General features: G+C 46.2%; 7 protein-coding genes and 1 long non-coding RNA gene across 22 annotated transcripts; 5 read left to right on the top strand and 3 right to left on the bottom strand.

Annotated features, from left to right (window-relative positions):
• Positions 1-23,412: 23,412 nt before the first annotated feature.
• Anp32e (acidic nuclear phosphoprotein 32 family member E) lies at positions 23,413-58,629 on the bottom strand. Of its 2 annotated transcripts, none has more exons than XM_036191118.1 (7): positions 58,529-58,629; positions 35,737-35,886; positions 34,851-34,973; positions 33,002-33,167; positions 32,149-32,315; positions 26,344-26,398; positions 23,413-25,536 (listed from the first exon to the last, which is right to left on the bottom strand). In XM_036191118.1, exons 2-7 carry the CDS (start codon positions 35,794-35,796, stop codon positions 25,469-25,471), a joined length of 639 nt encoding a protein of 212 aa, XP_036047011.1. In that variant the 5' UTR covers positions 35,797-35,886; positions 58,529-58,629; the 3' UTR covers positions 23,413-25,468. The 2 variants fall into 2 exon arrangements, with proteins under 2 accessions (XP_036047011.1, XP_036047010.1); XM_036191117.1 differs by lacking the exon at positions 58,529-58,629 and adding an exon at positions 39,627-40,011.
• A 944-nt stretch (positions 58,630-59,573) lies between these two features.
• On the top strand, positions 59,574-66,996 carry Ca14 (carbonic anhydrase 14). Of its 2 annotated transcripts, XM_036189843.1 has the most exons (12): positions 59,574-60,047; positions 60,293-60,390; positions 62,775-62,795; positions 63,589-63,768; positions 64,367-64,509; positions 64,718-64,813; positions 64,955-65,021; positions 65,174-65,331; positions 65,410-65,530; positions 65,749-65,769; positions 65,870-65,954; positions 66,583-66,996. In XM_036189843.1, the coding sequence occupies exons 2-12, from the start codon at positions 60,336-60,338 to the stop codon at positions 66,647-66,649; spliced, it is 1,014 nt and encodes a 337-aa protein (XP_036045736.1). In that variant the 5' UTR covers positions 59,574-60,047; positions 60,293-60,335; the 3' UTR covers positions 66,650-66,996. The 2 variants fall into 2 exon arrangements, with proteins under 2 accessions (XP_036045736.1, XP_036045737.1); XM_036189844.1 differs by lacking the exon at positions 59,574-60,047 and having other exon boundaries at positions 60,104-60,390; positions 63,589-63,729.
• Positions 66,997-67,003: 7 nt separating this feature from the next.
• Positions 67,004-70,946, bottom strand: Aph1a (aph-1 homolog A, gamma-secretase subunit). Its single transcript, XM_036189845.1, has 7 exons — positions 70,579-70,946; positions 69,866-70,036; positions 69,631-69,704; positions 69,281-69,403; positions 69,000-69,127; positions 68,482-68,605; positions 67,004-68,144 (listed from the first exon to the last, which is right to left on the bottom strand). Exons 1-7 carry the CDS (start codon positions 70,689-70,691, stop codon positions 68,080-68,082), a joined length of 798 nt encoding a protein of 265 aa, XP_036045738.1. The 5' UTR covers positions 70,692-70,946; the 3' UTR covers positions 67,004-68,079.
• A 2,724-nt stretch (positions 70,947-73,670) lies between these two features.
• On the top strand, positions 73,671-83,179 carry C6H1orf54 (chromosome 6 C1orf54 homolog). 4 transcript variants are annotated; one of them, XM_036189846.1, is made up of 7 exons: positions 73,671-73,687; positions 73,809-73,873; positions 75,796-75,882; positions 77,587-77,645; positions 78,227-78,448; positions 81,933-82,034; positions 83,099-83,179. In XM_036189846.1, the coding sequence occupies exons 2-6, from the start codon at positions 73,828-73,830 to the stop codon at positions 82,029-82,031; spliced, it is 513 nt and encodes a 170-aa protein (XP_036045739.1). In that variant the 5' UTR covers positions 73,671-73,687; positions 73,809-73,827; the 3' UTR covers positions 82,032-82,034; positions 83,099-83,179. The 4 variants fall into 4 exon arrangements, with proteins under 4 accessions (XP_036045739.1, XP_036045742.1, XP_036045740.1 ...); XM_036189847.1 differs by lacking the exon at positions 73,671-73,687 and having other exon boundaries at positions 73,726-73,873; positions 81,936-82,034; XM_036189848.1 differs by lacking the exon at positions 73,671-73,687 and having other exon boundaries at positions 73,825-73,873; positions 75,801-75,882.
• LOC118585366 lies at positions 74,909-84,522 on the bottom strand. Its single transcript, XR_004945179.1, has 3 exons — positions 83,420-84,522; positions 77,555-77,662; positions 74,909-75,171 (listed from the first exon to the last, which is right to left on the bottom strand). It is a non-coding gene; the product is annotated as an uncharacterized LOC118585366 (long non-coding RNA).
• Positions 84,523-84,815: 293 nt separating this feature from the next.
• Ciart (circadian associated repressor of transcription) lies at positions 84,816-88,590 on the top strand. The gene is made up of 6 exons (XM_036190464.1): positions 84,816-85,051; positions 85,409-85,812; positions 85,954-86,029; positions 86,313-86,391; positions 86,504-86,615; positions 88,023-88,590. The coding sequence occupies exons 2-6, from the start codon at positions 85,468-85,470 to the stop codon at positions 88,536-88,538; spliced, it is 1,128 nt and encodes a 375-aa protein (XP_036046357.1). The 5' UTR covers positions 84,816-85,051; positions 85,409-85,467; the 3' UTR covers positions 88,539-88,590.
• A 5,840-nt stretch (positions 88,591-94,430) lies between these two features.
• Mrps21 (mitochondrial ribosomal protein S21) lies at positions 94,431-103,584 on the top strand. 6 transcript variants are annotated; one of them, XM_036191581.1, is made up of 3 exons: positions 94,431-94,508; positions 95,461-95,582; positions 103,296-103,584. In XM_036191581.1, the coding sequence occupies exons 2-3, from the start codon at positions 95,500-95,502 to the stop codon at positions 103,474-103,476; spliced, it is 264 nt and encodes an 87-aa protein (XP_036047474.1). In that variant the 5' UTR covers positions 94,431-94,508; positions 95,461-95,499; the 3' UTR covers positions 103,477-103,584. The 6 variants fall into 6 exon arrangements, with proteins under 6 accessions (XP_036047474.1, XP_036047479.1, XP_036047475.1 ...); XM_036191586.1 differs by having other exon boundaries at positions 94,433-94,508; positions 95,468-95,582; XM_036191582.1 differs by having other exon boundaries at positions 94,438-94,508; positions 95,442-95,582.
• Positions 103,585-110,241: 6,657 nt separating this feature from the next.
• Positions 110,242-138,311, top strand: Prpf3 (pre-mRNA processing factor 3). Of its 5 annotated transcripts, XM_036190884.1 has the most exons (17): positions 110,242-110,367; positions 112,817-113,008; positions 115,252-115,382; positions 117,072-117,167; positions 117,809-117,955; positions 119,150-119,233; positions 119,357-119,577; positions 121,349-121,655; positions 122,191-122,357; positions 125,469-125,548; positions 129,709-129,852; positions 131,797-131,896; positions 132,056-132,169; positions 133,484-133,602; positions 133,870-133,953; positions 136,090-136,151; positions 137,971-138,311. In XM_036190884.1, the coding sequence occupies exons 5-17, from the start codon at positions 117,938-117,940 to the stop codon at positions 138,115-138,117; spliced, it is 1,647 nt and encodes a 548-aa protein (XP_036046777.1). In that variant the 5' UTR covers positions 110,242-110,367; positions 112,817-113,008; positions 115,252-115,382; positions 117,072-117,167; positions 117,809-117,937; the 3' UTR covers positions 138,118-138,311. The 5 variants fall into 5 exon arrangements, with proteins under 5 accessions (XP_036046777.1, XP_036046776.1, XP_036046773.1 ...); XM_036190883.1 differs by lacking the exon at positions 117,072-117,167 and having other exon boundaries at positions 110,249-110,367; positions 112,864-113,008; XM_036190880.1 differs by lacking the exon at positions 117,072-117,167 and having other exon boundaries at positions 110,249-110,367.
• Positions 138,312-139,267: the final 956 nt, after the last annotated feature.

Raw genomic sequence — 139,267 nt, 5'->3', positions numbered from 1 at the left:
CTGAAGGCTTGACATCTGAAACCAAGATGTTCCAAGGACAAGCTTTCTGGAAGGTCACCCAAGAGGTTTGCTTGCCTCTGGTTGGCACCTGGTGGCTCTCCAGTCCTCGGCATTCCTTGGCTTGCAGACACAGCCTCAGTCTCTGTCTCCACTGAAACGTGGAGAGTTCTTTGCCCACGCACACCCCCCCCATGCCTGTGTATCTTCTCTCCCCTACAAGGACACCAGTCCCAAGACAACAAAGGCCAGGTCCACGAGTGGAGTTCGGACTTAAACGTGTCTCTTTGGGAGAGGCAATTGCCCCCACAACATACAGTAATGAGAAGTTGGGGAAGCTAGAAAATAGACTACTTTAGGGAAGAATGGAAATAACACACGGGAAAGGGGTCAACACCAGCCCGGTGTAGTGGCTCCTCCCAGCAGAGGGAGGTTCATACTAGGAAGATTAGGAGTTCAAGGTCTTAGGGGTTCTATTGCTGTGAAGAGACACCATGACCACAGCCACTCTTACAAAGGAAAACATTTCATTGGGGCTGGCTTACAGTTCAGAGGTTGAGTCCATTATTATGGTGGGAAGCATGGTGGTGTGCAGACAGACATGGTGCTGGAGAAGAAGCTCTACATCTGGAACAAGAAGAAAGAGAGAGTTTCCCTTGATAACTGCGGTGGTTTGAATAAGAATGGCCTCTATAGGTGGCACTATTTGAAAGGATTAGGAGGTGTGGCCTTGGAGTATGTGTGGCTTTGTTGGGGTAGGTATAAGCGTGTTGGAAGTGGGTCATGGGGGCCCGGGCTTTGAGGTTTCATAAACCTATGCCAGGCCCATGTCTCTCTCTTCCTGCTGCCTTCAGATCCGGATGTAGAACTCTCAGCTACATCTGCTTGCATACCACCATGCTCCCTGCCATGAGGGTAATGGACTAAACCTCTGAACTGTAAACAAACCGCAATTCAACGCTCTGTTTTGTAAGAGTCGCCATGATCACGGTGTCTTTTTCATAGCAACAGAATACTGACTATGACATATCAAATCCAAGGCCAGCCTGAGCTACAAAAGACCCTGTCTCAAAGAGATGGGGGCAGGATTGGAGTAGAGGACTTAATGAGTAAGTAATGAAAATACCACAGATTGCTGGGCGGCGGTGGCACACGCCTTTAGTCCCAGCACTTGGGAGGCAGAGACAGGTAGATCTCTGTGAGTTCAAGGCCAGCCTGGGCTACAGAGCGAGATCCAGGAAAGGTGCAAAGCTACACAGAAAAACCCTGTCTCGAAAAACCAAAAAGAAAATAAATAAATAAATAAATAAATAAATAAATAAATAAATAAATGAAAATACCACAGGTTATTTTCAAGTACAGGACTGCAAGTTAAAGGCAGAGTCCTTCACAAAGCTGTCTCCTCTTCTGTGGGGTTCCAGCCCCCACACTTATTTATCCCAGGAACTCCTGAGGAATGAGGGAAAAGACTTAGAAATAGTGGAGAGAAAACACAGGAGAGCCTCTGGTGGGCCTGGATCCTTATCCAAAAGGGCCCAGAACTTTATTCCAAAGGTCTATTTATCACAATGCCAAAGAGTGGAGCAAAAGACCTCCCCCTTGCTAGTTACCATCACCTGGCACCCAGGCTCATGGTCCAGTCAACCTCTGATGCAGTCCTGCTGGGTACAGCCACTAGGAAACCCAGTGGGCTCCAACACTCTTCAAACACAGCTTCCGAGTGACTCTTGGAAAGGAGGAGGGAAAAATCAGGCGACCAGGTCTTAAATACCCTGTAGGTGTGGTCTTGAGCAGGTGGGGGTGGGGGTGGCGGGGACTGACCTCGGGCAGGCTTTCTGAGGGGTGGGGTCTGGAACCAGAGGAGAGAGATCTGAGCGGAGATTCCCAACAGTGAACAATAACGCATGTGGGGTTCCTGCAAGCTCTGCTGCCAACAGAAAAACAAACGGAAGAGGCAGGAAGGAAGGTCAGTTCAGCGCAACTTGGCCAGAATTCTTCAAACTTCTGCAGTCTGACCCTGAGCGGTTATTTTTTAGAACTTAATCACAGAAAAACTTTGGGGGAAGGTTTCCTCGTGACAACTATCACAACAAAGCTGAAGGTGTGACTGCATCGGAACTCTCTTGCAACGTACCCGTCTTTTTCAAAGCACCTGCCATCTCTTCCTCAAGGATGGGTTCTACTGACCGAGAAATGCTCAGGATAAGGGGGATTCCAGGGAGAGCTGGAGCCACAGAATAACAAAAGATGGCCAGGTTATTAAACAACATCCACTCCAGCCTTCTGAACAGTCCATGTCTTCTTTTGAAGAAAAAAGCCTGAGTGTTTAACAATTCTGGTTTCTTTAGTGCTCTCTGTAAGCAGTGGACCTCATGCCCTCTATGAACACTCACGAACAACCAATGAAATGTGAATGTCAGGTAAGGTCTAAGGGTGAAAGGGAGGAGGGCGTGGGAGCTTGCCATGCCCTCTTGTGGAATCGGGGTATCCACCTCCTGGCACATCAGTGAGTTCACAATCCCAGACACCCAGAACATTTGGGGGGACATCATCACACGAGCCTGGCTAATGAAATCAGGGCTTCACTGCATGGGTGTAATGATTAAATCACTGGCCTTGTGATTGAACCAATCACTCCATCTTACCAGTGAGGAAATTGGGATTCGGGAACTGTGTAGTGAGCCTCAAAGATCATCAGAGAGGAAGGAATCAAGCAGGCCTGCTCACTCGATGACAGTCTGTTCAGAGAAGCGATTCCTCCCTCTGCATCCTTGAGCAGGCCACTTAACCTCCCCAAACATAAGCTCACCGCTAGCAGATGGATTGCAAGGTAATCAATATTCCTTTGAACTCTGGTGTTTACCCTTTACATTCTAAAAGCTTCATTATCCTACCTGTATTTGATTATTTATTTATTTACGTGTGCATGTCTATGTGCATAGATACCAGGCAGGTACCCTCTCAGCCCTCTGGAGCTGGAGTTACAGGAGGTTGTGAGGTACCAGATGTGGGTGCTGGGACAAAGCTCCAGTCCTCTGGAAGAGCAGCAAGCTCTCTTACCACTAAGCCACAGCTCTGGCCCCTCGCCCACCTGTTAATAGGGCCACTGTGACCCAGGATCTTATCTTTGGAGAGTAAGGCTGCATCTCAGTGCCCACAGATGGTCCTCTTGGGAAGGTTGTTCCAGTGATAAGGTTTCTTCTAATCTTTGTTAATCTGCCGGGATGAATTTAAAGTGTTTACTAACAGTTTTTAAGAACAACACCAAGCGATGCCAGGAATTTAATGTGTTCTGTTTTGCTTGTTTTTGTTCGGTTTGGGGCCTTAGGGGGCTGTTGTTGTTTACCAACTTCACACAATTTGAGTCATCTGGGAAGAGGGAAACTCAGCTGAGAAAAATGCCTCCAGTAGATTGGCCTGTGGACATTTTCTAGATTAACAATTGTTGTGGGAGGGCCCAGCTCACTGTGATTGGTACCTACCCCTGGTTCTATAAGAAAGCAGGCTGAGCAAGCCAGTAAGCAGCTCCCCTCCATGGCCTCTGCATCAGCTCCTGCCTCCAGGTTCCTGCCCTGTTGGAGTTCCTGTCTTGGCTTCCCTCAGTGGACTGTGACTTGGGATATGTGAGCCAAATAAAGCTGTTCCTCCCCAAGTGGCTTTTGGTCATGGTGTTTCATCACAGCAATAATAACCCTAAGACATATGGATATTGTGCCTGAATGTCTGTGTACCAAGTGTGTGCAGTTCCTGCAGAGGCCAGAAGAGGGCGGCAGGTCCCTTAAGACATGAGTTACATGGCTGCTAACGGAACTTGGGACCTAAAATCCTGCCTTTAAAACATTGAATTTTCAGGGCTGTGGTGGCTCATGCCTTTAATCTCAGGCATGAGGCAGAGGCAGGTGGATCTCTGTCTACAGAGTGAGTTCCAGGACAGCCAGAGCTATACAGAGTGGGGAAGGGGGACAGTTTTCTCCTGAACTGCTTTATTCATTAAAATAGTTTCACTGATCATAAAAATTCCATCATTAAGCCAGGCCTGGTCATGTCTATACTCCCAGAACATGGAAGGCAGAGGCCAGAGGGTTAGTGGTTCAAAAGTCAAGGCCAACCTAGTGTTGGTAGAATTTGGTCCTCTACATAAACTAGTTATTGCCATCTTAATCAGTGTGTAAGAAACCCTCAACAAGATTGGACCTGGTAACCTACCCTCATAGGAGGGATAATTCAGATAATTCTGAGACTCCAGCCCCTTGCTTCCTCCTCTGCCTCCTTCCTGGCTGCTTGTGCTCAGGCACTGCAGGAGTACAGCCATCATAGGTTAACAGAGGGGCTGGGTAGACTCCATCGGTAACGTCTATGGGGAGTTGTCATCCATGTTGGTGATATGGCTGATCTCAGGTCACTTATTGATTCACTGGACAATCATTGGTGCCCTGTCTGGATACAATGGACATTTGTCCACATCTCCCCAGGAAAGTTCACATTCCATCCCCAGCATAAACTGGACACATACCTGTAATCTTCTAGTCTGTTTTGAAGTTTGCTAATTTATCTAGATACCTCCAATTAACTGTATAGTAAATCTACACTAGGTATATGTTGTGGGGTATTCACCAGAGAAGACTGTTCAGACATGGGTCTAAACCAGATGATGAATACGTTGGGTGTTCAAAATCCCAGTGTAGCCCTGTGCCTTTCTCAGAGTGGTCTTTCAAGCACAAAAACCACGTTCTGGGTTGACACCCAGAACACTTCAGTTAACAAGAACAGTTGGCCAGAAACGGATCTACAGAAGCTAAAAACAAGATTAGTACATTCAGAGTCTTTCCCAGAACTATGGACTTTGAAGGATTAGGCCTTTGTTTTAGTTTTGGCTGGTGGTGCTGTCTACCTGCTGAGTTTTACAGCCTGAATGGCACTTCCATCATGGAGTCAGTTGTGCTGAGGTCTGGGGCCCAGAAACAGTATATGTGGTGATATTTTGTGTGTGCTCTAACAAATAAAGCTTGCCTGGAGATCAGAGTGTGGAGCCAGACACTAGAGGCCGGGCAGTGGTGGCACACACCTTTAATCCCAGCACTGAGGAGACAGGAATCGAGATGGCAGAGTGGCAGGGGACTATAGGGCAGAAGGAGACAGGAGCTCACCCCTCTCAGGCTGAGAAGTTGTCGAGGTAAGAGGTGGCTGTGGCTGGCTCCTTTGTCTCTCTGATCTTTCAGCATTTACTCTGATATCTGGCTTGGGGTTTTTATTATTAAGACCAATTAGAATCCACGCTACAAATATATACATTAGTAAGCTTATTTTCTTCTCATTTGTTCCAACAGTCTTTCTAAAATAAAAACTCAAGAGTGAGTACGGGAACATTTGTTTAATTCCTCCTCTTTAAGAATAACATTATGCCAGGCGGCAGTGGTGCGAGTCTTTAATCTCAGCACTGGGGAGGCAGAGCCAGGCAGATCTCTGTGAGTTCAAGGCCAGCCTGGTCTACAGACAGGCACCAAAACTACACAGAGAAACCCTGTCTCGAAAAAAACAAAAACAAACAAACAAACAAACAAAAAGAATAACATTACAGAGGACTGGAGAGATAGATGGCTTATCCGATAAGAGCACTGGCTGCTCTTCCAGAGGACCTGGGTTCAGTTCCCAACACCCACACGGTAGCTCACAACTGTCTGTAACTATAAGATTTGACACCCTCACACAGACATATATGCAGGCAAAACACCAATGCAAATAAAAAAATAATAATTAATTAAAAAAAAAAGAATAACGTTACTTAGTTTTAATCTCAGGGAGTCAGAGGCAGGTAGATCTCTGAATTTGAGGCCAGCCTGGTCTACAGAGTGAGTTCCAGGACATCCAGGGCTACCCAGAGAAATCCTGCCAAGAAAGAAAGAGAGAGACAGAGAGAGAGACAGAGACAGAGAGAGAGACAGAGGAGAGAATGACTGTGAAGCTGGGGGTTCAGGTACTTGGGAAGCTACAGAGGGAAGATCATGAGTTCCAATCAGCCTGGACTATATTGTGAGACTCTGTTTCCAAAAGACAGAGAGAGAGAGAGAGAGAGAGAGAGAGAGAGAGAGAGAAGGGAGGGAGGGAGGGAAAACAGAGCATCCTCTAGTTGTTTAAATTGTAATAGCAGGCACTTCCAGGAATGCACTCTACACTCTTACCATCACTTCCCCCAGACAGATTGTACTTCCAAGTGTATTCCATTTTTAGTACAGATAACCGCTCCCACTGACTTCCTAGGAATTGGGAGGATGCCAGCTAAGGGGAGTGACATTTAAAGGAAGTTCCCACCATATTCTTCTACAGTTTAATTTGCATAGATGACAGTTTGGTCTTTCTTGGAGAACAGGATTTAGATTCCACAGACTCTGGAAATGCAGCATCGCTTAGTAATGACTACTGATATTAGAAATGGAGCTTAAAATCAGAAATGAGAATAGTAATGTGGCCAGGTGGTGGTGGCACACGCCGTAATCCCAGCACTCGGGAGGCAGAGCCAAGCGGATCTCCATGAGTTCAAGGCCAGCCTGGTCTACAGAGAAAGTTCAGAACAGCCAAGCTTAGACAGTGAAGGAAACCATGGAAAACAGAAAGCTGGTGAAGATGTAATTGGATTATATTTTCAGGGCCATGCTCCAGCCCCAGCAAGCAGCAGAACTTGACAGCTTCTGCCCTGTCCTTCTGGAGTTAAGGATAGAAGAAAGAGGCTATGGGATTTGCTTCTGTGACAAAGGGAAGCTCATGAGGCCAGGCATGGGTCAGGGGTGTCCCTGAAGGAGGCCCAGAGAGGCTGCTGCACAAAACTGAAGCTGAAGCCTGGATTGTATTGAAGACCCCAAGATGTTAGAGATGCCAGAGTCCTGGGGTACCTGCTGAGGAAAACTGCTAACAGGAAGTGGAGCCAGCCCAAGAGAGAGAAGTGTGTTGAAGTCAACAAAGGTGAAAGGAGATGGAGATCTGAAGAACATGTTGACATCATACATGGAGCTGCAGTGTTTGGAGTTTTCCCAGCTGGTTTTCAGGCTTGCTTTGGTCCAGTGTTTTTCGCACTATGCCCACTTCTCTGTGTTTTGGAACGGTAATGTACATCCTGTGTCATTGTATGTTGGAAGTATGTGATCTGCGTTTTGATTTTGATTTTATAGGGGATTACAGTTAAGAGACTGCATGAATCTCCGAAGAGATTTTGAACTTTGGACTTTAAAACATTGCTGACACTGTGACAGACTATGGAGTGTTGTGGGGTATTCTGTCACACTCTGACATTCCCAAGACTGGTAATAAAGTTTACCTCGAATCAGAGGACGGAGCTTCTACTTGCTGACCAAAATTAGCCATAGAGGTTTTGGAGGACTTAGGACAGGAAGTGGTAAGCGGGGGGGAGGGGGTTGGAAAGATTCTCCGCCCTTTTGGATCAAGGAAGGAGAGCGAGGTCACTGGCCACTTCTCTGATCATTCGGGTTCTTACCCCATATCCGACTCCCGAGTTTTTATTGATAAAGGATAACTAGATAAATGCTTCAATGGGGACTTTTGAAGTTGGACAAAATGTAGTTTGCACTATGATATTGTTACAAGCTCATGGGGCCCAGAGTGCGAAATGTGATCGTTGGATGTAATTGGACCCCTAAGCTCATTGGGAAGGGCACTATTAGAGGGTGCGGCTCTGTTGGAGTAGGTGTGGCCTTGGAGGAAGTGTGTCACTGAGGAGGTGGGCTTTGAGGTCTCATATGTTCAGGCCGCTTTCAGTCTCTCAGTTCACCTCTTGTTGCCTGCAGATCAAGATCTATTCATTCTCAGCTCCTGCTCCAGCACCCTGGCTGCCTGTGTGCCAACAAGTCCCACCACGATGATAATGGACTGAGCCTCTAATACTGTGAGCTTCTCCCTGAGGGAAGGCTTTATCACTCCCATGGGTCTGAGACATAGGTCCTTGGCAAGACCATACCAACAATGCATATTCACTGTGAACTCCATCGACTCCTTACACATTCACTCACGGCTCCCTCTGCTCCCTACATTACCATTTTAAAATAACTAGACAAAACTAAAACAGAATCCATAAAAAATGTAATATATGCTTTTTTAAAAAAAAACAGAGCATCACAAATCATTGACAACAGGACAGGTTCTCGATAATCTATAGTGTTGGAGTGGTTCACAGTTTGTGGTTATGCAGAGACAAGAAGATTGCTCAAAGGATGGCCCTGGTTCTGACAGGGAGCTTAGAGGCACCCAGGGGTGTCTGTAGCCACTGGAGTTTCCTAGGGAGATGGCATGCAAGCTCAGGCCATTTGGTACCCAAATTCAGGTGTACTGCCAAGGTCACGCCTACATCTGAGCACAGGGCACCGGGTGCCCTTGGGCACGTGGAGCACTCTCCTATTAGGGAGTGAATGGCCTATGCATCCTGCAGACCTTCCTGTTGTGTATTCCTGCTTGAACCAAATAACATTTACTAATGTTTCTTCAGGAAGTGCTTGAAGCCAAGACCACACATTATGCACTCAATCTAATTCCAGATGGTTAGTGGGTTAATAAAAGTAAACCAAAACAAGGATCACCAAAAACAAAGCAGAATTAACTGACCTCACATCTCTGGAAGATGAGACGCTTTCTAGATAAGCCAGGAATAAAAGTTTACTAGCCGGGCGGTGGTGGCACACACCTTTAATCTCAGCACTCAGGAGGCATTGCCAGGCTGATCTCTGTGAGTTCGAGGCCAGCCTGGTCTACAGAGCTAGTTCCAGGACAGGCTCCAAAGCTACACAGAGAAACTCTGTTTCGAAAAACAAACAAAAGTTTACTAGATAAATATTATACACCTTCATATAGTCCAAATAGGAAGACAAAGATTAGACAAAGTATTTTCATCTAAAATGATAAAGAACTGAATGTCATTATTACTTTAAAAAGTTGGCTGACCTTTAATCCCCACACTCAGGAAACAGAGGCAGATCTCTGAGCCAGAGCAGCCTGGTCTACACAGTAAGTTCCAGGACAGCTAGGGCTACACAGGGAAACCCTGTTTAAAAATACTAAAATAGATGGGCGGTGGTGGTGGTGGTGGTGCATGCCTTTAATCCCAGCACTCAGGAGGCAGAGGCAGGTGGATCTCTGTGATTTCAAGGCCAGCCTGGTCTACAGAGTGAGATCCAGGAAAGGCACAAAGCTACACAGAGAAACGCTGTCTTGAAAAAACAAAAAAAGGAATTAGAACCTCAAAGCATCTGGCCACATGTCTGCTCTCAGGAGAGCAGTGGGTGCATGCATACTGGCGCTCAGCTCGCTTTCTGCACTTACACAACCCAGGTCCACCCACCATTAGGGTTACATCAGTTAATGTCATCAAGACACGCTCCCACAAGCATAAACGCCTTTCTCCCAGGTAATTCTGGATTCTGTCCTGTTCTCAGATCCTTGCTTTAGGAACTTGGGACCATTAGTGAATCAAATCTGACCCTAATTCATGAACTAAAACAGGGAAACATTAGCTCCATAAGCAACTCGAGTGGTCTGTAACCTTCAAAAGCATCAGGGCAGGTGGGCCTCGTGGCCCAAGCCTGTAATCTCAGCACATGGAAGGTGGAGGCAGAAGAGTCAGGAGTTCTAGGTTATCCTTAGCTAGATAGCAAATCCAACGCCAGCCTGGGCTACTTAAGACTCTTGTCTCAAAAACCAAAAGGCAAGCAAAGCACCAAAATCATGAACACTGGAAAAGAAACACTGAGAAATCATTTCAGCTGAGGAGACCAAAGAGTCAGGACCACTCAGTCTAGAAACACATGACTCAGAACAGAAGTGTCGCTGTACTAAAGGGTGTTACATAATGAACACTCAGAACAAACACCATGGCTGCTCCTACCCCACGTCCTGACCTCAGAACACACTGACAGATGCAACCAACTGTGTGTACCCAGCAACACCCTGAGAACAGGCAGCCTGCACCAAAAGTCCACACCAACAATCGAAGCTCCAGACAAGCGAAGCTCCCTCAGAAGAGCCATAAACGCCCAGCCAGCCTCCAGGCAGCGCAGCAGATGCTGGTCTCCAGCTCACCTCAACAAAACCACACATTCTAGAAATCCTGCCAGTGACCGAATCTCCTGCCTCTGGCCTTGGTGACTGTTGAGTGTCTGGCACCCTGGTTGACCTGGCTAAGCACAACTGAGGCGGTGACAGCTAGCCTTGTCAATCTCAGAGTACGTCAGCTGGAGAGCCAGCACCCACTCACTGTTCTTCCCACCAGTGGATGTGGACATGGCGGCTTGCTGTGCACTGGGCAATCAGATTTGTGACCTGTTTGTACCAACTCTACCCAACGTCTGTGAGTGAACTCTGCCTCCAGAGACGGATGGCATCACTTAGAGCTAGATTGTTAGGTTGTTAAGAGTTTGCTGGGGGTTGTTCCCCCCTTTTTATGTGTGCACAATAAACTGTGCATTTGAAAAAGACACCCGACTGCCTGTCTGTGACACAGATCATGTTCAAGACAGAAAATGATAATGTTTGAGTGGGACCTAAAGGTAAGGTGGTATGAACGACATGCTAATACCCTTTGTTTGTTTGTTTGTTTGTTTATGTGTGTGCACGTATAGCAAGAGTGTGCAGGTACCCACAGAGGCCCGAAGAAGATTTTGGATCCTCTGGAGATGGCATCACATGTTGTTGCGAGCCATCTGACCTGGGTGCTGGGAAGTGAACTTCTACAAGAGCAGAAAGCATTCGACCACTGGGCCATCTCTCCAGCCCAGTAAGACCCTTGTTTTGATGGTTACATTCATTACAAATGAGAGTGTGCTGTGTGTTATTGTTCTGTTTAGTTTTGAGATAAGGGCTTACTGAGTTCAACTTAAACCTTCAATCTTCCTGTCTTGGTTACAGAGGTGCACCACAACACACAGCTATTTATTTTTTAAAAACACAATTATCCCAGTCAGGGTATGGTGGCGCATGCCTTTAATCCCAGCACCCTGGAGGCAAAGGCAGGAGGATCTCTGTGAGTTTGAGGCCAGCCTGGTCTACAGAATGAGTTCCGGGACAGCCAGAATTACACAGTGGGACTCTGTCTCAAAAACAAAACAAAAAAGACACAATTATCCAAGCATAGGAAGCATCAATGCCCTGAAAGTTTGGCAAAGATTTAAGAATATAAAAACTGCAGAATGATTAGTCTATAATCAAATATAGTTAAACATAACAAAGAAATTAAAGGGCTGGAGAGATGAGTCAGCAGTTAAGAGCAGTTAATGCTCTTACAGAGGACCCGGATTTTGTTCCAGCACCCATGTGGCAGTTCACACTGCTTCAGAGGTTCCCAAACCCTGATTTGGCCTCCATGGGCATCAGACACACACATGGTATACATATACACGGCTAAAATACTCATATATGTTAGCACTCAGGCATCTGCACTGGCCTGTCCTTAGGGTCCTGACAAGATTGTCCTTAGCTGCAGCCACTAACAGCACCCCCTGGGCACATTAGATATATTCCCTTATAAAAGGCAGGCCAGGGTGGATGCGAGGGGATGGGGAAATGAATGGGATCAAGATATGTGATGCACAGAATAAATAAAAAGTGAAAAACAAATGAAAAAAAAGGGGAAAAATGCAGGGATTTTCAGATATATATTATACAACTTCCCTCAACATTTTAATAATAGGATGGCTTGATCAAAACCACTAAGTTGGCATCGATACAGTATTTCTAGTCTACTACCCTTATTTTACTTCACTAGCTTCTCCTTTATTGCTTGCTTTCTCTCCCAGAGTTGGACACAGAACCCCAAATTGCATTTAGTTGATGATATGCTTCCTTAATCCATGAGTTTCGATACTCTCTCATTGCCTCTCATACCTGCTGCCCCGTTGATGAGCACTGATCAGACATTATAGAAGGTGCCACACAACTCAGGTTAGCTTTGGTTTATGGTTTCTCACGAAGAAATTGACCATGTGCATCTTTAGCTAAAATAACAGAAGAGCCCTGACGTGTTTTTCTAACGTATTATACCAGGGACGGTGTATGGTAATAACATGTCACACTGCTGCTGGGGACTCCCTGTGTATTTGCTCACAGTACGAGTTTCCATATCACTAACAATTTTGCGTCTGTGGCCTGTGAGTAAAAACGTTTATTTCTAAGTTGCTGCATATTTGAGTCTACTATTTTGTCCTATCCCCTATCATATGAGAGGTGAGGTTTCATGTTTGACTTGTGTGGACATGCCAAACTATTACTGTTTGCTTCTCAAAATTGAATTCAGCAAGGCAGAAATTTAAATAAAAGACTATAATGTACTTTGGGGGAAAAAAAAAAAGGCATGCCTTTAACCCCAGCACCTGGTAGAGCCAGGTGGATCTCTGTGAGTTCGAGGCCAGCCTGGGCTACAGAGCGAGATCCAGGAAAGGCGCAAAGCTGCACAGAGAAACCCTGTCGAGGGAGAGAGAGAGAGTCTCTGCCCCTTTTTTTCTTCCTCTTCTTCTCTCCTCAGCTCTTATCTCCCCAATAAACCCTCCATGTGAATTCTGTCACATGCTGTGACTTTCTGGGACCCCTTGTCTCCAACCTGACAAGGTCACCTCTGCTGTTTTTAAATAAATTATAACAATATACACAAAATAAGAATAAATAAATCTAAGCTGGAGAAATGGTTCAGTGATAAAAGGCACCGGCTGCTCTTCCAGAAGACCCAGATTCACTTCCCAGCACCCACATAGTAGCTCACAACCATCTGTAACTCCAGTCCCAAGGAATTCTGATAGAGTGCCTCAGTTGTACAACAGGATTCCTATGAGATGACCTCTGCTCAGCCAGTTTGGTTTTTTGTTTTCGTTTTGTTTTTGGTTTGGGGTTTTTTGTTTTGTTTTGTTTCCAAGACAGGTTTCTCTGTGTAGCCATGATTGTCCTGGAACTCACTCTGTAGACCAGTCAGGTCTCGAACTCACAGAGATCGGCCTGCCTCTGCCTCCCAAGTGCTGGGATTAAAGGCTTGAGCTACCCGCCACCCAGTCTCAGCAGTTTGTTATCAGTCAGTCCAGAAAAGAATGTCTATTGGGAGAGCCTGTCTCCCAAGACACTCTGTCTCACCTTGGGAAAGACTGCTGGAGACACACAGAGGCCCACCCCATGGCTGCTGGAGACACACAAGAGCCCCCCCCCCCCCCCCCACCCCCCCCGCCATGGCTGCTGGAGACACACAGAGCCCCCCTCCCAAGGCTGTTGGAGACACACAGAGGCCCACCCCATGGCTGCTGGAGACACACAAGAGCCCCCCTCCATGGCTGCTGGAGACATACAGAGCCCCCCCCCCCCCAAGGCTGTTGGAGACACACAGAGCTCCCCATGGCTACTGGAGACACACAGAGCCCCCATGGCTGCTGGAGACACACAGAGCCCTGCCCCCCCCATGGCTGAAACAATTTCTTCATTCCCAAGCCCCTCACACAGCTCCTATAAAGGGTGGCAGCTAGCTTTTTCCCTCGATAGACCCCCTCAACTTCCCAAAGGAGAGAGGCTGCCCCTCACTGTGTGTGCTAATAAACATGGTTCCATCTAGTGAAAGTCAGACTCTGGTTCCTTTCTGCCTCTGTCCCTTTGCACTGCCTCAGATGTCTAAAATTTGGCACTGAAACCCAGGTAGGGCATCCGGAGTCTACTGGTGGCCCAAGCCCTGCCCACAGACCTCCCTTGTCTCGTCCACATGCAGGAGTGGCCCCTCATCTCTCTGAGGCAGCCTTTTCTTTTACTCTGCCTCCACCCCTCCCCACTCTTTCCTGTCTCAGTCAGATGCTGCTGTCTGACATCCATATGGGAGTTCTTTCATGCACCCAACACAGCCAAAAGCATCGGGACAAAGAAACTGGGACTTAACTGGGAGGCACCCCACTAGGTCTGTCTCCAGGGCTCTAGGAACCCCTGCCTCCATCTCACCAAGAGACTTGCTCAGTGGGAACTTTCAATGGCCCACTAAGCCTGGAAATGTGCAGATCTGGAGTCAAATGCCCTTCTTGCTTTCCAGGACTGTTTGATCAATTTAAAACCCAAGGGACGTCTGGTGGCTGGATTTGACCCTTTTTAAGAAAGGACATACCCTTAGCCTGTCTGTGTTCTAATCTGAAAAAGCTCCATTTGGGAGACCTCGGATCAGCCACGTGTTTTGGCTCCCAGTCCCAATCTTCTCTCAATACACACTGGACAATGGCCACTGCAGGCTTGAGTTAGGAACTTTCAATTTCAATATCTAGAGTAATTTAGATAACTTCATAAGACAAAGTGGAGACTGGTCCAAGCCTCCCCTCCCCCCATATAACTCCCAGTTCATCTTAACCCTTCCCATCCTGGCCACTCAGCCCTTGCAACCGTGCCCAGAGCTGGAAAGATAGAACAGTCTTTCTGTTTGTCTACATTCCATGCCTTCTCCTGGCCTTTTCAGGCACCAGGCATACACATGGTGTACATACATACATACACATAAAATGAAAAAGAAATTAAGAATAAACCTTTTTTTAAAAGAAGTTTTAAAAAACTAGAAAAAAGTAAGTATAGTATAAAGGACAATGGATTGCATAAAATTAAAGAGGCATAGACTGTCAGACTAATTTAGAAAATCCCCCTCAAGACCAGCTGGCACAATCACTACAGAGCCACCAAGCCATTCACTTTGTTCTCACCTTTTCCCAGGCCCAGAATAAGTTAAAGCTTATCTAATCACCAAGTACTTGAAATGTGGCTAATTAAAACTGAGTCATAAAACTCCACCCACCCCAGACTGTAAGGACTTTGTAAGAAAGATAAATTTTAGTAATATCCTTTTGCATTGCTTACATGTTAAAATTATATTCGGAATTGTTGAGTTATATAAAATATACTGCTAAAATTAATTCTGTTTCCTCCTTTTTTTAACACGACTGCTAGGAAGTGTTAAAGATATCTGTGGCTCGAATTCTAGATAGCGTTATATGTCCGTTTGTCGATCTAGAACACAGATCAAGCAAAACTATTGCAGTTAGTGCTAACACACAACCTCCCACAAATGGGTGTGTCAACACCAGGTACAGACTCTGGTAAGCCAAGGCAGCCGTCTCCAGATCGCGTCACAAACGGATGGGCGTTGTAGTAACACAGTGAAGTGCAAAACAGGCGATCAGACCTTCCCTGAAATGAGCAAACTGAAGTGTTGGCATCCTGTCAGCCTCCTGGGTACAAGCTGTCAGCTCAACCATTTCCCTGCCCGCTGTTTCTCTCCTGGCTCAAAAGTGTGGTTCAGACACGGTTCTTCAAAGGCTAGAGTTATGAATTATTCACCTTGCTGTCTACTGCTCAGGAGCCGTAAGCAAAGGTATTCATGGTGTTAAATTTGATGCCTTTAATGATAGCTACATGGGTATTTGCCCCAGAAAGGATCTGTGCATAATTGTGCATTGTCGTTTATCTGTAAATCATAAATGACTTGTAAAGATTAAACACACAAAGAGTACAAGGAGAGCAAATGGCTCAGTTGTGCAAAGTGAAAGTGAATGACATCTGATACGGAGTGAGAGCCTGTTAGCCGCAATGCACAACCTATGTCCTGATATCAAGAATGAAGTCCTAGAGACAGAGCACAAACAAACAAACAAACAAAAACAAACAAACAAATAAAAACAACCCAGAGGAGACAAAATGGAAAGCAGGTTCATGGAAGGACCAGTGTGATGCTTTGGCCTCATGACACAGGCTGATGGTGTCTTCACCTGAGTATCCTATGGGCTGAGAAAGCAACTTCCATATCGAGTTCACCTGCTAGCAATTATCTTTTTTAACAGCACAGCAGAACTGTTAAAAAAAAAAAAAAAAAAAGGAAAATAGGGCTGGAGAGATGGCTCAGAGGTTAAGAGCACCGACTGCTCTTCCAGAGGACCCGAGTTCAATTCCCAGCACCCACATGGTGGCTCACAACCATCTGTAGTGAGATCTGGCGCCCTCTTCTGTGTACATAATAAATAAATAAATCTTTTTAAAAAGGGGGGGGGGGAATAAGCCGAGCGGTGGTGGTGCACGACTTTAATCCTAGCACTTGGGAGGCAGAGGCAGGCAGATCTCTGTGTGTTCAAGGCCAGCCTGGTCTACAAAGCGATTCCAGGACAGGCTCCAAGGCTACACAGAGAAACCCTGTCTCCAAAAATGGAGGGGGGAGTGGATGGGGGGGGGATAAAACAAAATAATAAACCCTCTTTTTAAACACTATATCAAGCTAGGCATGGTGGCACACACCTTAATCCCAGCACAAGGGAAGCAGAGGCAGGTGGATCTCTATGAGTTCCAAGCCAGCCTGGGTTAGTAAGACCCTGTCTCAAAACAAGGAGGGAGAGACTGGAGAGATGGTTTAGAGGTTAAAAGCACTGGCTGCTCTTACAGAGGATCCAGGTTCAATTCCCAGCACCCACATGGTAGCTTCTAAGCAGCTGTAACTCAAGTTCCAAGAGAACCAATGTCTCTTCTGGCCTCCTTAGACACTAGGCAAGCACCTGGTGTTATGAGTTATGCATTGAGGGACCCAAGACTGGCTAGACCAGGGCCCAGACATGAGGGAAAACATGCTGGCATGTTGGGCAGAGGCTGCATCCATTTGGAGCTTATTAGAAAGATAGAAAGATAGAAAGCACAGAGAGGAAGAGAGAGAGGGGGTTCAAGGGGTGCACACCTCATGGGAGGAAAAATGGAAGAGAGAGAGGAAGGAGTTTTTCCTTAGAATGAGGCTTTTAGGTCAGGATGCAGGGTGGCGCCAAGGGGGTGAGATTTCAAGGGGTGGGTCAGAATATTAACACCTGGTACAAGCAAAATACCCATACAAATAATTTTTTCAAGCATAAAAAAGTTTACTAAGTCGCCAGATGGTGGTGGCGCACACCTTTAACCCCAGCACTCAGGAGGCAGAACCAGGCAGATCTTTGTGAGTTCGAGGCCAGCCTAGTCTACAAAGCGAGATCCAGGAAAGGCACCAAAGCTACACAGAGAAACCCTGTCTCGAAAAAAACAAAAAAAAAAAAAAAAACTTTTTATTTTCCAACTGTTAACTAAGTTATACTTAAAATTTACACCATTGTGAAAAGGAGCAAAATAGTCTGGGGCATTTGTTTTTAGATTAAAATGTTTCTGGATGGCCAGGCAACACGCCTTTAATCCCAGCACTCAGGAGGCAGAGGCAGGTGGATCTCTGTGAGTTCGAGGCCAGCCTGGTCTACAAAATGAATTTCAGGACAGCCAGGGCTACACAGAGAAACCCTGTCTCAAAAAATAAAAACAAAAACAAAAACAACAAAATGTTTCTGGATAAGGAAAAAAAAATCAAAACAATGTTTTGTCTTGTGAAGTATGTCAGCACTTGGGAGGCAGAAGAGGGAAGACCTCTATGAGTTCAAGGCCAGCCAGGTCTACATAGAGATGCCCTGTCTCTAAAGGAGGAAAAAAAATCCAAGTGTGTTACCCTTTGGTGAGGGACCAAACCATAACCTTTGGCCTGTACTCTAATTCATCCCACTGACCCTCTCTTTTTATTTGAAGGTAGGACTGTGTAGCCTAGGCAGGCCTCCACCTCAAGATTCTCTAGCCTTTCCCACATTTCCCATAACTCCCAAGTAACTTCTACATACAAAACAAACTGATGCAAATATTCTGAAGTAGCTTAGTGATTATAATACAAAGACTTTAAGGACAGTTTTGCTTCATTGGTACTTTCTGATAAACTACCTTCATCTGATGACTAAAAGAGGGAAAAATTAAGTACGAATTCTTAAACTAATCTTTACAAAGTCTCTGCGATGGAATCACTAGTTCCAGTAAAGAAAGCCTGTGTAGATAACACTTGACTTGTGTGGTCTGGGAGTCCTTTTTTCAATGTCCCCCCCACCCCAGTAACTGCTCAACTTGACTGATCTAGTTTTTTGTTTTTTGAGACAGGGTTTCTCTGTGTAGCCCTGGCTGTCCTGGAACTTTCGATAAAGATCAGGCTGGCCTTGAACTCGGAGGGATTAAAGGTGTGCACCAGTGAGCAGTGACTGACCTAGTTTTGAGTTTGATCAAACTTGGCTGTTCTAGCTTTCAGGATAGGTAAAAGGGGACAGCTATGACAGTTAGCTCCTGAGGACAAGAGGACAAGGTCCCTAAGGGTCAACTAGGGCAGACCCTGCACAAACAAGATGGAAAAGCAAAAGTGGCCCCAGTTCCAAACACAGATCTTAAACAAAACTGGAGGCCGGCTGAGATGGCTCAGCAAGTCGCTAGCTGCCCAGATTGAGCTTGTTTGCTAGGACCCAGAGGGAAGAACAGACTCCCTGGGTTATCCGGCAGAACACACACACACACACACACACACACACACACACACACACACACACAAATACATCCAATGTAACAAATTTTTATTTAAAAACTAGTTGGGGGGGGGGGGCTGGAGAGATGGCTCAGAGGTTGAGAGCACCGTCTGCTCTTCCAGAGGTCCTGAGTTCAATTCCCAGTAACCACATGGTGGCTCACAGCCATCTGTAATGAGATCTGGCGCCCTCTTCTGTGTACATAATAAATAAATAAATCTTAAAAAATAAAATTTAAGGCCAGGCAGTGTTAGCACAAGCCTGTAATCCCAGCACTCGGGAGGCAAAGGCAGGTGGATCTCTGTAAGTTCGAGGCTGGCCTGGTCTACAGAGTGAGTTCCAGGACAGGCTCCAAAGCTACAGAGAAACCCTGTCTCAAAAAACCTAATAATAATAATAATAATAATAATAATAATAATAATAATAATAATAATAATATAATAAATAGTTGGGGATGGAGCTATGGCTCCGCAATTAAGAGCACAGGCTGCTCTTCCAGGGCATCCTGCACCCACACAGCAGCTCACAAGCATACTTCACAGGATCCGACACCCGATCCTGACCTCCGAGGGCACCAGGCACACGCGTGGTGCACATAGATGATACACGCAGGCAAGCCACTCATGCACATTAGAATTTTAGAGTATTACAAATAAAACTAGCCGTCGTTTCTTGAAAAGACACATAACGCCGCTGCTTCCGATTACTGGCTAACCAGGATTGGGCGGTATTTTCCACCGCTAGATTCCGGAATGATTCCGTATTTGAAATTAGGTATCGAAAAGCAAACGTTACAAGATACGAACAACAAAGAACCGCCTCGGGGTTCCGCGGGATCCAGGATGCGGAAGCTCGAGAGCCGGGCTTCCGGCGCGACTCCGCATGCGCAGGAGTTCGCCGCGCGAAGGGGGGCGGGGTAAAGCGAGGCCGTGTCACATGACCGGCGCTGCAGCGTGTCTGGCCCAATCGAGTCTAGAAAGGCGCCCTCGCGACGGGATTCGGGCGCCGGGCGTCCGTCCCTCCTCTCCCGTTAGTCCCCCGAGCAAGCCCGGATGACCTGGAGGCCTGGGCCTGGCAGGTGCATCCGTCGTGGGCGCGCGGTGACGCCACAGCCGCCTTTGCGGCTCGGTAACGAGTGCTCGCCCGTCAGTCTCCGCTGCGGCAGAAGCAGGCAGCACCTAGACCCCGGGACATACCGGGGGTCGGGGTGTCCAGGGGACTGCGGCAGAGGACTGACTCGCAAGAGCATCTAGATAAATGTCACCACCTGTTCCAGCCTACCAAGACCCGTTGCGGGCAGCACCGGGGATCGCCGTGGGAAACGCGGCTTTATAGGAGTCTCCGTAAAGGTTGGGGTCCAGCGCAGCTCATCGTGAGAGCTGCAGCCCGGTGATTCCCTCCCCCATTCTGATATGCACAGCTTTGTTTAAAATAATAATAATAAATAATAATAATAATAATAATGATGCTTTTAATCCCAGCACTCCCTAGGCAGAGGCAGGCGGACTTCTGAGTTCAAGGCCAGCCTGGTCTGCAAAGGGAGTTCCAGGACAGCTAGGGTTATTACAGAGAAACCCTATCTCGATAAACCAAATAAAATAAAATAAATCACCAAACTTAAATTTAAAAAAAAATCCTCGTTGTTAATCCTATGCAGAAAGACTTTACTAATCTGCGAATAAAAGACTGATTTGACTCAATATTCTCTGAGAAGTGAGGCGGGCGGGCAAGGTGAAGAAGCGTTAAGTGTTGCCCATGCATCCACTAGTTGCTGGTCTGCAGATGGGGCGGTGTCCTCTGGCTCTTCAGTATAGTTGCTCAGCCGTGATCCTAGCTCTCTGCCTGAAGCAGAGCTATTTGAAGCCAGCCTAGGCTAGACTGAGATACTGCCTCACGAAACTAAAAGTTTTTAAAGCGGCTTCCTCGGCAGGTCCTTATTTTTCTAATAGTTTTGACAGCTCTCTACAAGGGTCCCAGGCTGCCAAAGATAGCTATGCCCGTGGCCTAATAGAAAATCCCAAACTTAAAACAGAGGGTTGAGCCTGGCGGTGGTGGCGGCGCACGCCTGTAATCCCAGCACTCGGGAGGCAGAGGCAGGTGGATTTCTGTGAGTTTGAGGCCAGCCTGGTCTATAAAGCGAGTTCCAGGACAGGCTCCAAAGCTACAGAGAAACCCTGTCTTGAAAAATCAAAAGAAAAAAGGGGGGGGCGGTGTTTTTGCTTAAAACAAACAAAACTTGGTTTTATGTTTTCAAGTGTGAACTTTGTAAAAGCCAACATCGTTGATATCAAAAGGTTGTACAGCTGGTGGAGAACCCTACTCAGGCCAAACTCACAGGCAACACGGAGGGCAGAGATCATTGGCTGCGCTTACAGTATTTAACAGAACAATCAGAGAAAACAGGCAACATCTTAAAGACAGAACAGTAGGTCTTCACCAGAGCTGAGAGCCTGTTTGGCGGCCTGTGTCAGCCATTAGAGTAGATGTGGCCAATGTTTCTCTAAGTAGCCAAGAAAAAAATGCCTCCTCCAAAAAAACAAAACAAAACAAACAAACAAACAAACAAACAAAAAGCAGGCAGGAGGAGGGGGGATATCCATGAAATTAATTGAAATACATAACTGCCTTTGAGTCTTTTGTTTGTTTTTTTGTTTTTCTATACAGGGTTCCTGTGTAGTTTTGGTGCCGTGCCTGTCCTGGATCTTGCTCTGTAGCCCAGACTGGCCTTGAACTCATAGAGATCTGCCTGGCTCTGCATCTGTGTGCTGGGATTAAAGTCCTGCACCACTGCTGCCCAGCCTTTGAGTCTTTCTTAATTGGGGTTACTCTTCTTTAGGATCTTACCAAGAAAACACCAGAACAGGTACCTGCTCACACAGCCTGTAAAACTAGTTCCAAGGGATCTGAAGGCTCACACACACACACTCATAAATTAAATATCAGTAACTAAGTTTTTAAGAACTATTTTACCAGGGCTGGGTATAGAAATGCACACCTTAGTGAAGTAAGGGGGAGGCAGAAATAAGTGGGTCCATGAGTCCAGGCCAGCCAGGGCTACACAGTGAGAACATGTCTCTAAATAAACATATGCTACCAGCATCTCAGTCATTTTAAAGATCTTGCTGAGATTAAAGCCCACCTTGCAATTTCATTTTGTGACGCGATCTGTTTTCCTTTAAGTTAGGCTAGCCAATAGAACAGAAACTCAAGCAGCTGCCAGAGCCACAGGACACACTCGGGGTTCTCAGGTCTCAAGCTGATTAGAATGTGAAAAGGCATGCAGTCCAAGGATGCTATTTAGGGACAGCTGCAGAGTATCACTGAATCCATCGCTGGAAACAGAAATCTCCAGCAACTAGATAAAAATGTAATTCAAAGCCTCTCATTAACAGAACAGAGAATAAACAGTACTTAAGAATGTCTTTAGCAAGACACCACCACCACCACACACGCACATGCACATGCGCGCGTGCGGTTTCACTGTGTAGCCCTGGCTGTTTTTTTTTGTTGTTTTTTTTTTGGTTAGGACACTCAGACTTTTTTGTTGTTTCCCAGCACTAGGTAGGCAGAGGAAGGCAGATCTCCGAGTTCGAGATCAGCTTGATCTACAGCATAGCTAGGGTTCCAGGACAGCCAGGGCTGTGTTGAAAAACAAAAAGAATGTTTTCAGCTAGGCACAGTGGTGCACACCTTTAATCCCAGTGCAGAGGCAGGAGGATCTCTGAGTTCCAGGCCAGCCTGGTCCACAGAGTGAACTCACAGGACAGCCAGAGCTACCCAGAGAAACCTTGTCTCAAAATAAATAAATAATTAAAAAATGTTTTAAATCATAACGCCTCACTAAATTGGCTCATTATTTAATAATTTTACCCAAACCTTCTATGATCCTATAATTTTCCTTGTTAAAGGAAGTTTTTGGTTTTTTTTTAGGCAGTCTCACTCTGGAACCCAGCCTGGTCTTGAACTGTGGCAATTCTGTATCCTCAGCCTCCGAAGTGCTGGGATTACAGGCATGAGACACATGTTAAATTGTTAATGTCTTAAAGCCTTTAAGACAAAGCCAACATTCATAGTATGGTGGTGGTGCCTTTAATCTGAGAATTTGGGAGGCAGAAGCAGGCAAATCTGAGTTCAAGACAAGCCTGGTCTACTTAAGAGTTCCTGGCCAGCCAGGGATACATACTGACACTGTCCTCTCACCTAAAAAAATATTCAGTATTTCCATCTCTCCAGAAGCAGAATTCAGTATTTTAAATTTTCTCAACATATAATCATAATCATGAAAATATTACTTATTAAAAATATTTAACTTGACAAAATACATTCCAGAATCGTCCACAAACAAAACATATTAAAGATTACACTTAGGGGAAACCCAAAACTAGGGATTAAAAAAAAAATTAGCCAGGTGGTGGTGGCGCACGCCTTTAGTACCAGCACTCCGGAGGCAGAGGCAGGCGGATCTCTGTGAGTTCGAGGCCAGCCTGGTCTACAAAGTGAGTTCCAGGAAAGGCACAAAACTACACAGAGAAATCCTGTCTCGAAATACCAAGGGAAAAAAATAGTAATAAAAGCCTATGCAAAAACTAAGGTACTATGGGAAAATGCTTGGGCATTTAGAAAAACCCATGTCCATACCATATGAACATTTTATAAATACTTGTTCACCTATTGGCAATAAACTCTGAGCTCAACCTGCATCTCAAGATAAATTTGAGCCAATCCAGGATCTTTTTTTTTTTTCTCCCTTTTTTGGCTGCTGGAAAGATTAATGAGGAAGATGGGTTTTTGTTTTGTTTTTTTGAGACAGGGTTTCTCTGTGTAGCCCCAGCTTCCTGGAACTCTGTAGACCAGGCTGGCCTCAAACTAGAAATCTGCCTCCCAGTGTGCTGGTATTAAAGGTGTGCGCCACCACTAACCCCGAAGATGAGTTTTCTAGTGCCTGTCGTCACAACTGTCTACTATTCCAGCCACTTCTGTTTGTAAAGGCCTTACCACAGTCGGTGGTGTTGCTGAAGTGAACATCAAACACTGAAGCTAGTCATTATTAACAACTCTTGGATTTATTCAAAGCAATTCAGTTTCAAAACTTAAGTTACAGCAGTCAGAAAAAAAACCAAAAAATAGCCAGGAACACACAATCAGTACTGTCTGCCCTTGTGTTTAACACTGTGTGGCTTTATCCAAAATACAGTTGCACAAAAGTATGAACTTCAAAGTCTCTAAAGACTTAACACACTGTATACACTCGCAGTACAGATAGTGTTAAAACAGAGCCCAGAACTTCTCCGGAATAGAAAGCCCACCCTTGTTTATCTGCATGAAGATACCACCCACAAAGCTAAATAAGTCTTGATACTTATCTGGAGGCCCTTTTTGTTGTTTTTAAACCCAAGAACTCTAATTTTGATTGCACAATAGATGATTGATAAAAAAGTCAATATATAGATTTACTTTTTAAAAATAAGCATTTATTTTGAACTGGCATAGTGTGCCAAGAGAATTCTTAGGGGCTGAAAGCAGGCGTTCCAATTATTGAAATGAGGAAAATGTTAGTCCTTTGGAGATTGCAGTGCTGGCACTGAATTTATCACACGTTTATTTCAGTCAGATACGTAACTCTGTTAGCTTCTCTGCAAATAATTTCATACTTGTTATTTTAAAACACCATGTCAAACATCTTAAATTAAAAAAACAACAGTCCTACTATTATGAACAATTTCTGCATCCCAGTACAGGCAGAACTTATTTTGCTGATACTAACTTAAAAATAAACAGAAATATAAAACAAAGGAAAACAAAAATTAGTGGCCAAGGTCTAAAAAGCAATTGCCTTGAACACAGAGCCTCTGGAACAAAAGAAAAGGGGACTGTCTACTCATGTTTATTTAGTAACCATGAGGAAGCATGTACACTTACCCCAAATGTTTTTCTACTACTGTTAACAGAAAGAAATCCCAGCTTCAACACTGACTTTCATACAGCCCTCCAACTGCCATTATATTCCAATCAACTGCTATATTTGATCACACTTTCAAACTATAGGAAGAATAATTAAAGGTTCCACTCAGAAATATAATAAATACTTCACAGCGTTGGTATCCAAATCACCTAAGGGAAACGACTTAACATGTTATTAGTTATCAGCAGTCTGGCCTCTGAGAAAGGAGAATGCTCTGCCTTAGCCTACCTAACACAGGCTCGAGTGTTGTCCACGGTGAGCGAAGCCCGTCTCCTAACACTCCTAATGCTCATCACTGCATCTCAAGAGACAGGCCATCTCCCCCACTTCACTTGTTTGAAACCCAGCAGATGGCTGACAGTTCCCTGGGTATCCACAACTTTGCCAGCTTTCTTTTGGATGTGGAGAGGACTGAAGCAATGGAATAAGGTGATGGGAGAGAGCCCACACCTGAAACCCAGCAAGCTGTTGGTACAGAGTCACCCACAGAAAGGGCTCGCCTGCGAGTCTCTGACTTTCGTAAAAAGCCTTGAACTGTATCACTGACAGAACCTGAGTCCACGGCCTACGCCGCTAAAGAGAACCCTTTTAACTCCGCTTCTACTTTCCAAACTGTGACAGGAAAGGCCTCTCATCCACCCTAGCCCCCAAACTGCCTTCAAGCTATTGATTTCTGGATCACCTCTCTAAAAAGAAAAAAAAAATCAATCAGCTTTATCATTCAAGAGACTATTGCCATTTCATATTACAGCTGAGTGTAATTTGTTAATTTATAAATAACTTTAAAACATGAATGAAATGCACCAAACTACACCTGTGTAAAAGCAACCATGTTTTAATTATGGGCTAAAAATGTCTAATACATTAAGCATGAATTATAAAAATCCAGAATCTAATACAGTGCTAGAGAATTTCACAATGGGAAGATGAATGAAAATTTTTTTCTACGTACATTATGATTAACAGACTAGCAAATCTTAATCGGAATGATAAGGCCAAAATAGTAAAACCACACTTTTCCTATAAAAAGTTACACATCGTCTCCTATAGAGACAGCTATCATCCATGAAGAAACAGACATATGGTCGCTCTACTGCATGCCCGGGAGCGCCAGGCAACCTCATCCTGCAGGGACCTAGTCATCTTCCTCTCCGTCATCTTCAGCATCCCGTTTCCTTTTCTCTCCCCGAAGACCCTCTTCTTCTAAAACAGAAGTGTATAAAATACTCAATTTTAACAAATGAATTTTTTATAGTTACAAAGCTTTCAATCTGAGTAAAAAATGAATGGGAAGCAAAAATTATTGATTCACTCAGTTTCAGAGACTATGCGGACTTGAGAGAACCTGACAAAGCTCATGAACACAACACACAGGTCAAGAAACCAAGTGCTTGACGTCCATGTGAATCTTTTTTTTTTTTGGTGGGTGGGGGAGCTGAGGATCGAACCCAGGGCCTTGTGCTTGCTAGGCAAGTGCTCTACCACTGAGCTAAATCCCCACCCCCAGTCCATGTGAATCTTAACATCAACACCATTCTGAAGGACTAGGTAAAGAGGAAACTAAGGGACACCTGGTCCAGCCATTCCTTTCTGGACTGAGGTTCATGCTCTGCAAAATGAGATTCTAGAGTGCAATACAATGAACAAGCTTTTACTTCATTTCCGGTTTTTCGTTTGTTTGTTTGTACCTGTGTATCCATGGCTGTCCTGGAACTACCTCTGTAGACCAGGCTGGCCTCACACTGAGATCCGCCCGCCTCTGCCTCCCAGGTGCTGGGACTAAAGGGGTGCATCACCATGCCTGGCTTTCATTTCCAATTTTTTGTTTGTTTGTTTTGGTGGAATTAATGTACTCTTTCAAAAGACTCCTCTACTTCTAAAGGCATGTTTGATACACAACAAAATCAAAGGAACCAAGGGTGATCCCCATTATAGACTCAGTCCTCAACAACCTATCCCATGTATCTGTTATCTTTAGATTCAGAGTTGCTTAAAATTGATGCAACTTACCCTCTTCTTCCTCTTCCTCCCCTTCATCAACATAATCATCATCATCTTCTTCATCCTTCAAATTCAAATATTCAATGTGAGAAGCAATGAACCGTAACTCAGAGAGTCAAGAAATTTGAGAGTTCAGCTGTGTTCTGAAAAGGAGTTTCTGCCGGCTTTGCTTTTGAGCCTACCTAAGCATGGAGTTTTTATACACATAGCCAATGCTTCAGACCAACACTGTTCCTGAGAACTTTCTCCAGCAATGTGAATGCTCTGTGCTACACTGTGCAGTACTGAAACCACCAAGGGCTGGTGAGTCCCCGAAATAAAACAGCATAAATGAGGGAGATGCATCTGAGTTTTGTGTAATTTTAATTACTTGTTTGCTAGAGACAGGGTCTCATAAAGTAGCCCAGGCTAACCTCTAATTCGTGAGCACACTGGTTCTGACTCTTGAGTGCAGGATTACAGTCACACACACACCACTTTGTCCAGCTTACTTTAAATAGCCACCTCTGCCCATCATAACAGAAGCAGGTCTTTACTATCTTAAAAATAAACTACTCTCGGGCTGGAGAGATGGCTCAGAGGTTAAGAGCACTGGCTGTTCTTCCAGAGGCCCTGAGTTCAATTCCCAACAGCCACATGGTGGCTCACAACCATCTGTAATGAGATCTGGCGCCCTCTTCTGGCCTGCAGGCCAAACACTCACTGTACACATAGTAAGTAATAAATAAATGTTTAAAAATAATAATAAACTACTCTCCTCTACAGACTGAGGCAGATGATCTGAACTCTAACAACAAATACGGTTATATGTTGAGTAAATAAATGTATTTCTCTAGACCTCAGCTTTTCAATCAATAAAAGCAGAAGATGAGCCAAAAATCTGAAATCCAAAATGTTCCAAAATGCTGGGAAAAAAAAATTTTTTTTTTTAATTTTTATTTTCCTGAGCTGAGTTCCGAACCCAGGGCCTTGTGCTTGCTAAGCAAGCGCTCTAAAACTGAGTTAAATCCCCAACCCTGAGCTGAAAAATTTTTATTATAAACCAAAAAACTAAAACGCCAAGTGATGCATGCACCTTCAGTCAAACTACAAGCATATTGAAGACACTGTATAACACTAGGTACAGTAGCACACGCCTTTGGGGCAGAGGCAGGAGGATCTCTGTGGGTTTGAGGACATCCTGGTCCACAGAGCAAGTTCCAGGTCAGCCTGAGATTATAGATGACATGACCATCATAATCACTCTGTGTGGCTTCATATGTATGTACACAGGCATTATGAGGCCAGAAGATAAGGCTTGGTATTGTTCCTTAGAGTTACTATCCACCCTGTTTGTGATGGCCCCTCATTGGCCTAGACCAGCCACGTGGCCTATACTGGCCCAGAGATTCACCGATCTCCATTTCTCTGAGGCTGGGATTACAATCACATACCACCATACCATGCACACTTTTTTTGTTTTGGTTTGGTTTTTAGAGACATGGTTTCTCTGTGTAGCACCACCTATGATTAAAGGCATGCACCACCACCACCACCACCACCACCACCACCACCACCCTTTTTTTGTTTAATGGATTCTTGGAATTGAACTAAGGTCCTTGTACTTGTAAGGTAAGTACTTCATCCACTGAGCAATCTGTCCAGCCCCTCCCTCCCTTTTTATGACTATGTTTTAAACATTCTACCTATTAGTATATGCTAATTTCCCCAGAACCTATTACTAGCTGGAAGATGGTTTTCTCCCTTCTAAAAACTGGATTGTTGCTGTGTGTGCTAATGTGTGGAACAACTGGCTGTCCGTTCTCTCCTTCCACTTCTCCGTAGGTTCAGGGATTGAACTCGGGGCCCAGGCTTGCACAGCGAGTATGTTTACCGGTTAGGTCATCACCGGCCTACTCTCTCCTTTTTAGAATAACTCCGGCCTCCAGCTGGGTTTCCTCTTCCCAGTTTTTACACCCTCTCTTACCATCCCTTACTCTCTCAATTTTATTCTGCCACCGACTCAGGACAGGGCATCAGAAGTGAATATGCAAGAGACAACAGATTTAATTTCGACACTGAACACTCTCCAAGGCAAACAGGGCTCAGAAGACTTTCATTATTTCTATTTTGACTGCACGAAGCCTTTCACACTTACTGCTGTGATCTTGGCTACCTATCAGACAGAGCTGGTACTGCTACCCATCTGAAGCACTCAGTTGAGACTCTCTCCATCTCACCAGCGCACAAGTTCACTGCTCCTCAAGTATACTCTATTAATAATGTGCGTGGTGCATACACGTAGCTCTGCAGGTGGGAGCACAGAGGGTCCCAGGTCAGCCTGAGCTACGAAGCAAGACTGTCTCAAAACCATGCGACAGGTTGGGAGAAGGCAGTTCCCTATGCAGACCTGAGCTCAGATTCCCAAGCACCACATAAAGGGTGGCATGGTGGTGAATGCCTACACTCTCAGCCCAGGGGAAGGGAAAACAGAAGATCCCTGGGGTTTGCAGGCGAGCCAGTCCTGCTAAGTTCCAAGTCAGCACAAAATACAAGTAGTGAATGGGTAGTGGTTAAAAGTGCTTGCTAGGCTGGGCATGGTGGCACGCCTTTAATCCCAGCACTCAGGAAGCAGAGGCAGGCGGATCTCTGAGTTCGAGGTCAGCCTGATCTACACAGAGAAACCCTGTCTCGAAAAACCAAAAATAAATAAGTAAATAAACAGCAACCAGGTGTGGTGGAACAAGCCTGTAATCCCAGCATTTACAAAGCTTAGGCAGGAGGACCATGAGTTCAAAGACAGCCTGGGCTACACAACACAGAAAACCCCACCTTGAAACGGCAAAAATAACCAGCTGGAGAGATGGCTCAAGGCTAACTAGTGACTAGGACCTGGGTGCTGCTCCCAGCACTTCTGTATCTGTAAATCCAGCTCCAGGGGATCCTAGGCCCTCTTCGGGCCTCGGTAATCACCATTCACCCAGATGGTACACAGACACATGCAGGCAAAACACCCATGCATACATAATAGAAATAAATAACCTTTTAAGGAAAAAATAAAATGTATAATCAAATAATGCCATTTCCTCCTCATTTATTTTTAAGTCCTAGTGGTCTCTGATGTTACTCGGCACTTAGCTCCTAAAAAAGGAACCCTTGGGTTCGTTGGTTTGCTTGTTCTGAGACAAGGTTCACCTGCAGCCTAGGCTATCCTAGAGCACACTAGGTAGCCTATGCTATCATTAAACTCCTATACTGCAACTGCCTCACCCTCCCAGAGTGCTGGGTTTATGGTCATGAGCTTGGCTGAGACTTCATTTGTGAACACCCAAACTATCCCACCCAGAATGAAGATGCTTCCTGGCCCTGCACTAACCTAATGCTGTGTGTATTTCAGAGATTTCTGATCTATGCTTGGCCATGTCACTTTCTGTTAATATTTCCCAACATTCAGTAGAATAATATACCCAAACGTAAGTCGTCCTGAAGTTGGTTGGAAGTAACTTTTAATGCAGGAGTGGTGAATGTTTGTGTGATCCCAGCACTGAGGAGGCAGAGGTAAGAGGACTGCCCCAAATTCAATGGCAGCATGGGATGCAGGAGTATGAGGCCAGCCTGGGATGCAGAGTAAAAAAGTACACCCACCATTGCCCCCCAACCCCTCCCCACATACTTCAAAATGTAACTTTTAAAGTACTTACTATTTATACTTAAGGAAATCATTGACAAAGAAAATAAAAGGCCAATGCAAATAAAACAAAACTAGAAGACTCTCATTTTATCAAATAAACCAAACATAAGAGAAACATTCAAGCTATATGTATGCTGGTGTAAACCAACCGGGCTTTCTGTATAAATACTTAGGAGGCTTAAACAAGTTCCCTTCTTCATTACTGCGTAGTTTCTGACTTACAAGGCTCCAAACGAGTCTAAGGCCTCATTTTTGTACATTCATTTCAAATTTAAAATAGTATCATGGCCAGGCAGTGGTGGCACAGGCCTTTAATCCCAGCACTCAGGAGGCATCTCTGAGTTTAAAGCCAGCCTGGTCTACACAATGAGTTCCAGGACAGGCTCTAAAGCTACACAGAGAAACCCTGTCTCAAAAAAAAAAAAAAAAAAAAGTGTCATGTTGTAGAATATTCTAAGGTGTGTTACTTTTGTTTATGTTGCATTTGTTTAAAACTCTGGGAAGCTGTGTTACTGTGCCTGTGTAAAACACCTGATGGTCTAATAAAGAGCTGAACGGCCAATAGCGAGAGAAAGGATAGGCGGGGCTGGCAGGCAGAGAATAAATAAAAGGAGCCAGAGAAGAAGGACATCAGGGGCCAGACACCTAGCTACACAAGCAGCCACAGAGTAAGAAAGAAAGAAAAGCATACAGGAAGAGCATGGTAAAAGCCCAGAGTCAAGACAGACAGGGATAATTTAAGTCAAGAAAAGCCGGCAAGAAACAAGCCAAGCTAAGGCCGGGCATTTATAATTAAGAATAAGTCTCCATGTGATTTATTTAGGAGATGGGTGGCAGCCCCCACCCCCCAAAAAAAAGTAAAAAACACCAACAACAGTAGCAGGAAAAAAAATAAGAACCATCCATCAGATATTGTCTAACTAACCACCATTACCTAAGAAAAACTACAACCAATGATGCATGCTTTGGTGGCAAGAGGGACACATTACAGTGGGCTGGAGAGATGGCTCAGCGGTTAAGAGCACCAGCTGTTCTTCCAAAGGTCCTGAGTTCAATTCCCAGCACCCACATGGTGCTTACAACCATCTGTAATGAGATCTGGCGCCCTCTTCTGTGTACATAATAAATAAATAAAAATAAAATTAAAAAAAAAAAAAAAAAAAAAGGCAAGTAATGGCCACATCTGCATACTGTAAAGGTGCACTGTGGAGGACATCCCAAACTGAGGTGTCATCTGAGGCCAGCCTGGTCTACACATAGAAACCCTGTCTTGAAGAAAAAAAAAAAGGAGGGGAGGAAGAGGAGGAGGAGGAGGAGAGGAGGAAGAGGAAGAAGAAGAGGAGGAGGAGGAGAGGAGGAAGAGGAGGAAAGCTCCTGCAAGATGCAAGAGAATAAAGCAAGAGGTAACTGGAGAGAAGACACTCAGGTCTCTGCAGTGTCTGTAATGCGCTAACTAGAATGAGGTGCTTTACACAGAGGCTCAGACACACATTCATTCAATGTTTCCACCTCCCATGGCACCGAGGGCACAATCAATCCCAAGACTATCTGGGCACTAAGAAACAGGTAGGGCAGTCCTTATGGAGCCACCGTGGATTCGGCAGTCTGCTGCCCACCTTTCTCTTCCTTCTGGATGCTGGCCAGAACCAATAAACTTCTGATAACTCGGGCCTCCATGCTCTAATGCTCCTTCCCTGCAATGTGACTGCTTGTCCCACACACATGGCTGGCCGCTACACCAGCTTTTACACCACACTGCTTCATTCTCCTCCAGGCAGCAGCTTGCCTACCCTGGGAGCTTTTCCTTTTTTAAAGATTTACTTATTATATTTACAGTGTTCTGTCCACCATGGAGCATCCAGTAGGAGGCTAAGAGAGAAGACAGATGCTTACCCACAAGGTAACAACTCAGGACTTTTTTTTTTCCCCGAGTCAGGGTTTCTCTGTGTAGCTTTGGCACCTTTCCTGGATCTCGCTCTATAAACCAGGCTGGCCTTGAACTCGCAGAGATCCACCTGTCTCTGCCTCTGGAGTGCTGGGATTAAAGGCATGCGCCACCACCACCCGGCTTCAGGACTCATTCTTTACAGTACTCAGCCTTGTGTCCAAACCATCATCAATGCAAATATCAAGTTTCCATTCACCTGAATTTCTTCTTTCATTAAGTATGAGAGGCCCACCTCCTCTTCTCCCTCTCCCACTTCTGAACCTGCTTCATCCTCATCCTCATCTTCGTCCTCCTCCTCCTCTTCATATCCTTCAGGTGGACCAGCTTCATCTTCTTCCTCATCTTCCTCATCTTCATCTCCATCTTTAAAAGACATTTTGTAAGATAAGCCAATGTCTGGGCAAATGCTTCCTCCTGGTATGCAGGCCCTCCTCACTCTTGCCCAATAACCTGAACACCTTAAGCCAACAATGGAGTGTATATCAAGGTACCGCTACTCTTCACTCACAGAGATCGCCTGGCTCTGCCTCCCGAGTGCTGGGATTAAAGGCGTGTGCCACCACTGCCCGGCTACTCTTTAACTACTCTTTAATTTTTAAAGAAATAAATTCTGGCTGGGTGGCGGTGGCGCACACCTTTAATCCCAGCCCAGATCTCTGTGAGCTCAAGGCTAGCATGGTCTACAGAATGAGATCCAGGACAAGCACTAAAACTACACAGAGAAATCCTGTCTTTTAAAAAGAAAGAAAGAGGGTTGGGGATTTAGCTCAGTGGTAGAGCACTTGCCTAGCAAGCACAAGGCCCTGGGTTCGATCCTCAGCTCAAAAAAAATAAAAAATAAAAATAAGAAAGAAAGAAAGAAAGAGAGAGAGAGAGAGGAAGGAAGGAAGGAAGGAAGGAAGGAAGGAAGATTGATTCTGGCCAAGCAATGCTGGCACATGTATTTAGTCCCAGCACTTGGGAGGCAGATGAACGTGGATCTCTGAGTCTGAGCTCTACACAGTGAGTTCCAGACAGCAGGAATATGTCTCAAGAAGAAAAACCATTACCCTCCTCATCCTCCTCCTCCGAGTCCGGTGCCTCATTATCGTCCTGATCGAATCCATCCAAGTATGTGATTTGCTGCAGCAGCTCGAAAATGCTTTCTCTGTAGTCTTCCAGGTTCGTGATCTCACAGTTAAACAAGTCGAGACTTTTCAAATTTTTAAGATTTTGCTGAAAAAGTAAAGTTAAAGGTTACAATCAAGATTCTAAATACCATGTTCTTCAATTTTAATGAAAGATCTGGAAAACATATACTTGAAGTTAAAGAAAGATTTTTTTGCATTTTTAGTGTTTTTTAAGGGTCTTTCTACAAACACAGGCAGCTCTCTTAGTTACTACCGCGCCTCCAACATCTGTCTTAGAGCTTGATTTCTTGTAAACACTCAAGGCACTCTTGCTGACAGAATCTGCAGAAATTATCAACAGCATGCCAATGTGGTGGTGTACACCCATAACCTGGCCAAGGTAGGATCAGAGTTGGAGGCCAACCTGGGCTACAAAGACCACTCATCTTAAAAGAACAAAAGATGTCACAACCATACGACAGTCACCTTACACCAGCACCCAAGCCTGTTCCCAATAGTTTAACCTCACATCTTTTTTTTAAAGACAGGGTAGGGTGTCACTACGGAGCCCAAGTCTTGAACTTGAAATCCCTTTAGCATCCCAAACACTGGGATACAGACACCACCACACAAAGCCCAACTGTTTTAAAAACCTGAGGACAAGGGCTAGCCAAGCAGCTCGGTGGCTGCCTCCACCTGCTGCCTGACACCTTGAGTTCAATCCCTGGGACCCACACACCTGGAGAAAACCAATTCCCACAAGTTGCCCCCACACACACACACAACTATAATGAAACAAAATGGAAGTCTGAGAATTTTCCTATCATCAGAAAATACCTCTAAGTACCTCAAAAGGTACTATGTGTCCCCTTACTTTAGAAGAAAAAAAAATGACAGGTATTTAAAAACCAGAGCAAAGTCCCGAAGAAAATACAAGCTAATCATTAAATAAATTTGTCACTGGTTCAGAAATTCTTCTGGATCTTTTATTTAAACTTTTTTTTATACTTTAATTATATTGAAGAGGTGTGTGCATGCATATGCTACAAGCGAGCGCGTACGCATGTGCGTCAGAGACAACTTTCGGGAGTGGGTCTCTCCATCTACCACAGGTTCTGAGGATCAAGACAGGTCTTCAACTTGGGGGTGAGTGCCTTTAAAAATGAGTGGCACCAAAGCTTTATTTAATTTTTGTTTGTTTGAGACAGGGTCTTTATACATAGTCCTGGCTATTCTGGAACTCATTATGTAGCCCAGGCTAGCCTCAAACCCAGAGCTCCACCTGCCTCTGTCTCCCAAGTACAAAGACTAAAGGCGTGGTCCACCACTGCCTGGCTTGAGGCCCTTATTTATTTATTTAAAATGATTTTTTAAAGGTTTTTATTTTATGTGCATCTATGTGTGTGTGAGGATTCCCTGGAACGGGAGTTACAGACAGTTGTGAGTTGTCATGTGGGTGCTGGGAATTGAACCTAGGTCCTCTGGGAGAGCAGCCAATGCTCTTAACCGCTGGGCTATCTCTCCAGCCCCGAGGCCTTTATTTTTAAGAAAGGGTCTCACTCTGCAGCCCAGGTTCCAACTTGGTGTCATCCTTCCTCTGCCTCAGCACTGAGTGGCAAGTCCAGCTCAATGTTTAGTTAAAGAAAAACAGCTATCTGGATCCCAAGAGATATTTCAGAGAAGTCCTGACTTAAACAGAGATCAATGAAATAGAATAGGAACAAACCTCAGATCAATTAATCCAAAACTCATCCCAAACATCAAGTCCAGAGACAATCGTTCCGCTTACCAGCGCCTCTACTGCACTGAGATCCCTGATCTTGTTCCCACTCAGGTTGAGGTAGGTGAGGTTGGGACACTTCTCTGCCAGGACTTCCAAGCCTCCGGATATTACATTGTCGCTGAGTTCCAGCTACAGTCGACATGGAGAGAGCAAAGAGTGGGAACGCTGAGGACTTTGAAAAGCTCATCCGTGTGAAGAAAAGCACTGTCATTGTCTCTGACATCATCGATCTCCATCTACCTGCAAACCCATCGGAACCCTACACAGCAGCTTATCCGTGGCTCCAGTGTCTCCTTGGATTTTATGATCGGGGCAGTGGCAGATATTAAATCCAATTTTGTGCCATAAAACAACTCTAATTTAAATTTCTAAGCAATACTAGAACTAATACCAAAAATCCTACAGTCTTTTTTCTTCTTTTCTTCAAGAGCTGGTCTCTCTGTGAAGCCCTGGCTAACCTGGATCTCACGATGTAGACCAGGTTGGTCTTGAACTCAGACATCTGCCTGCCTCCTCTGCCTCCTGAGTGCTGGCATAAAAGGCATGTGTCACCACTGCCCAGCTCTTCTGTTTTCTTTTTAATTAATTAATTAACTAATTAATTAACTTTATGTGCATTGTTTTGCCTGCATGTATATCCGTATGATGGTGTTGGATCCCCTGGAACTGAGTCACAGAGAGTTGTGACTGGGAATTGAACCCAGGTCCCCTGGAAGAAGAGCAGCTAGTGCTCTTAACCACTAAGCCATCTCTCCGGCCCTTCCTTTTCTTATCTCTAGGAACTGAAATATTTCTTACTAGCAGCTGAAAGTGAAATGGTCATTTCACTTGACAAGACCTTGACAGGCCTCAGCATAAAAACCATGGTATCCTCAAACTACTTCCAACTCACCTTTCGAAGTTTATTTAAGCTGGGAAGCCGGGCCAAGGAACTTAATTCCACGTTGGCCATACTAAGAAACTCCAGTTCTTTGAAAGTGTCATTCAGGCCTTCGATTTCCCCGTTGACACACAAGCAATTATCAAGGACTAACTCTGTGACCTGCGAGAAGAAACATATCAATAATTAGTTTGCATGGCAACAGACATGTGTGTCTGAGCACTCCAAACACTGGGGTGTGTCCCAGCACTCCCGAGGCAGAGGCAGGCGGCTCTCTGTGAGTTCCAGGACAGCCAGGGCTACAAAACAAAGGACCCTGTTAAAAACACCACCACCAAACCCAAACACCAATCCCTACACCGGGTGCACTGCATGAGGCTGAAATCTCCGCCACTTGGGAGTGCAGGGGGAGGGGCCACTTGAGCCATGGAGTCTGTGCCTGGGAACACCACAGCAATGGTCTCAAAAAAAAAAAAAAAAAAAAAAAAAAAAAAATCAACCCCTTACACATCATCCCTCCTTACCTATGTTCCAGTAAGCAACCCTAATGGACCTGAGTTCATAAAAAAAAGACATGAAGGCATTTTGGAGATTAGCTGGGAAGATGGGGATCAGAGGGTGGAGGGGAGGAGGGTAAGGAATGACCATGATCACAACGTACTACGGGCACATGTATGAAAAGCATGACACGCTGCATATAATTAACATACTAATAAAACCTGATGTGTGATTTAGCTATCTCCGTAAGCAATCCTTCAGGACTGAGTCTGGACTAACAGGCGCAGAGCCTGCTTCCAATCACTGAGGCGGGACCAAGTGTGAGAAAGGTGTGACTGCTACGGAAATGTCTGGACTGGAGCAAGAGCCTCCCCACCCTGGCCTGCGCCTCCACAGGGAGGGGACTCAGGGAGCTGCAGAAGGGAGAGAAGGGGACTGACTGTCCATCACCTTTTCCGTTTAGGCCTCTGTATCTCTGGCTATAATTGCCAGTGGAAGTCCAATCTTGTTGCCCTTCAGGAAGAAATGTTCTGGAAGTGCCCTTCTAGAACAGCCCACCTCTGCGGTGTCTACTAAAGACAAGCACCATCACACAAACAATATCCTTGACAAACGTTATTTCTCCTTTTGATGCTCAAGCATTTACCATTCCTGGAGGGACGGGAGACTGGACGTCTTTTCTTGGGTTTTTTGTTTGTTTGTTTGTTTTGAGCTGAGGATCGAACCCCGGGCCTTGCGCTTGCTAGGCAAGTGCTCTACCACTGAGCTAAATCCCCAACCCCTGTTTTTTGTATGTATATGGTGTTTCTGCCTGCACTGTAGATCTGTGCACTGCACTCTGCATGCAGTACCCATGGAAGCTAGGAAATGGGCTTGGATCCCTGGGGCTGGACAGTTGTGAGCCGACATGTGGGTTCTGGGAATTCAAACCTGATCCCCCAAAGAGTAGCCAGTGCTCTTAATCCCTGAGCCCTGTCTCCAGCTCAGAACAGGATTTCTTATTAGATCCAAGTTGTCGGTTTATTTATTTTATGTATACAGGTGTTCTTCCTGCACATATGTGTACCACATGAGTATCTGCTGCCTTCCGAGGCCAGAAAAGGGAATCGGCTCCCTGGCAGCTGTGAGCCTCCATGTGAGTGTGGGCAAGAACAAGTGCTCTTAACTAGTGAGCTGTGTGCTCTTAACTAGTGAGCTGTGCTCTTAACTAGTAAGCTGTGCTCTTAACTAGTGAGCTCCCATTCCAGCCCCAGAACTGAGGCAGAGTAACAAAACTTATCTGAATATATCTAATCATGGAGCCTCTATCCCCAGTTTAAAAAAAAAAAAAATCAGGAACAACAAATGCCATCTTCTCTACTTGAGTGTAACTTTGGCATCATTATTTCAATGAGCAGAAATGACACCATGACATCCCTTTTAGAGACCAGGAAGCCAACCCAGAAAAAACAACTTGCATTAGGTCACACACCATTAGTGCATGATAGGGTGCCCTACTCTGGTTTGTTTGTTTGTTTGTTAGTTTGTTGGGGGGTTATTTTTTGGTTTTTCTGTGTAGCCCTGGCTGTCCAGGAGCTCAGTCTGTAGACCACGCTGGTCTCAACTCAGAGCTCCACCTGCCTCAGCCTCTGCCTCCGAGTGCTGGAACCAAAGGCGTGTGCAACCACCACCTGCTTCATTTGTTTCTGAGATAGCGTTCTCACTATTTAGTCCTGGTCGTGCAGACACTTGCTTTGTAGATCATCAGGTAGGCCTCAAACTCAGAGACCCATCTGCCTCTGCCTCCGGGTGCCAGGATTACATGCCAGGATTAAAAGCGTGCACTATCACGCCAGGCAACTCCTAAGCCTTTGGATTCCAAGCCAGAGCTAAGAAAGCTCAGCAAGAGGGCTTGGAGATCTGCTGTCAGAAACCCAGTTCTTCCGCTAGAATAAACCACTTCACTGCCTGGACACTGTTTGCCGCCTTGGATTCTAAAACAATACAACCCAGCTTACAAGTTTTCCCAAGGAGAAAGTAAGTAAACAGGGTGCTTTAAAAACTGTCCGTATAGTGGGCGGTGGTGGTGCACGCCTTTAATCCCAGCGCTTGGGAGGCAGAGGCAGGTGGATCTGAGTTCGAGGCCAGCCTGGGCTACAGAGCGAGTTCCAGGACAGCCAGAACTACATAGAAAACCCTTGTCTTAAAAAAGCCAAAAAACATAAACAAAAATAAACTGTCTACATAAACCTGTTACGACACCACGGTATCGTCCAGCAATCCTCCAAACTGGAGGCGAAAGGATGGGGGGAAAGGGCCACTTCTGTGCCCTGAGGCTTCCGAGAATCCGCTGGTTTTGATTTGTTTCGCCTTGTTTGACAGAGTCGCACTTGGAGCCACACTCCAAGGGCGGGGAATTGCATACACAGAATTACAGGTCTCAGTCACCGCGTCCCGCGGATGGACGGCTTTTCAACTTTGAGTTAGTCTAGACTCTTCTAACAAGCTCGAGAAAACTTGTGGTTCTCCCTCGAGATAACCCTTACAGCAACAATGTTTCCTCCACCTCGCTCTCGGCTCCAGTCGGAAGAAACCCGCACATCGGCCGCAGAAAAGTCTCGGGGCTCGGGCACAGATAACCGCGAAGGCCGGGCAGACCTTCGCTCGGGCGTCCAGGGACCCCCGTGGCGCGGATGCCTTGTCCCTCGCCTTCAGGCTGCAGGGAACCAGCGAGCCCCGGGCGCCGCCGCCGCCGCCGCGGCCCGAGCTCCAGGCCCGTGAACCCGGCGGGAACCGCGAAGGACTCCGACGGCCCGGGGTGGGGGGGACCGGAGACGACGCCTCCCGGGGCCCCTCCCAGCCCGCGACCCTTGCGGACGGCCGCACGGAGCCCCGCGCCGCCCGCGCGAGCCACGGGGCTTTGCGTGGAGGTCCGTGCGCCACGAGGATCGCGGCCGGCGCCGTCGGGTCCCGGGGTTCCGCCGCAGCCCCGGTGCGCGCCGCCCGCTCGAGTGGGCACCGCCGGAGGGAGCGCGGGGCGCGGATCGGCCCGAGACCCACGCCCCGGGGCCCGCGGCCGGCCGAGGGGCGGCACGGCGGGAAAGTTACACCAACTTGGCGCGTGGCGAGGGCCCGAGGGTGGCGCCCACGCCGCCCGCCCCCGCGAGGCCCGGCCGCCAGGCTGCGGGGACGCCGAGGGGCTGAGCCCCCGCGCGCCGGCGAGCGTGCCCCGAGAAACTTAAGCCCTTCGCCATTTTAAGCACGAGAGCCTGGTGATTTAAAACTTAAAATAAACAGCCCGCCCCCGCCCCCGCCCCGCGTGGGGGCGCGTTCCCCAGCCCGCCCGGCGCACCCACCCGCACCCCCGGAGCCCACCCCTCACGACACAGGGCGGGAGGGGAAGGCGGGGGGCTGAGTCATCTCACCTCCTCCGGGGCTCTGTTCTTCAACTCCAGGTTAATCTTCTTCTTCATCTCCATGTCCTCCTCCTTTCCCCTCGCCTGCCCTCCCCACTGCCCCCAACCCTCAAGACCCCCTCACGGTCTGGAGATGAATGAAAAGAGACGCGAAGACGAACGCCCACGACCACCCGGGTGCGGGGCAGAAAGAGGATAGCAAATGGAGTCCGACGACTTGGGACTAACTCGGCTGCCCCCACCTTCTAGTCCACACACCCGCGCGCGCACACCCGGGCACGCACCCACATTCACACACACAGAGACACGCGCGCGCCCGCTCGCCCGCCCGCGGCTCCTTCCCCTTCAATGGCTGCTGCGAGACTGAGCCTCCATGACACGGCACCGCCAACCCCCTGGCCTACACCCCACCCACCTCCCGACGGCATTGGCCGAGTCTTCCGTGTCACACGACTCCATTGGGTGAGAGGACTGTCCGTCCGTCTTTAGGTGGGACCTGGACCAGAAACTCAGTGTCTATTGGCTCGGAGCAAGCGCGCAGTTAATTCCGATAGGTCCGGGAGGATGTACGTCCCGGAGAAGTGATTTTGAATCCCGGCCGCCCCCCTCCTGTTCTTTGTGTGATTGGCGCGCTTTCCCTCGGTAGTGGGACGGTTTGGGCGTCTGTTGAATTTGTTGTCGTCTGGGGGTTCTCGGGAAAAGGCGTCGTAGGCGTCCCCGGGCTGTAGGTGGGTCATTGACACCGCACTCCCGAGCTCTCGGTGGTCTTAAAGCACGAGCTTTCTGCCACTGCGGCTACGGGGTGAGCAAGGGACACAAGGCAAGAGCGGCGTGTTCGTTACACCCCGTGTCGAACTGCCCTTGCGTGTTGTAGAACCAGAGCGTGATAAAGAAGGTATTTTAACTTCCACTGTAGAAGGCAGAACGGCCCCGAAAGCAGTTGAGTTTAGCACGTTGAGTCAGAAACCTTTAAATAAAACCGCCCTGGAGGAGTTGGTACTGAGGTCATTTGTCGCTGGCAAAAAGTTGGGACGTTAGAGGAAAAGCCACACAGTCCTAAAGAAAACACGATTGCCAGAATCTGCAGCTAGGCCTCTCCTTTCCAGTTTCCCCTCGGTAAGTTTCCTACAGAAATCTACTTAGAATGTCCTTTTAAAGTGTATGTGAGGGGCTGGAGAGACCATGGCCTCTTGGAGAGGACCCTGGTTCAGTACCAACATGATGGCACACAATCATCCATAACTACAGTTCCAGGGAATCCTGTAGCCTATTCTGACCTCCACAGGCCCCAGGCACAGGTGTGTGTGTGTGTGTGTGTGTGTGTGTGTGTGTGTGTGTGTGTGCATACATTCAAGCAAAACACTCAAATACGTTTTTTAAAAAAATTCTATTTAATGTCTCTCTAAGACCCAGCGTAAAGGGTCCTAATCACAGACCCATTAGGGAGAGGAAGGCAGATCTCTTGAGGCCCGGTATACATAGTAAGCTCCAGGCCAGCCCCTGTCCCAAAACAAAAACTAAAAATCTAAATAAAGATATGAGTAGTATGAGTAGGAGCCGGGCAGTAGTGGCCCACGTAAGTAGATCTCTGTGAGCCTGAGGCCAGCCTGGTCTGCAGAGCTAGTTCTAAGACAGCCAAAGCCTACAAAAGAAATCCTGTCTCCAAAAACAAAAAAACAGATGAATGGGATAAGAATTACTATTATTATTGTTGTTGTTTTTCCAGATAGGGTTTCACTGTGTAGGTTTTGGGTTTTTTGTTTGGTTTTGATGATGATGTTTTCGAGACAGGGTTTCCGTGTGTGTGTGTGTGTGTGTGTGTGTGTGTGTGTGTGTGTGTGTGTGTGTGTTGTTTTGTTTTTGGGTTGTTGTTTTTTTTTAAGACAGGGTCTTACCGTGTAGTCCTTGCTGGCCCAGAATTTGCTTAGTAGACCAGGTTGGCTTCTAAATGACACGGATCTATCCACCTGCCTCTGCTCCCCAGTGCTGCCATTAAAGTCATACATTACTGGCAAGTTAGGCAATCTTTTTTTTTTTTTTAATTTATTTACTTTTATTTTATGTGCATTGGTGTTTTGCCTGCAGGTCAGATCTTTGAGTTACAGACAGTTGTTAGCTGCCATGTGGGTGCTGGGATTTGAACCTGGGGCCTTTGGGAGAGCAGTCAGTGCTCTTAACCACTCAGTCATGTTTCCAGCCCCCCCCCCCCTTTTTTTTTAAGAGACAGGGTTTCTCTATGTAGCTTTGCGCCTTTTCCTGGAACTCACTTGGTAGGCCAGGCTGGCCTCAAACTCACAGAGATCCACCTGGCTCTGCCTCCTGAGTGCTGGGATTAAAGGCGTGCGCCACCACCGCCCAGCCTCTGTGTAGTTTTGGTGCCTGGCGGGTGGGGAGGGGGAGGAAGATTACTTTTTCTGTGCTTCCTGGACATGGTGTGACCAGTTCCTGCCATAATTGACTGTGCCTAGAACTGTGAACTAAACCACACCCTTTCTACCTTTAAAGATAACTTTTCTGCTCTGGGGCAGGGGTTCAAGACTGGGTTTCTCCATGTAGCCCTGGCTGTCTTGGAACTGGCTCTGTAGGCCAGTCTGTCTTCAAACTCACTGAGATCCGCCTGGCTCTGCCTCCTGAGTGCTGGGGTTAAAAGCGTTGGAACACCACCTCTCAGTTACTTTTTAATCTTAAAGCTCTTAACTTTTAATTCTGGTTATATTCTGCCACATTCCTTTAAAATTTGTGATGATTTGAGGAAGTGAGTGAATTAGCATACATCTCCCATGTTTTAGTTTCTCAGCCTAAGACACCTTTGCGTCTCCAGCAGACTCTTGGCCACTCCACACCCTTACCCTGACCCAGGCACAGGAACAAACAGGCTTGCACTTAATAACAAACAGCATAAGTAATGGAACGGTGCTTCTGAAGGGCATCCGAAGAGTTAGTTAGATTTTAGCGCTAACAATGCTAAAGGAAGCCAGGATATAAAAACAACCAAAATACACAGCAAGGGAAGATTCAGGGGCCTGGTGGCTCACCCCTTTAATCCCAGCACTTAGGAGGCAGAGGCAGGCAGATCTTTTTGAGTTTAAGGCTAGCCTGGTTACATAGGGAGTTCCAGGCCAGCCAAAGCTACATAGTGAGACCCTGTCTCATAAACAATACATTACAAACACAACAACAAAACAAAAAACAAAAATCTCAGGGAAGAGCTGGGCACAGACTGGAGATGGATAAAAAAGAAAAAGCACATTTTCGGATCAGCCTGGGAATATATCCTGAATTCTGACCCCACCCAAGGGCTGACCATGGGGAGGGTGTATCCCGAGAGGACATGCCTGATAGCAAAAAGAAGAGAAAAACATGATTGAGAGAGAAACAGAGAGAGGAAGGGTTTTCCACTGAAGAGACTGAGGAAGGAGAAGGGGGTGTGTGTGACATGTATGGGAGCTAAACAAGAGATAGAAGAGAAAGCAGAGGCAGGTGGATCTCTGTGAGTTCAAGGCCAGCTTGGTCTACATATCAAGTTCCAGGCCAGCCAGGGCTACATAGAAAAAGAGGAGGAGAAGGAATGTAGAATAGTTCAGACAATGCCTTTAACTTACCAACAAGAAGGAAGCATCAGCATATTATTAAACTCTTGGGCCTGCAAGAGGCCTCAGTGGGTAAAGACACTTGCCAAGCCTTCCAACCTGAGTTCCTATTCCTGGAAACCCCATGGCGTAAGGAAGGAATTGACTCCCAAAAGTTGTTCTCTGACTTCCACTTTCATGCTATGGTACATGCATAGCCGCATAGCCACCCCCCCACACACACACACACAAATAAAGGAATAAATAAATAAATAAATGTAAGTTAAAAAAAAAAGTTGAAGTCGCCAGGCGGTGGTGGCACACGCCTTTAATCCCAGCACTCAAGAGACAGAGGCAGGTGGATCTCTATGAGTTCGAGGCCTGGTCTACAGAGCGAGATCCAGGACAGGCACCAAAACTACACAGAGAAACCCTGTCTTGAAAAACAAAAAACAAAACAAACAAACAAAAAACCATTTAAGACCTAAGCTCATCTTCAGCCACTGACTGCCTTACTTGCCTTGGGGTCAGGATGTAAACTCTCAGCTACTTCTCCAGACCCATGCCTGCCTGCCTGCCCGCCCAATGCCAACATTCTGCCTTGATGGTCATAGACTCACTCTGAACCTGTATGTCAGCCCCCAGTTAAATGCTTTCTTCTATAAGTTGCCTTGGTCATACAGGGATAGAACAGTAACCAAGAATCCCTCTCTAAACTTATTCTCCATCCTCCATCCATGACTGCGTTGAGTCTTAACAGCTCACTGGCATTGGCCCTGGAGGAAATCAAAACTTAGGAGAGTAGGCTCAGGATGTTTATACCCCTCGCTCCCAGGCCCTTACAAGATGCCTGAGTCCTTCTACTGAAAACCACAGATACTGTGGGATATGCCACTGAAGAACTTATCCCCCCAGTTACTGAGGGTACAGATGGAAGGTAATCCTAGCAGGCAACACCCTGGAAGGGGATTGCCTTGCTCAGAATTACACCTCTTTCTGGTGAAGGTCCAAATCAACACCAATCTGGAAGGCCTAGCCTGCCATTTTGCTAGACTTACAAAAAGTGAAGGGATGTCTCAGCATGGAAGCACTTCTAAGACCTCTGTTAGGTCTGCATGGCCAGTCTCCCTCTGCTTAGATTCATCCTCCTCCTCCTCCTGCGCTTCCACATTTCGTTTACACAGTGGAAAGAATCAACTACTTCATCCATCGGTGGTGGTGCACGCCTTTAATCCCAGCACTTGGGAGGCAGAGGCAAGCGGATCTCTGTGAGTTCAAGGCCAGCCTGGTCTCCAAAGCAAGTTACAGGAAAGGTGCAAAGCTACACAGAGAAACCCTATCTCAAAAAACCAAAAAAAAAAAAAAGGGGGGGTGGGCAGGAGAGATGGCTCAGAGGTTAAGAGTGCCGACTGCTCTTCCAAAGGTCCTGAGTTCAATTCCCAGCACCCACATGGTGGCTCACAGCCATCTGTAATGAGATCTGGTAGCCTCTTCTGGCTTGCAAATAAATAAATCTTAAAAAAAAAAAAAATGATTTGTCACTCCTATTCATTTAATAAAACGCTGATCGGCCAGTAGCCAGGCAGGAAGTGTGGTGAGGGGTGGCTAGGACACAGACTAGAAGAAGGCTGGGGAGAGGGAAGGCAGAGACAGAGCAGTCAGCCTAACGCAGAGGAAGTTGGACTGAGCCAGGCGGTGGTGGCGCATGCTTTTAATTCCCAGCACTCAGAAGGCAGAGGCAGGTGGATCTCTGTGAGTTCAAGGCCAGCCTGGTCTATAAAGCATGTTCCAGGAAAGGCACAAAGCTACACAGAGAAACCCTGTCTTGAAAAAACCATTTAAAAAAAAAAGAAAGAAAGAAAATGCTGTACTGAGAAAAAGTACCAATGTGGCTAAACATAGACAAGAATTATGGGTTAATTTTTTGTGGTTGTTGGAGCTGAGGCTCAAACCCAGGGCCTTGCGCTTGCTAGGCAAGCGCTCTACCACTGAGCTAAATCCCCAACCTGGGTTAATTTTTGTTTTGTTTGTTTGTCTTTTGGTTTGTTTGTTTGTTTGTTTTATTTTGTTTTTCAAGACAGGGTTTCTCTGTGTAGCTTTGGTGCCTGTCCTGGAACTCACTTGGTAGCCCAGGCTGGCCTCGAACTCACTGAGATCCACCTGCCTCTACCGCCTGAGTGCTGGAATTAAAGGCATGCGGCCACCACCCAGTAATTTATTTTTTTTTAAAATAAAATAATAACTGTGGGTTGTTCTTCCTCTTAGCTTTCCCTTTTCCAAACTATGAGCAGAGTTAGTAACAAGCTCCTGTAATCATGGTGCTTGGGAGGCTGAGGCAGAAGGATTGCTGAGAGTTCAAGGCCAGCCTGAACTACTGAACAAAACACACACATCAAAACAAAAGGAAAGAAAACAGAAACACAAATTGGTTAATTTGTGGTCACTCCCAAAATAAAGCAAAGCTAATGCTACTAAAGCCTTTTCCCCCAGAGTCCAAAGGGATTTGGAGCCCCCAGAAATAACTGTCACCAGTAATTCTGCAAAATCCTTCCCAGGAAACAAGATCTGGTACTCAGAAGTGATCCATTCCTAGAGAACACTAATGATGTTTTTAAACAGCTTTTTCCCCCCTTTACACTTTTTTACTTATTTTGTGGTGTGAGGGAGTTCAGAGGACAGCCTGCAGAAGTCGGGCGCTCTCCTTCCAACATGCTGGTTCCTGGGATCAAACTCAAGCTCCCAGCTTTGCAGCAAGCCCCTTTACCTGCTAAGCCATCTAGCCATCCCTACAGTACTCATATTCCTATCAATGTACATGATACAGTAACAGATCTCTGCTCATCTAACCCCTGTTGGGATACATAACGATAAGTTATATAACTAGACGTTGAACTTATGGATCATCCATTAACATAACAAAACATGATAAATGAATCTTTGGTCTTTAAACCTACACGTACTTTTCCTGGCCTATGCTAAAAGATAGTTCCACAGAAATTTAGCATACAAATCCAATGTACACAGTTAATAGACACATTCAATGCAAGAAACCTAGCTACAGAATTTTGATATGCTCTTCTGATACATAGTTAATAAGTATATTTTCCTACTTATGAATAAATGTATTTTTTGCCAAGGTTGTTATGATGATTGATCTTCCTCAACTTGGCTGGATTTAGAATCAACATAGAAACACACCTCTGAGTGTGTCTGTGAGGGTGTTTGCAGAGAGATTTAACTGACAAAGGTGGGCCAGGCTGGCCTCGAACTCAGAGATCAGCCTGCCTCTGCCTCCTGAGTGCTGAGATTAAAGGTGTGTGCCACCACCACCACCACCACCACCAAAGCTCGGGTGGTGTCACCGTATGTGCTAGAATGCCTGACTGAATAAAGGGAGAATGTAGTGGATAGCCATCCCAGCATTGGCCTGGAAGTTCCAACCCCCATTGAGGCTTCGGTAATGATCATGCCCACAAGGCGGGACAGAGAAGGGAGCAGAAGACCGAGGATCGAGAGGAGGTCGCTCTCTTGGTTCCGGGACGCTGGACGCAGGAGGTAGACCGAGCAGAGTTCTCCAGAGAACACCGCCGGACTGCGCTATACCTTTGCCAGACCCTGCAACCTACCCCTTCATTTGTAAGTTACCCCACAAAATAAACCTCCCTTTTAACTACGTGGAGTGGCCTTAATAATTTCACCAATAAGAGAAAGTCAACTTAACAGCAACATTCACATCTCTCGGAGATTATCTTAGTATTGAAATATTAAATAATTTTTTTAAAGCAAGGCCCTGAGGAACGACATTAAGGGTGTCTTCTGGCCTCCCCACACATGTAAACACAGACATGCTTGCACCACAGCATGCACACATGCACAGAACCAAGAATGAGCAACTAAAGCTCTCACACACAGCTGGTGGGGATGACAAACCCCGTCGTCACTCAGAGAAAGCGTGACAGTTCCCTGTGTAGTTAGACGTTTACCATATGACCCACGAGAACAACAAAAAGATGGACTCACTCAGACTCTAGACACAGCCCACATGCCCTCCAGCTTGCCAATAAATGAGCAAATCTGGTCTACACACACGGAAACTCAGTGATAAAGTGAAGCCAATTCCAGGTACCCAACAACACGGATGGATGCTAAGCGCAAGAAGCCACATCCAAAGGATGTGTAATTTGATCCCTAAGAGGTGCTGAGAAAGCCAAAATTATAGGGTCAGAAAACAGTAGTTACCAAAGGATGAGTGTGGGAAGAGGGGTTAACTACAAAGGGGTACAGGGGACTTGTTGTGGGGGTGGTGGTGATGAAACTCTGTCTTGATTATGGGGTAGTTACCCAATGCATTTGTCAAAACTCATGGACGTGTACACTAAAAAAGTGTGGTTTTACTGCATATAAATTATACCTCCTCAAGCCTGACTTAACTTTTTTTTCCACAGTAAAATGTTAAGGAAAAACTTTTTTTTTCTCTCTCTCGTTTTTAATGGTTGGTGGGGTGGTGGGTGGGTGGTGGTGTGGGGTGGTGGTGGGGTGGTGAAGGAAAAACTTTTGAGAGTCCAATTCTAAGCAAAAACTAGACAAATTTATAAATATATATATGAGAGTATTTTTTTTTTTAATTCTGATTTTTCCAGACAGGGTTTCTCTGTGATGCAGTCCTGGCTGTCCTGGAACTCACTCTATAGACCAGGCTGGCTTCAAACTCACAGTCAGAGAGAGCCACCTGCCTCTGCCTCCTAAGTGTTGAGATTAAAGACATGTGCCACCACCGCCCAGCTTGAGTGAGAGTATTCTAATTATTGTTAGTCAGAGGTAAAAACTGAAAATGACTTAGTCCAGATACAAAAAAGGAGTGAATATCTCAGACTGAGGCTGGGGGTGTAGTTTGGTGGGAGAGCATATACTTAGCACGCAAAAGGCCTTGGTGTTCATCCATAGCACAAACATGAGTGAACAATGAATGAATGAATGAATGAATAAAAATTTTACCTTTTTTCTTCCTCGGATTTTAGATACCAGGCAGGGACTCTCTCTACCACTGAAGTCTGTTCTCAGACCTACACTTTACTTTGGAAACAGGGTCTCACTAAGTAGCTGTCTTAGTCAGGGTTTCTATTGCTGCGACAAAACACCATGACCAAAAGCAGGTTGGGGACTGGAGAGATGACTCAGTGGTTAGGAGCACCGGCTGCTCTTCCAGAGGTCCTGAGTTCAATTCCCAGCAACACATGGTGGCTCACAACCATCTGTAATGAGATCTGGCGCCCTCTTCTGCATACGTGATAATAACAAATAAATAAATCTTTAAAAAAAAGCAGGTTGGGAAGGAAAGGGTTTATTTGGCTTACACTTCAGCACCGTAGTTCATCATTAAAGGAAGCCAGGGCAGGAACTCACACAGGACAGGAGCCTGGAGACAGGAGTTGCTACAGAGGCCCCCAGGAGTGCTGCTTACAGTCCTGCTCTGCTCCTCCTGGCTTGCTCAGCCTGCTTTTTTATAGACTGTAGGACCACCAGCCTATACTTCTTTACACAGAGAAGGCACCACCCACAATGGCCAGAGCTCTCCCACATCAATCACTAATTAAGAAAATGTCCTACAGGCTTGCCTACAGCACAATCTTATGGAAGCATTTTCTTTCCTTCTTTCTTTTTTTTTTTTTTTTTAAAGATTTATGTATTCATTATGTATACAGTGTTCTGCCTGCATGTATGTCTACAGGCCAGAAGAGGGCACCAGATCTCATTATAGATGGTTGTGAGCCACCATGTGGGTGCTGGGAATTGAACTCAGGACCTCTGGAGGAACAGGCACAGCTCTTAACCTCTGAGCCATCTCTCCAGCCCCTGGAAGCGTTTTCTTAATTGAGGCCCCCTCCTCTCAGATGAGTTCAGCTTGTGTCAAGTTGAAAAACTATGCAGCGGGTTGGGGATTTAGCTCAGTGGTAGAGCGCTTGCCTAGCAAGGCCCTGGGTTCGATCCTCAGCTAAAAATAATAATAAAATAAAAAATAAATTAAAAAGAAAAACTATGCAGCACAGTTGCCCGGGCAGGTCTTAAACTTTTGACCCTCCTGCCTCACCCACCCAGAGTAGCTGAGTCCAAGCTTGCCACATCAGGCCTGCCAAAATTATGCTATTTCAATACTATGAAGTCATTGTGGCAAGGACTTACATTTATTGATATAGAATAACTTTCACAAATTATGCATATGATATGGTCCTGTTTTTATAAAATCTAAAATGTGTATGCACCTAAAACATATGCATTCATATGTAGCATCACAGAAAACGGTTCCTAAGACATCAGAATGTGGTTGTGGACATATATTGTGCAGTTGTGTAGTCTGTGAACAGCCCTGGATTTGATCTCCAGGAGCACATAAACTGGGCGTGATGATACACCCTAAAGTGGAGGCCGGAAGATCAAAAGATAAAGGTCACCACCAGAAGGTTAGGCAGGCGTGGTGGCATAGCCATCTAGCCTAGTACGTGGGAGATAGAGGAAGATCCAGGGTTACATGCCAACCTGGACTACATAGTGAGATTTTTTTTTCTTTTTTTTCTTTTTTTTTTTGAGATGAGACTCGAACCCAGGGCCTTGTGCTTGCTAGGCAAGCACTCTACCACTGAGCTAAATCCCCAACCTGAGATTTTTTTTTTTAAGATTTATTTTTATTTATTTATTATGTATATAGCATGTATGACTGCAGGCCAGAAGAGGGCACCAGATCTCATTACAGATGGTTGGGAGCCACCATGTGGGTGCTGGGGATTGAACTCAGGACCTCTGGAAGAGCAGCCAGTGCTCTTAACCTGAGCCATATCTCCAGCCCCCATAGTGAGATTTTTGTCTCAAATTAACAAATGAGCAGTGATTGTTTCAAACCAGAATTTTGTGTTTTAAGAGGCGTTCCCTTTATTTCTGTTAGTGATTTTTAAATTTAATTTTACTATTATTTATTTTCTAGATAGTCCTGCTAGGTAGTCTAGGCTGGCCCCGAACTCATGATCCCCTTACTGCTTCCTCCACGTGCTACCAGTCCAGACCTGTACCACAATGCCTGGCTTTTCATTGTTGTAGTCTTCAGCTTCTCCTAACTGAGTGTTACTTGACATTTTTATTTTACTTTGTAAAGAATTTACTTATTTATACCAGGTGTTGGTGGTGCATGCCTTTAATCCCAGCACTTGGGAGACAGAAGCAGTCAGATCTCAGGACAGCCAGGACTGTTACACAGGGAAAGCCTGTCTCAAAACAACAATAACAACAACACAACAACAACAACAACAACGAAGTATTGGGTCCAGGGTCTGGAGGGATGATGCAGTGGTTATGAGCACTGGCTGCTCTTCCAGAGGTCCTGAGTTCAGTCCCCAGCAACCACAGGGTGGCTCACAGCCATCTGTAATGAGATCTGGCGCCCTCTTATGGCCTGCAGGCATACATGCAGGCAGAACACTGTATACATAATAAATAAATAAATCTTTATTATAAAAATATGAAGAAGACATACTCAATGGCAAAATACTTGAGAGACTCTGGGTTCGAGCCACAGGCCAACTGTTAGGCATTAGGGATAAATTATTCTTTTATTTTTAGCTTTTTTTTTCAAGATTGATTTATTTTTATGTTATGTGCATTGGTATTTGCCTGCATATATGTCTGTGTGAGAGTGCAGATGCCCTGGAACTGGAGTTACAGACAGTTGTGAGCTTCCATGTGGGTGCTGGGAACTGAACCTGAGTGGAAGAGCAGTCAGTGCTCTTAACCGCTGAGCCATCTCTCCAGCCCCACTTGAGACAGACCGTCTTCTCTGTATACCTGGGGGGAAGAAAGTGTCCACGGAGGCACGCTTAACAAGAAAACGTGTGGATTCCCATGAGTGACCAGGTCTGACCAGCCCTTCCCCATCTACCCGGCAAAGGTCTTCTCTCCCGCCCCCACTATGATCAAGATGCCACCAGTCTATATAGACAGAAACTAACTTTCTTACCTGTTTTCTAGGGTCATATTTTCTGTTTGCCCAAAAGGTCATTTGTATCCTAACCACTGCACATATCCGCAGGGATACATGCAGACAGAATACTATATACATAATAAATAAATAAATCTTTTTTTAAAAAAAAGGTTATAATTTAAAGGTCCAGGGTTATTTTAAACAGTAAAATATTTTCTCTGTAGAAAATAGTGTGATAACACTTCCCAATAAGCCCTTTTAAGCCAAGTGATAGCTAAATTATACATATAAATATTGATTAGATTCTGGGATGTAGAATAAACCTAACTTCATCTGTTCGGAGAGCTATGTTTTACTTGCGTTGTGTAAGTGAGATTCCTATTTACCTTCCCTTCACTGTTTGATTTACAGCAGACATTTTTCTATAGGCTAATCCATAATCTAAAAAGATTTTAGCCTCCCCTCCTGAAAATACGGCCAGCATATCCTTCCATCAGCTTGATACGGTACAAATTCTTATCCTTTTTATTTTTTACAGTGTTCCTTTTGGGATTTTCAGCTTTTCTTTCCTTCTTCTTCTTTTTAATACTTATTTGTTCTTATTTTAAGTATATTGATATTTTGCGTGTGTGAGGGTGTCAGGTCCTAGAGTTACAGACAGTTGTGAGCTGCCATGTGGGTGCTGGGGATTGAACCTGGGTCCTCTGGGAGAGCAGTCAGTGCTCTTAACCACTGAGCCATCTCTCCAGCCCCAAATTCTTATTCTAATAGTGCAGTGTTTCACTGAAGCTTGCCCAGTGAAACCAAAACTTATTATAAGCCACAGTCATCCAAGGGTCCCCCTGCTATGTAGCCTAGCTGGTTTTGTGGGTTGCAGTCTGGTTGTCCTTTGCTTTATATCTAGTATCCACTTGTGAGTGAGTACATACCATGTTTGTCCTTCTGGGTTTGGGTTACCTCACTCAGGATGATATTTTCTAGTTCCATCCATTTGCCTGCAAATTTCATGCTGTCATTGTTTTTCTCTGCTGAGTAGTACTCCATTGTGTAGATGTACCACATTTTCTTAATCCATTCTTCAGTTGACGGGCATCTAGGTTGTTTCCAGGTTCTGGCTGGAAATAATGCTGCTATGAACATAGTTGAGCATGTATCTTTGTGGTATGATTGAGCATTCCTTGGGTATGTGCCCAAGAGTGGTATGGCTGGGTCTTGAGGTAGTTCGATTCCCAATTTTCTGAGAAACCACCATACTGATTTCCAGAGTGGTTGTACAAGTTTGCATTCCCACCAACAGTGGAGGAGTGTTCCCATTGCTCCGCATCCTCTCCAACACTGACTGTTGTTAGTGTTTTTGATCGTAGCCATTCTGACAGGTGTAAGGTGGTATCTCAGAGTCGTTTTGATTTGCATTTCTCTGATGATTAAGGATGTTGAGCATTTCTTTAAATGTCTTTCAGCCATTTGAGATTCTTCTTTTGAGAAGAATATGTTTAGCTCTGTATAGCTCTATAGCCCATTTTTTAATTGGACTAAAAATCAATATTTTGATGTCTAGTTTCTTGAGTTCTTTATATACTGTGGAGATCAGTCCTCTGTCAGATGTGGGGTTGGTGAAGATCTTTTCCCATTCTGTAGGCTGACTTTTTGACTTATTGACCGTGTCTTTTGCCCTGAAAAAGCTTCTCAGTTTTAAGAGGTCCCATTTATTAATTGTTGTACTCAGTGTCTGTGCTGCTGGTGTTATATTTAGGAAATGATCTCCTGTGCCAGTGTGTTCAAGAGTACTTCCTACTTTCTCTTCTATTAAGTTTAGTGTAACAGGATTTATGCTGAGGTCTTTGATCCACTTGGACTTGAGTTTTGTGCACGGTGACAGATATGGATCTATTTGTAATATTTTACATATTGACATCCAGTTATTATTGATATTTGTTAAAGATGCTTTCTTTTTTCCACTGTATAGTTTTGGCTTCTTTGTCAAAGATCAGGTGTTCATATGTGTGTGGATTAATGTCAGGGTCTTCAATTCGATTCCATTGGTCCGTATGTCGGTTTTTATGCCAGTACCGGGCTGTTTTTATTACTATAGCTCTATAGTAGAACTTGAGGTCAGGGATGGTGATTCCTCCAGAGGCATTATTTTACAGGATTCTTTTAGCTATCCTGGGTTTTTTGTTTAAAAAACAAATCTTTCAGCTAATTAGTCCATTTATTCCTCTGTACAATTGTTGCATCTGGCATACAGTCTAACTTATCTGATAAACGCACATTTTAAGAAATGTATTCATGGCCAGGTGGTAGTGGTACACAGCAATTGGGAGGCAAAGGCAGGGGGATCTCTAGGTTTGAGGCCACCCTGGTATATAGGGTGAGTTCCAGGACAGCCAGAGCTACACAGAGAAATCCTGTCTCCAAAAACCAAAAAGAAAAAAGAAAAACAGCATCACGGTGTCTGTGTATGAAGGCATGTTGCATGTTTGTGCAGGTGTCAGTGGAGGCAGAGGAAGGGCTCATATTCCCTGAAGCTGGAGTTAGAGGTGGTTGTGAGCAGCCCAGCAGAGGTGCTGAGAGGTGAATTCTGCTCCTCTGGAAGAGCAGCGAGTGCTTTTAATGCCTGAGCCCTCTCAACAGCCCCGGATTTAACATGCATTTTCAAAATGCCATAATTAGCCGGGCGTGGGGATGCGTGCCTTTAATCACAGCACTTGGATCTTGGTGAATTCCAGGCCAGCCTGATCTACATAGTGAGGTCCAGGCCAGGGCTATGTGGTAAGACATCGTCTTAAAAAAAGAAAACAAACAAACAAACAAAAACTATTAAATATCTTGTTTACATACAAATGAAATAAATTTTATTCCAACCAAGTTTTAAAAATATTTTATAACATTGTTAATGATTTTTAAAGAATATTATAATGAAAATATTTTTCCTTTTTCAAAATTAAATAACAAAGGAGGGGGAACTAATTATTCTTTGCTGAGATCTGAAGTTCCCCACTATTCTGGGGCCAGCTCCAAGTACTACTTTTTTTTTCTTTTTATTATTGGGGGGATATGCATGTTTGGGGGGGTATGATGTGCACCTTTGTGTGTGTCTGTGTGTGTCCCAAGTTTACCACAGGTTTACAAGGTCTTCCTCGAATGCTCCCAGCCACCAAACCTGTCCATATTTACACAGGTTCCAGAGATCCTGTACGAGGTCCTAACTTTGGTTCCCGAACTGAGGGGCAGGTGGAGCAGAGGGAGAGAGAAATCAGGAGCGAAAAGTCAGTCTTTGTAATGTGCTTCCTTTCAGCATTCAATAAAAGAAGTAGACAGATGAATAAATGAAATAATAAGCCGAGCAGTGGTGGAGCACACCTTTAATCCCAGCATGTGGGAGGCAAAGACAGGCAGATCTCTTGAGTTCAAGGCCAGACTGGTCTAGAGTGAGTTCCAGAACAGCCAGGCCTGAACAGAAAAACCCTGTCTGGAAAAATAAATAAATACATTCATACATACATACATACATACACACATAAATACATAAATAAATAAAAGGCTGGAGAGATGTTCAGTGATTAAGAGTACTGGCTGTTCCTGCAGAGGACCAGGGTTCAATTCCTAGCATCTACAAGTGGATCACAACCATCTCTAACTCCAGTTCCAGAAAATCCAAAACCCTCTTCTGACCTCCACAGACACTCTATCCACATGGTGCTCTTACACACCTACAGGGAAAATACTCATAAACATAAAAATAAATTAATTAATCTTTAAAAATTAAAAAAACAAGTTTCAATCAGGCACAGATTGCATACTGTTGGTATTTGGGGACTTAAGCAGGAGGATTGAGAATTGAAGGTTCAGGGGCTGGAGAGATGGCTCAGAGGTTAAGAGCACTGACTGCTCTTCCAGAGGTCCTGAGTTCAATCCCCAGCACCCACATGGTGGCTCACAACCATCTGTAATGAGATCTGGCGCCCTCTTCTGGTCCGCAGTCATACATGCTGTATACATAATAAATAAATCTTTAAAAAAAAAAAAAAGAAAGAAAGAAAGGAAGAATTGAAGGTTAGCCTCAGCTACACAGAAAGTTTGTGTCTAGCTTAGGTTACATGAGGAGAAGGGTTGGATTTCTCCTTGTCAAAAAGAAGAACTTTGTTGGGGTGTTGGTGCACAAGCTTGAATTAGATGGAAGGCAGAGAATTAGGAGGAAGGAGAAAAGACAGGCAGAATGAGGCAGCCACCAGGACAGGGGGAGACGTCACCCTCCAGGGCCCCTGACCGCCTTTTCCATAGGACAATTTGCTGCATATATCAGGGAGGGTCCTCCTTTGACAGCCTATTTGGTGTCACTCTCAGAGAGGGTGGCATAGGCTCTGCCTACCTTCAAGTGGCCGCTGTTATGTTATCATGGGTGATCCGGTCCGGTTAAGTCACAATGTTACATTGCCATCCACAGAAAGACTGGTGTAGGTAAAGTCTGAATGCTCATCATTCCTGCAGCACCATGGCTCCCTCACACTTCCGTCCCATGCTATGTGGACACTCACACTGTCTACTCTAGACACTGGACAAAATCTGTGTCCCTTCGAGATTCCCGAGTGTTTTAGAGCAAAGATCATGTCTTACTTGTTCATCTCTAAGTCATGACTGGTACCCACTACCTAGAAGTACCTAAAATACGTTTGTGAGGGAATTGCTGCTAAGCTCAGAGAATATGGTGGCCATTGGTGGTTTTAATCTCTACAAAGAACAGCCAGCTCAGCACGTTTGCTCCTGTAGTGGGACGGGGCAGGTGCTCTCAGGGGAAGCCCTGCAGACTGCCCCCACCATCTTAGGAACCTGCTACAAATGTAGACCTCTGGTGACCCCCAAAGCGGCTCAGTGGGAAAGGGTGTTCAATCCCCAAACACACGTTAGAAGGAAAGAACAAATTCCCACAAGGTGTCCTCTGACCTCCACATGTGTGCCCACACACGTGCACAAAAATAAGTAAATGTAAAAATAAATGAAGTAGGAGTTGGGGATTTAGCTCAGTGGTAGAGCGCTTGCCTAGCAAACACAAGGCCCTGGGTACGATTCTCAGCTCCGGGGGGGGGGGGGGGGGGGGTGTGGGTGCGGGGGTATTTTCTTAAAATAAATAAATAAAGTAAATCTCTAGACATATACCATGGCATGAGTGTGCACATGCACATCCACACCCAATAAATAGATAGATAGATAGATAGATAGATAGATAGATAGATAGATAAATGTAAAAAGAAATGCCAACCTCTGGACTTACAGAACTGAGATAGTAGGCCAGGTGTGGTGGCACACACCTTTAATCCCAGCACTTGGGAGTCAGAGGCAGGTGGATCTCTGTGAGTTCAAGGCTGGCCTGGTCTACACAGTGAGTTTCAGAACAGCCAGGGCTATGTAGAGATACCCTGTCTCAAACAAACAAACAAGCCATGAGGATGCAGGCTGTTTAAATGTGTGTTAACAAGGTGCACTCCAGGTGACGCCAGTGCTCACCAATGTTGTGAGCCAGTGGTGTAGAGGAGTGAGCATGGAGGCCTGGACTCTTCTGCTCACTTAGCCTAGCAGCTTTCTCATCAACCACAGCCGAATCCCTAAATCCCTCACCATGCATTCTCCACTGAGCATAACAAGGAGTTTGGATGGATGCCCAGGGCCCTGCTGGTCTAAAGGTCTGTGAAACGGCAGAGGCGGAACAGACGAGATAGATCCATTCATTTAATCCACAAGCATTCATAAACCTAGCAGTGTTCTGTGCATGTAATCAATTCATAACAGGAAATTACTTTTTAATTAAAAAAAAAAACTGCACAGGAGATGGCTCAGCAGTTAAGAGCACTGGCTGCTCTTCCAGAGGACCTGGGTTCAATTCCCAGCAACCACATGACAGCTCACAACTGTCAGTAACTCCTGTTCCAGGGGATCCTACACCCTCACACAGACATACATGCAGATAAAACACCAATGTACATAAAATACAAATAAATTATACACACACGGGCTGGAGGGATGGCTCAGAGGTTAAGAGCACTGGCTGTTCTTCCAGAGGTCCTGAGTTCAATTCTCAGCAACCACATGGTGGCTCACAACCCTCTGTAATGAGATCTGGCGCCCTCTTATGGCCTGCAGACATACATGCAGGCAGAAAATTGTATACATAATAAATAAGTAAATATTAAAAAAAGAAGAAAAGAAAAAAATTATATACACACACATTTCTGACGACAAAAATACCGAAAGCTGTAATTTGTAAACACTTTTGTGCTTGCTGAAGGGGCTTCAGGACTCAGGAGTCAGAAGGCAAGCATGTAATACTAAATGTGATTACCTATCAAATTAGAATGTTTGGATCTCCATTACATCATCTCAGTAACAACGTTGTTAGCGTTTCTTTTTGTTTTTTGTTATTAGCTTTTCTAGAAAATCTAATTTCATCTAATCTGTCTCCTCAATTGTTGTTTTAACCTGACTCCCATCCCTTACTGAAGCTTGTTCCTACCACGCAAACTCAGGGCACTGAGAGGGTTTGCCACGGGAGCATTCTAAAGCAGTGAGTTTAAATAAGTTAAGAACTTTTAAGAAAAGACAAACAAAAAGTCACCACGCTGGAACAGTTTTGATCTGACATTCACGTTTCACTGCCTTGCAAGGACAGGAGATGGCGCCATACAGCAGTGGAATGTCTCGGGTTTGGTGGGCTTTGGGCCAGGTGCAGGGTGAGCAGAGGGCTTGGGAGCGAGAAGGGAAAAACCCAAACAAAGACTCGGGAGTTGGAGAAGAAGCTACCTAGAGGAGGTCGAATAACTCAGTCACCTTCCTCCTCTCTCCTCTTTTCCTTTTCCTGTTCACATTTTATTCCTTTGCACCTACTCCAAATCAACACAGCTAGACAGCAATGTGTTCTCAGAAACGCCCAAGATCCAAACAAAAAGTCAAGTCGGAGGAGGGCAATTCTTTCTCCCTCTCCTAGAAACCAGCCTTTGTTCGTTTGGGGGAATCGGAACTCCCGGACAGGCTGCTTGGTCCGGGAGCCGAAGTGTTGACTAGGAGCTAAGATTTCTTTTATGAAGCAAAGTTCAATCGTGTAGGCAAAGTCCCCAAACGTCCAGCACCGACTGCTGTCCAGAAGGAATCCCACATTTTAAAGTTTAAAAATTCATAGGTAAGCCAGGAGGTGGCGCCAGGCGAGACGCACTTCCTGCCTGGGAAGCTGAACCTCGGTCGCAGATGCTCCAGGGGAGCTCGGGCCTGACCCGGTCATGCTCCCCCAACCCCTTCCTTCCTACCTTGTGAAATATGTATCGGCTTCTCCCTCCCCCACCCCACCTCCTATTAACTTCCCCGATTCCAAAGACGCCTTAACTTACATTTTACATCTTTTATTCTTCCTAGATGGGATGGATGGAGCTTTGGAACGACTTCAAGACGGAAACTTTTCTATAGGGGACGAAGAATTCGCAAAGCGATGAAAGCATTAAAAAAAAAAAAAAAAAAAAAAAAAAAAGATCACATTAAAAAAACAAAACAAGACAAATCAGGCTTGCTCTGAAGCTCAGTCACGGGACAGAAAAGCGCTCGGAGCTCCTGTCCCCGCAGGAGTGATGACCCAGCACATGCATTTATTCTGTTCATTTGGCTTTTATCCTGCGCCCTCGTTTGGCTTCGGCTCCCTTTGTTTGGGCTATTTATTGCTACTTGTTAGGAACAAGGAGGGCAGAAAGACCTCGCTTAGGTGCATGCCCCAGGCGAGTGAGTGAAGGGTCGGTCGGAGACAGAGATTTCACCATCCGGCTTGAAATTATCCTTGGTTTTCACACTCACTAATGAGGGACTTAGGATGTGCATTCCGATCGGGATTTCTAGTCCCGTGGGGGAGCGCTCGACAGCTCACATTCCTGAGCCGCCACGCAGCCTCCCTGCTCCACCGGCTAGCTCCACGGCGGCAGGTGTCACTCGGTCCCCGCGGACCTGCGGCGACCCTGTGTCGGGTGGGCGGGAAGCCCCTGGACCCCTCACCCCGCTGGTCACATGGCCCCTCTCTCTGGCCCCTCCCCTCTTTCTCTGGAGTCCGCCTTTTTCTCCTGGTGACAGTAATTGTTTCCACAGTCACCCATCGCCCCTCCTGCCCAGGCCTCTCAGCTAGGGGTCAGTGTCCTCTTCAGTGACAAAAGGCGCCCTAGATCTGGGCTCCCCGGGGAGGGAGGTGGCTGGGTCTGGTAGTTAGAATGCTGTCTCTCCCTGGTGCCGTGACCCCTCCCCCGCTGTGCACACAAATGGGCTTTATACGGCCAACAAAACCGCACCCCCACCCCAGGCTACACGGGCACGTGGACCTAAGGAAGTGGGGGTAATGGCAGGCACCAGAGAAAGTCGGCACAGATGACAAATTCCCCTCGCACCACTTCGTGGTCTCCACAATCCAGATTTGAAAGCCTGACTTCCCACTCCCCACCAGCGCCCTGAGCCCCCAACTTCTGTTCTCCTATCTCCCAAGTCTGAATCCTTTCTAGTCCCAACCAGCTCAACTTCTCTTGGGTTTGGAAACGGGTTCCCCGCCAGCCGTCCCACACCACCCAGGGATGTGCTCCTTAGGCAGGCGAGAACACATTGTCCTTGGAGAGGATAGGTGCAAAACCCCCCTTCCCTGCCCGAGAGTTCCAGGGGACACCCATCTCGGCTGCAGGGCAAACGGCAAAGGAAGAGCTCGCTCCTGCTGGGCTCCTGAACCCAGGCCAGGGCGCCGGGCTCAGCGGGGCCATCCTGCATACCTAATCCGCTATTTAAGGAGCTAGCTGCTCTCCTGCAGCCCAGGCACCACCCCCCTCCTCACGTACACCGGTTCAGAGCCACCTTAAAAGCCCGAGGCAACTGTGAAGTTGCTGGCCAGTAAGTGGTGTAGCGACTCCGGAGGGACAGAGAGAGAGAGAGAGAGAGAGAGAGAGAGAGAGAGAGAGAGAGAGAGAGAGAGAGAGAGAAAAGAGGGAAGAGAGAGATTGATTAATTTATCCTGGGATCCAGAAGTTCGTTCTAACCTGAGGAAAATCAAATCCCTGGAAGCTTGCAGAGACCAGAAGAAAACAGACACCAGAAACTCCTCTCTCTCTCTCTTCCTCCCCACCTCTCTCTCCTAGCTCCCAAATTCCTGGCCCCCTCGTGCACCGTTGTGGAGATAATATGTTGTTCTTCACTCTCCTGTTGAAGGTGACTTGGATCCTGGCCGCAGATGGGGGTAGGTACAACTGTGTCTGTGCTAATGTCCACGCCATGTGTACTTAAGTGGGGGAGGAGAGGTGTAAAGGGAAGCCTAGGGGCTGGGGAAAAAGGCACGGGGTGGGGGTGGGGGTAAGGTGGAGAGCCCTCTCTTCTTTTCCTTTCCCTCTCTAGCCCAGCTACAACCGCTATTGCTGTGGCAGGGGAGATCTAGCAGGGGCCAGTGTGTGAACGCTCACATGTGTAGGAAACTTGGCCAGCTTCAGCTCTCTGCAAAGCTCTTTCCCTACTGCCCTGGTCCCAGGCAGCAGTCCTTTGTTTATGTACTCTGCTGGTTAGGGAGAGCAAGGATGCAAAGACACACGTACTCCAAGGCTGCCTGCTGAGACCCTATTCCCAGCTGGTCAGATGATAATCCCACTACCTACCTAGGTGTGCAGAAAAAGTAACCAACTGGTCCATGTCCCTGAAAGTAACACCATGGTAGACGGAGTTACTAGCCATTTGTCACCAGCCCTTTATTTACAGTGTACTTTCAGGAGGGGGAAAGAGAGGGAAAGACTCTTGGGAAACCGTGTTCCTGGAGTCCAGGAATGCTTCAGGCATTCCCACAGCTTTTTTGTTGTTTGTTGTTTGTTTGTTTGTTTTTGAGACAAGCTCTCATGGAGCCAGAGGGTAGCTCACTGTGCAGCTGAGGGTAGACTTGCTTCTGCCTCCGGTCTGCACCTCTATGCCTGGCTTCTACACTGTTTTTTACGCTTCCCATGTCGCATTCAGGATCCAGCACACAGTAGGTGAAGGGTTTGTTGGAAGAACTAATTGGGAGGAGTATCTAGAAAGCAAGAGGAGGCAGGAAGCAAACGGGACTAAGGGAACCAGTGAAAACAGAGTCAATGTTCTCTTTTGGGAAGAAATGGGGAAAGAGGAGAATCAGATCTTAGAACGAGTGCAGAGCAGCATTTAACAGGAAGGGCAGGGCACCTCCCCAAGCCAGGGAACTCTAGCTGTTGTGGTATCCCACAGAGGTAGTGAAGGAGTGGATGCCTCCAACCCCATTTGCCCATTTGGGCTTTGTGTGTAGGGGGGGGGGGGCTTTTGTTTGGTTGGCTGTTTTGTTTCTTGAGACAGGCTTTCTCTGTGTAGCCCTGGCTGTCCTGGATCTCACTCTGTAGACCAGGCTGGCCTCGAACTCATAGAGATCCGCCTGCCTCTGCCTCCTGAATGCTGGGATTAAAGGCGTGCGCCACCATCTCCTCCCACTTGAGCTATATTGCAGAGGACAGACCAGATGTTTAGGATGAGACCCAAAACATCTTACAAGTCTGAGCAGTTAAAGGAATAATAGAGATGCTGGGCATTGTACCACATACTTGTGATTCCAGCACTCAGGAGGCCGAGGCAGGTTGTCACAAGTGTGAGGTCAGCCTGGACCACATGGTGAATACCGGGCCAGTATGGACCACATAGTCAAACCTTGCCTCAAACAACAAAATAAGTGAAGGACTAATAAAGACGAAAAGGAACTTGGGATTTTTGTCCCTCAGTTTCTAAGTTTAAATAGTACAAGCAATCTACAATTAGATTTCCTTTTCTCCTCACAGCAGGTTAGCCATGGTGGGGTAGTTAGATCCACAGACCCCCCAGCTTTCTAGCCAGAGGCAGAGCTGCATGAGCCTGCATGTGACCGGCTGGCAGCTCTCCTCTCTACACACAATGCTTTACTTTCATTCCGTCCTCGCCAGCCTGCCTGCCTGTGCCCACCCACCACCCTCAACCTAGAATAGACCCTCCCCTGACTCCTGCCTCGCTAGAGATGTCTGAGAGTGCAGGAGCCAAGGATCAGGATGGTAGGCAACTTCCCTACAGAGCTAGGGAGACCAGAAAGGAAGAACTAACCCCAGTCCTGGGCCTCCACTCGTGCAGTGGCGCATCCCGGCAAAGGGCTAACAGACCCTCCGGTGGCCAGTAGTGCCGCCACACACTGACCGTGTTTCCGTCCACTTTTGTTCTCTGTCCTTCCGAGCCCTCTGCCCACACCCTTACCCTACCCCACCCGGATCTTCTAAGTGTTACACTGACTTGGCTCCAGCTGGAGAAAAGTAAGGGTTGGGCCGCCTGCACATTTGGATCCAGGTTAATTTTAGTCTCTCGGCGTTATCTCCTGCCGTTGCCCCTCCCTCTTTACTCATTAACCCCGGGCACAGGCTGGCTAGTTATTTTAAATAGGACCCCCGACCTTTCCACCGAGGTGTCTAGTTTCAGGACTTCACTTGGGAAGTGCTGGAGTGGAGGGGGAGAGAACAGAAAAGGAGGGGCGCTGGAGGGAGAGCAGAGCGGAGGCCGGGCACTGCTCCCTCCCGGGCGGGCGCCGCGCTGGCCACAGCCCACATGGCTCTCTTACAGGTCACCACTGGACATATGAAGGTGAGAACAGAACTCCAGATGGACCCCCTCACCCGACAGGAAGACTTGTCCTGGGGAGGAGGAAGAGCTTTCCTTGAGCCTCACGCACCAGCCCCGGTCTTCTGCACGCCACCACACAGACACATGCCCTGGGCTTTGCACATGTGGCTGCTAGACCCTGCTCTAACCATTAAACCCCACGTCTGCTGATTCAGCAGAAAAGCCAATGAGTCCGCCGTCGATCTGTGTGGGGATGAAGCAGCCTGGGGGGGGGGGGGCACACTGCGCTCAGCGGCCATTCCTCTGGCTTTCTCCCCAACAGTCCTACCCCCCACCTGTCTGAAACTGGACAGAGCGTGAGGTCAGGAGCGAGAGGCTCTAGGGACAGTGGAACTCAGTCTCTTTGAATGTCTGACTAATGACCTATCTGCAGTCAAAGCAAGGTCCGGTGAGAGAGCAAGGAGTGATAGGATATCTGAACCCCAAGACTACTTGACAGGGAGCGGTTGTCAGGGCCAGTTGTCGTCCCCCCCCCCCGAATTCTCCCTCCCCGGGTGTTCAGGCTTTCTATTTCCTCCTCCCTCCCTCAAGCTTCACTGTCCTCAAACTCCAGGTGAGTGAAAGCTACCGGTCTCCCATTATCAGGGTAGCTGGAGAAGTGCCCCTGCTTTCCGGGGAGGCGAGGGGCGCGCCCACCTCACCCAGCCCTACCCACCTGGGTGGCCAGAGTCGATCCACTCTCACTATGTGTGTTCTAAAGGGCGCTGGGGCTGTGGGCTGGCCAAATGCCCATGGTGACTTACTCCTCCACCAGGCCCACACGGGCAGGACCACTGGCCAACCTCTTACCCTGAGTGCGGAGGTGATGCCCAGTCCCCCATCGACATCCAGACAGACAGTGTGATATTTGACCCAGATCTACCTGCTGTACAGCCCCATGGATATGACCAACCTGGTATTGAACCTTTGGATCTGTACAATAATGGCCACACAGGTAAAAGGCCTTACCCCAAGTGACTGCAGGTTCTAGCTCAGATCTTAAAGAGCCAGGGGAAATAAGACTTCTAACTTGGGGTTGGGGATTTAGCTCAGTGGTAGAGCGAGGCCCTGGGTTCGATCCTCAGCTCCACCAGAAAAAAAAAAAAAAAGACTCCTAACTTGTAAAATCTTAGAATACTCTATTAATTAACATGAACAAATGAGGTTTAGAGCCAGGCGATGGGTGGTCCACACCTTTAATTCCAACGAAGGCACAGGGAGACGGATCTCTGTGAGTCTGAGGCCAGCCTGGTCTACAGAGCGTGTTCCAGGACAGCCAGGGATACACAGAGAAACCCTGTCTTCAAAGAGATTCATTCAGGCTCTTGCAGGCAAGGTGGGACTGAATGTCTATGATCAAGTTCAGTGTGTAGGAGAGTGTGTGGCACTGATGTGGTCATCGGCAGAGAGGCCACCCTGTCAGAAAAGCCAGAGCCTTTAGAGGAGCCAGGCAATTCTGGGAGGAGAAGAGAAGAGCCAAGTGTCCCAAGTGGTGGCAGGTGGGGTGGGAACTGTCCACATCCCCCACCAATCCTACCTTGTTTTCCCCACAGTACAGCTCTCCCTGCCCCCTACCCTGCACCTGGGGGGACTGCCCCGGAAATACACAGCAGCCCAGCTCCACCTGCACTGGGGTCAGAAAGGATCCCAAGAGGGTTCGGAGCACCAGATCAACAGTGAAGCCACAGCCGCGGAGGTACTGACTAGGACCCGGAAGATAGGGGGCGCCGTTCCGTTTGTCTTGGAGAAAGGATGTGTCTGAGCCCTTGAAAAATCAGATTGAAGGGAGAAGGCAGAGCTCTGGGGGCAGAGCCTTGCGTTGGGGGATTGAGGTGGTGACCTAAGCCAAAGCCCTGGGAAGAATGAGGCACACGGTAACCGGGTCCCCTTCTTCCTCCCCACAGCTCCACGTGATCCATTATGACTCGGAGTCCTATGGCAGCCTGAGTGAGGCAGCTCAGAAGCCTCAGGGCCTGGCCGTCCTAGGCATCTTAATTGAGGTCAGTGGCCCCTAACCTCTCTCAGGTCTCTCCACCGTTTATGTACACTCCTCAGGCCTGTTCTTTGCCAGCCTCTCTGTACTATTTACCCCATGCACCCTTACTCCAGACACACGCTTCTACCATACACTCCCTTCACAGGTGGGTGAGACCGAGAATCCAGCCTATGAGCACATTCTGAGTCATCTGCATGAAATAAGACACAAAGGTGAGCCCTAAAAACCTGCAGCAAGAATTCAACAGCACAGAAACTTTCAGAACCTGACCGAAGAGGCTTTGGGAGCAGGCAGTGAGCTGGCAGTGCATTCTGCCCAGAGGAACCCGGTCCAGGAAGGTTGACGATTGCTCTGTTCTCCCTAGATGAGATAACCTCAGTGCCCCCCTTCAGTGTGAGAGAGCTGTTCCCCCAACAGCTGGAGCAGTTCTTCCGTTACAATGGCTCGCTCACAACTCCCCCCTGCTACCAGAGTGTCCTCTGGACAGTCTTCAACAGAAGGGCCCAGATTTCAGTGGGACAGGTGAGTGTGGGGAGGCGAAGAGTGACTTTAACTGACCCTTGCCCAGCCCCGAGTGACTTCTACACTCCTGCTCCTCAGTTAGAAAAGCTCCAGGAGACGTTGTTCTCTACAAAAGAGGAACCACCTGAGCCCCTCATACAGAACTACAGGGTACCCCAGCCTCTCAACCAGCGGACCATCTTTGCTTCCTTCACCCAAGGTGACTTGCAGGGCTCAGAAAAGGTGGGAAACTGAGGAACTCAAGGCATGAAACAGTCAAGCCCTGGGCAGAAAACGGCCAAGGGCGGGTTCCTGTACTTTAGACTGGGGACCCCTCCTGGCCACAGATGTCCAGGTCATTTTCCAGATGTGTAAACAGAGCTCCCAAATGGGAAGATGTTCTGAAACTCCCCTAACTCAAGTTTCCTTCCTCTACAGTGGGACCATTGTATACCACAGGTAGGCAGTCCTGTGTGGAAATAGGAGGGGGTTTGGTTCCCAGCACATCTGGAAAGGCTTAGTGCCTGGTACACCGGGCTAACATCTTTATCTCCCCCAGGGGAGATGCTGGGTCTAGGCGTGGGAATCTTGGCGGGATGTCTCTGTCTTCTGCTGGCTGTTTATTTCATCGCTCAAAAAATTAGGTGAGGTCCTACTTTCTATACCTGCAGTACTTTACTTCTATTCACGAGTATTCTCAGAGGCTGGGCAGCAAGGGTGCACACCTTTAATCCTAGCATTTGGAAGACAGAGGCAAATGGATCTCTGAGTTCAAGGCCAGCCTGGTCTACAGAGTGAGTTCCAGGACAGCCAGGGCTACACAGAAGAAACCCTGTCTCAAAAAAAACAAGCCAACAAAAAACAAGAACAAACAAAAAAAATGCATTCTCAGCCAGGCATGGTAGTGCACACCTTTAATCCCAACACTTGGGAGGCAGAAGCAGAAGGATCTCTGAGTTCAAGGCCAGCCTGGTCTACAGAGTTCCAAGACAGCCAGGGCTACATAGAAAGACACCCCATCTCAAAAAAAAAAAAAAAAAAATTTCTCTGGCTCTATGGCTCAGTTGGTGGAGTGCTTCCTAGCATGCACAAAGCCTTGGGTTTGATCCCTAGCACCACATTAAACCTGGCATGCTGGCACACACTTGTAATCCCAATACTCAGAAAGGGAGGGAAGGAGAAAATTTAGCGTCCTAATCAGATACTTATTTCCTCTTCTAATCTTCACTTGGGACACTAGTCACTCCCACGAACAACTGTTTATCCTTCCAGGAAGAAGAGGCTAGGAAACAGGAAGAGTGTGGTCTTCACCTCAGCACGGGCTGCCACAGAGGCATAAGCTCTGTCTCACGATGCCATGGACGCCTTCCCCTTACACCTGTCAGAGAGCCTCTCTAAGGGGCTGCCGGGACCGCACTACCAGAAGTAGGCAGGCACAGGCCCTTCTACACACCACCTCCCCAGTCACACACCAGAGAAGCAAGGACGCAGTTCTTCAAGGAAGAGAGGAGCCTTTGGCCTTTCAACGACAAATGTCAGGGGCTCCCTGTTTTAATGTCTAGCTATGAAGAAGCTGAGGATAGGCCCTGACATCCCTCACCTTACATTTTCACGGCCCCTGCCCTAGATACACATCGTGATTTTTTTTTTCCTCTAGGAAAAAGAGCTGCTGTTGGGATGTTAGTTTTTTTGGTTTTTTTTTTTTTTTTTTTTGCTTAATAATGTTTGAAAACTCAAGTTTCTGACCTTAAATCTGGTCTGTCTTTTGTGCCTTTCAAGTGTGGGAGAGTTCCTCTGTCCTCTGAGTGGTAGAGACAGACACAGAGAAGAAGACTGGGGGATTAACTCCTTGTATCCTATTCCTGGACAGGGGGGACTCTACTTGTGGAAAAATTAACTCAGTTTCTACACGTTAAACCACCAACCGATGCTTCTGATACTACACCAAAGCTGCCATGGTGAACACTGGTTGCCAGGCCAGGGAGGAGGATGGACCAGAGCCACCAGGGGCTAGAAATCTCAATCCATTATCCCCTCTCTTGAAAGCCAAGTTCCCCCACAATTATAAAGTCCTTTTTATTAGTCAAAATCACAATCACCTTGAGTAAAAGGATGGGCTCTCCCACCCTCAGCAGAAAAATGACACACTGGTAGAAAACCTCCCCAGCCCTCCCACGCCCCGATTAAAAACTAGAAAAAATGTCTGCCCTCTTGGCCTGCAATGCCATGGTAGTCTGACTCCTCCAGGGGCACTGCCATGGAATGGACCAACCCCCAGAGCACCCTCCACTTCACCTTGGGGAGAGGAGGGGTGCTGATGGTCAGGGACGTTACAACATGGGTTCCAGCGGTACCAGTTCCCAAACATGCACTTCCTTCCTTTTCCCCAGGGCCTGGGACCAGGGGGATGGGACAGAAATGAGCCATGATCAGCAGTTTCAGGAGCAAAAGTACAGCCCCACAGGAGGTTAGGAAGCTCCCAGTGTACCTCCTCCCCCCACACTTAAAAAAAAAAAGGCATTTCTGGGGTCATTATCATACCAAAAATGGTTCCTTTCAGACCTGAGAAAAAGACCAAGATGTCCAGTCTGGGCAGGAGATACTGGAAAACTGAACTCATCTACCCTTGAGCCTCCAGTAACTTCATCACCAGGGCCATGGCTAACCTAGGTCCCTTTTCTTGGCAACCTGCACTGTCCAGAACTGGAGATGGAGAAATACAGGAGGTCGGGAGGGCACCCCAGGCCCAGGGGTCCCCCCCATGCTCCCTCAGTCCTCGGGTGGGATGCGCAGGGCAGAATACACCATCACCCGACTGTCCTCCTGCCGTCGGCCTGCAGAGGGGAAGCGGGGTGAGTCATGGGCAGGGTGAGAGCAGAGCACTGACACATGGGGAGACCTGGACAAGGGGCTCCCCAGGTGGTGGGGAGAAATACAGATTCAAACCCACCAGTCCCTGACGGGCTGCACCCAAGCTGTTCCTGATAAAGCTTAGAGACTACAGGTCACAAATGGACAACGCCAAACCCGGAAGGAAGGTGGCGGGACACATCAGCGAGGAGGAGACGGAGGACGTGGGCAATAGACCCGGGCTAGGGCTGGGTTCAGTCATGGGCAGTGGACAGGCAGATGGGATCTGTCGGGCGATCAGTCCAGGTAGTCAGTCCTTACACGAGAGGCTGCGCTGGATACTTCGGAGGGAGCCTCCAGCTGTGATGAACGCCCAGAGCCCCATGGACACAGTGACTGCATAGATCGGCAGCAGGCTGGCCTCATACCAAGGGTTCAGGAATGTCTGAGAATGAGGACAAAAAAGAGGTGAGCTTCTCTCCCATGGAACCCCAACATTCACTCCGTGCCTCTGACTGAATCTCCCCTAGACATCCTATTCAGACTCCTGTTTCCCTTCAAAGCACCAACACCTTGTAGCAAAGGGAACTTTGGATTGCAGATTCCCTCAAAGGTTTCAGCTCCTCCTCTTCACCTCAGGCCTTCTGCACTGGTCTGACTAAGCAGTCAGGCTCCTCCCCAGAGAAGGTGGCCTAACTGGTGCTGAGGTGACAGAACCCAGAGACTCAGCTTTCTGCCTCCACCCGAGGTAAGTTAATGATAGGAAGTGAGAACACATACCCCATCCCACTCACCATGAAATGGGTTCTCCCTGACTCAGGCCCCTATCTCCAACTCACCAGTCCTGATGTCAGTAGGTGACTCCCAACTACCAGGCCCAAAGCCCAGTACCGTCTCCTCTCACAGGCATCAAAGAACACAACTCCCCAAAAGGTATGGAGCAGGATAATGGCTGCTGTCAGAAAGGCTGCAGGGAGGGAGATGGGGAGGAGATGCGTCCCTGACCTTCTCCCAGCCTCCTGAGATGTTGAGCCAGAGGAGTCTCCCAGGGAAGGTCAATAAGTCAGATCAGGGCCAGGGATGGACGGGGCATAAAGTCCAGATTAGAAGTGAGCCTTACCTGAAGTCAGGAAGTAATAGGGTGAGTCTCCATGGATCCCAACCACACCTGGCCCAAGTGCATCGGCCAAAATATTGATAACAGAGAAGACACCACTGATGATACCGAAGGACAGACCAGAAACTGGAGGGGGGGGGAGGCACTTGTCAACATCCAAGATCACCACAGCATCCTTACCAGTACCTCCTTCCCCATGCCCAGTGGAAATTCTGCCGTACCTACACTCCCTCCAGACCGCCTCTCCTTGGATGTCAAGTATGAAGAAAAACACTTAGCACATGTGGATGTTTAGATTACCCTGAAGGGGGGGGGGGCAACTCCCTCCTCTGGTCCCCTCTCCCTTGGCTCACCATAGGCCATCTGGCGGATAGAGATGGGTGATCGTCCATCCTCACTCAGCGATGCTAAGCCCTCATCTGCCTTCCTGGGATAAAAGAGAGGAAATATAAGGGATGGTAGGAATGTTCCCTTCCCTCTGATACCCTCCCTTTAATGCCCCTTATTCCAACCACCATCCAAGGGCTGGCCCCCTTCCCACTAGGCACACCACTGCCCCCTCTCCCTTCCAGACCCCCCTGTCCTTACTTAAGGAGCTTGTAGTAGGCAAAGCGGAACACTTCCTGTAGGAGGACAGAAACAGCTGCACCAAAAATCAGGAGGCCATACTGGAGCCGGGCGTCTGACCGGTCTGTCACATGGACCAAGATGAACCAGACCACAGAGGCCAAGAGCAGGGAGACCAGCCAGAAAAAGGCTCTGAGGAAACACAAGGCAATGAGAGAGGCACGGATAGGGACAGCCAGGAAAGCCAAGGAGGGAACCAGCCAAGGCTGCAGCGTGAAAAGTGGAAGTTAGACTTCCGGATGGTCAGGGAGACAGGGACCAAATAGGATAAGTGTCTCCACCAACAGACTCCTCTGTAGGAATCTGCAAGCAGCAGAAGGGGAGGAAATCTGGTTAGAGTCTTCGGTGCGACGGCAGTCAGTGTGCGGGCACCGACGGACGGGCAAGCGATCATTCGTGGGTCCTCGCCTGGCCGAGGTCAGCACAGCCCCTCACTAGCCTCGGCCTTGGGCCTTCTCTGACATTGCCGGGAGGATTACAGGAGGCATCTGTGAAATCCCTGGAAGGCGGAAGCCGACTGCGGAAAATCGCCTAAACCACGATTTGATCCTGTCCAACCTTTTCCCACTTCTGTCCCCCAACTCGGGCTCCCATGCTCGCCCCAGTTAGTTCCTCCAGCCCTTTCTGCATCGTCTTCTCTACGCCTGGCCCCGTCTCCACCACTCGCTACTCACCCCGCGACCAGGATGATCACCCGAAGCGGGTCTCCAGCCACAGTGATCAGGAAAAGGGCGAAGGCTGGGCCGAACGCCACGAAGGTGCATCCGAAAAACACAGCAGCCCCCATGACTGGGCAGCTGGGGGCGGGAGGGAGCCCCGGCCAAGGGAGGCGAGTGGGAGCAGCGCGCCGGGGGGGAGTCCGCGTGGGGCGGCGACGCAACCCCACGAGGGGCGCGGTGCAATGTCACCCCCGGACCCCGGGGAAGGGGAAGGGGGGGCACCGAAACCCCGCACGAAGGTCCGCCCGACCTCCTCTACGGAAGCCGAAGAGGGAACAACCCCCGGTCGCTGCCCCATGGCCACCTCCCATCTAATCCCCACCCCCGGAAGGCCAATGAATACTTGATGAGGCGGAACTGCAGAGGCGGGGTCGTGGCAGCACGGCCTTCTGGGAGTTGTAGTCTCCCAATTCTCCGAACCCTCCCCTTGGTGCTGGGAGTGGCTCCAGAACAGTGGATCGGGACTGGGCCCAATCAGGGCAAGGATTCCTGGGTTCTCTTGTGCCTTGGCGACAGTTTCTTTTCATTGCTCTGTAGAGAAGGGTGATAGCAACCCTACCGATTTCTAGACGAGCTTTGGCGGGGAAAGATCCTGTTTGCATCTAGAGATAGATTTAAAAAAAAAAAAAAAAAAAGCCCAGGATAGGGATTGTACAAAGATAGGGACGGGCATTGTTCTTAACTTGAATTAGAGGAAATGGCCCAGAGGAGCACCCTAAGGGATTAAAGTTGGCCTTAAAAATTGGAGCTCTTTGGCAGCCTCGTATAGGAATTATGTGGTCCGGTCTGTCTCGGTTGAAGACTTCGCCTGTATTCTGTAATGACAGAATCAGAGAAGCAAGAGGAGAAATGTTAGGAAAAGGTTTAGAAAGAATCCAGGAGTCAAAACGCAACTGGAGCAAGGAGACGAGGGGAAATGACACCCACCCCCACCCCGAGCTGCTTAGTTCCTTTGATGTCACACTTCCTCTATTTATATTCTGAAAAATAAACTTAAGTGGTGTCTGTTCCTCAAGCTGGGGAGGGGGATATCACGTTAGAACGATTTCATCATTTGTATGAGGACAGACTGGTCCTTAGGAGGATGCCTCAGCAAAGGAATCCTACGATGGGATCATATCTGGAAAATTGTTTTTGAGAGTGTAATCAAAGCAACAACAAACTACAGAAATTGTCTGAAGAAAACCAGGCTTCCCTGAAGTGATTTTTTTTTTTTTTAATTTTCTACATGTGTGTCACTCTGTAAATTCTGGAAACTGAGAAACAAATTTTTGCAAAAAGACACCAGGCACTTTTTGTCCCGTGATTAGGAGGGTTAAGAGGATGGGAGCATCCTGGCCAGAGTGTCCTGCTCTGAGTTCAGCAGCCTGAGTTAGGGGAAATATGGACAAGACAACTCTTTTTTTCACTTAATGAGCTGTCAACAGGGCATCTCCTGACCAGAGAGAGCCGCCTGTAAAACTGATTTCACAGACACTTGTGTGTTCCAGGGAACAATTTTAGATGCTGAGCAGATATTTACTACATATGTGGGGTTTCTCGAGACAGGGTTTCTCTGTGAAATAGTCCAGGCTGTCCTAGAATTCACTCTGGATCAGGCTGGTCTCAAACTCAGAGATCCTCCTGCCTCTGCCTCCCAAACACTGGGATCAAAGGTATTGTTTTGTTTTTTGACTGTCTAGTCTGTGAGGTCTCAATTGCCTAACAGACTAAACTTAGTTCATTATGCCTAATCAATATGCTGCTGTTTCTGAATTGAACCAAATGAAAATAGGAAATACCAGAGCAGACAGAACGATAGGGAAGGTGCCTGTGTCTGAAAGTGGGAGACAGGCCTGGCGCCTAGCAGGAGGAAAGGTGGTGTTTGCTTCCTCTCTTCTCCCATCCTGTATCCAAAAAGTCGGGGGTTGGGGGAACAGGTGAGGCCAACATGAAGTGGAGAGAAATAACTGGCTTTGGCTATTGTTTTCAGGGGTACAGTAAAGAAACTGCCAACGTGGCTGCTTCATGGCATGGTTAAGGTTAAGAGAGAACAGCCAGAGGCATCAGGAAGAGTTCAGAGAAGAGAAGGAAAGTAGATGGAGTGTGGCCAACAGTGCAGACAAGGCCAGGGCTATCTGCAAGAGGAGGGGGGGATAGTGGGAGGTAGAGAATACAGTGGGCACAGTGAGGATCCTTACAGGAGGAGTAGCTGTGGGGTGGGGAGCCCATGAGCTGGAGGCGGTACAGTGTAGAGAAGGGGGTGAGAAAGGCTAGGATGTTAGTGTGGACTTTCGTTTTGTTTTAAAGATCGTGTTTCTCTGTGTAGCTTTAGAGCCTGTCCTGGATCTCGCTCTGTAGCCCAGGCTGGCCTCGAACTCACAGAGATCTGCCTGCCTCTGCCACCCGAGTGCTGGGATTTAAGGCGTGCACCATCACTGCCAGGCCAGTGTGGACTTTGAAATGTGCAACAGGTATTTGTGATACTGAGAGAGCCTGGAGACCAGCATAGGATTTAATAAACTGATACTCTTCTCTGGTAGTCATATGTCCCTTCTGCCAGAGGGAAGGGAAATGACTTCATTGGTTAGATGGGAACCAGCTTCACAAGTTCCTGTGGAAGGCTGGCTTTTCTCTACCTTCCAGAAATCCTCCTATAAAGTCCAGGATGAGCTCATTTCTGGATATATGACTGCCTTTTGGAAGTTGAGAAATTGGAGTTTCCTTTGGACCTGACAGATTTTTATCAGCAGCAATGCAGAAGGAAATTTAGGAGTCAAACAATGGTTCATAAACATCACTCTCATCCTCCATAGCCAAGATAGGCAGAGAAGAGGCACCATTTATTTATGGTCTAGAAAAGGTCCTCACCCTTTCTTCTTATCATCCCCACAGTGATAAAAGATATTGTGAGTAAAGACAGGTCTGCATGGGAAGGAGGAGAGAGTGGAGACATTGGTCCCAGCAGCAAGAGTCCCGAGTGGACCTAATCTAGAGCTGGGGGCTCTCCAGGAATAACAAGTTTGCGTCCATCCAACAGGCTTGCCCCTCAGTCCAGCAGCTGCGTAACAGATCTACTGAGCAAGTAGGCGGAGAGTCCTGTCCCTTGGGAGAAGAATCACTGCTCCTTCCCAGCTTCCCAGCAGCGGGGGAGGCTGGGTAAGTGTGGTGGGAAACAGCAGAATTTCCTCTTTTGACTTTCACAGCCATAGTGCCCAGCCCAGAATGGATGTCCTTTTGGTGGCCTTCCTTGCTGTACCGCTCGTCCTGGGTAAGTAAGTCTACTTCTGATCCCGAGCTTTGGTACGCCTTCTTTTGTGGTCAATGGGACGAGAGAAAAGATATAAAGAGAAGGTGAGTGGGCATGTCGGCGGGGAGTGATGGTGCTTTCTCAGCTGCTGGAGTCCAGGCTTGCGGGCAGAGTAGAGATCTGGAAAGTGGAGCCGGGAAACCAAAGGCAAAGCAACTCCAAGCCCTGTCAAAGAAGAGAAGGCTGGTGGAGGCTGGAGTCCTAAAGAGAGATCCTCCAGCAAGACTGAGCTCAGGTTTCTGTCGCTGTCACCACAAAGCTGAACAGAAGAGTGAGGCGCGGGAAAGGGAAGAGGGGGGCTCTTGGATGCTGGGGGGAGCAGTGAGAAAAGCCAGAGTAGCCCCTTCCCACAGAGCAGAAGCAAAAAAAAACCCCAACTTCTGTCAGCAAAGACACAGGCGTGAGAGCCAAGCGCGCCGGCACCTGCCCCAGTTCTTAGCACACAGAGGGGAAAGGATCAAAAATTCAAGGTCCATTTTGACTACACAGTGAGTTCCTGACTAGCCCCAGACATGTAATACCCCCTTCACCCCCACCCTAGCAAGGTGCGGTGGCACACACCCTTTAGTCCCAGCACTCAGGAGGCAGAGGCAGGCAAATCTCTGAGTTTGGGCCAGCCTGCTCTCCAAAACAAGTCCCAGAACAGCCAGGGCTGCACAGAGAAACCCTGTCTCAAATAAACAAATACTCCCTATAGCAAGAAACAAAACCAAGCTGGGGTGTGGTGGCTCACTTCTTCAATTCCAGCACGCCAGAGGCAGAGACAGGAGGGTCTTTGTGAGTTCTAGGCTGGTTAGGGATACATAGGGAACCCTGTCTTAAAAAGAAGAAGAAGCCGGGCGGTGGCAGCGCACGCCTGTAATCCCAGCACTCGGGAGGCAGAGGCAGGTGGATCTCTGTGAGTTCGAGGCCAGCCTGGTCTACAGAGCGAGTTAGAGGACAGCCTCCAAAGCTACACAGAGGGAAACCCTGTCTCGAAAAACCACAATAAATAAATAAATAGATAGATAGATAGATAAATAAATAAAAGAAGAAGATATAAATGGATTGGCTTCTAGGACAGTCAAGCACTGGCCGCATTTAGGGACAGAGTCCCAAGAGCAGCTTGGCTCCTTCCCTTCTTTGTTCTCCAGTCTGCCAGGTGGGTCATTGCTTCCCTTTCCTTTAAATCCCGTGTCCTCAGTCTGGGGTCGGAGGGATGTGATCAGCAGAAGGTCTAGGATTCTGGATTCAATTGTCAACGCCACACATTTTTCGTTCTAGAAGGGAAGAAAAGATGGGTTGTTTGGTCCAGCTGACTCACTTTAAGGAATGCCTCTAATGCCAGCATTTGGGAGGCAGAGGCAGAAGCACGCAGATCTCTGTGAGTTCAAGGCTAGACTGGTCTACACAGTGAGTTTCAGGACAGCCAAGGCTACCCAGAGAGCCCCTGTCTCAAAAAAAGGAAAGGAAAGAAAGAAAACGGGGGGGGGGGGGGGGGGGGCTCTAAATGGACTGTTCAAACTTCCGCTTAGTTAGCAGGGAAGCTGGAAGTAAACCAAAACTCAAAAGCCTGAGATTGTTAGCGTTTTGTGAGAGATGCTGATAAGATCTCTCCCAAATATAACAAATTTGGGAGCATACGGAATCTATATGCTTTTCTAAATTTCTGGTCTCCATCTTCCGTTTATAAACATAACATCTCCCTTGGGGCTTAGCGGATGTGAAAAGATCTGTCCTGGGAGTTCTGCCCTAACTGGGCGGGTTTGGAGGGACAGAGCAGGGAGCTGAGGCCTCTGGAGAGGAGGCAGAAAGGAAACCCAGGAGATCTGGGATCAACTCCACATGTGCTGTTGCTAAGGAGCTCTAGATGCTTTTGACCTGTAGCTCTTGTCTCTTCGCAGGACAGGAATACGAGGATGATGAAGAGCTGGAAGAGGGGGATTACTATCAAGTCACATATTATTATTACACAATTACCCCCAATTATGGTGCGTACGTGAAAGGGTTTGAGTCTTAGTTGGGTAGGAGGAGATTTGGGAAATACCTCATTCAAAGATTGTCCTTCACTCTGCAATACACCAAGAGGGTCAGACAAAATTTTGGCTATGAGCAAAACCTACCGAGACTCTTGGTATTCTTTCTCAAGCCCGTGATTTTTTTTTAAATTAATAACTATTTCATGCTGGGCAGTGCTGGCACACACCTTTAATCCCAGCACTAGGGAGGCAGAGGCAGGTGGATCTTTGTGAGTTCAAATCCAGCCTGGTCTACAGAGCGAGTTCCAGGACAGCTAAGGCTACACAGAGAAATGCTGTCTCAAACAAACAAACAAACAAACAAAAAACCCTAAACAAACAAAAAACCAAAAAAAAAAGAATTTTTTTGTGTATGAATATTTTGCTTGTATGTGTGTCTGTGCACCACGTGTGTGCCCGGTGTCTACGGAGGTCAGGAGGGTGCACTGGATCCCCTGCAGCCGGAGTTCCAAATGGTTGTGAGCAAAGAAGTGAGTGCTGGGAACTGAACCCAGGTCTATCTGCAAGAGTAGCCAGTGATCCTAACCTCTAAACTGTCTCTGCAGCCCTTTAAGATCATTATATTTTTATTCTTTGGAAAATGTTGGGGACAATTTGGAAAATTTTCAATTTGTAAATTATTTTAGATACTAAATTGACAATATAAATCTACTTAAAAAGATTTAGCCAGACATGGTGACGCACGTCTTTAATCCCAGCCCTTGGGAGGCAGAGGCAGGTGGATCTCTGTGAGTTTGAGGCCAGCCTGGTCTACAGAGCTAGTCCAGGACAGCCAAGGCTGTTACACAGAGAGAGCCTGTCTCTAAAAACAAAACAAAACAAAAAGATTTGGTTTTCATTATTATTTTAAATTATGTATATTGGAGGGATGTGTACTTGTACATGAGTGAAGTTGCCATGGAGATCAGCGGTATCAAATCCCACTGGAGCTGGAGTTATGAGGGATTGAAAGCTACTCAGTATGGAGTCTAGAAACTAACCTCAGGTCCCTGAAAGAAATACATGTTCTTAACTGCTAAGCCATCTCATCAGCTCCAATCTACAGACTTCTTTTCTTTTCTTTTCTTTGTTTTGTTTTGTTTGTTTGTTTGTTTTTCAAGACAGGGTTTCTCTGCAGCTTTGGAGGCTGTTCTGGAACTCGCTTGGTATCCCAGGCTGGCCTCAAACTCACAGAGATCTGCCTGCCTCCCGAGTGCTGGGATTAAAGGTGTGCCCACCACCACCCAGCCCAAAAACTTTTTTCTTATTTATTTTTATTATCTGTATTGGTGTCTTGCCACAGGTGTCAGGTCCCCTGGAACTGGAGCTACAAACAGCTGTGAGCTGCCATGTAGGTGCTGGGGATCGAAGGGAATTGAACCCAGGTCCTCAGAACAGCAGTCAGTGCTCTTAACCGCTTAGCCATCTCTCCAGCCCCACAAACTTTGTTTGTTTTTCACACAGGTTTTCTTTGTGCAGCCCTGGCTGTCCTGGAACTTGATTTGTGGACCAGGCTGGCCTCAAACTCACAGAGAACCACCTGCCTCTGCCTCCCAAGGGCTGGGATTAAAGGCCTGCGCCACCGCCGCCCGGCCTCACAAACATTTTCACACTAAAAATAACGAAAAGTAGATTGTACCAACACCTTTTACAGCTTTTTTCCTTTCCTCTTCTCAGATGACTTTAGTGCAAACTTCACTGTTGACTACTCCATGTTTGAGTCGGAGGACAGGTTGGTGAGTGACTTCTCCATCTAAGAGGGTCAGGACAAATAACAGTCAACAGAAACTGGGGAGTGCTGAAACGTAACTGATTGGCAAGAATGAATATCAGGCTGGGTATGGTAGTGCTCTCGTACAACCCCAGCACTCAGGAGGCAGAGGCAGGAAGATTGCCATGGGCTGCAGGTCAGCCTGATCTACACAGCAAGTTCCAGTCCATCCAGGACTATTGAGTACGGCCACCTGAGGACAAAAGGAAAGTGAGTGAGAAAAGAGAAGTTGGTAGATAGCAACTAGGACACAGGTCCCAACCGGACCTGTTAACTGTAGCTGGGGGAAGGAAGCCAGAACCTAGTGGCCTTACTATCACAGGAAAAGGGACAATGGAAGGACTTGTTGAATGGAATCCATACACAATCTGTGCTAACACTGCGCCCAGACAATCCCTCATCTTGAGTTTTAGTCATGCGGGGCTGGGGTGGGTGGTGGTGGTAGGAGGCTTGCTTGAAGGAAAAGATGAAAAACCCTAAATAGAGCATCTGTGGGGATGTTAGATGGAAGAAAGGAAAACTGTTTCCCAATCCTGCCGAGGGCAGAACAGGCTGCAGAAGGAGGTGACAACAGAAGCCGTAGAGACCACCATTAGTCTTCAGACCAAACTTGTGGAGCAGCAGAATCCTGTAACAACGAGACCAGCGGGAACAGCAGAAACAGCGGGATCAGCGGGAACAGCGGGATCAGCGGGAACAGCGGGCCCAACAAGACCAGCGGGACCAGCGGGGCCAAGGAGACCAGCAGGACCAGCGGCAACAGAACCAGTGAGTCAAATGGGGATTTAGGAGGAGGGAGACACAAAATCTTTATCCTGACAGATCTCAGGCCTAGTGACCTTGAGTAAACAGGGCAGGCATTGGTAGGGGAACCAAATGATACTACTTCCACGGAGGTACTCTGACTTGGTTTTTGTTGTTATGATCAAACACTGACAAAAATGACTTGGGTTTATTTCATCTTACAACTACCAGGTCACACTTCACCATTGCAAGGAGTCAGGCCAGGAGCTCAGGCCTAGACTTCGGAGGCCCACTGTTTCCTGGCTTGCTGCCCTGGCTTGCTCAGCTTGCTTTCTTATACCACTTGCCCACCGTGGGCTGGCTCCTTCTACATCAATCACTAATCAAGAATTTTCGCCAGGCATGGTGGCAGATGCCTTTGATCCCAGTAGTCGGGAGGCAGAGCCAGGTGGATCTCTGTGAGTTCGAGGCCAGCCTGGGCTACAGAGTGAGTTCCAGGACAGGCTTCAAAACTACACAGAGAAACCCTGTCTTGAAAAGCCAAAAAAAAAAAAAAGAAAAAGAAAAAAGAAAAGAAGAAAATTCCCCAAGGATATTCCCACAATGCAATCTGATGGAGACAATCCCTCAGATGAGGTTCCCTCTGCCCAGTGACTCTGGTTTGTGTCAACTGTCCGGCAGAGTGGGCTATGGCACTTGTGCCTGATCACATGTGTGGAGGCCGGAGCCCAGCTCGGAGGAGTCAGTTTGCTTCCGTGGCTTGCGCTTTGACCTGCTGAGCTAGTCCAGATTTTGGTTTAGACACAACTCAAGACTAAGACAGCTTTTGCTGGTTAGGTGTTCTGAAAGGACAGATGAAGAACAGTTTACCAGAGTGGAAGCTGCTGAGGGAGGGAAGCAGAACAGACTGTTACGTCTGGTGATCAGGGTACGACCCAAGGAACGTTTACGGAGGGGAACAGTAGGAAGCTACAATATCTACAAGGGTTGGGCTGCAAAGGAAGTTCAAGAATTATGTTTTTGCTATGTGGGGTCAGGGGACAGGAGGCTTCCTTGCAGGAGAGGGTGATGAGGAGAAAAACTCGAAATAAGCCATCTGTGGGGATGATGGACGGAAGCAAGACCAGCCTGAGTGACATAGCAAGACCCTATTGAGGAAAAACTGGCCAGGCGTGGTGGTACATGCTTTTAATCTCAGCGCTCTAGAGGCAGAGGCAGGTGGATCTCTGCCAGTTCCAGACCAGTTTGGTCTCCATGGCAAGTTCCAGGACATCCAGAGCTACATAGACTCTGTCTTAGAAAATTTTTTTTGAGCAGTCAGCTGGCTCATCAAATAAAGGTACTTGCTAACAAGCCTGAGGACCTCGGCCAAGTTTGGTCCCCGAGACCTGCTTGGCAGAAGGATACAAGAGATTCCAAGAGTTGTCCATTGGCTTCCACACTTGTGACATCCCATGCCCTCTCACCTAGCTAAATAAATGTAAAAAAAATGCACAAGTCCTTTCATTTTGTGTACTAATATTATATACACCAAGTTAGGGAAAAATAGATAGTCTGAAATGTTGGGCTGGACTTTGGGGCTGATGATCAATAAGGAGCCTGGTGAGTACTCCAGCAGGGTGAAGACAATGGAATCAAAATTTAGGAAAACTCTCCATCCTATTATATGCAAGATGCATAGTGGAAAAGTTTATACTCTCCCAGAAATACCCGCTAAAGGGCTAGACTAGGAGAGTGGTGCATAAATTGACAGCAGAAAAATAAAATTAGAAGAAAATGCCTCTCTTCAGTGATAATTTTATAAAGGAGAGTTAAGATAACTTACAGACTTTAACCATGTTTGGAGAGGCAGAGAGATGGCTCAGATGGTAAAGATGTCTGCCACCAAGATGATCTGAGTTCAATCCCCAGGCCCCATGTGATGGAAAGAATGTACCCACTTCTTCAAGTTGTCCTCTGACCTCTACATATGCACACATACACACACCAACACACATGTACCCATGAAACACAAATAGAATCTAATAAACGTGTTTGTGGAAATGGTCAGTCAAAGTGGGAACTATTGGATGCCAGAGTGGCTTAGGAGGGAAGTGATCATTTTGCCAGTCCTGTGGGTGTCCTAAAGAGAACTGACTAGATCAGTGGAGACCTCAGGGCAAAGCTCTAGCCATGAAAGTAGAAAGGCCAGTGACTAAGTCAGTGGAGGAAGAGAAATCAACCAAAGAAATGGAAGAGGCAGGGGACAGCTAGCTTTGCATTATAGGGACTAGAAGAGAAAGCTTGATATAATCAATCAAAAGCTACCCAGAGCCCAAAACCTATCTCAAAAATAAGGAAGGCTGTGTAAGGTGCATGCTTTTAATTTCGGCACTCAGGAGGCAAAGGCAGACAGATCTCTCTGAGTTCAAGTCTAGCCTGGTCTACATAGTGAGTACTAGGAAAGCTGGAGCTATATAGAGAGACCTTATCTGAAAAATAAAAATAAAAATAGGGCTGGAGAGATGGCTCAGAGGTTAAAGAGCACTGACTGCTCTTCCAAAGGTCCTGAGTTCAATTCCCAGCAACCACATGGTGGCTCACAGCCATCTGCGATGAGATCTGGTGCCCTCTTCTGGCCTGCAGACACACATGCAGACAGAACACTGTATACATAATAAATAAATAACTCTTTTAAAAAAATAAAAATAAAGAGGAGAGAAGAGATTGGGATGTAGCTCAGTGGTAGAGCCCTTGTGTGACATTTGCAAGGCTCTGGTTTTCATCCCTGTGGTGGGTGGGTGTGTGTGATGAACATTATGAGAAAATGTAACAAATATAGACCCACCTGAAAAATATAAAATTTAAAAAACAAAACAAAAAACAGCCGGGCAGTGGTGGCATACACCTTTAATCCCAGCACTCAGGGGGCAGAGCCAGGTGGATCTCTGTGAGTTCAAGGCCAGCCTGGTCTACACAGTGAGCTCCAGGACAGGCACCAAAACTATACAGAGAAATCCTGTCTGGAAAAACAAAACAAAAACAAAAACAAAACAAAACAAAAAAAAGAAACCCAGAACACCAATGGCCAGAAAAGGTAAAGGGACCAAAAAGCAGCCTAGCGGCAGTTGAACATAACTGGGAGGAAGCGGCAGGGCGGTAGGGCTGGCAAGCAAAGCCTAACAGCAAATACCCCACGCGCGTTTTTAAACGTATAGTGGGTTCTCGATAGATGGTAAGCCCCTCCTGAGCACAGGAACTACATCTTATTTATAGCCCCCCAAAGCACCCAGCACAGTGACTAGCAAAAAGCCATGTACACAAAAGATAAAACATCGAATATCATTGAGAGTCGTGGCCTCCCAAGTAGGAAGAATTCTCTACAGTGATGGGGATGAGGGTTAAATCTCCTTTGAGACCAGAGGTAGGGAAGAAGGGGGTTAGGGTAAAGGGGTGTCTATCTTCCTGGAGGTGGATTGGGAATTGCTAGGAAGGTGACAATGACCTATTGTGTGTGTGGGTGTTTTAGCAGAGTCCAGATCAGAATGATGCCATGTCCAGTCTGCAGAGTTCTGTGTCCTGTCTTCTCTTATGGACCCTCCTTCAAGGGGGGATACATTTTATGTAGAAGGTAAGAGGCCAGTCACTGGCTTTTGTGGGGGTGCTCTGAAGTAATTCTTACCAACCTGTTCAGTTCTCCTATGCTTAAAGAAATGGGATCACATTTAGAAATATCTGACTATCTAATCTTGAAGAGATTTGTAATAAATTGAAACAAAGACTTTTGTGATGTCATTTTTTTTTATTCTAATCTGGGAGGATTTTCAAGACCTCCTAGGAGAGAGGCAGGTTGAATGGAGAAGGCTTTTCCAAACTCCCAACAAGACTGGAAAAACCAGGGCTGGTTCCATTCTGGCCAGGTTTGAAGTTATGGCAGGTGCCAGAGGTCAAAATGGGTGTGTGCTACAACCCTGTAAGAGCCAAGAGGCAAAGTTCAGCAGGAGGAAGGAAGCATGAAAAGGACTCGTGTTTCTCAACAGAGTGGAGACTCCATCTTAGAACATGAAATCTGTGGGGTCTGCACAGAGATGAGAGCGAGGGCAGACTTCTTGGCCTCCTGATCTTGTGTTTTGGCTTTATTGTTTTTAATTATGTGTATGTATAGAGGAGGGGCATGGATACATGAATTGGGTACTTAGGAGGCCAGAGGCACCAGAGCTCCGGGAATGGGGTTACAGGGGTTTGGGAACCACCTGGCATGGGTGCTAGGAATTGAATTTAGCTGGCCAGTCATTTGTTGGTGGTGGCACATGCTTTTTTTGTTCGTTTGTTTGTTTTTGGTTTTTGGAGACAAGGTTTCTCTGTGTAGTTTTGGTCCCTGTCCTGGAACTCGCTCTGTAGCCCAGGCTGGCCTGGAACTCACAGAGATCCACCTGGCTCTGCCTCCCGAGTGCTGGGATTAAAGGTGTGCGCCGCCACCACCTGGTCAGCACATGCTTTTAATCCCAGCACTCGGGAGGCAGAGCCAGGCGGATCTCTGTGAGTCCACAGCCAGCTCTGGTTTACAGATATAGTTCCGGAACAGCCAAGGCTACACAAAAAAAATCCTGTCTTGAAAAACAAAACAAAAAGCAATGTGTTTTCTTAAACACCAAGTCAACCACCTGATCCTGTTTTTATGTCCCCTCCCTCCAGGTGAGAGAAGGCTGCTACAACTCTTCAGACTAGAATTTGGCAAGAAGTTGGATGAAAAATAAAAGAAAAAGAAAAAAAAGTGTCTACTTCTTAATGATGGTCTGTTTTAAAGTCAACACTGACATGTACACCGAAACTTGGAGGGCATGAAGAGCAGATTAGACTGAGAATCAGAAATCAGTGTGGTGGCGCATGCCCAGCTTTCCTCTGGGGCAGCCAGAGCTACGCAGAGAAACAAACTTGAATTAGACGTCAATTAATTGGCAGGAATCATACCCTGTAAATAAATCTAGAGTTTAGCATAGAAAAGAGAATACTCACAGGTAACAGGTTTCTAATGGTCCCATGTGGCTCAGGCTGGTCTTGAACCGAGTTCTTGTATCCAACCTCTAGGATTACAGCAGGAGTGAGCCATCATACCGAGATTAATTATATTTTATTTGATAGTGCCGTGAAACTTTGTGTTTGGGGAAACAGTGCTGAGGTTTAATTTAGAAACCTTTTTCTTTTTCTAAAATAACCATATTGCTAAATATAGGTAAAAAGTATTCGAATATACTTAAAATAATCACACATTCTCCAAACCCTAACTTATATCCCTGTCCAACTTTTTCTTTTAGTAAGAATATGCACTTAAAAAAATAAAAATCCCAGTCTCTGTCCTCCCGACCCTCATCGGAACTAGAGTGCCCCCTTGCGTCCCCTAGGTTGTCTTCGTCCCACAGGGTCCTGCCCTGCCTGGTTTCCTTTAACTACGACATGGTGAAACGGATGTTCGCGTCTGCTGGAGACTCTGGACTTGCTCTTTTCCTTCCTCAACGTCTTTCCAGTCGCCTCAAAGGAACAAATAAACTGGGGCCAGATAAAGCCATAACCTTGAGAATCGAGGCTCTCCTCTCCTCTCTTCCCTGTGCTGAGAGTCCGAGAGTTCTGAGTTGAAGGGTCTGAAGGGCCCGGGGCAGAAAAGCCAGGGACGAGTTCGGCTTTGACCCCTGGAGTCCCGGCGGGCTGGCATCTGAGATGGTAACGTGCGGGGCAGCTTATGTAAGAACCGGCTGAAGACGCCGCTCGGCGGGAGCCCCGGAGAGGACGCGGCGTTCCGGCTGCAGTCCCCACCCTCCTCGCCCAGCAGGGCAGGAGGCACCCAACGAGGAGACGAGGAGGGGAGGATCAAAGAGTGGGGAGTCACGAGGGCGAGCCGCCGACAAGGGAACGGAGGCCCGGCGTCACACGTCCGTTGTCACACACGTTGCGGACACGAGTTGCTGCGGGCTCCCACGTGCTGCGCCCGTGCGCGGAGGCGCTCCGAGGGGGCCCCCGTCCCCAGGCACCGCCTCCACGGCACGGTCTCGCTCCGCACACCCGGGCCGCGCAGTCTCCCGCGCGGCGCCGTCCTATTTAAGGCGACGAGCTCCACCCTTTTCCGCCCCTTTCTTCATTTTCACTTTTTTTTTTTTTCCATCCTCCTTTCTTTTTATCACCGGAGGAGCCGCATGTACGGGCGGAGCCTCGACTGCTTCCCTCCCGGCCAATCACCGCTCGGCTGCCTCTCTATTGGCCGAACCCCCGCGTGCGGTGGCAAATGGGCAGTGAGTGTCTGTGCCTGGAGTCACGTGTTGCCGGCAAGCTATCCAATGAGAGCACCAGGTCTGTGTACGCCGGGGGAGGCACGTGCGGGGCCGCACGTGTCTGGGAGGGGGGAAGGGGCGGGGACCCACAGAGTGAGGCGGAGGTGGGTCGGCCAGAGCGGCGCAAGCACAGACCGGGAAGGAGCTGGATCCCGCACCGGGCTGAACCGACAGACCCAGGCGTGCAGACCAGGGCGGAGCGCTCCTCCGGAGGACGGACCCGGACGGAGAGAGTGGGCTCGTGAGGCCGCAGATCGGGGTGTCGAGAGGAATTGCATCACCTGGAAGGCGCGAGCACAGACTGACCGGCGCAGGGCGCCTGACGGTGAGGGATGCGAAAGCTACGGACACGGGTGTCCGTGGGGGCGGTCCCCACGGGGACCTTAGGTGGGGTTTGGTGCGCACATCAGCCACCAGCGGGTGGCTTTTTAGGTCGCCAAGCTCACTGTGAGGTCTGGAAGGGAACAGCCCAGAACAGCAGACGCCGGGGAAGGTGTCAAGTCGGGTACTCACTCTGTGGGCCGGCGGTCTGGATTTTGAACGGGGGTGGAAAAGCCAGGGTTTTGTTGTTGTTGTTGTTTCTGTTGAGAACGGAAAATATCGTGTTCAGAACGCCCCAGTCTCTCCCAGTCCCTCTCCAGATCCTTTGACTGGTTTCAGACTCCCTCTCTTTGCTTTTCAGTTGCAGGTTCTGATCTTTGGTACTACGAGAGCTGCTTTTCAGCCCCTGCTCCTGGACCTATGGATTCTCCATCTAGCATTTCTTCTTACTCCTCCTCCTCTCTCTCCTCGTCATTTTCCACATCCCCTGTGAACAGTGACTCTGGCTTTCCCTCTGATAATGAGAGGGAGGGCAGGAGCACCCAAGGGCTCAGGCCAGACGCTGTTGGGCAAAGGGGAGGCTCCCAGCCCAGTCCAGGCCCTATCCGCTGCAGACATCGACCCAGGATTTCTAGTAACCAACATACAGCCTCTCCTCTGGAACAGCGAGGATCTAGAGTCAAAAGATCAAGAGACGCTGGACTGGAGACCCGTCTACACACCTGGGGATGTACCACAGAGGGAGACCTGCTTTTTGCTCAAAAGGTAAGGAAGCAGGAGGCAGTAGTGCAGTGGCAGACACCGAATTGAGTGATAAGGACCCTGAGAGGATGGTATTGGCTGCCACACACAGGACAGCAGAAAAACCACTGCTGGTCCCTTAGCCTTTGCGCTGTCTCCCTACAGTGTAAAGAACTCCAAGGGTTCATACGGCCCCTCACAGATCTACTGAATGGACTGAAAATGGGCCGCTTTGACAAAGGTAATTAATAACCTCATGATTGCATGGGGGGGGGGTAGCTCCCCTCCCTGTGTGACATGTCTCTTACTTAAATCAGTTTTGGACCTGAGCTATTCCCTGATTGCATCTGTAACTGAATTTCTTTGGGTGAATCCATTTTAACCCCCATCTACCTGTCTATCAGTCCCCGCTCTGCTTTCTCTCATGCTGGGGAGTGAGCCTACTGCCTTGTGTACGCTAGACAAGCTCTCTGCCACTGAGCTGCATCCCACAGCCTCTGATCACCCTCTCTCTTTCACGGTAGGATTGAGTAGCTTCCAGCAGAGTGTGGCCATGGACCGGATCCAGCGTATCGTGGGGGTTTTACGGAAGCCTCAGATGGGGTAAGTCTCCCTGTTTCTTTCTTCTCAGTATCAGACTGAGGGAGACCTGTACAATTCTCCACATCTCTTTTTTTCATACTTGATGACGTTTAAAACTATCCTGTTTTCACAGAGAACGGTATCTAGGGACCTTGCTGCAAGTGGAAGGGATGTTAAAGACATGGTTCCCTCATGTGGCTGCCCAAAAGTCATCCTTAGGAGGTAGCAGGCATCCGATAAGCAAGGTAAGGACCTAGAAACCAAGGAAGCCCTGGGAGAAGAATCGAGAAATAGACTGTGCATGGAGAAATGCGTCCCCTCTCGTTTTCCTTAGCCCCCCACTCCCATCCCCGCCCCCGCCCCTGCCCAGGGAAGGGAATGCCTGGTTTTATGCGGCACTGTGATTTTTAGATTTAGCCAAGGTGCTGGTTCCATTTTGTTGGGATTCCACAAGATTTAGCCCTACCTTCCTGTTTTGGCTTACCTGCTCTCTGAAGATGCAGAAGGCTTTTGAACCCGGCCAAGTGACTCACACAGGAAGAGGCCTCAGTTCTTCTTCACAACTCTGCTTTTCCTTGCACCTCTCCGAACCCTGCCCATCTCCTGACTCCTGTCAGAGTATTCTCGGCCAAACCTTATGCGTCTATAATGGGTTTCTATTCTTGTTTGTTTTGTTTTCTTTTTCGTTTTTTTCAAGACAGGGTTTCTCTGTGTAGCTCTGGCTGTCTTGGAACGCACAGAGATCTGTCTGCCTCTGCCTCTTGAGTGCTTGAGTTAAAGGCAAATGCCACCATGTCCGGCTAAATCAACTATAGTTGTTTGTTTTTGTTTGTTTGTTTTTTCTTTTTATGGTGTTTTGCCTGCATGTATGACTGTGAGGGTGTCGGATCTTCTGGAACTGTAGTTACAGACAGTTGTGAGCTGCCATATGGGTGCTGGGGATTGAACGCAGGCACTATGGAAGAGCAGCCAGTGCTCTTAACAACTGAGCCATGTCCCTAGCTCCTCAACTATAGTTTTTAATGATACGAAAATAATTGACTGAAAAATAAGTAACAGGATCATGCCTCATGAAGAACTAAATATGGAAAGCGAGGATTTTCTTTTTGAGCTGAGGACCGAACCCAGGGCCTAGGGCTTGCTAGGCAAGTGCTCTACCACTGAGCTAAGTCCCCAACCCGAGGATTTTCAACACAGAAATCAGGACATTAATTCGCTTACAGGTCTCTGGCTGGGGTGCGGTTAATTCACTTACAGGTCTCTGGCTGGGGTGCGGTTAATTCACTTATAGGTCTCTGGCTGGGGTGCGGTTAATTCACTTACAGGTCTCTGGCTGGGGTGTGGTTAATTCACTTATACTTCCCTTGGAGTGTTCTCCAGCCACATGACAGGCTGGGTTTGATTCTCTTAACAACACAAAAAGTAGTTTAAAGACATGGGACAGGAACCGTTGTGTAAATAGTGAGAACTGTAGGGCTGTTCTCTCTTGTCTGTCTCTAGTAGCCTAATAGCATGTTCGACACAAAGAGTCACCACCTCTCAACTGTTGGTTGAGCAAATGGAAGCATTACTTGATTGCCAAGGCCCAGACTAAGTGGAGCTCACCCATGAGCTTTCTTACGGGATGATTTTCTCCTTTCTCCACTGCCCAGCACTCTCTAAGCTACCAGAGTGACTCAGCTGCTTCCTCTCCCGCACCTCTCATGGAGAAGATGGGCCAGACACAACTAGAACATTTCGTTTTGAAACCACAGCGGCCTTGGCGTCTTACAGAATGGCCAGCAGTGAACCTCACCTGGATTCACAGCACTCCAATTTGTAACCCGCCCCTCAGTGCCCAAGGCTCCACCCCTAGCCACAGTTCCTCAGGATCTGGAGGCAGCATTGGTGTCATCCTCGTGCTCCAGAAAGGAGGCCAGCCCTTCACCCACTCAGCTCCAGGCGCTCCCATCCCACCAACAACGCTGTCTCCTGTCATCCACGGTGATCTGGAGAAACCATCTGGAGAGGGGCCTTGTTGCTACAGCATGCCAGGAACGCTGCCATCAGACTGGAGCTGCACCCTCTGTCCCCCTGTCCGACCTACCACAGTTGGAGAGATGACTGCAGGACCCCAAGACCCACAGATGAGCAGCCATCCTGCGGCTGCCCCAGCCCTCAGCCCCTGATGCAGGCTTTGAACTGTCCTCTGACTTCCAATTTTATAAATATATGTTTGTGGTTTGTTTTTGTTTTGTTTTGTTTTTTACTTTTAATGTATTTGTGGTAAGGAAAAATAAATCCTTTCTGATTAAAGGCATTTTTTACCTAAACACTGCTGACTGTGGTAAATTGAAATTCAGCCTTGAATACCATAAATCTTACCCACTGGGCTTCTGAAAAGAAGACAGGACAGGAGTGTCTGTGAATCCACAGGCCGAGTGTGGCTGGGATAAGACAAGACCTGTGAGGGCACTGTAGCTGCTGCTTCCCTAGGAAACACCCTTGGGACACTTAAGGGTTCAGCCTTGAAGGGGATTTGCTGTTATTTTATTCTGCTCACACTCAGAAACTAGTGCCCTTCCCTCTCCCTGTGGACTCTTCCAGCCGGGCAGACAAGCAGGTTCTTCTGCTCTGGCACAGCTCTGCTTTGATGGGAGCTGTTGATGCTTGAGGGTAAATGCCTATGTAATCTGCTGCTGCCTCCAGAGGAGCCAAGGCCAAAACAGCCAGGGGTGCCGGTGTTGAAGAGGGTACAGGGCCTTAGGTCAGCACAGGGGGCTCAGACTCGGGGCCACATCCCTGCTCGAACAGTAACTGCTAAACATACCGCAGGCCACGGAAAGCTAGTCAAGTGTCGCCGAGTGCAATCCGTGAATGGATGGATCACTACCCTTCTCTGTCTTTCTTTCGGATCTGTCCCAGTTTCTAGAAAAGCCATTTCCTCTCTCATCCTCAGCCTTTGAGTGCATCAGATAACTCTGTCATCTCAAGCACTGCTTCTCAGCTGCTCAGCATGCTTCTCACTAGTCAGACAGCTTTCTCCCATTTCTGGTAAATAAATCACCTCCTTTTATTTCAGAAAATATGGCCTCCTTTCTAAGGCAAACCTTATTTGTGTAGCTCAGGCTGGTCTAGAAATCAAGGTGATTCTGGTGCCCCAGGGATTACATGGGTGAAACACCACTCTTAGCTCTATTTGTGATTCTGATATACACACACAATTTTTGAGACAGGGTCTCACTATGTAGCCCTGATTGCCTAAAACTTGCTACACAGACCAGGTCTGCCTCTGCATCTTGAGTGCTGGGGTTAAAGGAGGCATGAACCACCATGTCTGGCTCATTTTATTTATTTATCTAAATTTATTTATTTTTATTTTATGTGCTTTGGTGTGTTTCCTGCATGTATGTCTGTATGAGGGTGTGGATCCCCAGAACTAGAGCCACAGACAGTTGTGAGCTGCCATGTGGGTGCTGGGGATTTATCCCAGGTCCTCTGGAAGAGCAGCAGTGCTGTTAATCACTGAGTCAGTGTTCCAGCCTCTCATTTGATTTTTTAAGATTTATTTTTACTTTGTGAGTATGATTATTTGCCTGCATGTATGTATGTGTATCATATGCATGCCTGGTACCCAAGAAGGTCAGAAGAAGGCATAGGATCCCCTGGAACTGGAATAACAGATGTTTATGGGCCACCATGTATATGCTGGGGATGGAACTCAGGTCCTCTGCAAGAGCAGCAAGTGCTCTTAACTGCTGAGCCATCCTCTCTAGCCCCCTGGATTTCCTTTTATTTGTGAAACTTTGGTAATTTATATTTGCTATCCATATTAATTACTCCCTGGTGTCATCAGTTCCTGGCTTACTGAAAACACTGCCTGAGCCTACACAACCTCTCTCTCCTTTGCTTGGGAGTCCTCCCTCAGTCCCACACTCCCACTCAGTACTAGGGATTGAACTTTGGCCCCCATGCACGCTAGGCAAGTGCTCCAGCACAAAGCCTTCCTCCCCAGTGTGCTCCATAGTTGAGCAGAGTGGTTTTTCTAATCCCTCATCACCACTCCAGTTAACTGCCACAGGCCCAGCTCACACTCCTTTCGTTTTGCTGCACCTTCCAAAGTAACTAATGAGCCCACAAAATGAGCCCAAGTGTTTTAGAATATACCTTCCACCTAATCAATCGTGAAACCCAGGAGCCTTCACAAAGGTGCACGGTGTCACTGGACATGATGCTGCCTTCGGGAACTCTCCTGCCTTAGACCTGGTGACTCCACACAGTCCCAACTCTCCTCTTACCCAGCTGGCAGCACTGTCTAGGTTTCTTCATGGCCCTGTTTCCACCCACCCAAGACTGTGGGTGTTCTCTGAGGTGCTAGGCTTGGCTTTTCTCTACATATATCCAACCACGTCAACGTTGCATTTTTTTACTGCCTTTATTATTTCCTCAAATTAGATAAATGCTGAACTTTCATTTCCTGTTCTAATATTTGCCCTAAGAAGGCACACTGAATGTATACATTTTTTGCTGGGAAGTTTTATTCATATACTGCTTATACAAAAATAAACAAAGGGACCAGGAACATGGCCCATGGCCTTTATCTAAAGATCTTTATAGGCAAGTCTTACTGAGTTTGGTACCTTGATCCCACATGGTAGAAGGCCAGAACCAGTTCCCACAAGTTGTCATCTGGCCTATGCACATACCCATGTAGGCACATATACACACACTAAGTATTTTTGTTGTTGTTGTTGTTGTTGTTTAATTAGGGCTAGAGAGATGGCTCAGCAATTAAGAGCATCTTGCAGAGGACCAAGGCTTAGTTTCCAGCACCCACATGGTAGCTCACAACCCTTTGTAATTCCAGTTGCAGGGGATCTAATGCCCTGTATCTGATGCCCTCTTTTGACCTCCTTGGGCACCAGGAACGCCTATAGAGAACATACGTGCAGGCAAAACACTCATACACATAAAATAAATCTAAAACATTTTAATTAATTAAAAATTTATAGCTGGGTGGTGGTGGCAGCAGTGGCCTTTAATCCCTGCATGAAGGAGGCAGGGGCAGAGATCTCTGAGTCTCAGGCCAGCCTGGTCTACATAGTGAGTTCCAGAACAACCAGGGCTACACAGAGAAACCCTGTCTCAAAAAAAACAAAAAAACAAAAAAAACTATTAGTTTTTTTTTTTTTTTTTTTTTGGTCTTGTTTTGGTTTTGTTTTTCAAGACAGGGTTTCTCTGTGTAGCTTTGCACCTTTTCCTGGAACTCACTTGGTAGCCCAGGCTGGCCTTGAACTCACAGAGCTCCACCTGGCTCTGCCTCCCAAGTGCTGGGATTAAAGGCATGCGCTACCACTGCCTGGCTAAAATTTTAACACTTTCTGGCTAGGGAGGTAGCTCTAAAATACCTACCGCATGCTAAGCATGCACAAAGCCATGGGTAAAATCCCTAGCACCCCATAAAACTGGGCATGGTGGCATATGCATGTAATCTCAGCACTTGGGAGGTAAGGCAGGAGGATCAAAAGTTAAGGTCATCCTCAGGTACAGCTCTTCTTCCAGACCACCTTAGACTGTCTTAAAAACAAGTGTGGAACACTGGAGAGACGGCTAGGCCGCCAAGAGCAGTTGCTATCTAATCATGAGGACTAGAGTTGGGATCCCAGAAACCAGTTAATAAGCCAGGCATGGGCATCTCACAAATATATATCTAAATACAGCTCTGAGGAATCTAATGACCTCTTCTGGAATCACATGTACAGGAACATGCACCTGTACATATATCTGGACATACATTCACACATGGGCATGCAAGCACACACACACACCTGTCTTTAAAGTAAAAGGCCTGGTGAGATGGCTCAGTGAGTAAAGGCCCCTGCCACCACCAAGCCTGATGACCTGAGTTCAAACCATGGGACCCACCTCATGGAAGAAGAGAAACCATTTTTGGCAAGATGTCCTCTGACCTTCTTACGCGGTGACACATATACGAGCCTGTGTTTGAGCCCTAGTACACAGAATTAATTGCCCTCCTAATTAATTAATTAATTGTGAAATACAGTTAATTTTTAATAATAGTGAAATAAATTAATTTCACTAAATTAATAATGAAATACAGGATGCCAACATTTTTCTAGATAACTAGGCTCAAAACTTGGGGGCACTGAGGTTGAGCAGACGGCTCAGAGGTTAACAGTACTGGCAGCTCTTCCTGAGGACTCAGGTTAGTTTCCCAGCACCCATACAGTGACTCATAACATCTGTAAATCCAGATCCAGGGGTCTGATGTCCTCTCTGGCCTCCCTGGAAACCAGGCACACATGCAGACAAAACACCCACGCACATTAAAAAAATTTTTTTTAATCCAGTAAAAAAGAAAAAATTAGCAAAGGGGTAGGAAAGTCAGCTCACCAGTTAAGAGCACTTATTGCTCTTGCAGAAAATCCAGGTTCAATTCCCAGCATGTACATGGTAGCTCACAACTGTCTGTAACTCCAGACCCAAGGGATTCAATGCCCTGTTCTATCCTCCATGAGCACCAGACACATACGTAGTACACACACATACATGTAGGCAAAAATACTCATACACATATAATAAGAAAATAAACCTTAAAAATAAGACAAAAATTCACAAAGTACTTTTATATCTTATCCCATTTGATTCTTAGGACAAATTCTATGAGATCAACAGAGTAGCTATTAGGCCATTTTACAAATAAGGAAGATGATTGAGAATTCATCTAACAAGATCCAGATCATATATCCCCATTTCTTTTACCCAAGTCTACCACTGTAGCCCAAACTAACCATACACAATCAACAAATAAACGTGATAGTATTCCAATATTTTATTAATACAAAAAAAGTGCAGACTCCTAGTTTGAGTAACTAATTCAAAGTCAAACATCTGATGGCCCCCAGTGTCTGAATAGAAACCAGAACTCCTTTCCACGTATTATGCAACTATCCATATAATCAATCTTGCAGTTATATATATGCTACCCAGTCTATATTTGAGTCTACGTACTTTCAGGAGTGCTAAGACACTGGAATAGTATCAACAGTGCCTGGCAGAGGATAGATATTCAATTAAAAGTTTGTTGACAATCATAATAGTGTCCTAGTCTAGCCTCACTTTGGTACTTTGGATTTGGCTTACTACGAGGTAGGCTTAAGTTTTGTGTAAGTACCTACTAACTGATGATGTTCCGGATAGATGACACAGTGGTTAAGAATATTTATTTCTCTTGCAAAGGACCTAGATTCAGTTCCCAATAACCACATGGCAGCTCACAACCACCGGTTAACTCCAGTTCCAGGGATCCAACACCTCTCCTGTCTTTCTTGGGCTCCTACATGCACAAGGTGCATATACATATACTCAGGCACACATAAAATAAAAGCAAATCTTTTAAAGAAATAACAGACGAGGATGTATCTGTGTGTATTGTGGGGAGGTTTTTCTGCATTCATTACTTCTGAACCCATGCAAATAACTGTACATGGATCTGTGGGGGCAGCATACACGTAAGGTTCTCAAGACAGTGGGAAAGAAATAAAGCAAAACAAAAAAACCCCAGATATTTCTACCAGGTCTTACTAGGCGACAAATGACAACATCGGCATTTAAAAACAAACAAACAAAACACTTCTATTTTAAATCCTGCAGGCGTTTCCTATTTTTCTTTCGTGATTCCACTTTATTTATTGAAATGGCTTAGGTGGATGATGACACGAGAAACTCACAGTAAGTAATTTCTGTTTCTTAACTTGTAGGTGGAAGAAGGATGTGGATCTGTTTTTCACCTGGTGAGCAGATCTGTCCTTTTAAAATAGAAAACATTCTCAGGACGCTTCCCATTTCCCATCCAGAAAACGAAATCGCTCAGATCTAGTAAAGGTTCGGCGGGTTAGAGCTACGGACCGGGCTGACCTTCTCGCAGACCCAAGGACTCCATGGGAAGCCGAGGAACCTGTTCCTTCGACTTCGTCAGGCGTAGAGTCCAGCGCCTGCGCTCGGGGAACCTTTGCAAGGACAGAGCGTCAGCGCGGCTTCCACTGCCGACTGCGCCCTGCAGCGCCGCTTCCTGCGGCCCCGGGATTCCGTAGCTTCCGCTTCCGGTCCCGGCGTCCTGGTGTCCGTGCGCTGAGCCGGTGGGTAAGGCGTGGTGGGGATCTGGACAGCAAAGCCGGTGTGGCGGGAGGGGAGGATTTCGCGTGGCGGCCTGGTCCCTAGAGACGTAGGAAACCTAATTTTTTTTTTTTTTTTTTTTTTGAGACAGGGTTTCTCTGTGTAGCCCTGCCTGTCCTGGATCTTGCTCTGTAGACCAGGCTGGCCTCGAACTCACAGAGATCCGCCTGCCTTTGCCTCCTGAGTGCTGGGATTAAAGGTGTGCGCCACCACCGCCCGGCTGAAAACCTAATTTTTCAAATTACATTTTTTTTTTTTTTTTAGTTTCGACACAGCCCTTTTGTAGGCCTGGCACTTGCTCTGTAGACCAGGCCGGCCTCGAATTGACAGAATACGCCTCCCGAAGACTGGGATTAAAAGGGTGTGCCACCACCACCACCACCGGCTTTTAAAATTGCATTTATTTATTTATTTTGTGCGGCGAGGGGTGCGACAGTCAGAACAACTTGCAGGAGCCGGCCCTCTAACCCCATATAGGTTAGGACTCAAACTCAGGTCGTCAAGCTTGGCTGCAAGTGCCTTTACTTGCTGAGCCATATCGTTGCACTGTGAGAAGAGACATATTGATAACAATTGGCTTCTACTTTCTCTTTTTTAAAAAGTTATTTATATTTTATGTGTATGAGTGTTCTGCTTGCATATGTGTGTGTGCACCACAGAAGCCAGAAGAGGGCGTTGGATCCTCTGGAGTTACAGATGGTTGTGAGCCACCATGTGGGTGCTCGGAATCAAACCTGGGTCTTCTTAACCACTGATCCATCTCTGCAGACCTACTTGTACTTTCTAAGATGTAGGAATTCCTCCTTCCTGGTTCCATGGGTTCTATTTCTAGATTGAATAAAACTACCTGTGGTAATGTGTGACTCTGTTGGACTGTTTTCTTACTGATTTTCCAGCTTCCATGCTCCTTGTCAGTCTATAGGTCCTGGAGAATGAAGATTTGAAAGCAAGGCCATGGCTAAACACCTGAAGTTCATTGCCAGGACTGTGATGGTTCAGGAGGGGAACGTGGAAGGTGCATACAGAACGCTGAACAGGTAAGACCAGTGTTTAGGCTTTGGACACTGTAGCCCTTCAATTTCTTATTGCAAAAGATGAAGTTCTTCCCACATCAAACTTGATGGAGTTTATCCAGCATGCAGTCATCATTCCTTGACAACCCTGCATACTCTGAGGTTTTGGAAAGAGCCCATAAGTCTATGCCTGCTTGTGTACATCAATAAGCCCGGCACCTGGGAAGTGGAGACAGGAAGAATTTGAAAACAATGTAGGCTACATCGACTAGACTGTCTCACCCGACCTCTCCCCATCTCAAGAAAAAAAAAAAAAAGCCAGAAGGAAGATGAAGAACAAGAAGAACCAGCATGCATAGTGCATGAAAAATGGCTGAGACCGCTTCTGTGAAAAGTAATTCCTTTGTGATTTTGTTCGTTTCATGTAGCTCAGGCTGGCCTAGGATGGTCAGGATAGCTAAGGATAACCTTGACTCCTGATCCTTCTGCCTTAATCTTCCAAGTCCTGAGATTATGTGTCTGCTATCACTTACATGGCCAGCTAGAAAAGATGAATTCTGGTTTTGTTCTTGGAGGAACAAGTCAAGATGAGAAGGTATCGCAGGTTCAAAGGGAAGTTACAGCAGAAGCTATAGAAAACTATAGAGCTAGAGGCTGGAAGGTGCTTCCGTGAGGAGGAGGAGGAGGAGGAGGAGGAGGGCGAGGAGGGCTTGCTGCTCTTTCAGAGGACTGCCGATGTCAGGGATCTGACACTCTCTTCTGCTCTCTGCAGGTACCCACACAGGTGACACACAAAAATATATACATACATACACTTTAAAAATGTTGTAGCCGGCCAGGAGGGCCTCCATGGAAAGGTATTTGAACACTAGACTATGCGTAGACAGAAGTCCTGATGGTGCCCCTCTGCCCTGGTTCGTTTAGGCTTCCCTGATCCGGCATGCCTCCGTTTACAGTTTCATCATTGTGTGTATGTGTGTGGGTATGTGCACAAGCGCTAGTCTGCTGGAACCAGAAGCACGGCCCCCGAGCTCAGGAAGCCGTGAGCCACTGGCACGGCTGCTGGAAGCCAGTGAGCCATCTTTCCCGCTCTGGCTTTGCTTTGTTGTAGTTTGATTTCAGGAGTGGGTGGGGAGAATGTTGGTTTTTTGAGAGGGGATCTCACTGTGTAGCTCTGGCTGGTCTTGAGATCCTCACTGAGATCCACCCACTCTGCCTCCTGAGTGCTGGGATGCATGCCACCATACTTGTCTTTTTAGCTGGTGTTTTCTCCTATTTCCTTGGTTATCGGTCTGTAAGAAAACAATGGGCTTTATTTTATCTTGAAGATTGCTTTGAAGAGAGAGGTTTTTTTCTTTTTCTTTTTGTTTTTTTGTTTGTTTGTTTGTTTTGTTTTCAAGACAGGGTTTCTCTGTGTAGCTTTGGAGCCTGTCCTGGAACTCACTTTTTAGACCAGGCTGGCCTCGAACTCACAGAGCCCCACCTACCTTTGCCTCTGCTGAGATTAAAGGCCCACACCCCCGTCACCTGCCTGAGAATTTTCTTAGCTAGAAGGCAGTACCCTGCAACATCGTCCTCCTCCATTCATTTTCTTCCTCTGTCCCTTTTGTGTAATGTAATGTATTCTTCATCTCTACTTCAAACTATAAAGCAAACATGAGAAATAAAATATTTATCATCCCTTGCCTGAAGGAGGTGAGCATCTATCTTTTCATTGCCATCAGGTTACAGTCTTATTTAATCATTACTAGCGATTTGTTGGTTTAAGATTTTTTTTTTTTTTTTTAATCCTAGCACTTGATTTCTGTGAGCTCAAGGCCATTGTACCAGGCCAGTGTGTCTTATATAGTGAATTCCAGGACAACCAGGGCTTTGTGTCAAAAAAACAAAAACAAAACAAAGGGGCTAGGGAGATGGCTCAGCGGTTAAGAGCACTGGCTGTTCTTCCAGAGGACCTAAGTTCAGTTCCCAGCACCCACAGGCGGCTCACAGCTGTCTGTAACTCCAGCTCCAGGGGATCCAATATGGATATACATGCAGGCAAAAATATGAATGTACATGGAATAAATTTTTAATAGCATTTATTTATGGATTTATTTAATGTATGTGAGTGACCTGTCTTTAGGGACACCAGAAGAGGGAATCAGATCTCACTACAGATGGTTGTGAGAATGTGGTTGCTGGGAATTGAACTCAGGACCTCTGGAAGAACAGCCAGTACTCTTAACCGCTGAGCCATCTCTCCAGCCCATGAAATAAATTTTTTAAAAAATTATTTATATGGGCTGGGCAGTGGTGCCACACGCCTGTAATCCCAGCACCTGGGAGGCAGAGGCAGGCGGAGCTCTTCGAGTTCAAGGCTAGCCTGGTCTGCAGAGCGCAAAGCTACACAGAGAAATACTGTCTTGAAAAACCAAAAAAAAAAAAAAAAAAAAAAAAAAATTAAATAAAAATACAATCTAGGTGCAAATAAGTAGTTTGTGAGGGAGAAAGAAATAAATGGCAGGAAGTAGAGGGTGGAGAAATGGCTAAGAATACAGGCTGCTTTTTTTTTTTTTTTTTTAAGATTTACTTACTTATTATGTATACAGAAGAGGGCACCAGATCTCATTACAGATGGTTGTGAGCCACCATGTGGGTGCTGGGAATTGAACTCAGGACCTCTGGAAGAACAGTCAGTGCTCTTAACCTCCGAGCCATCTCTCCAGCCCCTGTTTTGTTTTTTGTTTTGTTTTGTTTTTCAAGATAGGGTTTCTCTGTGTAGCTTTGCACCTTTCCTGGAACTCATTCTGGAGCCCAGGCTAGACTCGAACATCGGCCTGCCTCTGCCTCCCTAGTGCTGGGATTAAAGGCATGCGCCACCACCGCCCTGCCAGTCTGCTCTTGTATAGGACCCAGGTTCAATTCTCAGCACCTATAGACTGGCTTACAACATTCTGTAACTCCAGTTCCAGGGGATCTGATACCATCTTTTGGCCTCCATGGGTACCAGGCACATACCACTTACACAGACATAAATGAAGGCAAACACTTATACACATAAAATAATAAAATAAAAATCTTAAAAAATAAATGCTGTGGGGCTGGAGAGATGGCTCAGTGGTTGGTTAAGAGCACTGGCTGTTCTTCCAGAGGAACTGAGTTCAATTCCCAGCAACCACATAGCTGCTCACAAACCATCTGTAATGAGATCTGGTGCCCTCTTCTGGCATGTAGGTGTACATGCAGAGCACTCATAAAATTTAAAAAGTAGATGCTGTGTGGATACCTTCTATCATCTGGCTTGGTGTTATTTTAGATCTTGTTCTAAGGAATCTGTTTTCTTTCTTTTTGGGGGACAGTCTTAGGTAGCTCAGGTTGGCCTCAAATTTATCATGTAATGGTTTTTGTTTTTTGTTTGTGTTGTTCTGTTTTGTTGTTGTTGTTTTTGGTTTTGGTTTTTTGAGACAGGGTTTCTCTGTAGTTTTGGAGCCTGTCCTGGATCTCATTCTGTAGCCCAGGCTGGCCTTGAACTCACAGAGCTCTGCCTGGCTCTGACTCCCGAGTGCTGGGATTAAAGTCGTGCGCCACCACTGCCTGGTTGCTCCTGATCCTCTTGCCCCCATCTCCTAAGTCTGGGGTTATAGGCCTGTGCTCTCCCCCAACAACACCACCTCTCTTCTCTGCAGCTCTGCGGATGGAACCCAGCTCCATACATGCCAGGGAAGCACACTGCCAATTTTAAGCTGCTTCCCCAGCCTAAAAACACCAAGGAAATTACAAGTTTAGGGGTGGGGGGCAGTTTATATTACCTGAAAAGAAAAAGAGAAGATCTGGGGATATAGCTCACTTAGTAGAACAGAACTTGGCCAGCATTACCATAGAAAATGGCGCATGGCGGCCTGTACCTGTAACCCTGGCATTCAGAGTCGGAAACAGGAAGATCAAGTTATCCTTGGTTACATAGCAAGCTTGAGGCCAAGCTGGGCTACCTGAGACTACCAGAAGAAAGGAAGGAAGGAGAGAGAGATTCCATGGAACAAGGAAGGCTTCAGTTAGATGGAGGTGTGTAGAGGAATAAGTGAAGAAATCTAGGCTCCTGCACCCAGACTCTGATGTTGCCTTATTAACTTGAAAAGTTGTGGCTTGCAAAGCAGTGCAGGGAGTGTATTGGCAGTTTGAAGTCACTCTTTAGAAAGCTGTATTTTCAAAAGGGACTGGGATGGTGCGGTGGTGGCGCACGCCTTTAATCCCAGCACTTGGGAGGCAGAGGCAGGCGGATCTTTGTGAGTTCGAGGCCAGCCTGGTCTACAGAGTGAGTTCCAGGAAAGGCGCAAAAGCTACACAGAGAAACCCTGTCTCAAAAAACAAAAACAAAACAAAACAAAAAATCAAAATAGATTGGGCCAGGCCAAAGGTGACACAGGACTTTAATCCCAGTATAAAGAAGCAGAGACAGGTGGATTTCCGTGAGTTCAAAGCCAGCCTGGTCTATACAGCAAGTCCCAGGACAACCAGGGCTACCCAGAGAAACCCTATCCCAAGCAACAACAACAGTAAACTGGTTGGGGGTGGGGCATGTTTGTGATCCCAGTCAGCACAAGAAAGCTGGGGCAGAAGAGTAAGGAATTCGGGGTTATCCTTGGCTACGTATTAAGTCAGAGGGCAGCCTGAGATACTTAAGAACCTGTCTGTCTCAGAAACAACAAAAGAAGCTACACTTTTAGTATGAAAATATACTTGCAAAGAAGAAGAAAGCTGCATTCTATTCTTTTTTTTTTTTTTTTTAAATGTTACAGAAATGTCTTATAAGTTGTATTTGGGGTGGGGGAACGGGGAGTGGGTGGTGACCAAGCAGATACTTTGCTCTTAGGGTACTTTTCTAGGCAAGAACTTGTGAACTCACATGTGCGTGTGGAGCCCTGGAGTGCCTGGTCCTCCTTGCCAGCTCAATGCGACTTTCCTGACTTAGGCTCACACATCTCCTCTCCGCAGCTGCTCTCTAGTGTCCTCCCTTCAGGTCACCTTTTCTACACACCTGTCCAACTCCAGTCTTACCTTTCCCAGCTTTCTGATGGCTGTGGTTTAAAAATAAGTCGCTTGTTTTGTGATCTGATTATCAGCACAAGTGAGAGGAGAGGTGTTTAAATTAAACCTTTACTGTATTTGGAGCACAGAAGAAGCCTATAAAGGAAAAACCTATGTGTCTGTCCAGGGGGACTGCCACAAAACGCCTGTTATATAACCAGGGGCTCATTGGAGCCCTGAGATGAGCTATAGAGAGTGGGGGTTGCTGGGAAGCCTTGTGTGCTTGGCTGGCCCCCAAACTAGAAAGACAAGCACACTGGAAGCATGCCCGGTTGACCCCTTTTCCTCCTGATGGGCCAGCTCCTGGGCTCCTTCTGTGTACACGCTTGTTGACGTAGGCTGGCTACACTGACATGTGAATCTGCCTCCCCCAGCTTCCCCTTGTAAGCAGCGCGACTCCTTTTACATAATCAGTTGAATTTTACTAAAACTGGCAGCTGGTTTCCCCGTCTGTAAGGTTGCCAGGCACCAGAACTCCAAGCTGATCTGTTTACACTGAGCTCTTCCATGCTAGTCCTTGAACTACCTTTGCAAACGAAGCAGCACTACCACCTTCCCAGAGTGCTACCATTGAGCTACAGCCTCAGCTTTTTAAGTGGCTTACTCCCGCCCACTGCCTGGACTGGGAATGAGAGCCGGGGGTCTTGCTCATAAGATAGGCAAGCACTCCACCAAACTACACCCACAGCCCTTTCACTATTAATTGAATTCTTTTGGTTTTGCTGATTTGCTTGGTTTTAGGGTTGTTTTGTTTTTTCTTTTGAGACAGGGTCTCATGTATCCTAGGCTGGTCATGTATGACTTTGAACTCTTGCCTCTCCCTTCCAAGTGCTGGCAACTACAGGTGTGCAATACCACACTGGCTTATATTGTACTGGGGATCAAACCCAGGGCTCCTTCCAATAGGCAAGCGTTTTACCAACTGAGTTACATACCAAGCCCCATACTTGAGCTCTGCTACAGAGCCTGACCTGCATACATGCTCAGCTAGTAGAGATGAAGATGAGTAGGTGCTTCTACATGGGCATGCATGTGTGTATTAATGTGAGTACTCATGCACGTGTGTGTGGACCCAGAAGGCACATCAGGAGTCCTTCTCCAGCACCATTCCCCTTTTTTGTTGCTTGTTTGAAGCAGGGCTGCCCCTGCCTCCTCAGTACTGGGATTACAGCGAGTGCCAGCACACCCGTCTGTTTTACGTGGGTTCTGGGACTGGAACTCAGGTCTCTGTCAGCTCAGCTATCTTCCCAGCTTAACCTGTGCTTTGAAATTCTTTTTTCTCTTCCCTTTGGTTGAGACAGGGTCTCACTGTGTGTTCCTGGCTAGTCTGCAAGTCACTGTGTAAATCAGTCTGGCCTTGAACTCACAGAGCTGCACCTGCCTCTACCTCCCAAGTGCTGGGTAAAAAATTGTACCGTGTGTGTGTGTGTGTGTGTGTGTGTGTGTGTGTGTGTGTGTGTGTGTCTTGTCATCATCATCGTCGCCACACACACACACACACACACACACACACACACACACACACCCACCCCAAATGGTTCCTTTCTTTAGTGCGCCTCATTCCTGGCTTCCATTTTCTCTTTCCCCTGGTTGAGAGGCCTCACCCAGCTGTCTTCCTCATTGTCTAAGTAAGTCTGTGCAGCCTGGCCCAATCATTGGGTACCCTCCAGGCCAATGAGAGAGCCTGTCTCAAAAACACATATAGGACACGTACACACTCCATAGAAGGAAGGTGGATGGACCTGAGGAATAACTCCTGGGGTTGACCCCTAGCTTCCACAAGCACCTACACACTCATGTCCACACAAAGTCATATGATTGGAGCACTTGATTCATGGAAATGGTGAGTGAGGCTATTACAATGTTCCCATTTGTATCACTGATATGAGGAGGGCCTATGTTTAGGTAGGCCCCCAATATTACTCAGCCGCCAATCATGCCCCCCCAAATTTTTTTTCTCTAAGCCTGGGTTTATAGTTGTGGGACAAGTGCTCTACTGCTGAGCTATATCCCTTTTATTTACTTACTTATTTTTATTCTAAAGCAGGATCTAAGTTGCCAAGGCTGATCTGAAACTTGAGATCCTCTTGCATCAGCCTCCCAAGTCCTGGGCTGACAGACATGCACCACTACCATGTCTTACATACAAAGAGGAAGGAACTGCATTCTTCACTAAGTAAGATCAGATAGGAGTCAATTCTATGTGTATATAATTACAGATGGCTTACCCCATTTGTGCTTTGCTTTGCTATGGTTTTGGTTTTTTAAGTCAGTCTCTGTGGCGCTCGCTGGTTGGCCTTCAACTCACAGAGATCTGCCTACTTTTCCTTCCGTACACCTGCTTTCATGTGTAGTTTCTGAAATGCTCCCGTGGTTAAAGCACACTGCACAGGGAGCCACTGTTCCTGTGGGAAGCTGTCCTATGCCTCAGGTGTGTTGTGGGAGTCACAAGTTTGAGAACATGACTGTAAGCTCCCCAAGAGTAAGAACTGTGGCTGCCTATGAGGTTCTTACTGGGGCCTCTGGAAAGAGGTCAGGGCTGTGTTACTACTTCCCGCTGTAAGTATTCACACACAGGCTGTTTTTGTCCTTGACTTCTGCTGGGCTGTGACAGCGCTGAAGAACAGTAGTGAGCCACAGCATCTCACTTCATTGCTTGTCTTCATACAGAATCCTCACTGCCGATGGGCTTACCGAAGTCATAAAGCGACGGCGCTACTATGAGAAGCCCTGCCGCCGCCGCCAGCGGGAGAGCTATGAAGTGTGCCGGAGGATCTACAACATGGAAATGGCTCGAAAGATTAACTTCCTGATGCGAAAGAACCGGGCGGATCCATGGCAGGGCTGCTAAGGCCTGTGGATAGAAGACCCACATTAATTCTATGTCTAACTCTTTTCTGTATCCAACTCCAGTTTCTGTTACTTTCTGTACAATAAACACATAGAAGCCATCTCAGTCCACAGTGGGCCCTTTGTTTTATTGATAGGAAAAGTTCATCGAAAACTGGAACAGGAGCAAGAATAATTGGTCACCAGTCTAGGAGAGGGGCCGATCAGGAGTTATATGTCATGGGCCCAGTTCTGTTTATAAAGATTTGTAGAAGTTCTTGAAACCATGGTAACCAGAAATGTGTCTATTAAGGGTTGGAGAGATGACTCAGCAGTTAAGAGAGCTTGCTGGTTTTTTATAGAGTACCTGGGTTGGGTTCCAGCATCTACTGGGGGCTCATGAGGTCTATAACTCCAGTTCTGGGGGATCAGTTGCCACCTCTGGCCTCTCATGTATGTAGCACATACTTGCAAAACTTTTTCTGGCGGGGAGGGTCTTTCAAGACAGGGTTTCTCTGTGTGCAAAATACTTTATTCACAAAAATTAACAAGATTTTAGTGAATGTGGGACAGGAGAGATATCTTGGCTTTTTAAGAGTACTGGCAGGGTTGGGGATTTAGCTCAGTGGTAGAGTGCTTGCCTAGCAAGCACAAGGCCCTGGAGTCGATCCCCAGCTCAAAAAAAAAAAGATGTTTGCTGGGCGGTGGTGGCGCACGCCTTTAACCCCAGCACTCAGGAGGTAGAGCCAGGCAGGCTATCTCTGTGAGTTCGAGGCCAGCCTGGGCTATCAAGTGAGTTCCAGGAAAGGTGTAAAGCTACACAGGGAAACCCTGTCTCGAAAAACCAAAAAAAAAAAAAAAAAAAAAAAAAAGAGTACTGGCTGCTCTTTCAGAGGACCTTGGCACCCATCTGGTGGCTCACAACTGTCTATAACTCCAGTTCCAAGGGAATTTCTTTTCTAACCCCCACAGGCACCAGACACACATGTAGTACATAGACATACATGTAAGCCAAATACTTATCAAATTAAGTGAGTGAATGTACTTAATATTGCTGAGTGGTACTCTTGGTTAATTTTGGTTTAGTTTGGTCTGGTTTTTTTGTTTGTTCTGTTTTGGTGGGGGAGTGTTTTGTTGTTTTTAAATATTTATTTATTATGTATACAGTATTCTACCTGCACATATCCCTACAGGCCAGAAGAGGGCACCAGATCTCATTACAGATGGTTGTGAGCCACCATGTGGTTCCTGGGAATTGAACTCAGGACCTCTGGAAGAGCAGTCAGTGCTCTTAACCTCTGAGCCACCTCTCCAGCCTGTTTTGTTGTTTTTTTTGACACAGAATCTCACTATGTAGCCCAGGCTGGCCTCAAGCTCTGAGATCCACCTGCCTCTGCCTCCTCCTCTTTCAGTGCAGGGATTAACAATGTGCTCCACCATGCCCAACTACATTGCTGTGCTTTAAAAGTTTAAAGCCCATTTTCAGAGTCTGGGGGAGGCAAGGAAAAGTTCCAACTGTAAAAAATATACTGCATTTCCTACCCGATTTTTATGAGCCCCAAAGCAGGTCTCACTGGAAATGCAGATGAGTCTTTTTAATAAGCTACCCTCCACCCTTTGAGTAGAGAAGTATGTGTATATTCTTAGTAAATTCTAAAATACAGAATTACTAAACTAATGCTGACATCCTTGTCCGAAAGAATCCCAAGAACAAACCTAACAAGGCTGGCTCCCGTTTCTGCCCTTGAGCTTTCCTGAATGCGCTAACGGAAGGAAGGCAGAGGGAAAACGCGCTCGGTGGGTGATAGAGCGGGCACATGAACAGGAAGGAAATAGCAGTGCTCAGTGTCGGCACCAGAGCTGTGCAATGCCTGGGGCCTCTACTTTAGGTCCGAATTGGAGGGTCAAGTCCAGCAAACCTTTGTCCTGGACGCACTCAGCCTCTAGTTGGAGGCTCCCACTGTGTCGGCATCTTCCCACAGCAAGCATTCTGGCCTCAGTAAGAAAACCTGACCTTTCTCTGCTGCATCTGCTTCCCAGTCCTGGTCTCCCGAGTGGAGCGCCTCCAGTGTTGTGGGGTTGACACCAGCGTCTGAAGAAGTCAGAGAAGAGGCAGGAAGGCTAGCAGCCACATGGACTTGAGGGATAGCATTCAGGGTTAGTGTGTGCACATTGCCCCCTTGTGGTGTGACGCATTGGCTTTCTGGATTTCTAGCCTTCACTGTCACATTTTGGAGATAGGAAAGCTGGCCTCAGTTTACCTACCTCACCCTCTCCGGTTGATGTTTCAGGTTTGTCCCTTCTCCAACGGCTGGTGCTGCTGAGCCTTTCAGGAATTTGTCCGCCACTCCCCCTTTGAAGGGGCATGCAAGTCCTTAGACACCTCTGAAGTTAATTTTTGGCTGCTGAGTTGGTGTTTCTTCCATTCTCGTGACAAGGTCTCATCAGATACCTGTCATGGAGATGGCGCCACCCACCCTGTGGGTTGTCTCCCGTTTCCCGTTTTAGTTCCCGGCCTGGAACTCGCTCTATAGACCAGGCTGGCCTCGAACTCACAGAGATCCTCCTGGCTCTGCCTCCAATTGCTGGGATTACAGGCGTGTGCTGCTGCCGCCTGGCTGTGGGTTGTCTTTTTATTCTGTTGATTGGTTCCTTTGCTGCTTGTTTGCTTGTTGTGATGTGGCCGGCCTTGGCTGGTTTGGAACTTGCCATCCTCCCGTCCCAGCCTCCTAAGGACAGGGATTACTGGCATCTGCCATGCTCAGCCCAATGCACAGATGTTTTCCACATCTGTGAAGTATCAGTTTGCATTGTTGCCTTTGTTTTTGATGTCCCATCCAAGAATTCATGCTAAGTCCAGTGTCATGGAAACTCATCTTGTTTTCCTCTAAGAGTTTTATAATTTTTTACTCTTAATTTTAGTATAGTTTTTAAAATTTAGATCTTTGAACCATTCAAATTAATGAGAATTTAACTACATTTTTGGGGTGTTGGGTTTCAGTATACCTTGTAGCCCAGACTGACCTCAAACTTGACATTTAGTTGAGACTAGTCTTGAACACCTAATCTTCCTTCATCCAACTCCATGTTTTCAAACAAAAATTTAAAAGGAACTCACTATGTACAACATATTTGCTTGCCTCTGTCTCTAAATACTGAGATTGAGGGCATTTACCACCACTCCCAGCCAAAAACTAACTTTAAAAAATTACATTTATGGGGCTGGAGAGAAGGCTCAGCAGTTAAGAGTACTGGCTGTTCTTCCAGAGGTCCTGAGTTCAATTCCCAGCAACCGCATGATGGCTCACAACCATCCATAGTGGGATCTAATGCCCTCTTCTGGCATAAAGTTGTACGTGCAGATAGAGCACCATATACATTAATAAATAAATCTTTTAAAAATTACATTTATCCGGGCGGTGGTGGCACACACTTTTAATCCCAGCACTCAGGAGGCAGAGCCAGGCGGATCTCTGTGAGTTCGAGGCCAGCCTGGTCTACAGAGTGAGATCTAGGAAAAGTGCAAAGCTACACAGAGAAACCCTGTCTCAAAAAACAAACAAACAAAAAAACCCCAAACATTTATTTCCATGGCACAGCACATATTCAGAGTCAGGACAGTTCTCAGGAACTGGTTCTCTCCTTCCACCTTGTAGGTCCTGAGGATCAAATGCAGGTTGCCAGGATTGGTGGCAATCACCTTTACCCACTGAGCCATCTTACCAGCTCCAACAGAAACTAAAATTACAAGATACTTTCTTGGTGGTAGACTTATCAGAAAATGCAGTTATTTACTAGGAAGATGGGAATTAGAGTTTCCCAGTAGCATGAGGTTTTTTGTCCCCCCCCATAAAAGTTTATTAGGGGCTAGAGAGCTGGTTCAGCAATTAAGAGCACTGGCTGCTCTTCCAGAAGACCCAGGTTCAATTCCCAGCACCCACATGGCAGCTCACAACTGTCTGTAACACCAGTTCCAGGGTAACACCCTCATGCAAGCAAAACACCACTGCATATAAATAAAATTTAAAGAAAAGTTTATTGACTGACTTTAAGAGGGAGATTCTTGCTGTATTAATCAGGCTGGCCTAAACTCCTGGGCTCAAGTTAATTCCTACCTCAGCCTCTAATGTAGTAGATCCCAGCTCTGTACAGGCATGGGACACCATAACAAGCTAAAAGCTAGGTTCAATCATTTGAAAGATACAAACTAAAGCGCACTTTCTCTTCTTGGGTAGCATGACAGAACAGAATAAAACCTGCCTTCTTAGTGACAAGGTGGGGGAGCATGAACGTGTTGCTCAGCTCACTCAGTCTCCCATCTGTAGCACCTAGTACCAGCATATCACAAAATGCAATCTGCTGCGGGCAGCCATTTTGATAGGCTAACTTCATCCTGGGTTGGCTTCTAGAAACAGACTGCTCCCATTCTTAGCCAGCACAACCGGAGATCATCACTTACTCTTTGGGGGTCACATTTTTGCCTCCACACCTCTGCATGTGAGTTCAATTTTCTATGGGAAATGTTTTAGAGAAACTGATTTTATTTTCAGTATTTAATCAGATGAGTTTAAAATAACTATTAGTCTCTCAGTTACTGGCTGTGATTCCTCCATATGATTTTTCTGAATTGTTTGCTCCATTAGGAAATGACAAAAGAAGTCAGGCACAGTGACACACACATGTAGTCCTAACCTCCCAAACTGAAGAACCAGGGTCACTTGAGCCCAGGAATTAAAAGCCAATCTGGAGAAAACAGACCTCAAACAGAGAAGGGGGAAATAGGAATCCCTTCAGGGGATTAAATGATATATTCAAACATACTAAACAGGGTACTGGCAGAAGGAAAGATGTGAATGAGTAGAACAGAATAAACTCTTGTATGGTCAGATTGTTGATATTATTGTAGTGCTGGGCCTCACACCCAGGCCTGAACCATGTTAGGCAAGTGCTATACCACTGAGCTACATCCCGAGTCCTGGTTGCTAACTTAAAATATTTTTTTCCTGGGCTGGAGGGATGGCTCAGAGGTTAAGAGCACTGGCTGTTCTTCCAAAGGTCCTGAGTTCAATTCCCAGCAACCACATGGTGGCTCACAGCCATTTACCATGAGATATGGTGCCCTCTTCTGGCTTGCAGGGACACATGCAGGCAGAACACTGTACAAATAATAAATAAATCTTTTAAAAAATGTTTTTTTTCTTTAAAATTTGTGTATGTACATGTGAAGGTCTGAAGACAACTCTTCTCTCTCTCTCTCTCTCTTCTTTTTTCTTTTTTTCATGCTCTTTGTGAAGATGACTCTCAGAGGTCATTTTCTCCGGCCTCCTTGTTGTATCTTGAACTCAAACTTAGGTCGTTGTCAGACGCCTCTGCTTACAGAGACAAGCCTGCTAAAGCTATCCAAAGGGGAAGGACGGCCTGATGAGCAAACACAGAGCTGCTTTGGTGCTTCAGGCCTGTAAGCTCAGTGTTGAAGAAATGAAGATGGGTGGTGGCGGTGGCACACGCCTGTAATCCCAGCACTCGGGAGGTAGAGGCAGGTGGATCTCTGAGTTCGAGGCCAGTCTAGTCTACATAGTGAGTTTCAGGACATCCAGGGCTACACAAAGAAACCCTGTCTCGACAAACAAACAAACAAACAAACAAAAAAGGAAAGAAAAGAAAAGAAAAAAACGGAGGTGGGAACATCAGGAGTTCAAGGTCTTCCTCCACTGCATATTGAGTTTGATGCCAGCCTAGACGACATATGACCCTCTCTCAAAACAAAACAAACAATAGTATAGGGAAACTGGATATTCACAAGCATAAGAATGAAGTCAATGCTGGAAATGGTGACACAACAGTAGGACACCAGGAGTAATTTCTCTTACCTAACTGCGTTTTGATGTCTCTCATCTAACCGATATCCACTCCCCCCACCTTTCCCAGAAGAATTTCCATTCTTTTTTTTTTTTTTAATGTAAATCTTAATAAAATAAAATAAATTTTTGTATTGCATTTTTGGGGGGTGTAGTGAGGAACATGCCACAAGTATTCATTAAGTACTTATTGTGCGAGTGTTAAGTATTTAAGATACATCAGTGAACAGAGGAGTCAGAGGGCGAGCACTAAGCCTAAGTAAACTTGTATGAACATGGTGGATATACCACACACACGTACAGTACAGTACGAAAGGGGAATAGCAACCAAGAGTGTCAAGTATCAAAATTAAATGAAGTGGCCACAGAGGTTTCTCTGGGGCCACTAGGAACAGAAACGCCAAGGAGAGTAGAGTGCAAATATTGCAGATTTCTGAGTAGAGAGCACCGCGAGATGCAAAGCGACAAGCCAGGAAGTGGTCCAGATTCTGAGGCTGAGTAAGCAATGGGAATACTGAGTGTGATCCCCACAGGTTAGGGTGAGGCAGGTCTTGTTGGTGCTTCATTGGTTAATGGAAAGCCAGGGGATAGCTCTGAGTGTTAAGTTCTTTTTGTTGCGAGGTCCCCGGCACCGCTGTTAGATTAGGGAGAAAACATTAAGGAGGGATGGCTAACACTAGTGATTATAACCTTTTTGTATAAGAAAGGCCATTCTGAGCACGAATGTGGAAGTCCCCGCCTTCAGTTCTTGCAGTAACCTTAGCGCACTAACTTGCTGCCCGCCGATTTCCGCTCCAGGCAATAACGACCGGACTAATGTGGGAAACGCTCCGCGGGGCGGAGTCAGCCGGGCGCCTCACTGCGCGTGCGCCTCACCGCCGGCACACGGAGACCGCGGCTGCGCGGCCGCGGCCCCGCCTTCCCTGGTCACGTGTTATGGGGACCGCAGCGTGGCGGCGGCTGTGGCTGTAGCGACGGCGGGCCGTAGGGCGACCGGGAGGTTTCCGGTTCCGGTGTAACGTTCGGGCTCCGTCTCAGGGGCTGAAGTTTGTGAGGTGAGTAGTGGCCCCGCACCCCGAGAGGCTAGCCTTCGGTCGGAGCGGCTGGGCAGGGCTCAGTCCGAGGGGAGGACCGCGCGGGAGTCCTCGGCGGGAAGCGGGCTGAGAGGAGCGCCCGGTTCTTTGCGGGGAACGAGTCAGAATGGGTTTGCTGGCGGGGAAGGGCGGGCGGGGGCGGGAAGAGCAGGGTGGGCGGACCGGTGAGGAGTTAGGTCGGACTCGGTGGGGCGGGGGCCGCTGGAAAAGCAGCGAAGACGGGAGCCAGGGGCTGGGAGCCGAGTGGAGTGAGGGGTCCTTCGGGCGCCGGGGTTCTGCTGCCTGCTCATTCATACGAGCGCGCTGCCTTCCTCGGCGCCCTCCGGCCCCCGCCGACGCCGACGCCGCCTCCTCGCTGTTGGCAGGGAACGTTTGGTTAGTGGCAACTCTGGTAACTGAAACTTTCGCATCCATTGACTGCCTCGTTTGCACATTTGTGAAGCATCGGGTCGAATTTGAAGACATCCGTTTGTTGGCATAGTTGCTTGGGCTCACATCCAGACTGATAACGTGCTTCACCTATTTGGATTTTGAAATTGCTTACGCTTTCTGGCCTATTTTTCAGTTGTAGTGGGTTGTAAGTCCCATTAACATGGGGATTCTTGACTACCTTGATCACTGCTGTATGTGTCCTTACAGGCAGTAAGTATTCTGTTCAACAGTAGTTACTTCAGAGTTTATTGAATGGAATGCTATGCCAAATGTTCCCATTTTCTAAGATGAGTAAACTGAGGCTCTGGGAAATAACTAATTTGCCTAAGGGCTTATAAATAGTGGTGCTTAGTAGATATACTCTCTGTTCAGTGAGCTTTTTTCTCCGCTCTTGTTAGTGCTTGTGTTTGCTTTCTTTTTGATAGGCAGTAAGTATACTGCTATCTCATGATGACCCAAAAAACTTGTCACAGGATTATTCATAAAAGGTGTTACTGAGGCACAGCCTTCCAACTTCATTCAGATATATCAAAGTTAATGCCATATGGTGGCAGATCTTATGAGAAATTAATCTGTCAAGAATGTAGGAGCTAATTAGACTGCATCTTTCTGTTTTATGACAAGGTCTCCTGTAGCCAAAGGTGAGTTTGAACTCTGTAGCCAAGGCTAGACCTGAATTCCTGATTCTCCTGTCTTTACCTCCCTTGTGCTGGGATTACAGGCTTGTATGATCTAGACGTCATCTTTAAACATCTTGGAAGGGGCTGGAGAAATGGCTTAGTGGTTAAGAGCACTCACTGGCTGCTCATCCAGAGGACCCAGGTTCAATTCCCAGCACCCACATGGCAGCCTATAGCTGCCTGTAATTCTACCTCCAGGGGATCCGACACCCTCACACAGACATAACATACCTGTAGGCAAAACACCAATGTACATAAAATAAAATTTAAAAATAAATGGAATTTAAAAAACATCTTGGAAGAGTAATTCCCAGATCATATATGGCAGCGCTCGGGGGAGATCAGCTGGGAAGCTGAGGTCAGTACAGTTCATTGATTGCTGTACAGCTATTTGGAAGAAAATCAGAAGTGAAGTTTTCTCTATGCTTGTGAGGATGTTTGAGATTTAAAATTTGTGTTTTACCCAAATATAAGCATGAGTAGTGTTGAAATGTTTATACCAACTTGTGTTAAGTTGAAGTTTGTTGTGGAGAGTGTAGCTCTAATAAGTGAAAGAGTAAAAGTGAGAAGGAGAGGGTTTGAAAGCACGAATAGCCGTTTTCCGAGTTTAGGGTTTATTCTCAGTAAGTCAGCTGACAAGTCCTATAGAGTACGGTATTGAATTACTGGTGTATAGAATGCTCACCACCATGAAGAACACTACAGAGAAATGTGACGCATTCTTAAGGATTATGAGATTTTAACGTAGGAGGACTGACTTGGATAAACCCTCTTTTGCACCCCTTAGAAAAGCCCTGGGTCAGAGCTGGGATAGAGAGTGCCTTCCAGAAGTAGAAGAAACAATCCAGTTGACTTCTAGATGGATTCCTCAAATGTTCTGTTTGTCTGTCATTTGTATAACAGGGTCAGGAGTTAGAACTCATTCCTCAGACTAGGCTACTCCTAGTTTGTTTATTCTTCAGATAGCATTGATGACTGATACTGAATTAGAATGAAAACATCCAGTGAGTGAGGAGGCATGGTGGTGTACTCCCAGAACCCCTCACTGGGCTAGCAGAGGCAGGAAGGGTGCGAGTGTTAAGTTCTCCATGAGCTACATAGTGAGAGCCTATCTCAAACACCAAAAAAGCTAGTGGACAGCTTCCTTCTGCTTTGAAGCTCGGTCTTAGAAGTGTAAGGGACATGACTAGGGATTGAACGTAGGAACGGGGAGAGCACTCCTTCCTATCCTACTAACTGCTAGCCTGACTTGTTGATTTTATTTCCCTTCCTCTGCCTCTCGCTTGGCTTGTTTTTAGGTGTAGTATTTCGTCCCATTTGAGCTGTCATTCTCCTTCCACCCAAGATGGCGCTGTCTAAGCGGGAGCTGGATGAGCTGAAGCCATGGGTGGAGAAGACAGTGAAGAGAGTGCTGGGTTTCTCGGAGCCCACGGTGGTCACAGCGGCGTTGAACTGTGTGGGCAAGGGCATGGATAAGAAGAAGGCAGCCGGTATGTACCTTCTGATTCTTCTGACTTAAGGTGTGAATTCATTCCACACACTGATTTGAACTTCTCCAGATTGTCTCTATTAGGAGCAAATCAAAGAAAAGGTCAGATTAGTGAACCTCTCCTCACCTCCACCATACCCCCTTTTTGTTTTGTTTGTTTCGGGGGGACAAGGACTCCTTTGTAGCCTTGTCTGGTCTGGAACTGGCTGGGTAGACCAGGCTAGCCTTGAACTCAGAGATCCACTTGCTTCTGCCTCCTGAGTGCTGGGATTAAAGGTGTGTACTTACTCCCCCCCCCCCCTTTTTTTTTTTTAAGACGGGGTCTCATGGAGCCCAGCTTGGCTTCCAACTCACTATGTAGCTGAGGATGGCCTAAGATTTATGGTTCTCATGCCTTTACATGAGCAGTTCTTAATCTGTGGGTCTTGACCCCACAGGGGTCACATATCAGTTAGCCTGCATATTAGATATTAACATTACAATTCATAACAGCAAAAATACAGTTATGAAGTAGCAGTGAAATAATTTTATGGTTGGGGCTCACAACATGAGGAACTGTATTAAAGGTTGAGAAGCACTGCTCTACATCCTGAGTTCTGGGATTATGAGCATGCACCACACCTGGCTTATGCAGTACTGGAGACGGAGGAAACCACGACCTAGGCAAGCACTCTACCTACTGAGCCACGCCCTTTCCTTGTTATTTCTTCTGTTACAGTGGAAAGAGTGTAAATAACCAATCTTTTTCTCTCTCATTATTTGTGGCACATTATGAATTTGGCCACCATACCAAGTCACATAAGTCAAGTTTGCTTAGGAAACCCTCTGCAGTCAAATAGCCTGATGTGACATCTCAGAGTGTGGAAGTCTTATCAGATACATGGAAAGGTGCAGGGAGGTGGGTTTCTAGTAGTCTTCCATGATTGGTTGTGTAGGAACAGTTAAGGTGATACCTATCTTAAACTGTTTTTAGGGTGCTGGGGTTTGGACCAAAGCCCTTGTGCCTGCCAAGCAAAGCACTCTTCCACAGAGTTACATTCCCAGCTCTCATCTTCAGCTTTGACACTCAGTTTAAGCAGATTTCTCTGGCTATACTACTTTCTGCTCCAAAAAAAAAAAAATGAGAACCTTTTACCTCATATAGCAGAGTCATTAAGTATATCAGAAACTGGGAGTTCCAAAAAGAAAATTATTTACTTAGTTATTATGAAGACAGGATTTCACTCTTTAGCCCTAATTGCCCTCTGTCTCCTGAGTGATGGGATTAAAGACATATGTTATCATACCTAAAACTGGTTTGTGTTTGGTTGGTTGGTTTTTTGTTTTTTGTTTTTTGGGTTTTTTTTTTGTTGTTTTTTGTTTTTTTTTTTGTTTTTTGTTTTTTGTTTTTTGTTTTTTTTTGGAGCTAAGGATCGAACCCAGGGCCTTGCACTTGCTAGGCAAGCACTCTACCACTGAGCTATATCCCCAACCCCCTTAAACTGTTATTATTTTTTATGTGTATGAGTGTTTCATTTACATTTATGTATATGCCCCAGAAGTGTGCAGGTAACCAGCAAGAGTCAGATGGAATTACAACAGACAGTTGTGAGCCTCCAAGTGGGTCCTGGGAATCAAATGTAGGTGTGCTGGAAAAGCAGCTCATGCTCTTAACTGTTAAACCGTCTCTTGGTTTTATGGGGTGTGTGTGTGTGTGTGTGTGTGTGTGTGTGTGTGTGTGTGTGTGTGAGAGAGAGAGAGAGAGAGAGAGAGAGAGAGAGAGAGAGAGAGAGAGATGCCCTTAGAGGGATTAGAGTCCCCTGAGGTCATAGGCAGTTGTCAGCAGCTCATTGTAGATTCTGGGCTCCAAACTTGGGTCCTCTGCAAGAGCAGTATCTTAACCATTTTTCTAGTCCCCTATGGAGAAGTTCTTAAAACATTTTTCTTTTCTCTGAGCTGGAGAGATGGCTCAGTGGTTAAGAGCACTGGCTGTTCTTGTGGCAGACCCAGGTTCAGTTCCCAGCACCCACATGTCAGCTCACAACCGTCTAGCTAACTCCAGTCCAAGGATCCAGTGCTGTCTTCTGGAGCCTTGCATACAGCATGTAGTGACGTGTGCAGTCAAAGCATAGGGTTACCTTGAACACAAACCTTTCCCTTCCTATTCTTTTCTTCTCTCCTATTCTAGTTTGTTGTTTGTTACATGTTTGGTATTGGAGTATGTACTTTTACCTTTTCAATCTTTGACCTCTTTTTTCTTGTCAGATCACCTGAAACCTTTTCTTGATGATTCTACTCTCCGATTTGTGGATAAGCTGTTTGAGGCTGTGGAGGAAGGCCGGAGCTCTAGACATTCCAAGTCCAGCAGTGACAGGAGCAGAAAACGAGAATTAAAGGTAGGTTGCGGTCACTGTCTAATGAGCTCAGGAGTATTTGGAGTGAGAGATGTGCTGAGCTTACCTGCTTACACTCTGACATCTACTGTCAGCCGCCTAGCGTTGGGGCAGGGTTAGAGTGCAGTAATAGAGTGCTTGCCCGGCATGCGTGAGGCCCTGGGCTCAGTCCCAGCCCTGCAGCCGACAACAAAATAAAACACTGAGTGTTCAAGAGGGTCCCCAGACGTTAAAGGAGAGGGCAGGATTTGTGTCATCACCGTCTCTCTGTTATGAGCACAGTTCATTTGAGACAGTCCAGAGAAGTAACTGATTCTCAGCATTCCTCTTTACTTCCTATAAATTGATTGCTCTAAGAATCTTGGGTTGCTTAAAGTCTAGTAAGTTGCTTCAAGATGTCTCCACTGCTTCCTGACTGTAGATTCTTGCTCATTAATAGAGATTTCTGTTTAATGTACTTGTAGATAAGAGGCCTGAAACCAACTGCCGCCATGTAGTCTACATTTGTTGTACGCCTACTGAGGCTCACTGACTCCAGAGTGGGATGTGTAAAAGAGTTAGAAATACTCCTTTTTATTCTGTGCTTGCTGTGCAGTCATAGCCTTGTTATTCTGAGCAGTGTCAAGTAGCTGATTCCTTATCTCGGTTCCCTAATGTAGCCAGTTTCTCTGTCTGCCTTCCCTTTGTCTCTCTTGGGTTTTTGGTTGGTTGTTCTGAGATAGGGTCTATATAACTAGCTCAGCCTGTCCTAGACTGTGATGCTCAAAGTGCTAGGGTTACAGGTGTGTACCTCCATGATCAGCTTGTCTGTTTTTAATAAGCTTTCTTTTGATTATGGATTTTTTAAAGATTCATTTTAAACTTTTTATTTATGTATGTGTATGCACACAGGTGCCCATAAAGGTCAGAAGAGGGTGTCAGATCTTTTGGGGCTTGAGTTACAGGTGGTTGTGAGCCACTACAGAAGTGCTAGGAACCAAACTAGTCTCTGGAAAAACAGTTCTCACTCTTAACCTCTGAATCATCTCTCTGGCCCTTGTTTGGGATTTTTGAGACAAGATCTTGCCACCAACCCAGGCTGACCTCAAATTCAGAGGTTCTGGCCCAGCCTCCTGAGTGCTGAGATTCTAAACATGTACCATCATATGTACTCTAAAGTGTTTTTGATACCTTGAATATCAGTTGCTTGTCATGAGACACAAAAAAAGTTAAGCTGTGTCTGCCTGGGGCCCGTGGCCATGTTATAGAACCAAGAAATACAGAAGTTCCTTTCCCTTTTGTTTTTATGGCATTATAGAATGACCAGAGAAATCAGAATGTCCTTGCCTTAAATCAGTCTGCAATTTAGAAGTGAGGAGTTGCAATAAATCAGCCACATATCATAAAGTCTGAGTAGCAGTTTTGTATGAATGTTAGAACTGATTATAGAATTTCAGACTTGTGTTAAACTTAAGAGGGATGGTTAGTCCACATACTGTACAGATCAACACAGTAAAGATTATAGTATGATAGTACATGCCACTGTCAGTGCCAAGCTCACACTGAATGAATTGACTACATTGGGTGGGATAGTAGAAATGGTTTCTTGAGGGAGATATCTAGATAGCATGGGATATGGGTCCCATTTTTGGTCCATTCAAGTCCCCACTCCACACAATATATTATGGGAGAGTCCTTTTTCTTGAACTGTAGGAGTTCCAGGAAGCGCTCGCCCCTGGCTGAGGATATGTCCTTGCAAAACACGAGCCCTCCTAGTGAAGAGGGGATGTCACCTAAAGCCTACCACCGGTGTGTACATTTGCTTTTTCCCATTGTCCCTTCCAGTTGGCCACTCTTGGTCCGATTAAATTCATTTTGCAAATTAGTCAACATATTTGAGTTCCCATTGTATGATAAGAAGAAAATGTTAGTGGGGAATACTAAAAGAGATCAAGCCTCTCTTCTGGAAGAACTTAGATTTTAATTGGGAGAAAGTACTACCTAACACTTGGCAAACAGTGTCAGCAGTGTGATAATGTAATCTAATATGAACAAGCTATAAGTGCTTAAGAGAATGTGAAAGAACAGTTTGATCAGAGTGGGATGAGATAATGAGGAAAACTTCCTGGAGGAGGTGAGTTTTAGACAGGATTTGTGGGAAAGGATTTGGAGAAAGAGCACTACAATGTGGGCAGTAGCATTGGCGAAGATCTGGAGAAGGGAACATTTATAAGAACATGGGGATGGCATTTGCTTGAATGGGATAGGAGAATGATGGAGTTGAGTGAAATGGTCCACTTGGGGAGAGTCTAGAAGACCCTCTCAAAGTTATTTAAAAGATTGTGTCATATTTCCCTGGGAAAAACACAAGATGCTAGTAGGGTCGGGATGGGGCTTCCCTTTTCCCCTGGAGAGGGATACAATTCTTCTTTCATTTTGGGTTCCTTTAGGAGGTGTTCGGTGATGACTCTGAGATCTCAAAGGAATCATCAGGGGTAAAGAAGCGGCGAATACCCCGTTTTGAGGAAGTAGAAGAGGAGCCAGAGGTGATCCCTGGGCCTCCATCAGAAAGCCCTGGCATGCTAACAAAGCTCCAGGTTAGTTAAAAGAAGCAAAGTGATTTTGTGAGTTGAAAACAAAAGGCACGTGGGTCCGTGTTCACTGTGAACTTGATGTGAATCAGTGTTAACCATTTGGGGAGCTTATATTTCCTACTTTATATTTTCATAGTCCTTGCTTTGATCAGAAATTGTCCAGCTAAAGGTTATTGAAATTGTAATGATTGAGCAGCTAGGGCGTCACCTCATTGTTTGCCCCAGTTGTCTGCTTCACCGTCATTGGGGAAACGATAGCCCTGCACTTGACTGCATCCTTTCTGAGACAAGGTCTTACTATTTAGCCCCGGCTGGCTTGTGATGCACTGTATGTGGAACAGACTGTCCTCAAACTCACAGAGATATGCCTGCCTCTACCTCCCAAATGCTGAGATAAAAGTGTATGCCAACATGCCTTGCTCTGGTAAACATAATTTTTAAAAATAATACATACTTGTTTTATTTTATGTCTGTGTGCCTAAGTATGTATATGTGCACCATGTTCATGCAGGAGCCTGTGGCAATTGGAAGTGTCAGATCCACTTGAACTAGTTAGAGACAGTTGTGGGCCACCGTGAGGGTACTGGGACCTGATCTCAGGTCCTCCACAAGGGCAGTTGGTGCTTTCGCTCCTGGCAGTCTCTCCAACCCTGCACTTAATGTGATAATTTGGTAGGAAGTGTGCCTGCAGTACTTTCCCCCTTTTAGATTCTTGGGAGGTTAAGATATTAGTACTCTAACGTAATACAGGCAGGAGGTGACACGGATCTAAACTCGTATTGTCTGAGACTCAGTCACCATAATGTGGACTACCTAATATACCAGTCCTACCACGAGGGCAAAAGGTTGAAAAGCTCTCGTGCTTAATTTGTATTGGCTTATCTTTACTAAATTTTCTAGTCTATGGTGCAGGGTGTTTGTGTGTGTGTGTGTGTGTGTGTGTGTGTGTGTCTGTGTGTGTCTGTGTGTCTGTATGTGTGTGTCTGTGTCTGTGTGTGTGTGTCTGTATGTGTGTGTGTGTGTCTGTGTCTGTGTGTGTGTGTCTCTGTGTGTCTGTATGTGTGTGTGTGTGTGTGTGTGTGTCTGTGTCTGTGTGTGTGTGTACATTCCTGAACTCTTAGGTCTCTAGAACTGGATGCTTTTTTATTTGGAAACATTGATGGGAGAAATTAATCTTCCATTTCCTCTGGAGAACAGATCAAACAGATGATGGAGGCAGCCACCCGACAGATTGAGGAGAGGAAAAAACAGCTGAGCTTCATCAGCCCCCCTACACCCCAGGTACGACGTCCAGTCACTCGGAAAAGAACAGTTAGCACAGATTTGTTGTCATTCAGTCCGTGAGGTTGTGTGTCTGTATATGTGTGCCTATCTATCTCAAACCCTTTAATCTCTATCTTATAGCCAAAGACACCTTCTTCTTCCCAACCAGAGCGACTTCCCATTGGCAACACTATCCAGCCCTCCCAGGCCGCTACTTTTATGAATGACGCCATTGAGAAGGCAAGGAAAGCAGCTGAGCTACAAGCCCGGATCCAAGCCCAACTGGCTTTGAAGCCAGGGCTTATTGGTAATGCCAACATGGTGGGCCTGGCTAATCTCCATGCCATGGGCATAGCTCCACCGTGAGTATCTTTCACAGACTACTTTATCATTCTTGAAATTTTATTTATTTATTTATTTAGGTTCTTTCAGGCAAGGTTTCTCTGTATATTCTGGCTATCCTGGAACTCGCTCTGTAGACCAGGCTCGCTCTGTAAACCAGGCTGGCCTCGAACTCAGAGATCCTCCTGCCTCTACTCCCAAGTGCTGGGATTAAAGGTGTGTGCCATCACTGCCTGGCTCACTTCTGAAATTTTAGGAGTAGTAAGTTAAAGGTAATTTACTTGAATGTTACTGATTCTCCCAAAGAACATTAAATAATTTCTTACCATTTCATATTTTTAATATGTGATCTAAATATCAATTACATTTTTTTAGCTTTGTTGTAGATATTGTTGTCTGTTTATAATTGGTAGAAGTAAAGTATTATTTTTCGGCTAATAATTGGAGGTAAGACTAGAATCGGTTTCTGGACTTATCACTGAAGAGTTTTAGCCATTACACAATATTGAGTGAAACCAGATGTTAGACTTGGGTGAGATATGGCGGCACATGCCTGCAATTGTATTATTCAAGGAGGGAGAGGCAAGAAGAATGAGGTAAATATGAATCTAGCCTAGTCTATATAACAAGTTCTAGGCCAGCCAGGACTACATAGCAAGACCCTGTCTCGTTTGTGATTGGTCTGGCATCCTAAGACTGATTGAAGAATTTAGGAGCAGATGTTAGAAGTGTCTCCCAGCAGTAGAACATTGGCTAGCATGCAGGAGGCCGGGTTCTTAATCCATAGTACCACCATCACCACCACAAAAAAAAAGTGTCCCCAGGGAGTAGGGCTGGAGAGATGGCTCAGCGGTTAAAAGCACTGACTACTCTTCTAGAGGGCCCAAGTTCAATGTCTAGGATCCACCTGGCAGCTACAGTTGTCTATAATTCCAACTCCAGGGGACCTGACTCACACAGACATACATGTAGGCCAAGCACCATTGCATATGAACTAATGGTGGGTGGGGCATAGCAGAAAGGGGGCTTAGTAGTTAAGAGCACTTGCTGCTATTGCAGAGGACCAGGGTTGGGTTCCCAGCACCCACAGCTTGGCTAGTGGCCATCTGTAAGTCCAGTTCCAGAGGACCTGAAAATAAATTTAAGAAAAAAATTTAGGAATAATAATACTAGATAACAAAATTTTCTCAGCATGATTTTAGAATTAATTTCACTTGATTATGCCCTGTATCTAGATACTCAGTTTGATATATTTTCTTATGGACTTTTTCCCTCAATGCTGGGGTTGGAGCCCAGGGACTTGAGTGTGCTAGACAAGTGCTCTAACAGTGAGATACAGCCCCAGTGTGGATTGTGTTTTAGCCAAAAAAAAACTGAACTAATTTACTTTTTTTGTTGTTATTGTTTTCTTTTGAGCTTTATTTATTTTACATGTATGAGTGTTTTGCCTGCATATTTATCTGTGTAGTACATGGGTACCTGGTGTCCTCAGAGGTCAGAAGAGGGCATTGAATTCCCTGGAACTCAAGTTACAGACAGTTGAACACCAAGAGGATGCTGGCCAAAAGCCCCAGTCCCACTGCTAGAGCAGCAAGTACTCTGCTGCTGAGCCATCTCTTCAGTCCCATCCTTGATGTCTTTGTATCAGATTTTAGTAAGCACTCATGGGGTTGACTTCCCTAAGAGTATTTACACAGTTGTCTTTGTAGGCTGGTTCCTCTTATTTCCTGTGGGGTTTGCTTGCTTTAATGTTCCATGTAGGATTTATTTCTTTGTGGACTGTGTTTTCAGGAAAGTAGAGTTAAAGGATCAGACCAAACCTACACCCCTGATCCTGGATGAGCAAGGTCGGACTGTAGATGCAACAGGCAAGGAGATCGAGCTGACGCATCGGATGCCCACCCTCAAGGCAAATATTCGAGCTGTCAAGAGGGAACAGTTCAAGCAGCAGCTCAAAGAGAAGCCATCAGAAGACATGGAATCTAATACCTTTTTTGACCCCCGAGTTTCAATTGCCCCTTCCCAGCGCCAAAGACGCACTTTTAAATTCCACGACAAGGGCAAATTTGAAAAGATTGCACAACGATTACGGACAAAGGTAATTTAGAAGTTAAGATGCTGTCAGCTTCCATATTTTTGGGAATTAGATACATAATTTAAAACAATGAAGTGCTATATTCCTAGAATATATGTTTAGCATATTTCTCTTCCTGACTACTTTCTGCTTGTATAGAAATTTTCCCCATAGACTGATAGTTGAGGAAAACAATTTAAAAACATTGTCTTGACTTCTTTTGATGAAAGATAGCCTGGTGTTTAAGTTTACTACATAAAATCCATGTACTTAGGAAAGTTGAAGTGACTGCATAGTTATTTAAATTGAGCTTTTTGTCTTCTCAGAGTGAGGTGTTCATGGAATTCCACTAATGCATATCTGCTGCAAACACTGTAGGGTGAAGGGAGAGAGGTAGAGAGAACAGTTTGAGAAAATAAAGCAGAATTACTCTCTTTCTGAAGTCATGAATTCATTGCATTAGGTATAAAGGTTTTAACAAGGGGGATTTTTAGATTTGTGACTCTAGACTTCCCATTGCTCCAGCTTACCTTCCTGTTTTGTGTTTTCTTGCTTTTAGGCTCAGTTGGAGAAGCTGCAAGCAGAGATTTCACAGGCTGCTAGAAAAACAGGCATCCATACTTCAACTAGGCTTGCCCTCATTGCTCCTAAAAAGGAGCTAAAGGAAGGCGATATCCCTGAAATCGAGTGGTGGGACTCTTACATCATACCCAATGGCTTTGACCTGTGAGTTTGTTAGTTCTTACTCGAAAGATGGTACATATGCCTTAAATAACACTTTAAAACCAAAGGAAATAGATAACTGCATGAATGTATATTCTCAAACTTTCTTGAGTTATTTGTAGCTTTTGTGGTTAGTGTACTCAAATCAGAGATAAATAACACAAGAGTGAGTCTGCAGAACATGTATCTATTTCTTTATTTTTTCGGTGCTGGAGGATGAACCCAGGACCCATTTTCTTTTGACACCTTTTAAGGTTTTACGGTTTTTTTTCCTTACTGTATTCTATATATTTTACATGTTTGTAAAGATCCAGTTATAGGGCTAGAGGCCTAGTTTAGTGGTTGAACACTTGCCTAGTATGTAGAAGGCATGATCCCCAGAACTGCAAAAAAAGAATAAAAGGAAAAACAAGAAAAGAAGGAGGAAAAAGACTGTTGGCTTTTGCCCCCTTTAAATGTGTGTGTGCATGCATGTGCAGGTGAACACATGCCACTGCACATGTAGAGGTCAGACGACAGTTTATGGAGTCAGGGTTTTTTGCACATTGTTGAGGAGGGTCTCTCTTTTACTTTCACTGTGACACAGATAGGATTTTGCCGGCCTGATTTCTTCCTCCACTCCTATCTCGAAGGAGTGTTGGATTTCAGATGTGTGCTGCCACAATTAGCTTTTTTATCCAAGACTTTTTTTTTTCTTTTTTAACTGAGGATCGAACCCAGGGCCTTGCGCTTGCTAGACGAGTGCTCTACCACTGAGCTAAATCCCCAACCCCCAAGACTTATTTTTATTGTATGAGTTTTTTGCCTGAATAGCTTGTAGGTGTATGTATGTGCACCACATGTTTGCCTAGCGGAGGCCAGAAAAGTGTCAGACGCTGTTCTCAAGTCATTGTGTGGGTGATAGGAACTGAACCCAAGTCCTCTGGAAAAGCAGAAATGCTCTTAACCACCAAGCCATCTCTGTAGTCATCAGTCCTCCTGCTTTATTGATAACTGATTTCTTTGTTTGTTTGGTTGGTTTTTGTTGTTGTTATTTGTTTTTGTTTGTTTGGTTGGTGGGTTTAGTTTCTCTATAACAACTCTGGATGTCCTGGAACTCACATTGAAGACCGGGCTGGCCTTGAACTCACAGAGATCCGCCTGTCTTGGCCTTGCAAGTGCTGGGGTAAAGGAGTGTTCCACCATGCCTGGATTTATTCCTTTTATTTTGCAGCTCCCCACCCCCACCCCCACCCCAGGGGATCTCACTATGTAGCCATGGCTGGCCTGGAACTCAAAGACATCCACCTACCTCTGTCTCCTGGCATCTTGTTGAAGTATTAGTAATTGAACCCAGAACCTTATATAGTTTAAGTAAGTGCTTTATCACAGAGCTATAGCCCTACCTAGTTCTTAATTGATGGGTGAAATAATAAAGCTTTATTAGCATGGACTGGGGAGCTTGTTCAGTTGGTAAAATACTACCAGCTGTTAGGCATTAGGACCTGAATTCAACAGTTAAAAAGCCAGATATGGGGACTCAGAAATTAAGTGTACTTGTTGCTCTCCCAGAGAACCTAGGTTCAGTTCCCAGCATCCACAAGATGGCTTACAACCACCTGCAAAGAGGGGGGATATCTGACTCCCTCCTCTGACTTCAAGGTACCTCTGGGTACACATGGTATACATACATAAATGCATGCAGAACACAAAACACATTAAATAAATACTAAAACAAAGCCAGGCAATGGTGACTCAGGACTTTAATCCCAGCACTTGGGAGGCAGAGACAGGCGGATCTCTGTGAGTTTGAAGCCAGCTTTGTCTCCAGAGTGAGTTTCAGGACAGCCAGCACAAGAGCCTGTGTTTATGTGTGCCAGGCATGGTATAATGGTACAAGCCGGTAATCCCAGCACTAGGGAGGACAGGGACAGGAGGATCCTTCTAGCTACTGGCAAGCCAGTCTAACCAAATAAGCAAGGTCTAGATTCAGTAAGTTTGGAGTTGCCTCAAAAAAAAATAAGGTGGCAAGCAGGGCTGTGGTGGTGCACGCCTTTAATCCCAGCACTCGGGAGGCAGAGGCAGGTGGATCCCTGTGAGTTCGAGGTCAGCCTGGTCTACAGGAAAGGCGCAAAGCTACACAGAGAAACCCTGTCTCGAAAAACCAAAAAAATAAAATATAAATAAATAAGTAAGGTGGCAAATAATTGAAAAAGGCACTCGTTACCAACCTCTGGCCTCCCCTCATGTGTGTACACACACACACACACACTAACAGGGACACGTACATAGACAAAACGTTTTTGGAGAACTTTGTTCATCATTCTGATACATGACTTTAGGAGCTTGTGTCTTTTTTGTTTGTCTTTAACCATTTGTCAGTTTGTTTCTCAGTAGCTCCTTGTTACTAATAAGAAAATACGCTTGGAGCTGGGCGGCGGTGTCACTTGCCTTTAATCCCAGCACTCGGGAGGCAGAGGCAGGTGGATCTCTGTGAGTTCAAGGCCAGCCTGGGCTACAGAGCTAGTCCAGGACAGGCACCAAAACTACACAGAGAAACCCTGTCTCGAAAAACCAAAAAACAAAAAAAGAAAGAAAAGAAAATATGCTTGGGACTGGAGAGATGGCTCTATAGTTAGCATTGGTTGCTTTTCCAGAGAACCCAGCACCTGCTTGGCAGCTCACAATTGTTTGTAACTCCAGCTCTCTGCATCTGTGTAAAGGATCTCGCCCATACACAAACATACATGCAGACAAAATACCAGTGTACATAAAATAAAAATAAATCAGAAAAGGCAAATATACTGCCTGTCTGGGTATTAGGGTTCATACTGAGATTAGAAATGACTAGTATAGAGAACATGTCCAACTTTTTTGAGATCCTTTTTTCTTTTTTTTTTTGAGCTGAGGATTGAACCCAGGGCCTTGTGCTTTACTACTGAGCTAAATCCCCAACCCCAGATCCTTTTTTCTCAGTTTGAAAATAATGTGTAACCTACGTACCTGGTATAGGTAGTATGTAATATATACACTAGAACACATAGAGAACAGATATGTTTTTCATTGGGTCCCTAGGCTACTCTTGATATCATCTCTACCCACATATCTTGTTTTTTCTTCTTCCTCCCATTTTAGTACAGAGGAAAATCCCAAGAGAGAAGATTATTTTGGAATCACAAATCTTGTTGAACATCCAGCCCAGCTTAACCCTCCAGGTAAAGTGTATATTATCCAATAGGGTATGATTATCCAGTATTATAGATTACGGTTCTGGAGCAGCATAGCCAATAGAACTATATAGAATGGATGAGTTCTTTACCTGTCCTTCCTAACCTGTAGCCACTGTCCACATGTGATTGTTATGCACTTGAAAACCAAATTGCATTAATGAAGCTGAAAGCCTTGTATTAAGTTAAATAGTATAGCCCGCTAACGACTACTGGGCAACGTTGAGATCAGTAATCACCAAATCAAGGCCTCGTCTGTAGTTGGCATTGCTGGTAGATATCCCAAGTTGGACTTTTGTCATCATGCTACTTCTATAACCACTGAAAATGGTCCATTTGTCATCATTTTGGTTTTGCTTTTATTATTTATTTATTTTTGTGTTTTGTTAGTTTATTTGTTTTAAAGAAAGGACTCACTGTGTAGCCTTTCTGGCCTGGACCTCACTATGTGGACCATGCTGGTCTGGTACTTGTAGAGATCCTCCTGCCTCTGCCTCCTGAGTGCTGGGATTAAAGGGGTGAGCCACCAGGCCCCTGAATCTTCCCTTGCTGTGTATTTTGGTTGTTTTTATATCCTGGCTTCCTTGAGCATTGTTAGCACTAAAATCTAACTAACTCTTCGGATGCCCTTCAGAAGCACTGTTCCAGTACTTATGCTGTTTGTTATTAAGTGCAAGCCTGTTTGTTCCTGTGCCTGGGTCAGAGAAAGGGTGTGGAGTGGCAAAGAGTCTGCTGGAGATGCAAAGGTGTCTTAGGCTGAGAAACTAAAAAATGGGAGATGTATGCTAATTCACTCACTTCCCCAAATCATCATGAATTTCTTTGGGCAATTTTCCTAGCAATGGCCACCACGTGTGTATGCATGTAGACACACAAATGCCACAGCACTCATGTGGAAGTCAGTGTACAACTTGTGAATCACATGTTGCTGGTCCCCATTTGTGATCTTTGGCTTTATTCAATCTTTTTTTCCTTACTTTTTTTTTTTTTTTTTTTAATTAGTAAAAGTCTGTTAGTTTAGTTAAAAGAGATAGATGGCTTAATCAGATGTGTTAGTACATGCCTATAAACCCATGACTGTGGAGACTTGTGATTCAGTGCAAGCATGGGATACCTATGAAAACCCTGTCTCAGTTGTTTACTTGAGTCAAGTGTGTAGTTAGTTTAAGGTAGAGACAACAGAGGTTGTAGACTTAAATGTCTTCAGTAAGTCACTTGGAGCATTGAGAATTTTCTCATAGAACAGCTGGATAAGCCTTCTTTAAAAGTTAGGTGCTTACTGAGGCCTGGCAGGGGTGGCGCACGCCTTTAATCCCAGCACTTGGGAGGCAGAGGCAGGTGGATCTCTGAGTTTGAGGTCAGCCTGGTCTATGAAGTGAGCTTCAGGACAGCCAAGGCTACACAGAGAAACTCTGTCCCCAAAACCCAAAAACCAAACAAAAGTTCTCTGCTTTCTAGCTGGGCATATGGCATATGCTGTTGTAATTCTAGCATTGAGGAGGCTGATGCAGGTAATCACTTCCAAGTTTGAGGCCAAGCTGGGGTGCATAGAAAGACCCTGTCTCAAACATGAAAAACCAGAAGAGAGTTATGTAGATCCTAAAGGATTTTAATTCTTTCCCAGGATGAATTGAGATATCTCTTGTCTAAAATGCTTGGGACAAAGTGTTTCAGGTGCTAATTTTTCATACTTTGAGGTTTGCATAGCATTTGAACGTTTCTGGTGTGGAAACGTGAAATGTATTAGTAATAGTCAAAAGGTTTTCATTTCAAGGGCAAGAGGGTGGCTCATCAGGTAAAGTGTTTGCTGCATAAATGTGAGGACTGGAGTTTGGATCCCCTAAGTGCCTGCATAAATGCCCAGCAGGTGTGGGGGCCTGTTTGTGGTCCCTAGGAGGCTGAGATAATCCCCAGAGTCTCAGTACGTACAGTGGAGAACAGTCAGAGAAGACACAGTCAACTTCTGGTATGCACACACAGCAGACACGCATGGATATGCATGTGTGCCTGCACACCACCTGTGCACAAAACTTACACTTGTAGAGCTCCTGGATTCTGGAATTGGAGATAGAACTCAGTTAGTGGAGTGCTTGCCTTGCAATCTTTATCCCTATATTGGATCCCCAGCCCTGCATAAACCACATGTGGTACCATACACTTCAATTCCAGCACTCAAAAGGTAGAGAGACAAGAATATTAGAAGTTCAGGTCATCCGCAGATACATGCTGAATTTCAGGCCAGCTTGGGTACATAAAACCCTGTCCATAAAAACATTTTGGATTTTGGAGTATTGAAGATTTTTTTTTTTAACTGTTGAGTAAAGGGAATTTTTTTTTTTTTTTTTTTAAGATTCATTTTACCATCAAGCCCATTGGTTCAGTTGGGTAGACTCTGGTGTCAGTAAGATTTATCTTTTATTAAGCGAGAATGGTGTGTGTCTGTGTGTTGTATCTGTTTGGAGGTGGTATATATGTTCAGATGCCCTCGGTGGTCAGAAGCTGGAGCTACAGGTGGTTGTGAGCCACTCAGTGTAGGTGCTATAAACCAAACTTGGATCCTGTGGAAGAGCATTATGCACTTTTTTGTTTGTTTGGGTTTTTTTTGTTTGTTTGGGTTTTTGGTTTTTATAGGGTTTCTCTGTAGCTTTGGGCCTTTCCTGCAACTCACTCTGTAGACCAGGCTGGCCTCAAACTCATAGAGATCTGCCTGCCTCTGCCTCTGCCTCTGCCTCCTGAGTGCTGGGATTAATGGTGTTTGCCACCACCGCCCAGCTGTTTGTTTTTGAAGACAAGATTTCTCTGTGTATCCCTGTCTGTCATAGAACTAACTCTGTAGATCAGGCTGGCGTCAAAATCGCAGAGATCTACCTGCCTCAACCTCCTGAGTTGCTGGGATTAAAGGCAAACTTTTTGTTTGTTTGTTTTTGTTTTTTGAGATGGGGTTTCTATGTTTAACAGCCCTGGCTGTCCTGGAACTTGCTTTGTAGACCAGGCTGGCCTCTAACTCAGATCCATCTGCCTCTGCCTCCACAGTGCTGGGATTAAGGTGTGTACCACCATGCCTGGCATGGTGTACTTTTTTTTAAAAAGAAATTTGTTGGTCTGGAGAGATGGCCCAGTGCTTAAGAGCACTGTCTGCTCTTCCAGAGGTCCCAGATTCAATTCCCAGCACCCGTGTGGCAGCTTACAACTGTCTGTAACTCCAGTTCCAGCATATTTGACGCCCTCACACAGACATAAATATAGGTAAAATACCAAAGAACAGAGTAAAGATGAATTAAAAAAAAAAAAAAAGTTTATTTAGGTGTGTGGGAGAGGGGTTTTGGAGGTGGTGTGTGGGTGTGTGGGTATGTGTGTATGCTATATGTATTTTACTATACCCACACCCCCCCCACACACACACACAATCTCCATATATGTGTGTGTGTGTGTGTGTGTGTGTGTGTGTGTGTGTGTGTATGTATATATATGTAAAGACAGAGGTGGGTTGCTTTTGGAAGCCAGATCCCCTGGAACTGGAATTTACAGGCATTTATGAACTGCATAATATGGCTACTGAGAATTAAACTCAGGTCCTCTTAACCACTGAACCATCTCTCTAGCCAGCTCCTTCCACAAGATCCCCCCCATTTCCTAGTACTAAACTTGAGGTGTTTTTTGTATAGTGGTTAGCATAGCTTCATTCCCAAGACAAAATTTACTGTTATGTAGGTTAATGGTTTTTAAATTGTATTTCATGGAAACAGCAAAGTTCAGAAAGTAGGACTTGAGTGTAAATCTATATACTTTTACCTCTCCCAATTTTTACCCAGGACTACTGTTTACACACTTGGTGGAAGTGTTCAGCTGCTTAAAGAAACAACTTAGAACATTCTTTTTGAGGGATTAATATTTTTACTTAGTAAAACATAACCACATTATCCCTCTCCCCGCTTAAAATGACTTCAAGGCCAAGCACAATGGCTGCCTGTTGTTCCAGCAGTCTGGAGGTGTAAGCAGCAGGCCTCTGAGTTCAAGGCCAGCTATAAAGCCAGACTGTCTGAATCTCCTCCCTCTAATTGTGGTAGTTAAGGGTTCATCTCAGTGATGGGTGCTCACCTGACTCCCTCTAGTCTTAGGCTTTGGTAATTCATTTTTCTTTCTCATAGTCGACAATGATACACCAGTTACCCTTGGGGTCTATCTTACAAAAAAGGAGCAGAAGAAACTTCGGAGGCAAACGAGGAGGGAAGCACAAAAGGAGCTTCAGGAGAAAGTCAGGCTCGGTCTGATGCCTCCTCCCGAACCCAAAGGTACGTGTCTAGCTGCCCTGCTACCACCGAGAAGTCAGTCAGTCAGTTCTTTTCCACCTACAGGCACTTTAGCTGAGTGTGGTGGGACGGGGGGTGGGGGGGTGGGGGGTGTCTCTGAATCATTCTAGGCATTATTTGCTTATTGACTCCCCAGAATTTACTGAAAGGATGCCAGTCTTTTTTTTTTTAGGTTTTTCGAGACAGGGTTTCTCTGTGTAGCTTTGCGCCTTTCCTGGAACTCACTTGGTAGCCCAGGCTGGCCTCGAACTCAGAGATCCGCCTAGCTCTACCTCCCAAGTGCTGGGATTAAAGGTGGATGCTAGTCTTAAAATTCAGGAAGATGGCCAGACAGTAGTGGCACATGCCTTTAATCCCAACACAGGCAGAGGCAGGCAGATCTCTGGCCAGCTTGGTCTACAGAGTGAGTTCCTGAACAGCCAAGTCTACATAGGAAAACTCTGTCTAGAAAAACAAACAAAATTCATGAAGATAATAATAGTTGTAGTATTTGTGGGACTTTATACATAATTCATAGTATATAGACAGGCATGACCGCACTGGTAATCCTAGGTCTTGGGACAGTGAGACAGGAGGATCTCATGTTCCAGACTAATCTGTATTATACAGGAAGTTCCAGACCTGTCTGAGCTGCATAGTGAGACCCTATCTCAAAAAAGGAAATGGGCTGGGCCGTGGTGGTGCACGCCTTTAGTCCTAGCACTTGGGAGGCAGACCCAGGGGGATCTCTGTGAGTTCGAGGAGGCATGGTTGTGAACACCTTTAATCCCAGGAATCAAGAGGCAGAGGCTGGCCTCATCTATAGTCTACATAGAGAGTTCTGGGACAGCCATGGCTACATAGAAAAAGACCCTGTCTCAAAAAAATTAAAAAAAGACTTTTCACCAGGTGTTGATGGCACATGCCTTTAATCCCAGCACTCGGGAAGCAGAGGCAGGCGGATCTCTATGAGTTCGAGGCCAGCCTGGGCCACAGAGTGAGTTCCAGGAAAGGCGCAAAGCTACACAGAGAAACCCTGTCTCAAAAAACCAAAAAAAAAAGGGGGGGGGGGGGCTTTTCAAAAATGAACAAATACAGAGCTGAGCATGGTGACAGTCACCTGTATTCTCACCACATGAGAGTCTGGGGCTTAGGGATGGCAAATTTGATGCCAGCCAAGGCTGTATAGGGAGGCCCTGTCTCAAGGAAGAAAAAAAAAAAAATAGAGACTAGAGAGATGGCTCAGTGGTTAAGAGCACTGGCTGCTCTTGGAGAGGACTTAGATTCCGTTCCCAGCATCCAGATGACAATCTCAAACCATCTCTAACTCCAGTTTCAGAGGATCTGATGCCTTCTAGACTCCATAAGCACTATGCACACATGGTGTGCTTACATACACACAGGCAACACATTCCTATACATAAAATAAAACTAAAGTCTTTTGGGGCATAGGAGCCAGTTCAAGACAGGGTTTTTGTGTACCCCTGGATGTCCTGAACTCACTCTGTAGAGAGATCTACCTGCCTCTGCCTCCCAAGGGCTGAGATTAAAAGCATATGCCACCACTACCTGGCTTATAAGGTTTCTTTTTCTTTCTTTTTTTTTTTTTTTTGGAGCTGAGGATCAAACACAGGGCCTTATTAGGCAAGCGCTCTACCACTGAGCTAAATCCCCAACCCCTTTTTTTTTTTTTTTTTTAATGCTGATGAATGAATTTTTTACCATGCTTTTTCATGGTAAAAAAAAAATATACTGAATTTTTTCAGATAATTTGACCTTCTACAAAAATCTGAGTTAACTGAGTGGGATTTTCAAGGTAGAAATTATTGTAGAAAGTGAATTTTGAGTAGAGATTTGAAATAAGCAATGTTTGTGTGCAGAAAACAACAGATTGTCCTACCTAGAGAAATAACTTAGGAGATTGATGGCTGTCCTTTCTCCATGTAGTGAGAATCTCGAATTTAATGAGAGTATTAGGAACGGAAGCAGTTCAAGACCCTACGAAGGTAGAAGCCCACGTCAGAGCTCAGATGGCAAAGAGACAGAAGTAAGTGTGATGGGTGGGGGCCAGGACACTGCCTTTCCAGACCCTCCTGGGGCCCGTACTGGAGGGAGGGAGAGTCCTCCGTTGCTCTCTCTCTCCCCTAGCCCTGCCTCTGACCTGCAATGCCTTTCTCACTTGTGGATGTCCTTCCTGTCACGACAGAGCGCATGAAGAGGCCAACGCTGCCCGGAAACTCACAGCAGAGCAGAGAAAGGTCAAGAAAATTAAAAAGCTTAAAGAAGACATTTCACAGGGGGTGCACATATCTGTGTATAGGTAGGTGTCCGCAGAGATAACTGTCCCTAAATTTTTTTTTCCTTTTTGAGACAGCGTCTCTCTACATAGTCCCAGCTGTCCTGGAACCCACTGTATAGACAAAGCTGGCCCCAAACTCAGATCCACCTGCCTCTGCTTCCACATGCCTGATATTAAAGGTATGCTCCATCACACCCTCTTTGCACCTGAATTCTCAATATCTTCCCAATGCTTAAGGCAGAATCCCTGTGGTCTTAAAGCGTACCTGCCACATTATTCATCCTATTTGAAATATAAAATACCTAATTTCTCTAGAAAGCATTAATTTTTGTTTGGTTGGGTTTTTTCTTTTCTTCTTCTTGGAGATAGGGTTTCTTTGTGTAACAGCTCTGGCTGTCCTGAGCTTTAACTTTTTTTTTCTTCAGTAGTCTGTCTTTATCCTGATCTACTGTAGTAAGCCTTTCATCCTCACTCAGGAATATATTTTTACCTGGGAAATAGATTTTTACTTTTGTATTGATTTAATGTCTTAATTTTATTCTTCTAGGTTAGCTCATGTGTGCCTTCTATTTTTTAGATGTGCTTATTTCTATTAACTTGTTCTTTATCAGAAGTGGTACATTATTACAAAACTGATGTTTATTCATATTAAAATTTTTGGACCAGATGGGATGGTGCAAACCTGTAATTCCAGCACTTTGGAAAAGCAAGATAGTTTAGAGCTTGAAGCTAACCTGTGCTAGCAAGTTTGGGCTGGTCTAGGCTGGAAAACAAGACAAATTCTAATAAAACAGAGGAGCACTTACTGAAAGAGTCCCCTCCTTATTCTCTTATCTCTTAGGACCAGTGTCTATAGGTAATTACTACTTACAGTGTTTGATGTCTCTGCTAGAAAATTTCATGAATATATGGCATCTACATTATAGGCATCTAGAAGGGACAGAATTTAATGCTTTTTATACTTTCTGGAACAATGAACTTATAAATACTTTTGGATGATAGTAAGTACCTCTCCTTCATTCATAGAGTAAATTCTAACTACTTAATATGAAAAAACAATGGACTAGTACTTGGGAGGCAGATGCAGGCAAATCTCTTGAGTTCAAGGCTAGCTTGGTCTATATAGTGAGTTCCAGGCTAGCCAGACCTACGTAATGAGAGCCTGTCTTCAAAAAAAGAAAGAAATGTATTTATAAGAGAGTAGAAATATAGTTCTGTGTTCAAGGTCTTGACTTTAGAAAGATGAACATTTTAGATCCCTCTTTATTTGACGTTCATTCAGGCAGCTTTGATGGTAAACTGAAGGAAGATGTAACTAAAATTTCCCTCCTCTAGAGTTCGAAATTTGAGCAACCCAGCCAAGAAGTTCAAGATTGAGGCCAACGCTGGGCAGCTGTACCTGACAGGGGTGGTGGTGCTGCACAAGGATGTCAACGTGGTGGTAGTAGAAGGGGGTGAGTGTGCAAGGCATGGAGAGAAACTGTGCCTAGATAGCCCTGACCCTAAAGTGATTGGCGTTGAGGGGAGAAGGGGGAGAAATGTGGGATTTAGAGATGTCCGTGGGGTGATGTGTGTCTGTCTGTTTCTTTGTGTGCTGGGGTAGAAGGCCACACGTTGGTTCCTGGGGTTGGTTCACCTACCCAGTCCTGTCTGAGCATCAGACAAGCTCGGAAGTTCTTTCTACTGTAGTATTTGCAACTCTCTCAAAATTCTCTTTCCAGGCCCCAAGGCCCAGAAGAAATTTAAGCGTCTCATGCTACATCGGATAAAGTGGGATGAGCAGACATCTAACACAAAGGGAGATGGTGAATTGGGGTCAGAAGGGATTAAATGGGAGAGCTGGGGGGGTGGGTAATAGTTCTGTCCCACATTCACCCTTCTGAATGCTCTAGTGTTCAAGAATTTCAGACAGACTTACTTGATTTTGTTTTGCTGTGTTTTTGTGAGACTGGGTCTCACTGTATAGCTCTGGCTGACCTCAAGCTCCTAAGATCCTCCTGCCTCTGTTTTCTAAGCACTAGGATTAAAGGTGTGTGCCCCCCTGCCCAGCTAGGCTGACTTACTCAGACAGTTCTGGTAAATTCTTATGCACTATTTATTGCATTATCATACAAACTAGTATTAAAATTGTTCTTTTACATGTCCTTTAAGGATTTTCTCCCAGCTGGCTTCCCTCTGTCTTGATTGTAGTTCTGGTTACAAGAGTATATTTAAAGTCAGCAAGCTATGCATTCAGGTATACAGTGTCTGTCCTGTATTATTCTTTAGTCAAAGTTTCTTTTTAGCTATGGCATGGTGGTTCACATGTGTAATCCCACCACTTAAGAGGATTTCCTGGGAGCTCAAGGCTATGTAGCAATTTTAAAGCAGCCTAAGGCTACCTGAGTTCCATCTTTTAAAAAAGTTGCTGTTTTTAATTGCTTAGGAGCTACTGGTGTCCACCCATAACCCAGCACTCAGAATATGGAGGTAGAAAGATCTTGGCTTTGAAACTACTGAGGACATGTGCCAATTTAACGCAGATAGGGACTACATACAGAGACCCTGTCTTCCCCACTCTCACCCCCAAAAATTTTAAGTATTGTCTGTATAAAAACAGATTTTCGTAAAGCTGTTGTTGAGCAGCTCCCTACTTTAATCAGGAGAACATACTTTGGATTTTGTTGTTTTGAGACAGGATCTAACTGTGTAGCCCTAGCTGAAACTTTGTATATAGACCAGGCTGGCCTCATACTCAGCAGAGATCTATCTTCCTCTGCCTCCCAAATGCTAGAATTAAAGGCTTAGGTCATCATGCTTGGCCACAGAAAAGACACTTTGGAGCTAGGGCTGGAGTTTAGTGGTTAAGCATTTGTCTGCTATGTTCAAAGCCCTGGACATTGGGCTGGGGGGTGGGGCAGTGAAGAAAGAAAATATATTTATGAGATATCCTGAAGCTTGTAATGCAGTACTCCATAGACTGAGTCAGGTGCATGGTCTCAAATTGAAAGCCAGCTGAAACTACAGGGTAAAACCCTATCTTTAAAAAAAAAAAAAGATGGGCTAGAGAGATGGCTCAGTGGTTAAGAGTACTGGCTGTTCTTCCAGAGGTCCTGAGTTCAATTCCCAGCAACCACATGGTGGCTCACAACCATCTGTAATGAGATCTAGCGCCCTCTTCTGGCAGGCAGGCAGAACACTGTATACATAATAAATAACTCTTTTAAAAAAGAAAGGGAGGGAGGGAGGGAGGGAGGGAGGGAGGGAAGGAAGGAAGGAAGGAAGGAAGGAAGGAAGGAAGGAAGGAAGGAAGGAGGAAAGAAAGAAGGAAGGAAGCCGGGGCAGTGATGGCACACGCCTTTAATCCCAGCACTCGGGAGGCAGAGGCAAGCGGATCTCTGTGAGTTAGAGGCCACCGTGGGCTAAAGAGTGAGTTCCAGGCCAGGCTCCAAAACTACACAGGGAAACCCTGTCTCGAAAAAAAACGTAAATGAATGAATGAATGAATAAGTAAAAAAGAGAAAGAGAGAGAGAGAAAGAAGAAAGAAAGCTGGGCGGTGGTGGCACGCCTTTAATCCCAGCACTTGGGAGGTAGAGGCAAGCGGATCTCTGTGAGTTCGAGGCCAGCCTGGTCTACAGAGCGAGATCCAGGACAGGCACCAAAGCTACTCAGAGAAACCCTGTCTCGAAAAAATAAGAGGAGAGAGAGAGAGAGAGAGAGAGAGAGAGAGAGAGAGAAAGAAAAGAAAAGAAAAGAAAAGAGAGAGAGAGAGAGAGAAAGAAAGAAAGAAAGAAAGAAAGAAAGAAAGAAGCCTGGCGGTAGTGGCACTCTCTTTTAACCCTAGCATTTGGCTTGGAAGGCAGAGGTGGTGATCTCCGTCAGTTGGAGGCCAGCCCGGTCTATATAGTGAGACCCTGTCTCAACAAATAAAACAAAGATTGAGCCCTTTTGTCTTTTCCAGATGATGAAGAATCCGATGAAGAAGCTGTGAAGAAAACCAACAAATGTGTGCTAGTGTGGGAGGTTGGTAATCTTTGTAAAATGCTGAAGTAGAAAGTTAGCTGGAACATTTAGAGCTATTTTTAGTATATACCAACTGAAAAAGTGTATGGAAAATGCTGGTATTAGGAATACAAATTCTCAGTGGGAAATTACATATTTCCAAGCCTGAACGTGAGAGGGGAGTAAATTATGTTCCCCCTCTGGGTGTAGTGAAACATGCGATAGATCTAAGAATCTAGTGGCGGGTGGGTGGGGCCTGGGAGTGTAGCCCAGTGACAGAGTGCAGCAAACAGCTAGGGTGCTGGCAGTGTCAGCTTTGATCTGAGGCAGACTGTCAGAGTCCAGTGCTGGAGCTATGAACTAGGGTGTTATTTGATCTCCCTGGTTTGTTGATACAGCTGAGAATAAGTTAAAGCAGGCTCATAGTCAACCCCCTATTCTCACATTGGGGTGCTTACAACTGCCTGTAATCCCAGCCCTGGGGTCTGACCCCTTAGCCCTGACAGGTGTCTACACTCACTTGAACACAGAAACACCTTTTTCTAATTTTTAAAAAAGATTGATACATTTTTGTGTATGAGTGCTTTGCCTGCATGTATATATATTTGTATGTATCTACATCACATGCATGCCTTAAATGCTCATAGAAGCCAGAAGAGATTGTCAGATCCCCTGAAACTGGAGTTACAGATGGTTGTGAGCCATGATGTGGGTGTTTGGAACAGAACCTGGGTCCTCTGCAAGAACAGCAATTGCTCTTAACTCCTGAGCCATCTCTCCAGCTCATAATTTTTTTTGCTGGTGGTGGTGCACATGCCTTTAATCCCAGTACTGGGGATGCAGAGGCAAGCCAATCTTTGTGAGCTAAAGGCCAGCCTGGTCTACAAAACTAGTTCCAGGATGGTGAGGGCTGATTCACAGAGAAACCCTGTATAAAAAAACAAAAAAATTAAAAACGATAATAATTATTATTTAAAAATTTTAAAAAGTCATTTCTCTTTTATGTATTAGTGTTCTGCATGCCTACTGCAGGCCAGAAGAAGACATCAATCAGATCTTATTACAGATGGTTGTGAGCCACCATGTGGTTGCTGGGAATTGAACTCAGCCAGTGTTCTTAACCTCTAAGATATCTCTCCAGACCCTAACTTTTTTTTTTTTTTTTAATCTTTAAAAAAGAGTTTTTAAGGCTAGTTACTCAGTATAGAGTGCTTGCCTTTCATGCCTGACACCATAGGTTCAATCCCTGGTACTGCAAAAACAAACACAAAAGTTGTTTTAGTCTCTGGTTCTAAAAAACAGTAACAACAACAAAGGAAAAATCAAACAAACAGAAATCCTTATGTATAATCATGCAAATATCTAAGACAGGGTTATAATTTTTTTCATCATAGAATCGGATTTCAGTGAGGCATATTGCTACACAAATGTTATTAGGTATTTTAAAAGGCTATTATGTCAGCTGGTCAGTAGTGGCACACATCTTAAATCCCCGTGCTCAGGGGCAAAAGCAGGGGGATCTCTGTAAGTTCTCCAGCCTGGTCTACAGAACAAGTTCCAGGACAGCCAAGGCTACACAGAGAAACCCTGTCACGGAAAAAAAAAGAAGAAAAAGACTATTGTGTCTATTTAAGTAAGTTGAAGTGGTAGAGTGCTTGCCTAACATGAATAAGGCACTAAGTTCAATGAACAGCACTGGGAAAGCGGTACAGTAGAAAGCTTACTGAAATTCTTCTCTCCTGGGCATGATGGTGCATTCGGATTTCTAATTCAAGGGCAGTGGGGTCTAGTAGTAAGTTAGTCTTTTCAAATGAATACATAAAGTTTTGCTTGTACCTAGGGTACAGCCAAAGACCGGAGCTTTGGAGAGATGAAGTTTAAACAGTGCCCTACAGAGAACATGGCTCGTGAGCATTTCAAAAAGCATGGGGCTGAACACTACTGGGACCTGGCACTGAGTGAATCCGTGTTGGAGTCCACTGACTGAGACTACTGCTAGCCCTGGAGCTCCTTCGCCTTTGTCTCTTCCGTCTTCCCACTTCCCAACCTCCCCTCACCTTGTGTGATCTCAGAACTGTGCCAGGCAGTCGCTGGGGCAAAGAGACTACCTTGTTTACCCAGTCAGCCTGGTGCTACCCCTCATCCTTATGTGCATATGATTAAAGAGTTATTTTTAAACTTGGTGTGATATATTTTATATCGCTGTAGGTATTGGGGTTTGGTTCTGTACATCATTCTCCTTTTACCTGGGATCCCAGCAGTTGAAGTCTAGAAATACCTGACCTCATCATGAAGTGCAGATGGTAAGTGCAGTTTTCTGGAGCAAGTAAATGAGAAGGTGACGTTAAGTGGTTATGAGATGAGTGGCAAAATACAATGTATAGTGTGTTTGCTTTTCCAAGAGCTGAGGACCGAACCCGGGGCCTTGTGCTTGCTAGGCAAGCTCTCTACCACTGAGCTAAATCCCCAACCCTAATGTATAGTTCTTAATCTTCATAGCTATGGTAACAGAGTATTATGTTGGTCTCCTAAGGTCAAGTTCTAGGAAATCAGTTCTTCGAACAGGTATGGATATTTTGATTGAAATAGACGCATACATCCCAAGGCATTAATTTGTAAACTTAAGACAGGATTCAAGAAATTGGCTCATTTTTCACAGGTGGATCTGTTAGTGCCATGTGACTCCTTTCTTGGCAATATGCTAAATATAAACTCTAAAAAATTTTACTGAGGTGGGCAGTGGTAGTGCGTGCCTTTAATCCTAGCAAAACCTACCACTCAGGAGGCAGAGACAGACAAATCTCTGAGTTTGAGGCCAGCCTGGTCTACAGACTTGAGTTCCAGGCCAGCCAGGCCTACACAGTGAAAACCTCTTGAAAAACCAAAATAATAATAATAAGCTCGAATCTCACGTAACCTAGACTAGCCTCAAACTTGCTATGCTGAAGGTTACCTTGAACTTCTTGCCCTTGCCTCACCTCCCATGTACTGGGAGGACAGCCTTTATTGCTGAGTCGGTATTGTATATTGTTGGAGATAGTCAACTCAGCGTTCTGTGCATTCTACACAAGCACTGTACCTGCTGAGCTCCATCCCTAGCCCCTAACTTAACATTTCTCCATAAAACAACAAAAACC

This window comes from Onychomys torridus, chromosome 6 (genome assembly GCF_903995425.1).
Source record: "Onychomys torridus chromosome 6, mOncTor1.1, whole genome shotgun sequence".
NCBI classification, from domain to species: domain Eukaryota; kingdom Metazoa; phylum Chordata; class Mammalia; order Rodentia; family Cricetidae; genus Onychomys; species Onychomys torridus.
This window is presented reverse-complemented; position numbering and strand designations above follow the sequence as displayed.

Coding starts and splice junctions, on each gene's coding strand:
- Anp32e (XM_036191117.1), bottom strand. CDS start 39,680: ATGGAGATGAAGAAGAAGATTAACCTGGAGTTGAAGAACAGAGCCCCG. Junction 33,168..34,850: donor TCAGTGCAGTAGAGGCGCTG/GTAAGCGGAACG, acceptor TTACTTTTTCAG/CAAAATCTTAAAAATTTGAA. Junction 32,316..33,001: donor GGAGGAGGAGGATGAGGAGG/GTAATGGTTTTT, acceptor TGTCTTTTAAAG/ATGGAGATGAAGATGAGGAA.
- Ca14 (XM_036189843.1), top strand. CDS start 60,336: ATGTTGTTCTTCACTCTCCTGTTGAAGGTGACTTGGATCCTGGCCGCA. Junction 65,022..65,173: donor GCATGAAATAAGACACAAAG/GTGAGCCCTAAA, acceptor TGTTCTCCCTAG/ATGAGATAACCTCAGTGCCC. Junction 65,770..65,869: donor GGGACCATTGTATACCACAG/GTAGGCAGTCCT, acceptor TATCTCCCCCAG/GGGAGATGCTGGGTCTAGGC.
- Aph1a (XM_036189845.1), bottom strand. CDS start 70,691: ATGGGGGCTGCTGTGTTTTTCGGATGCACCTTCGTGGCGTTCGGCCCA. Junction 69,128..69,280: donor CTATTACTTCCTGACTTCAG/GTAAGGCTCACT, acceptor CCCTCCCTGCAG/CCTTTCTGACAGCAGCCATT. Junction 68,145..68,481: donor TATCCAGCGCAGCCTCTCGT/GTAAGGACTGAC, acceptor TCCCCTCTGCAG/GCCGACGGCAGGAGGACAGT.
- C6H1orf54 (XM_036189846.1), top strand. CDS start 73,828: ATGGATGTCCTTTTGGTGGCCTTCCTTGCTGTACCGCTCGTCCTGG. Junction 73,874..75,795: donor TGCTGTACCGCTCGTCCTGG/GTAAGTAAGTCT, acceptor GTCTCTTCGCAG/GACAGGAATACGAGGATGAT. Junction 77,646..78,226: donor TTGAGTCGGAGGACAGGTTG/GTGAGTGACTTC, acceptor TGCCGAGGGCAG/AACAGGCTGCAGAAGGAGGT.
- Ciart (XM_036190464.1), top strand. CDS start 85,468: ATGGATTCTCCATCTAGCATTTCTTCTTACTCCTCCTCCTCTCTCTCC. Junction 85,813..85,953: donor ACCTGCTTTTTGCTCAAAAG/GTAAGGAAGCAG, acceptor GTCTCCCTACAG/TGTAAAGAACTCCAAGGGTT. Junction 86,392..86,503: donor TTACGGAAGCCTCAGATGGG/GTAAGTCTCCCT, acceptor CTGTTTTCACAG/AGAACGGTATCTAGGGACCT.
- Mrps21 (XM_036191581.1), top strand. CDS start 95,500: ATGGCTAAACACCTGAAGTTCATTGCCAGGACTGTGATGGTTCAGGAG. Junction 95,583..103,295: donor GCATACAGAACGCTGAACAG/GTAAGACCAGTG, acceptor GTCTTCATACAG/AATCCTCACTGCCGATGGGC.
- Prpf3 (XM_036190883.1), top strand. CDS start 112,864: ATGGCGCTGTCTAAGCGGGAGCTGGATGAGCTGAAGCCATGGGTGGAG. Junction 117,956..119,149: donor GCATGCTAACAAAGCTCCAG/GTTAGTTAAAAG, acceptor TCTGGAGAACAG/ATCAAACAGATGATGGAGGC. Junction 133,954..136,089: donor ATCTAACACAAAGGGAGATG/GTGAATTGGGGT, acceptor TGTCTTTTCCAG/ATGATGAAGAATCCGATGAA.